This window comes from Triticum aestivum, chromosome 5A, assembly GCF_018294505.1.
Source record: "Triticum aestivum cultivar Chinese Spring chromosome 5A, IWGSC CS RefSeq v2.1, whole genome shotgun sequence".
NCBI lineage: Eukaryota > Viridiplantae > Streptophyta > Magnoliopsida > Poales > Poaceae > Triticum > Triticum aestivum.
Window position 1 is genome coordinate 60305874 of NC_057806.1, and position 144179 is coordinate 60450052.

A 144179-nucleotide genomic window follows, 5' to 3' on the forward strand; every position below is an offset into this window, starting at 1 on the left:
TATTCATGCCATGATTAGATTACATGATCAAGATTATGCTAGGTAGCATTCCACGTCAAAAATTATCTTGCTTATCATTTACCTACTTGACAACGAGCAGGAATTAAGCTTGGGGATGTTGATACGTCTCCGTCGTATCTATAATTTTTTATTGTTCCATGCCAATGTTCTACAACTTTCATATACTTTTGGCAACTTTTTATACTATTTTTGGGACTAACATATTGATCCAGTGCCCAGTGCCAGTTCTTGTTTTTTGCATGTTTTTTGTTTCGCAATAAATCCATATCAAACGGAGTCCAAACGGGATAAAACTGACGGGGATATTTTTTGGAATATATGTGATTTTTGGGAAGAAAAATCAACGCGAGACGATGCCCGAGGGGGCCACGAGGCAGGGGTCGCACCCCAGGGGGGGAGGCGCGCCCTGGGCCCTCGTGGCCACCCCGTAAGGCGGTTGATGCCCTTCTTTCGCCGCAAGAAAACTAATATCTGGATAGAGATCGTGTTAAAATTTCAGCCCAATCGGAGTTACGGGTCTCCGGGAATATAAGAAACGGTGAAAGGGCAAAATCTGAGAACACAGAAACAGAGAGAGACAGAGAGACAGATCCAATCTCGGAGGGGCTCTCGCCCCTCCCACACCATGGAGGCCAAGGACCAGAGGGGAAACCCTTCTCCCATCTACGGAGGAGGTCAAGGAAGAAGAATACGAAGGGCCCCCCTCTCCCCTTCTCTTCTGGTCACGCCGGAACACTGCCGTGGCCATCATCGTCACCGCAATCTTCACCAACAACTTCACCGCCATCATCACCAACTCTTCCCCCTTCTATGCAGCGGTGTAACCTCTCTCTTACCCGCTGTAATATCTACTTAAAAATGGTGCTCAACGCTATATATTATTTCCCAATGATGTATGGGTATTCGATGATGTTTGAGTAGATCCGTTTTGTCCTATGGGCTATTTGATGATCAAGATTGGTTTGAGTTGCATGTTTTATTATTTGTGCTGTCCTATGGTGCTCTCCATGTCATGCAAGCGTATGGGATCCCCGATGTAGGGTGTTGCAATACGTTCATGATTCGCTTATAGTGGGTTGCGTAAGTGACTGGAACACAAACCTGAGTAAGGGGGTTGTTGCGTATGGGATAAAGAGGACTCGATGCTTTAATGCTATGGTTGGGTTTTACCTTAATGATCTTTAGTAGTTGCAGATGCTTGCTAGAGTTCCAATTATAAGTTCATATGATCCAAGTAGAGAAATTATGTTAGCTTATGCCTCTCCCTCATATAAAATTGCAATAATGATTACCATTCTAGTTATCGATTGCCTAGGGACAAATAACTTTCTCGTAACAACAAGCTCTCCACTAAACTTAACTTAGTTGTGTATTTATCTAAACAGCCCCTAGCTTTTTATTTACCTGCTCTTTATTATCTTGCAAACCTATCCAAAAACACCTACAAAATACTTCTAGTTTCATACTTGTTCTAGGTAAAGCGAACGTCAAGCGTGCGTAGAGTTGTATCGGTGGTCGATAGAACTTGAGGGAATATTTCTTCTACCTTTAGCTCCTCGTTGGGTTTGACACTCTTACTTATCGAAAACTATTGCGATCCCCTATACTTGTGGGTTATCACTCGCCCACCCGCGCCATCTTCCTTGGTAGCTCGCGCGTACCATATCCCCCCGCTCAGTGCTCGGCCACACACGCCATCTTCTTCGCTCGCCCGCTTGAATCCACTTCCCCGCTGGCTCGCAGGCACCGAAAACCCCACTCACTCAGCGCCCTAAAAAAACCTATGGCAGAACCCACTAACACACAGAGCCACGATCGGAATTCCCTCCCTGATGTTCTGTTGGAGCAGATCTGTAATTGTATGGACTTGCTTAGAATCGTCCGTCTGGCCGCATGCTCGGTGTCTTTATACCGTCTACTCGTCTGCAACCGGCCGGCTCTTTTCAAGACACCCTGCTTGCTGATGCCCAATCCTCGCAGGTGGCCCAGACACCGACTTGACGATCCTACGGAGGTTGTCGTGGTGCCCCTCGACATGCTACCACTATCCGTCCACCTATCCTTCATGCGCTGCCACTACTAGGCGGGCATGAAGGCCAACTGGATCGTCCTCATCCACCAATACGGTAGTCCATGGCGTCTCGTGGATATCTACACCCAGCGAGAGATCACCCTTCCATCGTTGGATACCGCCACCATCGAGTCTCACGGCGCCAGACACTCCTGCCTACTACGCACGAGATGCATCGAGCTTTTGGCTCGACCTCTGTTTGATGAAGGTTGTAATCTATGAAGTGCCCACACCATCACAAGACTGCATGGATTACATGCTCATTGCCGTGTTCAACATGGGATTAGTCTATCTGGAATCCGGTCGCCATATGGTTATGGCTCAGCGTCGATCCTCTTCACCCAACATTTCTGTCTGATGCTATAGTGCATGATGGCATCGTTTATGCGGTCGACGCACCGATTGGCCACCTATAGTGGTGGAATCTATCATCGTGTAATTGTTCTATCTCATCTCATCTTTACCTTAAGAATACGACTGCCTGTTCATTGCTACAAATTTAGAATATATAGTATGTCTATAACCACATCATTTCTATATGTTCCTCTCATTTCCTAGATTTTTATGACCACACATGTTATTGTTAGAGTTCATATGAGAACAATTGGCATCTAATGATTGTTAGAATAGATATTATGAGTACAACCTCATGATTGCTATATGTTACTATCATTTCCAAGATTTTTATAACAACGCATGTTATTGCTTAGAGTTGATATGATAACTGTAGTAAGTGCTATGGTAGAATATGAGTAGGCCCTATCATATATGTTTTCCTCTCATTGTTACATGATGTTTGAACCATGATATATTGCTAGAATATGAAAGACATTGGCAGATGTTGAAGATGTTGTGCAGAAGCCATATATATGCCAGTTTATTCTAATAATATTAGCAGAATAACTATTCTGATAACACTTCTGCACTGCACGCTCAATGCAAGTGCACGTCATTGTTTGAACCAAGTGTGCTACCGTACTCACGCGAGTGACCTTCCTGTCGGAAAAAACTGCACGAAGTGTTTATTGGTACTGTTTTCGCTCTAGTTTTTAACCGTTTGTCGGAACGACGCGTGTAATATACCATTCCAAAGCTATGGATTAGGCGCAACTTCTCCATGTTGAACACTTTTCGAGATTCCTCACGGTTTAAGAGCAGTTTTGAAAATGGTGCAGCCCTCAACGAGTGACAGCAAGCGTTTTTTCACGTTTTTTCTAAACCGCTCGTCGAAATGAAGTAAATGATACACTGTTGGATATATATCGTTGAGGCGCATCTTTTTTATATCTAATTTATTCTCTAATTCGTTATGGTTTAAGAGCAGTTTCAAATTTACTAAATCGCGGAATTCAGTTTTCCAATTTTTTTTCAAATTTTCGGTACTGTTTTCGCTTCAGTTTTTTAACCGTTTGTTGAAACGAGGCGTGTAATATACCGTTGAAAAGCTATGGACAAGGCGCAACTTTCATATGTTGAAATGTTTTTGAGATTCCTTATGGTTTTAAGTTAATTTTGAAAATCATGCGGCGGACAATGAGTGGCAGCGGCCGTCTTTCGCGAAATTTTTACAAACCGCTGGTCGGAATGATCCAAACGATTCGCCGTTGGAAAGATATTGATGAGGCACAACTTTTTCATGTAGAACACTCTCTCCAATTCTTTATGGTTTAAGAGGAATTTCAAATTTATTGAAATACGGACACTCTGTTTTTCGCGACACCCAAATCGACATGGGCACTTCATCCGACTGAAAACCACACTGCATCAGACGAAAAACCGCACTGCATCAGACGGGTAAGGGAACTGCATGATTTCTTTTATTCAAATGTAATTTTTTTCAAGGACGTGAAAGGAGAGTGCACTTCACATCGGTTGTAAATGAACCACAACACTATCTAGAAGTGAACCACATTACTTTTTTCCGCTTCCGCAACAAAATTTTTGCACTTACGGGATGAACAACATCATATGGCCGACCGCACTATTTCAGAATGAAAACCGCACTGCATCAGACGGGCAAGCGAGCTGCATAATTTCTTTTGTCGGATGTAAATTTTCTCATACGAGTTTTTGTTGTCTTTTTTTTTTACTTTTTTTATGAACAAGAGTGGAACGCAGAGACTAGGGCAAGTGAGCCTCGACATATATCAAAGTGAACCGCATTACCAACTTGTTGTTTTGCTATTTTTTTGCATTTTCATGTTTGGGGCAAGTGAACAACATCACTCTCAAAAACGGACCACATCCTGGGACCAAACGCACTCCAAAATGAACCACAAACATTTTTTTTCTTTTTAATTTTAGAAATTCTTCCGCACTTCGAGGACGAGGCGAGTGGACCGCTAGGACAAGGCGAGTGAACCACATTATTTTTTGGTTTTTTTATCCACCATCGTGCATACCCTGAAATTTTAACATTTGGAGTGAGCTGCAACGAACTGCATTGCGCCATAGGCAAGTAAAACCAAAGTGAGATGCTAGGGGAAACCAAAGTGAGCTGCAAACCAAAGTTCTCTGCCACTGTGTGCACCCTGAAACCAAAGTTCTTTTTTCCCGAGCAGCAAAGGAGAACCCTGGAGTGAACCACCAAGTTTGTTATCGAATAGTAGTTTTGAAAACTTACCAAACACAGCCCTATAAATTTACATAAAACCCACTCAAAACAAAATGAAAATAAATCAAAGCCGTATGTCCTGGTCCTGTTGCGTTGACCCTGCCAGCACCAAACGAACTACGAGCCTGACGATGGTGAGCTGCACACCCGCGATACAGAACCGCTTGCCAATGAACTGAACCAACATCACGTCGTGAGCCGCATGTACAAGACACCCTGACCAGCATGCACAAACCAGCCGAACCTCATCTTCGATCAAGCCAACTGCACCGAAGCACCTATCAGCAAGAAAGGGAAAATACCAACCCGCAATGGGGCATAGCCGAACCGCACGACTACAACATCCAGAGGCAGAAACACCACCTCGACTCCCCTACTGCTCCCATTGTAGTTCACACCATCGTACTTCTCTATCCTGACAAGTGAACAGCAAGAAAGAGGTGGCTAAAGAAGTGAATCGCGCATCTACAACAAATAAATTACAGAAATTTTCAAAAAGTACTGTACAACCTGCTCTGGCGTACTGCACGGTTGGGCTCGTCCCACATGTGACCATCGACGGCCGTCAGATGTAGCCTGCGCCTGCAATTTTTTTGTCGCCCACCCGTTGACGGTGGAGAGCCAAAGAGAGGCCAGGCAGGCGAACGGCAACGCAGTGGCTGTTGACCCAGGATGCGCTGTAGTGGCCAGGAATGGAAGGGAGGAGGTGGAGGAACGGGGAGGAGAGGGAAGAGTCGGGACGGAGAGGACGCCCCCGGGACGGTGACGTGCATATCTGACGCCAGGCAGCTACGGGAGGACGGCGAGGGGCCGTGGCCTTGGAGGCCGGCCGTCGCTGGTCGTGGAGGCCGGCGTAACGGGGCAAGGTCATGGTCGCGGCCGGGGTGGGGCGGTGTTGTGGGGCAGGGCTGGGGCCGCCGAGGCCGGCCGTCACGTGGCGGGGGCCGTGGCCATGGCCGGAGTTGGCGAGGTCACGGGGCGGGGCTGTGGGAAGCCGGACGAGAAGGTGATCAGGGGTCCCCGCGGCCTAGATCCAGTGCCGGCTCGTCCTAGGAGGTGGCCGGGGGAGGGGGCTCGTCGGCGAAGGAAGAAAGGTCGCGGGTGGGGCATGGGCGGAGGAGATAGGCGCCGGTTGGTGGTGGGGAAGGGAGGAGGTGGTGTGGTGGTGGAGGAAGGGAAGTTGGTTGGTGCGGTGGTGTGTGGGTGGGGGTGGAGACGAGGAGATCTGGGAGGAGTGGGGTGGCTGGGGGTTGACCTACTTTTTTTATTTCGCGTCGGTCGTGGATTAGGGTATTAGCAGAATAAGGCTACGTGTTAGCAGAATAAGGTCTTAAGGGTGTTATTAGAATAGACCCATCCTATATATATATATATATATATATGTATATATATATCAATTAGGCTTCAAGTGTGTACTTGTTTGTGAAAGGGTTGTCCAATGGGAATTATATTTTGTATTACTCATGTAGCCTACAAAGTCTACCGCACAGCCTTGTAACTTCTTACCCCATTGCTAAATTTGTACTAGTCCTCTATACCGTATATTGCGCTACTCGTACTACTACCTCCCTCCTGGTTTACTAGTCCCCTTCGTAATTTGTGTCAAATTTTGACCATAAATTTCACTAACTAAATGTTAATGCATGTCACAAAAAATTATATCGTTTTATTCGTATTTGAACATAGTTTCCAATGGAATAATTTTCGGTGACATGCATTGACATTTTGTTAGTTAAACCTATGGTTAAAATGTGACACTAAATATGACTAGTAAGTAGTATAGTAGCAGTACTAGTATACGAGGGTCAAATTATTCATCATGTCCACACATTGAATTCACGTGACAATACGCTGCACGTGAGGTGACACAAGAATCCCAATGGCGTCTTTGGGTATTGTGGACTTCAGATTTGGAGTACCACTTATCTGTCAAAATCTTTCATCATTCACTTAAAACAGTCGATTGATCATACATTGAGTACCATATAACTGGAACTAACTGATGCAAGTCCAAGAAGGATTGGTCGGTGCTGCTGGCTGGCGTCAAGTTCGATCTCTCATCGATTCGTTCATACCAACCATCGACAGCGAGCACGGCATATGCTACACCCATCCTGAGAAACTTCCAGGTAAGACATCGATCGGCCGTCTACTTGCACAGACACATTCCTTTGTTTATAGCTCTATTTTTCTTTTTAGACGTAGACCTAGTGAAGCAATTACAATTTGATAGTTAATAAAAAGTGAAACAAGTGACTGCAACATGCCAAAGATGTTATGAAAATGTCAACCACGTACACTAAAACCTGTATTCGACAATACTGCAGGTATCACACTGAGTGGCCTAAGCAAGCATTTATTCCAGCGCAATTACAGGGCGTTCAAAAGGGGCACGTGGACGTGTCGCAACATACAGTCGAAGTGCGGCATGCACGCGATGTGGCACAAGACTGACAATACCTTGTCGGTGGTGGCCAACGGCCGGCAGACGGGCAGCAAAAAGGGTCTGCTGTTGCACACCAACAAGAACTTCGATCAGCAATGGACCAACTGGGTGATGCACCAGTACCACCTCCGGGACATGGAGCTAGTCCTCTGCAATATTTTCTACTAGACGAACACTAGGGCCAGGAGTAAAAAGATTATAAGTTAGTTTGGTATTGGTACTTGTACTACCTTGTCCGCAAGTTGGTATTGTTGTTAACGATCTTTCGGTGTGAACTTGGCATTTGCTTCCAACCATCATGCTGAGGGTCGACGTGGATATAAAGTTGAATCATTTGTTTCGAAACGAATTTTCAGGCACCTGATTTTTATTTGATGGGTAGCATAACCACATGTCGTTCGTATTCCCAGTTAATTTTTCGAAAAAAGTGCATGCATATTATCATGATGAAAAAACAATATACCTGCTGCATCCCAGTTATCAGTCTGTACTTGCAGAATTGTCTCGTTTGTTGAGCAGGTATATTGTTTTTCCAGGTCGAGCAAGTTTCAACTGGGATGTAGACTGCCCAGGCTTGGTTTTGTTTTTAACAGGCCCAACCCATAACGACAACGGGGCACAAATATCCAGCAGGTATCTACTAGCATCTGGCCGGCCAGCGTTAGTTATATTTTGTCTTACAACATCCGCAGGCAGTTTTTTTACTAAATCAAACACACAGCCCAGTTCTATTTTCCTCTTGAAACGCCATGTCCTACATCCGTTTTCAAATATCTACCTATAGTTTTACTAGTTCATATACACATATCATTATATTGAAAATACATAAAGTTCCCTTTTCATATTTACATCCTTATTTTTGTTGTTATTTTCCCTCCCAGCGCTGATTTCTTTACCACTGGTTTTCCCTTAAACCAACTCAATTGTCCCATGTCTTATTTGCTTACAAAAACAAAACGATTTTTTGGCAAATCAATAAGTTCTTAAAAAATGTTTATCATTTCGGGATTACAACAGTTCGGACTCAATCGAAATATACAAAATAAGGTTGAACTTTTTGACCATGGTCCTGGGCAGAAAATGGGTTGTAATAAATTACTTAAGAATTAGCAAATGGGCTGCAAAATTATATTTTTTTAGCAAATGCGCTCTATGTTGTCTGCCACAGAATTGGAGGCTGACTTTTGGGCCTACTAAGTTCATGCGTACACAAGGTTTCTCAAAAAATGAAACTTAGTCAACAATCGACTCTACCTTCGTTAGACCGTTAGATGTCAATCTAACGGCAATCATGCTTCTTCAGTCTCTAATCTTCCTGCTCCAGCTGCCCAAACCAATGCTGGCGGAACTGCCTGCTCCCACCTCCCGTGGTCGGTTGTGCTGCCAGGCAGGCCTCACGGTGCCACCATACTCGCATCCCTGGCCTATCTATCCCTCTACTCACGCATGCTTCCTGTTATTTTCCAGTGACGGCAGCCGAACCAGTCAACCCTCGTACTCCCCACCGCGTGGGCAACCACTGTCGTGTATTCCCCAGCTGCGTGTCGTTCCCTTCGTAGGCCTCGCCGTCGTCCACCACACTGGTGCTCTCGGCGCGGCATGGTCAACATGGCCAATGAACGACATCCATCGGAAGTGGGCTGTACGTGGAGAGACTGACAGCTGGGTCCACGACCGCACACAAGGAAATGCCTCCTTATTACGCGCAAAATAATGATTCCTCCACCTGACATCTGGGACCCACCGGAAGGGCCTCTGTATTTTGAGAAAAAAATGTTCCCCCCATAGACAGCTCGGACCCACCAGCTATATCTTCACACGCAAGGAAGTGCCTCCTTATTACGCACAAAAAATGAAGACCCCCTGCGTGGGAGGCTGACTTGTGGGCCTACTAAGTTGATGGGGATGGAGGGCTTTGTCAACTTAGTCAATATGAACGATTCTAGCTCGAGTGACCGTATGATGTCCATCCAACGGCCGTAGTGCTTCTTCAACCTCTGGTCTTCTTGCTCCAGCCGCCCAAACCAGCGCCGGTCATGTCGTGTCCTCCTGCCTCCTATGGCCGGCTGTGATGCCATGGAGGCCTCATCGCCCCCTACTACTCCCACCGCTGGCCAGGCCATCTGCCTCTACTCACCCACACCCCCTATTATTCTGCAGCGACAGCAGCCTAACACCATAGTCGAACCAGTGAACCCTCGTACTCCTCTCCGTGTGGGCTTTCACTGCCGCGTCTTCCCCGGCTCCGTGTCGTCCCCTTCCTAGGCCTCGCCGTCGTCCACCGCTTTGGTGCTCTCGGTGCGGCATGGTCAACGTGGTCAAGGAACAACTTCCATCGGAAGATTACTGTACGTGGAGAGGCTGACAGCTGGGTCCACGGCCGCAGGAAGGAAGTACCTCCTTATTACGCGCAAAATAATTGTTCCTCCACCTAATAGCAGGGACCCACCGGACGGGCCACTGTATTTCACGAAAAAACGTTTCCCCTGACTACTGGGGCCCACCAACTATATCTTCGCACGCAAGGAAGTGCCTGACAGTCGGGACCCACCTCGTCGAACGTACGTAGCTTTGTCATTCTGGTTACGAACGTGTACGTACATACTAGTCGATGTAGAGGCACACACGTGTTGTAGTAGAGGCGCGCACGTAGCATGTACACGTACGTACATCGGCTACGGTGCAAGAAAGAAAATACGGCTACGTACGTACATACGGGCGGGGTCTCGAACGCCTACTCGTGCAAACGTACGGCTAGGGCTCGTGTACATGGCTAGGTCGGAACGGAGAAACTATGTCGTCGTCGTGTTCATGGGGAGCCAACCGCTGCTGGGTCAGAACAGAATGTGTCGTCATGTTCATCGGGAGCCAACCGGCTTGGACAGAACAACGGATGGAAACGAGGCATGTCGTACCGTAGAACGGAGGAAACAGCCTTGTGTTTGACCGACCATAGTGGAAACGGGGTCCTGTTAATCGGGAGGGGTCTGGCGTACCGCAAAACAGAGGAAACGGACCTCCTACGGTCGAAACAGGGTCTTGTTGAACGGGAGGGGTGTGGCGTACCGCAAAACGGAGGAAACGGACTTGTGTTGGAGAGCTACGGTCGATACGGGGGTCCTGTTCATTGGGAGGGGTGTGGTGTACCGCAAAACGGGAATCCACGGGATACTGTTCATCTCCACCGTCAACTGCCTCCACGGGCTACTGTTCATCCACCGTCGACCTCCTCCAGCCTCCACCTATGACTGTTCACCCACGGGCTCCTGTTCATCCAGCCTCCACCGCGCGCTCCTCCACCGGCTACTGTTGAACCAGCCCTCTCCACGGGGGTCCTCTTCAACCACCCCTACACGGGCTACGGCTCATCTAGCCCTCCACCGACTACTGTTCAACCAGTCCTCCACCGGCTACTGTTCAACCAGCCCTCCACGGGGTCCTGTTCATCCACCGGCTCGATCGATCAGAGTACTGTTCATCCAGCGGCAACGACCTCTACTACCACCAGGTCTTGTTCATCCAACCCCCCATCAGGAACTGTTCATCCAAACCCCCTCAACAACGCTCACTATTCATCCAGGGAAGGAGGCAGCAGTGTTCGGTCGGCTTCAGTTAGCAGCAGTACCGAAGGAATCACTAGGCTTCAGTTAACAGCAAGGAATCGATCGATCGCTCGGGTTCAGTGTAACGCGTAGCCTATAGTGCAATCGCTCGGGTTTAGTTAGAGCCCAATGCCTCGCTCGGGTTTAGTTAGAGTGCAACGCCTTGCACACATGCACGTAAGTACGAGAGAAACGCGCATCGCTCGGCCCCCGACCACCCACCGTAACCAGGAACTCCCGATATTTTCCTCGCACTCGCTTCTACCATGGTTTTTTTATCATGGACGGCCCAAAGAATGTCATGCAACTGCGTCTCTGGCCCACCCAAGACGAAAAGCCCGTTTTCTGTCATGATTTTTTGTCATAGAAGTAGGACCCCACAACATCTATGATGATACCGGGTTTTGTCACAATTATCGTCATAGAAGTGTCATAAGTGTGACAGAAAAAAAATTCGTTCGGCCAAAAATGTCATGGATGTGTCTTTTTTTGTAGTGCTAGGGACAAATAACTTTCTTGTGAAAAAAAGATCTCTACTCAAACTAACTTGGTTGTGTCTTTATCTAAACAGACCCTAGCTTTTATTTGCATGCTCTTTATTATCTTGCAAACCTTTCCTATCACACCTACAAAGTACTTCTAGTTTCATACTTGTTCTAGGTAAAGCGAACGTCAAGTGTGCGTAGAGTTGTATCGGTGGTCGATAGAACCTGAGGGAATATTTGTTCTACCTTTAGCTCCTCGTTCGGTTCGACACTCTTATTTATCAAGAAAGGCTAGAACTAATCCCCTATACTTGTGGGTTATCAAGACCTTTTTCTAGCGCCGTTGCCGAGGAGCAATAGCGTGGGGTGAATATTCTCGTGTGTGCTTGTTTGATTTATCACTAAGTAGTTTTTATTTTTTGTTCTAAGTTGTTTTCTATCTTTAGTTATGGGTAGGAAACGCAAAATACCAAAAAAATAGTTGTACTTGCTAAACCAATGGTTGAAGAACCACCCAAAATATATCATACTACTGAAGTTTTCTACTTGGATCATTTTCGACCCATTTGTGCTCGAGCTGAAAACCCAACTAGCTTAGTTGAGGGAAAAACATTAAATGAGCATGCTTATTTCGTGTGATGCCGTTTATCTCAAAAAGGGAAACTTTTATGGCATCATATTCATAGTTTGTATTGCTGCGAAATACATGATTTTACTTGTTGTTCTGAGGACCCTAGGAAACACCTTCGCTTCCAATGTGAGTTTAAGGCTAATGGCATCTTATATTCTTATAACAAGGGTGTTTATAGTTACTTTGATATTGAACAAATTGAAGAATTTGTTGCATTTAAGGGTGCTTACAAAATTGCTTCTTTGATTGAAAAGTATGATGCTACTCTTTACAAATCTCAAAATTTTGCCATACTTAAATATTGCTATGAAAACTATGCTTCTAATGCTTATGTTAAGCCATATATTTAGGACTCCTCCACTGTCCAAGAAGAGACCAATATTTTTCAGGAAACTATGGAAGAAGAAATTGCTCAAACTGTGAGCTCATTAGATGAAAAAGATGACGAGAAGAGCGAAGAACAAAAGGAGGAAGAGCAGAATAGCTACCCGTGCCCACCTTCTAATGAGAGTAACTCTTTAGCTCGTACATTGTTTAATTTCCCTTCGTTCTTACGGAAGGATGATTGCTATGATAATTGCTATGATCCCTTTGATTCATTTGAAATATCCCTTTTTGATGAAATTGATGCTTGCTATGTTTGTGGCCATGATGCCAATATGAGTTATGCTTATGGAGATGAACTTGCTATAGTTCCTTATGTTAAGAATGAAATTGTTGCTATTGCACCTACGCATGATAGTCCTATTATCTTTTTGAATTCTCCCAACTACACTATATCGGCGAAGTTTGCTCATATTAAGGATTATATTGATGGGTAGCATTCTACTATTGCACATGATCATTTTGATAAATATAATATGCATGTGCTTTCTGATCCTACTTGCAATTATTATGAGAGAGGAACTACATATCCGCCTCTCTATGTTTCCAATACGACAAAATTGCAAGAAACTGTTTATACTATGCATTGGCCTTTACTTTGTGTGCTCGAATCATTCTTTTATGACATGCTGATGCATAGGAGGAGAGTTGAACTTCATCATTACATGATATATGTTACTTTGTGCTCACTACTAAATTACAAATCATTGTTAATTAAAATTGGCTTTGATATACCTTGGGATCCAGGTGGATCCATTACTTGAGCACTATATGCCTAGCTTAATGACTTTAAATAAAGCGCTGCCAAGGAGACAACCCGGAAGTTTTAGAGAGTCATTTATTTCTGTTAAGTGATTTTAAATAGTTTAAAATAAAAAAAATAAAGAGGGGAACCTAAAAGTTTTTCAAAAAGAAAGGTGAAAGTGAGAAAGACACGCATTGTTAAAATGGGAGTTTGCCTTGAACTTTGTTCATGCCCATGGAAACTTTGTGAACCTTGATTACAGAAACTTTTCAACAAAAATATTCATCCCCTTGTATAAATCCATTGTATTATAAAAATAATGTGCCAACATTTGCCTTTAGGATGATTAGATTGCTTGTTTGTCATGTGCGGTGCAAAAACAGAAACTTTGGCTATAGTGCATGATTTTACATTTTTTAATGGAAACTCAAACGCTTCTGAAATTTCTTGCACAGTACTACTATACAAATTGTTTATTTTGTCCTAATTTTACAGAATTTTTGGAGTTACAGAAGTTTGATAGACTTTCAGATTGCTACAGACTGTCCTGTTTTTGACAGATTCTGTTTTTGATGCATTGTTTTGCTCGTTTTGATGAAACTATCGATTGCATCGGTGGTATAAGCCATGGAAAAGTTAGAATACAGAAGCTATAATGCAAAAATAAAATATGAATGAGTTTGCAACAGTACTTAAAGTGGTGATTTGTTTTATTATACTAACGGATCTCACGAGGGTTTTGTTAAGTTTTGTGTGATTGAAGTTTTCAAGTTTTGGGTGAGATCACAATGGATGAAGGAATAAGTAGTGGGAAGAGCCTAAGCTTGGGGATGCCCAAGGCACCCCAAGGTAATATTCTAGGACTCCCAAGCAACTAAGCTTGGGGATACCCCGGAAGGCATCCCCTCTTTCTTCTAGCGATCATTAGTAATTTTACTTGGAGCAATATTTTTATTCGTCACATGATATGTGTAAATCTTGGAGCGTCGTGTGATTTTTATTTTTCTTTTAATAAATGCACCATGCTGGTATGATATAGTCCTTGGTTGACTTATATAATGCTCTTTGCACTTCACTTATATCTTTTGAGTATGGCTTTACAGAATGCTTCATATGCTTCACTTTTATCATTTGAAGTTTGGATTGTCTGTTTCCCTACACATAGAAAACCGCCATTTGTAGAATGATCTTTTGCATCACTTATATTTGTTAGAGCAAGGTCATATCTTTTGTAAAAAGAATTAAACTCTCTTGCTTCACTTATATCTATTTAGAGAGTCGACAGGAATTTGTCATTCACATGGTTAATCATAAAATCCTACAAAAACTTGTAAGATCACTGAATATGATATGTTTGGTTCCTTGCAATAGTTTTGCGATATAAAGATGTTGATGTTAGAGTCATGCTAGTGGGTAATTGTGGATTGTAGAAATACTTCTCTTGAAGTTTGTGATTCCCGTAGCACACACGCATGGTTAGCCGTTATGTGATGAAGTCGGAGCAAGATTTATTTATTTACTGTCTTCCTTATGAGTGGCGGTCGGGGACGAGCGATGGTCTTTTCCTACCAATCTACCCCCCAAGGAGCATGCACGTAGTACTTTGTTTCTATGACTAATTGATACATCTCCAATGTATCTATAATTTTTTATTGTTCCATGTTGTTATATTATCAATCTTGGATGTTTTATAATCATTTTATAGTCATTTTATATCATTTTTTGGTACTAACCTATTGGCATAGTGCCAAGTGCCAGCTGTTGTTTTCTGTATGCTTTTTTACATAGTAGGAAATCAATTCCAAACGGAGTCCAAACGCAGCGAAACTTTTTGGAAATTTTTTTGTACCAGAAGACATTTAGTGGGCCGAAGAAGCACCTGGGGGCTTCTCCGAGGGGAGCACAACCCACCAGGGCACGCGTGGAGGCCCAGGCGCCCCCTGGAGGGTTGCGCCCTCCTCGGGTGCCCCCCCGACCGCCTCTTTACTATATAAATACCCCAATTTTCCAGAAACCCTAGGGGAGTTGACGAAAATCAATTCTAGCCATCGTAGAGTCCACAACCACCAGATCCAATCTAGACACCATTGATACGTCTCCGTTGTATCTATAATATTTGATTGTTTCATGCCAATATTATACCAGTTTCACAAACTTTTGGCAACTATTTATATGATTTATTGGACTAACCAATTGATCCAGTGCCTAGTGCCAGTTCCTATTTTCTGCATGTTTTTGGTATCACAGAGTATCCATATCAAACGAATTCCAAATTCAATAATATTTCACAAAGAATTATTTTGGGGTATATGTGATTTTTGGGAGTTGGAATCACCGCAAACGAAGGCCCACACAACCTACAAGACACTAGGGCGCGCCAGAGGCCCCTGGCGCGTGGTGGTGGGTTGTGCCCTCCTCGAATGTCGGTTGGAGATCTACTTTGGGCGCAAGGAAGCTTATATCCGGGAAAAAAATGTGTTAAAATCTCAGTGTGATCGGAGTTACGGATCTCCGGAATATAAGAAACGGTTTTCGGTAGATCTGACAACGCAAAACAAAAGAGAACAGAGAAGGAGATCCAATACCAGAGGGGCTCCTGCCCCTTCGACGCCATAGGAGACCATGGACTAGAGGGGGAATTCTCCTCCCCATCTAGGGTGGAGGCCAAGGAGGAATAAGAAGTAGGGGGGTTCTCTCCCCCTCGCTTCTGGTGGCGCCGGAGTGCCACTAGGGGCAATGATCGGGACGGCGATCTACAACAACAATCTTGCTACCTTCAACACCAACTCTCTCCCCCTCTATGTAGCAGTGTAACACCTCTTCCCCCGCTGTAATATCTACTTAAACATGGTGCTCAACTCCATATATTATTTCCCAATGATCTATGGTTATCCTATGATGTTTGAGTAGATCCGTTTTGTCATGTGGGTTAATCGTGATCTTGGTTGGTATGATTGCATATTTTACTTATGGTGCTGTCCTATGGTGCCATCCATTCTTGCACAAACGTGAGGGGCCTCCCTGTAGGGTGTTGCAATATGTTCATGGTTCGCTTATGGTGGGTTGCAAGAGTGACAGAAACTTAAACCCGAGTACTGGGGTATGACGTATGGGAGTAAAGAGGACTTGATACTTAATGCTATAGTTGGGTTTCACGACCATAATGATCTTTAGTAGTTGCGGATTCTTGCTAGAGTTCCAATCATATGTGCATATGATCCAAGTAGAGAAAGTATGTTAGCCCATGCCTCTCCCTCATATAAAATTGCAAGAATGATTACCGGTACTTGTTATCGATTACCTAGGGACAAATAACTTTCTAGTTGACAAAAGCTCTCTACTAAAACTAACTTAGTCGTGTCTTTATATAAAAAGCCCCTAGATTTTATTTACGTGCTCTTTATTATATTGCAAACCTATCCTATCACACCTACAAAGTACTTCTAGTTTCATACTTGTTCTAGGTAAAGCGAACGTCAAGCGTGCGTAGAGTTGTATCGGTGGTCGATAGAACTTGAGGGAATATTTGTTCTACCTTTAGCTCCTCATTGGGTTCGACACTCTTATTTATGGAAAAAGGCTACAAACGATCCCTTATACTTGTTGGTTATGGAGACCTTTTTCTGGCACCGTTGCTGGGGAGCAATAGCGTGGGGTGAATATTCTCGTCTGTGCTTGTTTGCTTTATCACTAAGTTATTTTTATTTCCTGTTCTAAGTTGTTCTCTATCTTTAGTTATGGATATGGAACACGAAACACCAAAAAATAGAGGTACATGCTACTCATGGAGATAGGGAACCTCCTAAAACCCTCGATGCTCGTTATGTAAAAGATATTATGCACTACTTTGATAATCCTAAGAAAACACCTATCAACTATATAATGGGAGTAACATTGGATCAACGTGAATACTTTAGGGATTATCGCCTGACTCATAAAGGGAAATTGTTATGGGATCAAATTCATATACTGCATTGGTATGCTTGGAATTTATGCGAGAGATATGATTATACTTGTTGCTCTAGGATGAACGCTCCACATCTTCCCTTTTCATGTGAATTTAATGATAATGAAACCTTAGCTTCTTATGCTAGAGGTATATATGGTGATTATGATGTGGAACGAATAGAAGACTTAGTTGCTTTTAAGGGTGCTTATGAAATTGAATCTTTGTTTGAAAAATATGAAGCTTTTGATGATGATGTTTATAGACCTAAAAATTTTGCCATCCTTAAATATTGCTATGATAATTATAAATTTAATTTCGATATTGATGAATTTATTGAGAAAGTCTTCGTTGTCCAAGAAGAGACTAATATTTTGCAGGAGTCTATGGAAGAAAGGAATTGATGAAACTGTGAGCTCATTGGATGAAAAAGATGATGAGGAGAGCGAAGAACAAAAGGAGGAACATCGGATTAGATAATCGTGCCCACCTTCTAATGAGAGTAATATAACCCTCCAACTCATACATTATTTAATTTCCCTTCATTCTTACCGAAGGATGAATGCTATGATCCCATTGATTGTTTTCAAATGTCCCTTTTTGATGAAATTGATGCTTGTTATGCTTGTGGCCAAGATGCCAATATGAATTATTCTTATGGATATGAACTTGCTATAGTTCTTTATGTTAAGAATGAAATTGTTTCTATTACACCAACACATGATAGTCCTATTATCTTTTTGAATTCTCCAAACTACACTATATCAGAGAAGTTTGCTCTTATTAAGGATTATGTTGAGGGGTTGCATTTTGCTACTACACATGATGATTTTGATGAATATAATATGCATGTGCTTGCTGCTCCTTCTTTCAATTATTATGAAAGAGGAACCACATCTCCACCTCTCTATGTTTCCAACACAAAAAAATTGCAAGAAACTAGTTATACTATGTATTGGCCTTTACTTGATGTGCATGAATTGTTCTTGTATGACATGCCGATGCATAGGAAGAGAGTTAGACTTTGTAATTTCTTGATATATGTTGCTTTCTGCTCACTACTAAATGCTAAATCATTGTTGATTCAAATTGGCTTTGATATACCTTGGGATCCGGGTGGATCCATTACTTGAGCACTTTATGCCTAGCATAATGGCTTTAAAGAAAGCGCTGCCAGGGAGACAACCCGGAAGTTTTAGGGAGTCATTTATTTCCGTTGAGTTCTTTTATAAAGTTTTTAAAAAATATAGAGGGGAACCCAAAACTTCACAAAAAGAAAAGTGAAAGTGAGATAGACGAGCACCGTGGAAGCGGGAGCTAGCCTTGAACTTTCTTCATGCCCATGGAAACTTTGTGAGTCTTGAATTACATAAGCTTTGCAACAAAAATAATTATCCCCTTGTACGATTCCATTGTATTGTAAAATTAATGTGCCAAGGTTTGCCTTTAGGATGTTTAGATTGCTTGTTGGTTTGTGCGGTGCAAAACAGAAACTTTGGCTGCAGTGCGCGATTTTACATTCTTTACTGGAACATCAAATGGTCCGGAAACATTTTTCACTGTATTTCAATATTTTTTTTTACTTTTCCTAATTATTTCAGAATTTTTGGAGTATCAGAGGTATGGTGAATATTCAGATTACTACAGACTATCATGTTTAAGACAGATTCTGTTTTTGATGCATTGTTTACTTGTTTTGATGAAACTATCAATTTCTATCAGTGGATTAAGCCATGGAAAAGTTATATTACAGTAGATAAAATTCAAAAATAAAATATGAATTGGTTTGCAACAGTACTTAGAGTAGTGATTTGCTTTATTATACTAATGGATCTTACCGAACTTTCTGTTGAGTTTTGTGTGGATGAAGTGATCAAAGATCAAGGAGGTCTCGATATGAGGAGAAGGAGGAGAGGAAAGAGATCAAGCTTGGGGATTCCCAAGGCACCCCAAGTAAATATTCAAGGATAATCAAGCGTCTAAGCTTGGGGATGCCCCGGAAGGCATCCCATCTTTCTTCAACAAGTATCGGTATGTTTTCGTCTTCGTTTCGTTCATGTGATTTGTGTGAATCTTGGAGCGTCTTTTGTGTTTACTTTTCATTTTTCTCTTGTGCACCATGCTGGTATGAGATAATCCATGGTTGATTTGTAGAATTCTCATTGTACTTCACTTATATCTTTTGAGTATGGCTTTATAGAATGCTTCACGTGCTTCACTTATATCGAAGTTTGGATTGCCTGTTTCTCTTCACATAGAAAACCGTTGTTTGAAGAATGCTATTTGCTTCACTTATATTTGTTAGAGAATGAAATTTTGTAGAAAGAATTAAACTCTCATGCTTCACTTATATCTATTTAGAGAGTCAACGGTAATTGGTCAATTGCATGGTTAGTCGTAAAATCCTACATAAAACTTGTGGATCACTGAATATGATATGTTTCATTCCTTGCAATAGTTTTGAGATATAGAGATGGAATATGTGGGAGGTACTAGTAAATGGTTGTGTTTCGGAAGAATATTGGTGTTATGGTTTGTGATTCCCGAAGCATGCATGTATAGTCTCTTGTTATGCTATGATGTTGGAGCATGATTTATGATTGATTGTCTTCCTTATGAGTGGCGGTCGGGGACGAGTGATGGTCTTTTTGTACCAATCTATCCCCCTAGGGGCATGCGTAGTAGTACTTTGCTTCGAGGGCTAATAAACTTTTGCAAAAAAGTATATGAGTTCTTTATGACTAATGTGAGTCCATGGATTATACGCACTCTTACCTTTCCACAATTTGCTAGCCTCTACGGTACCGTGCATTGCCCTTTCTCACCTCGAGAGTTGGTGCAAACTTCACAGGTGCATCCAAACCCCGTGATATGATACGCTCTATCACACATAAGCCTTATTATATCTTCCTCAAAACAGCCACCATACCTACCTATTATGGCTTTTCCATGGCCATTCCCAGATATATATTGCCATGCAACTTCCACCGCTTCTATTTGATGACTTGAGCATTCATTGTCATATTGCTTTGCATGATCATATAGCTGACATAGTAGTTGTGGCTCAGCCACCGCTCATCATTTTCCATATATGTTACGCTAATCATTGCACATCCTGGTACATTGCCCAAGGCACTCATATAGAGTCATATTTTGTCATAGGTATCGAGTTGTAATTTTTATTTCTTTTGAGTTATAAGTAAATAGAAGTGTGATGATCATCATTGTTCATTTTTAGAGCAGTGCCCCAGTGAGGAAAGAATGATGGAGACTAGGATTCCCCCACAAGTCGGGATGAGACTCCGGACAATGAGAGAAAAAAAGAAAAAAGAAATAAACAAATAGAGAAGGGGCATTGTTAGTATCCTTTACCACACTTGTGCTTCAAAGTAGCACCATGCTTTTCATATGGAGAGTCTCCTATGTTGTCACTTTCATATAGTAGTGGGAATTTTTCATTTTAGGATTAGATGCACACCCACTTAGTTTTCATTTGGAGCTTTCATACACTTATAGCTCTTAGTGCATTCGTTGCATGGCAATCCCTACTCCTCACGTTGATATCGATTGATGGGCATCTCCATAGCCCGTTGGTTAGCCGCATCGATGTGAGACTTTATACTTTTTGTCTTCTTTATATTTACCCCTATCATCATACTCTATTCCACCCATAGTGCTATATCCATGGCTTGCGCTCATGTATTGCGTGAGGGTTGAAAAGGTTTAAGCGTGTTAAAAAGTATGGACCAATTGCTCGGCTTGTCATCGGGGTTGTGCATGATAAATACTTTGTGTTAAGAAGACATAACATGACAAAACTGTATGATTTTGTAGGGATAACTTTCTTTAGCGTTGATATTTTGAAAGACATGATTGTTTGTTGGGATGCCTGAGTATTGATGTCTTTATGTCAAATTATAGACTATTGCTTTGAATCACTTATGCCTCAATATTCATGCTATGATTACATATATGATCAAGTTTATGTTAGGTAGCATTCCACATCAAAAATTATCTTCTTTATCATTTACCTGCTCGAGGACGAGCAGGAATTAAGCTTGGGGATGCTGATACGTCTCCGTCGTATCTATTATTTTTGATTGTTTCATGCCAATATTATACCACTTTCACATACTTTTGGCAACTTTTTATATGATTTATTGGACTAACCTATTGATCCACTGTCGAGTGCCAGTTCCTATTTTTTGCATGTTTTTTGTATCGCAGAGTATCCATATCAAACGAAGTACAAATGCAATAAAATTTCATGGAGAATTATTTTGGAATATATGTGATTTTTGGGAGTTGGAATCACCGCAAACGGACGCCCACACAGCCCAGAAGACACCAGGGCACGCCAGAGGCCCCTGGCGAGCGGTGGTGGATTGTGCCCTCCTCGAATGTCGGTTGGAGCTCTACTTTGGGCGCAAGGAATCTTATATCCGGAAAAAAATCATGTAAATATCTCAGCGCAATCGGAGTTATGGATCTCCTGAAATATAAGAAATGTTTTTCGGTCAGATTTGACAACGCGAAACAGAACAGAACAAAGAGGGAGATCCACCCTCGGAGGGGCTCCCGCCCCTCCGACGCCATAGGATACCATGGACCAGAGGGGTAATTCTCCTCCACATCTAGGGGTAGGCCAAGGATGAAGAAGAAGTAGGGGGCTCTCTCCGCCTCGCTTCCGGTGGCGCCAGAGTGCCACCGGGGGCAATGATCGGGACGGCGATCTACATCAACAATCTTGCTACCGACAACACCAACTCTCTCCCCCTCGATGCAGTGGTGTAACACCTCTTCCCGCCGTTGTAATCTCTACTTAAACATGGTGCTCAACTCCATATATTATTTCCCAATGATCTATGGTTATCCTATGATGTTTGAGTAGATCCATTTTGTCCTGTGGGTTAATCGTGATCTTGGTTGGTATGATTGAATATTTTATTTATGGTGCTGTCCTACGGTGCCCTCCATTCCCGCTCAAACGTGAGGGGGCCTCGCTGTAGGGTGTTGCAATATGTTCATGGGTCGCTTATGGTGGGTTGCGAGAGTGACAAAAACTTAAACCCGAGTAATTGGGGTATGACGTATGGGAGTAAAGAGGACTTGATACTTAATGTTATGGTTGGGTTTCACGACCTTAATGATCTTTAGTAGTTGCGGATGCTTTCTAGAGTTCCAATCATAAGTGCATATGATCCAAGTAGAGAAAGTATGTTAGCTCATGCCTCTCCCTCATATAAAATTGCAAGAGTGATTATCGATACTTGTTATCGATTGCCTAGGGACAAATAACTTTCTTGTTGACAAAAGCACTCTACTAAAACTAACTTAGTCGTGTCTTTATCTAAACAGCCCCTAGATTTTACTTATGTGCTCTTGATTATCTTGCAAACCTATCCTATCACACCTACAAAGTACTTCTAGTTTCATACTTGTTCTAGGTAAAGCGAACGTCAAGCGTGCGTAGAGTTGTATCAGTGGTCGATAAAACTTGAGGGAATATTTGTACTACCTTTAGATCCTCATTGGGTTCAACACTCTTATTTATCTAAAAAGGCTACAAACGATCCCCTATACTTGTGGGTTATCAACCATCATAAAGGGGTTCACCACTTCCATTGGTGCCTCTCCAATGATGCGTGAGTAGTTCTTTGTAGACCTACGGGTCCGTAGTTAGTAGCTAGATGGCTTCCTCTCTCTCGTTTGATTGTTCATACAATGGTCCCTTGGAGATCCATATGGTGTAACTCTTTTGGCGGTGTGTTTCTTGGGATCGGATGAACTTTGAGATTATGATCAGATCTATCTTTTTATCCATGAAAGTTATTTGAGTTTGTTTGATCTCTCATATGCATGATTGCTTATAGCCTCGTATTTCTTCTCCGATATTTGGGTTTTGTTTGGCCAACTCAATGTATTTATCCTGCAATGGGAAGAGGTGCTTTGTAGTGGGTTCGATCTTACGGTGCTTGATCCCAGTGATAGAAGGGGAACCGACATGTATGTATCGTTGCTACTAAGGATAAAACGATGGGGTCTATTTCTACATAAATAGATCTTGTCTACATCGTGTCATCGTTCTTATTGCATTACTCCATTTCTCCATGAACTTAATACACTAGATGCATGTTGGATAGCGGTCGATGTGTTTCAAACTAGCACCATGTTCTTAATAGAGAGAGTCTCCTATGTTGTCACTTTCATATACTAGTGGGAATGTTTCATTATAGAACTTGGCTGGTATATCCCGATGATGGGCTTCCTCAAATGCCCGAGGTCTTCATGAGCAAGCAAGTTGGATGCACGCCCACTTAGTTTTTAGTTTGAGCTTTCATACACTTATAGCTCTAGTGCATCCGTTTCATGGCAATCCCTACTCACTTGCATCGATAACGATTGATGGGCATCTCCATAGCCCATTAATTTTCCTAGTTGATGTGAGACTTTCTCCCTTTTGTCGTCTCCACACAACCTCCACCATCATATTCTATTCCACTTATAGTGCTACATTCATGGCTCACGCTCATGTATTGCGTGAAAGTTGAAAAGGCTCGAGAACATTAAAAGTACGAAACAATTGCTTGGCTTGTCATTGGGTTGTGTATGATGAAATGATTTGTGTGATGAAGATGGAGCATAGCCAGACTATATGATTTTGTAGGGATAACTTTCTTTGGCAATGTTATTTTGAGCAAGGCATGATTGCTTTATTAGTATGCTTGGAGTATTATTGTGTTAATGTCAAATGATAGACTATTGCTTTGAATCACTCGTGTCTTAATATTCATGCCATGATTAGATTATGTGATCAAGATTATGCTAGGTAGCATTCCACATCAAAAATTATCTTCTTTGTCATTTACCTACTCGAGGTCGAGCAGGAATTAAGCTTGGGGATGCTGATACATCTCTGTTGTATCTATAATTTTTGATTGTTTCATGCCAATATTCTACAACCTTCATATACTTTTGGCAACTTTTTATACTGTTTTTTGGGACTAACATATTGATCCAGTGCCTAGTGCCAGTTCCTGTTTGTTGCATTTTTTGTTTCTTAGAAAATCCATATCAAACGGAGTCCAAACGGGATAAAAACTTACGAAGATTTTTTTGGAATATATGTGATTTTTGGGAAAAAGAATCAACTGGAGACGATGCCCGAGGGCCCACAAGGACGGAGGGCGCGCCCCTGGTCCTTGTGGTCACCCCGTAAGGCGGTTGGTGCCCTTCTTCTGGCGCAAGAAAGATGATATCCGGATAAAAATCATGTTAAAATTTCAGCCCAATCGGAGTTACGGATCTCCGGAAATTTAAGAAATGGTGAAAGGTCAGAATCTGGGAGCATAGAAATAGAAGGAAACAGAGAGAGAGAGAGAGAGAGAGAGAGAGAGAGAGAGAGAGATAGAGAGAAAGATCCAATCTCGGAGGGGCTCCTGCCCCTCCGCCGCCATGGAAGCCAAGACCAGAGGGGAAACCCTTCTTCCATCTAAGGGGAAGGTCAAGGAAGAAGAAGAAGAAGGGGGGCTCTCTCCTCTCTCTCCCGGGGGCGGCGGAACACCGTCGGGGCCATCATTCTGACCGCAATCTACACCAACAACTTCGCCGCCGTCATCACCAACTATCTCCCCCTCTATGCAGCGGTGTTACACCTCTTCTCCCCGCTGTAATTTCTACTTAAACATAGTGCTCAACGCTATATATTATTTCCCAATGATGTATGGCTATCCTATGATGTTTGAGTATATTTGTTTTGTCCTATGGGTTAATTGATCATCGTGATTGGTTCGAGTTGTATGTTTTATTATTAGTGGTGTCCTATGGTGCTCTCCATTTTACGCAAGCGTGAGGGATCCCTGTTGTAGGGTTTGCAATATGTTCATGGTTTGCTTATTATCTGTGTTGCATGAGTGATAGAAACACAAACATGGATAAGTGGGTTATGGCATATGGGAATTGTCGGGGATATACCCCGCGGTATGACCCGGCTGTGCTTGACGTTTTCATTGGTAACCCGCCGGAGTGGCGACTCACGAACCTGGCGACTCACGTATGGCCCTAACGGCGGGTCAGATAGAAGACTAGGCCCAAGGCCCTGAAGGTCGGCTCACGTTTATGATGGGCCGGTTTAAGAGGAAAGGCATAAGGAATATTCTCCTACAGAGGAAGCAAGACTAGGACTCCACTTGTAATAGGTTAATCCTAATCCTACTAGGACTAGTCATGTAACCCGCCCCTTCAACATATATAAGGAGGGGCAGGGCTCCCCAAAGGGGGACAAGCAACAGAAAACAATATCTAGGGCTAGACACAAAGGGGGAGCCGGCTTATGCGGCAACTCTCTCATGAGCATAATGAGATCTAGCCACAAACAGCATGTAGGGCCATTACCGGATGATGTTTCCCGGGGCCTGAAGCTATCTAACTCCTTGTCTTGTATTGTGTTTCTCGATTCCGCTCAACCCCTCTCAAGATACTATAAAGATGCGTTGGCCTCACGACTAAGTCCTTTCATTAGGACATCTGCCGTGACAATTCTACGACAGTTGGTGCCCACCGTGGGGCTCGCGCACGGTGATGATGATTTTTTGGAGGGATATCTTCTAGGGATCGAGAAGCCCGCGATTGAACAGTTGAAGAAGACTTGGTTCGGAAGGATCTGCATCGGTTTTTGAGTTCATCCATTCAGATTTACGATCTGGGAGATTTAAGAAAATTCTATTGAGATCGTGGTTGCGCTCTGTCCACTGTTGTCGTGTAAGTTGATTCAATTATTCCCGGGTCGCCGAGACCAACAAGAATTATGCCAAGCCGCCGTACACCGGTCATGTCATCATGTACCAAGCATCGGCATGAGTTACACAAAAGGAAGTCCCGAGGCGGATCTGAAGAGAAAATCTGATAAAAAGGAAAGAGAGAAGAAGAAAACACTCCATGACCTGGAAGCGAGTTTGGACAGGAACTCGGTTTCGAGCTGCAATCACCAATCTCCGACCCGGCAATCGGTTTCGAGCCGCCGCCATCTAGCTGTCTGCCTTGCGTGCGAGCCACGCTGTGGTGTGGTGGTTAGCGCCTGTGAGCCGCCTGTAACGCCTCCACCACCACAAGCTGCCGGCCGCCTTGTTCCTCATCTTCCACAGAGTTATAGCGGTTTCGGGCCCAGCCTCGTTTGTTATAAGCCAGTGGGTACCTCTGCCGTCGCCTTGGCCCTCAGCTTCTGCCCCAACTCACCGTAGCCTCGAGCCACCGTCCTCAAGTTGCCGTTCTCGCAGAGCTGCTACGAGTCGTTGTGCCGGCTCATCTCCGCCATCTCGGGATCGCCTCGCCGGCTTCGTCCATAAACCATCTCCACTCGCCAGCTTTGTCGCTGCCTGAGCTACCCGTGCCTCTGCGTGGGCCATTTCCGCATGTTTCGCCAGAAGTCGCCGTCTGCTATGGCCTGCCTCCAGGTCTCCATCACCATGATGCAGGTGTGCGGGCTGAGTATGCTTATTGCCGCCATGCATACAAGGTTATTCTATATGTGTGCGAGCCGGCTGGCTGCTGCTTAGTGTTGTTCCTCCGGCCTTTTGCCTTAAGCTGCAGCGTCAAGTTGCCTCCGTCGTCGCCGTGTTGAGCTGTCGACCGTTGTACCCGGCAAGCCACCTAGGTCTTGTTTCCTCTCGCCGAGCGGCCCTGCCTTCAAATCTCCTCCGATGCTGCCGCGTTGAGGTGCCGGCCGCCGAGCCGCTCCGGACGAGCCGCCTCCGCTGTCCGTCTCCAACCCGCCGGCCGCTGTTGAGTCATCGCGGTTGCGACCTCACCTAGATGCCTCCTGCTCTGACTCGCTTTTACTTTGCTTTGCCCCTGCGCAAAGTTGCCAATCTCTACTGCTGCCCTCTCCGCGTACAGGCTGGCAACCGGTGTCACCGCATTCGTCGCCTGTATGCCCACGCAGCCACGTCCCTGTTTGCTAGCTAGCGCTAGTTGTGTTTGCGAGTATATGGTACAAGCGGAGCAGAGTGAAGGGAGCAGCACATGTGCCTTCAATTTTTCTGATGCTAGTGCTAGTTGTGTTTTCATGTTTTTAGCTAGTGCTAGTTATGAAGCATGCATACGGCCAACCTCGATCTCATATGAACCACTCAAGGGCTATCAATGCAATTACCTACTGCTGCAACACACGAGGAGCAGAGAAACAAAAACACGTGGACAAGGTTATGTGCTCGTCAATCTGAGGCCGCTATGTACGAGACGTCAAAAGTACTATTTCACACTGGATGGGTTGCAACATTACCAAGGTGATCTGTGGACGGTCCGTCTATCATCCAGATGAATCGGGTGATGTCCATCTAAGCTTATTTTAATAGCGCATATTGTTTTTTGTCAAAAAACAATCACTTTGGTCCGCAATATATTTTATGCATGACAATGATTTATTATAAAAATGGTGCCATGCTATGCTTATGGAGTGTGTGTTAGCATCATCATGCATGGTGCCCGCACCCGCTTATTGTTGAATGGGTGTGCGCAAGCCGCCGCCCGTGCAGCTTGCTCTACATCAACTCGCTGGGACCACGTCTGCAATTGCTTTGCCCGTCTGTGCTGGCTTACAACGCCGCGTCCGGCTCATCTGTCTGCTCTTGCGGCCGACTCGGCCGTGATTGATTTCAGCTTCACCGGGTGATCATCAACTCTGCAGTGAATAATTACTGAGCTGACGAGTCAGGTGAAATTCATCCAGCATATCTTTAAATTATATATTGCTTTCTTTAAAAGAGCAATTACTCCGGTTTGCAAGTTGTCCCATGTAGGATTCAAACCGGTCTATATCACGGTTAATTGTGAAGAATCTCAAGCCAACTCCTCGAGTCGCCTTAAGACTCGGGGGCTACAATGGCATGACTCGGAAAAATTGGCCAGTATCAATAATCCAGACTCCGGGTCATTGGAGGGAAAAAATAACCCGGCCCCGGAGACTACTGCTATATTGATAAGAATTTACAGGCCATTAGAAAATTTTCGGTTCAAAATGAAGAATGCCGGTTTAAAATCTGGCTCAAGGTAAACCTATCTCCCACAAAGCTTTGAAGCTCTCAATATCTGGTTTGAAATTCCGGTTTAAAAAGAATTCATCTCTCGCAAGTTCGAGTTTTCAGAAAAAATTACAGGGACCAAAGAGAGTTTGTTACACAACACAATTCAAACATAGGCACCCGGAGAGCACATCTCAGAAATATATCACTTGGGGGCTTCTGGCTTATTAAGCTAAGCTATGAGTACCCTTTGATCCGTCTCATAGCCACATTTACAGGTCATTTGGGGGCTTCCTGTTCAAACATAGGTCGTATTCGAACCAAAGAGAACATAGCTGTCGGTACCCTCTTGACTGGCACACTGCCAAACTCATTAGGGGGCTTCTTGATCGTATTCGAATCATAGATTAACCCCTTTTGGGTCCGACTTGGATCGTATTCGAATCAGGGTCGTTAAAAACTGCTCAAGGTCATTTGGGGGCTTCCCGTTCAAACATAGGTCGTATTCGAACCAAAGAGAACATAGCTGTCGGTACCCTCTTGATCGGCGCAACGCCAAAGCCACTGGGGGCTACATGATCGTATTCGAATCTTAGCTTAACCCCTTTGGAATTGTTTACTGATCGTATTCGAATCAGAAACCTCGATTTTTATTTGGTTTAAGTTTTTGCAAACAATCTTTGGTTTTGTCTTGAGACATTTTTGCTCATATCTGAAGTATATGTGTGTGGTTTCTACTAACCTGCCTCGACTTTTGACAATAAGCCGCCATATATGACAATCATAAACATTTGGAATTTTTGGTTTCTAAAGATTGGGTTATCACCCTTACTGCATAGGTATCCTAAACCGGCAGTACGATTCAATATCACAGGAACCGGTTTTCCAAACCAGATTATATTATTCAAATCTTTAATAGCCAACATGGCTGGATTTTTTATGGTTATCAATAACCAATATTATGATTGAGGTTTTCAAAGTCGCTTCAGCGCAATGAATATTATTTTATCAATGGATATAATTTATTCTACAATGGAAGGAATAGTCCCGAGTCGCTGCAGGCTTACGACCCGACACTTGGGGGCTACATTATTCAAATTGAGATTACATCAAAATATGCAAGTCACATGTCACTGCCAGCATGCACCATGGCACTTGGGTGCTAATGCAAAGTCATTTTTACTGGCCTTATTGAAGACCCGACTCATCACATTATAATGAGCCGGCCCTTGGGGGCTACCAATTTCCCCTGTCAAAATTCAAGGTGCACAAGCCTCAGTCCATTATATTGAAAGATCCACTACTCAGTTGGTAGAGTACAAAGCTCTTAACCTTGTGGATGTGGGTTCAAGCCCCATGGTGAAGATTACATCATATGATGTTATTATCAATGAAGAATATACAAAGTCCCAGCTCAGTAATATCTTACTGGGTCGGCCCTTGGGGGCTACACGTTGTTGTTCAAGTTTACATGGTTATATCTACAAAGTCCCTGCTCATTATTGCATAATGACTCGGCCCTTGGGGGCTACACTGGTTGAAGTTCTCATGAGCATAAGGCAATTACAAGTCCCAGGTTACTGCAAGCATGACAACCCGGCACTTGGGGGCTACATATGGGAAATATTCAGATTATGACTAATGATTGAGATGAACAAACCGGGTTTCTTCAAGGCTGCAACAATTATATTGGAGGAAGTCTTAAGATATCACTATGTTCTCCTCTTAAGACTTGGGGGCTACAAGTATTATGCATATAAAGGAGGAACGTCTTCAAATTATCAGTTTTGAGCAAATCAGGAAGATCAATTACATGACCCGGTGTCAACAACAATTATGACCCGACATCGTCTATTTTATAACCCGGCAATTTTGGTAATTATAAACCAACAAGTTTTACATCTTCAAGCCGGCTGAAAGTCAGATGAGTATTTCAAGACCAATATTTTTTAAGCTAGCGCTTTGGAAGCCGTTTCAAGTGGATTATTTCTTACAATATTTTTTCTAAAAGAGACCAATGTCAACAAATTGGCTCTGAAGCTGGCCTATTGACCCGAATTTCTCAAAAGAAGTATGTGGATTTTTTGCATTGGCAAGGTTTGGACATATCTGTTAAAAGAGATTTGCTATAAGATCTTGAGTATGCATCCAGGAGGAAATGACAAGGACTTAAAGATGATCAGGTGCCGGTTTAGGAAAATATTTAACCCGGAGCACAACCTATCAAGTTTGTTCTTGTGTTTATTTTATAGGATCAGTTTAACATGGATAAATCCAAATTAAACTAAGGACTAATGTCAGGGATATACCCTGCGGTGTGACCCGGCCGGAAGTATGACCCGGCCGGGCTTGGCATTGTCATTGGTAACCCACCAGAGTGGCGACTCACGGATGGCCCTAACGGCGGGTCAGATAGAAGACTAGGCCCAAGGCCCAGAAGGCCGGCTCACGTTTATGATGGGCCGGTTTAAGAGGAAAGGCATAAGGAATATTCTCCTACAGAGGAAGCAAGACTAGGACTCCACTTGTAATAGGTTAATCCTAATCCTACTAGGACTTGTCATGTAACCCGCCCCTTCAACATATATAAGGAGGGGCAGGGCTCCCCAAAGGGGGACAAGCAACAGGAAACAATATCTAGGGCTAGACACAAAGGGGGAGCCGACTTATGTGGTGACTCTCTCATGAGCATAATGAGATCTAGCCACAAACAACATGTAGGGCCATTACCGGATGATGTTTCCCGGGACCCGAAGCTGTCTAACTCCTTGTCTTGTATTGTGTTTCTCGATTCCTCTAAACCCCTCTCAATCTACTACAAAGATGTGTTGGCCTCACGACTAAGTCCTTTCGCTAGGACATCTGTCGTGACAATTCTACGACAGGAATAAAGAGGACTTGATACTTTAATGTTATGGTTGGGTTTTACCTTAATGATTTTAGTAGTTGCAGATGCTTGCTAGAGTTCCAATCATAAGTGCATATGATCCAAGGACATAAAGTATGTTAGCTTATGCCTCTCCCTCGATAAAATTGCAATAATGAATACCGGTCTAGTTATCGATTGCCTAGGGACAAATAACTTTCTTGTGACAAAAAGCTCTCTACTCAAACTAACTTAGTTGTGTATTTATCTAAACAGCCCCTAGCTTTTATTTACATGCTCCTTATTATCTTGCAAACCTTTCCTATCACAGTACCTACAAAGTACTTCTATTTTCATACTTGTTCTAGGTAAAGCGGACATCAAGTGTGCGTAGACTTGTATCAATGGTCGATAGAACTTGAGGGAATATTTGTTCTACCTTTAGCTCCTCGTTGGGTTCGACACTCTTACTTATCAAGAAAGGCTACAACTGTTCCCCTATACTTGTGGGTTATCAATTGTCGTCATGGTGGTTCCTCTGACGGCACTCCGACGCCACCGGAAGAGAGGGGGGGAGATCCCCCTCCTTCTTATTGCTTACTTGACATTCCCACTAGATGGGCGGAAGGTTTCCCATCTGGTCCTTGGCCGCTATGCCTCCAAGAGGGCAGGAGCCCCTCCGAGATTGGATCTCTCCCTCTGTTTCACAATCATGTTTTCTGGCCCTTCAACGTTTCATATATTTCAGAAGATCCGTAACCCCGATTGGGCTGAAATTTTAATGCAATTTTTATCCGGATATTAGCTTTCTTGCAGCCGAAGGCCACCTCCAACTGACTTACGAGGTAGCCACAAGCCTTCCCGGTGTGCCCTACCTTGTGACTCCCTTGGGAATCGTCTCTCATTGATTCTTTTCCAAAAAATCACACATATTCCAAAAAAATCTCCATAAAAATCTATCGTTTCTGGACTATGTTTGATATGGTTTTTTTGTTGGGGAACATAGCATGCAATTTCAAAAAAATTCCTACAATCATGCAAGATCTATCTAGGAGATGCATAGCAACGAGACGGGGAGAGTGTGTCCACGTACCCTCGTAGACCGAAAGTGGAAGCGTTATGTTGACGCGGTTGATGTAGTCAACCGTCTTCGCGATCCAACCGATCCAAGTACCGAACGTACGACACCTCCGTGTTCAGCACACGTTCAGCATGATGACGTCCCTCGAGCTCTTGATCCAGTAGAGGGTCGAGGGAGAGTTCCGTCAGCACGATGGCATGGCGATGTGTTGGTGATGTGATCCGTGCAGGGCTTCGCCTAAGCACTACGACAATATGACCAAGGTGGTAAACTGTGGAGGGGGGCACTGCACACAGATAAGAGAAATCTTGGTGTGCATTCGGGGTGACCCCCACCCCCGTATATAAAGGGGGGAGGATGAGGTGGCCGGCCCAAGGGTGGCGCGCCAAGGGGGGGAGTCCTACTTGGACTCCTAGTCCATGTAGGATTCGGCCCCCCCTCCTTCCAATCAACGAAAAGGGGAAAGGGGAAAGGAGGGAGAGGGAGAAGGAAAGGGGGGGCGCACCCCCACCCCTAGTCCAATTCGATTTGGGCTTGGGAGGAGCCACCTCCTGTGGCAGCCTCCCTCTCTCCAATATGGCCCAATAGGCCCATTGACTTTCCCAGAGGGTTCCGGAAGCCTCCCGGTACTCCGAAAAATCCCTGAACCTTATTAGAATCATTCCGGTGTCCGTATATAACCTTCCAATATATCAATGTTTACCTCTCGACCATTTCGAGGCTCCTCGTCATGTCCGTGATCTCATCCGGGACTCCGAACAAACTTTGGTCACCAAAACACATAACCCATAATACAAATCATCATTGAACATTAATCGTGCGGACCCTACGGGTTCGAGAACTATGTAGACATGACCGAGACACATCTCCGGTCAATAACCAATAGAGGAACTTGGATGCTCATATTGGCTCCTACATATTCTACGAAGATCTTTTTCGGTCAAACAGCATAACAACATACATCATTCCCTTTGTCATCGGTATGTTACTTGCCCAAGATTTGATCGTCGGTATCATCATACCTAGTTCAATCTCGTTGCCGACAAGTCTCTTTACTCGTTCCGTAATGCATCATCCCACAACCAACACATTAGGCACATTGCTTGCAAGGCTTATAGTGATGTGCATTACCGAGAGGGCCCAGAGATACCTCTCCGATACATGGAGTGACAAATCCCAATCTCGATCTATGCCAACTCAACAAACACCTTCGGAGACACTTGTAGAGCATCTTTATAATCACCCAGCTACGTTGTGACATTTGATAGCACACAAAGTGTTCCTCCGGTATTCGGGAGTTGCATAATCTCATAGTCTGAGGAATATGTATATGTCATGATGAAAGCAATAGCAATAAAACTAAATGATCATAATGCTAAGCTAACGGATGGGTCTTGTCCATCACATCATTCTCTAATGATGTGATCCAGTTCATCAAATGACAACACATGTCTATGGTCAGGAAACTTAACCATCTTTGATTAATGAGCTAGTCTAGTAGAGGCATGTGACGCCCCGAGACCGATGTGCCAGGTGTCCTCCAGTTTAAACTGTTGTGGCCTTGTCATTTGCTTGCGTGTTGCATCTTGCCATGTCATCATTCGCATTGCATCTGCATGTTTTCAAATCTTGCATCCGTCCAGATCTTCCGGTTCTCTCCGTTGTCCGTTCTGAGCCCAGACACACTTGCACGCGCCCGCGGCATGTCCGTAATAGTATTTTATAAGTGGCCAGAAAATGTTCTCTGAATGGGATGAAAATTGGCTTGTGGTCTTATTATAGTGTAGATAGACCGCCTGTCAAGTTTCATCGCATTCAGAGTTCGTTTGACGCCCCAACGATTAACTATAGCGATAATATAGTCGGTCTAACGTCAGACGTTTTCGGTCTCCGAAAACTGTTGCCGGGCTTTCCCTCTCTTTCCTCTCTAGTTCGTCTACACAGCCCACCTAGGCCCAGCCTACTCCTCTTCGTGTCTGGAGCCGTCCGATCGTGATCCGAGGGTCCAAAAATGGATGAAAACCCCTAACCCTAGACCCCTGCCTATTTAAGAAGCCCCCCTTGCCATTTTCGGGTGCCCCTAGCCTTCCCCTACCCTCAGCCGCCACATCCCCCTCGAAAACCGCACCACCAGCCAAATCCATCCACCTCCTCCTCGTTTTCCGGCGCTGTCCACCTCCACCTCGCCACTTGACAGCGTCCCATTGGCTGCGCCGCCACCCCGCACCGCCCATGGCCAATCGAGAGAGGCCACGTCGCATCTCCAGCGCCCCACTTCGCCTCGGCCCTCAGGGCCCATCTGAAGCCCGCTCGGGCCCGGAACCGCGCGCCGCCCGCAGTGCAGGAGCGCTCGCGCCACACCTCCAGTCTTCCGCGTGGGAACCCCTAGCTTCGTCGCCCGTGACCTGCCGTGTCCACCCCGTCGCTCGCCGGAGACCAGGCTCGTCGGAGGCCGCGACCACCTCTCCGTCCAGCAGGTTAACCACGTCGGGCCTCTCCTCGTCCTACCCCATTTCCCCTGATCCTCTCTAATCGCCGTGCCGCGCCAGCTGCAGGATGCCGCTGCCCTGGTCAACTACCACCAGAGCTACACTTCATCGCCGCCATTGGCCGGATCCGGCTCGGAAACAAGCGGCTCCATCCATCCTCGTCGATCCCTGGCTTTCTCTGTTCGCCTACGCCGCTTCCTCCCCGTGGACCACCGCCGGCATCCCTGCCATGACCTCTCTCCAGCAGCACCTCGAACCGTTAACCGCAAGCGCCCGCCTCTAGCACCATCATGGGCCGTGACCCACCCGAGGTCCAACACTCCAGTTCGGCCCAGCATTGACTCAGCTCGCGCCGCACCAGGCCGAGCCGCTTCCCTGCCGGCCTCGCAAGCCCATGGTGAGCCTCACCGCTGCGCCCCCTCCCACTGTTGGGCCAGACAGATCCGGCCCTTTTAGTATTTTGTTTCCTTGGGACGAATTTCCTATTTATCCCGGAGTTTGCAGATTTACAGAAAACCCCTTGCACAACATGCATATAATAACTCACAATTCGTGCATCGGATTAAAATGTTTTATATATGAAACTTGCTTAGAATTTTGTGTAGATTAATAATTTGCCACTTTCATCTATGTTTGAAATGCTTAAAATGATGTTTGGTTAAAGTTACTCCTATGCCATGTTAAAATGCTTTAATTCATAACTAAATAACTGTAACTCCGAATTTAATAAACTTTATATGTAAATGGGGTGAAAAAATGCCTAGTTTAACATGGTGGATTTACTTTGCATGTTTAACAACTCTAAAATATTTTTAGGGTAGAACAGTACCAAATCTATAATATGCTCATGAGGATTTTTCCGGACTTGTTGTTTTGTTGTTCCGGCCTCATTTAAACTTGCCTAGATAGATAGTTTCATGATTCACCTATTGCCATGCTAACAACATTGAATATTGTTGGGTACATAAACGAGATCGAACTAAATAACTTGAATGTGGTGTTTCATCAATATGCAACGGAGTTGCATATTGGGCTCCATTTAACTTATAGTTTTGTTTGTTGCACTTTGCAATGCCATGCCTCATTACACTGGACATGCATCATACTTGATTGTGCATCATGCCATGTTATGTGATGGTTGTTTACTATGTTGTTTGCTTCTTTCCGGTGTTGCTTCTTCGGGTTAGTTCCGATAACGTCGAGTTGTGAGGATTCGTTCGACTACGTCCATTTGTATTCTTCATGGACTCGTTCTTCTTCCTTGCGGGATCTTAGGCAAGATGACCATACCCTCGAAATCACTTCTATCTTTGATTGCTAGTTGCTTGCTCTTTTGCTATGCCTATGCTGCGATGCCTACCACTTGCTTATCATGCCTCCCATATTGTTAAGCCAAGCCTCTAACCCACCTTGTCCTAGCAAATCGTTGTTTGGCTATGTTACCGCTTTGCTCAGCCCCTCTTATAGCGTTGTTAGTTGCAGGTGAAGATTGGAGTTTATTCCATGTTGGAACATGGATATTTTGTTGGGATATCACAATATCTCTTATTTAATTAATGCATATATATACTTGGTAAAGGGTGGAAGGCTCGGCCTTATGCCTGGTGTTTTGTTCCACTCTTGCCGCCCTAGTTTCCGTCATATCGGTGTTATGTTCCCAGATTTTGCGTTCCTTACACGGTTGGGTTATAATGGGAACCCCTTGACAATTCGCCTTGAATAAAACTCCTCCAGCAATGCCCAACATTGGTTTTACCATTTGCCACCTAGCCTTTTCTTTCCCTTGGGTCAGCCGGCTCGGTCATCTTTATATTAAGCCCCCCCCCCCCGGGCCAGTGCTTCTCTAAGTGTTGGTCCGAAACGGGCAGCCTGTGGGGCCACCTCGGGGAAACTCGAGGGCTGGTTTTACTCGTAGCTTGACCTATCTGAGTGTGCCCTGAGAACGAGATATGTGCAGCTCCTATCGGGATTTATCAGCACATTCGGGCGGCATTTCTGGACTTGTTTTACCATTGTCGAGGATGTCTTGTAACCGGGATGCCAAGTCTGATCGGATTGTCTTGTGAGAAGGAATATCCTTCGTTGACCGTGAGAGCTTGTGATGGGCTAAGTTGGGACACCCCTGCAGGGTTTGAACTTTCGAAAGCCGTGCCCGCGGTTATGGGAAGATGGGAATTTGTTAATGTCCGGTTGTAGAAACTTTGGAGTTGATCTTAAATTAAAATGCATCAACCGCGTGTGTTACCGTGATGGTCTCTTCTCGGCGGAGTCCGGGAAGTGAACACGGTGTTGGAGTTATGCTTTACGTAGGTTGTTCTAGGATCACTTCTTGATCATAGTTTCTCGACCGTGCTTTTGCCTTCTCTTCTCGCTCTCATTTGCGTATGTTAGCCACAAATATGCTAGTCGCTTGCTTCAGCTCCACCTCATACCTTTTACCCCACCTATAAGCTTAAATAGTCTTGATCGTGAGGGTGTGAGATTGCTGAGTCCCCGTGGCTCACAGATACTTCCAAAACCAGTTTGCAGGTGCCGATGATACCTTGCAGCTGACATAACCAAGCTCAAGGAGGAGCTCGAAGAAGATCTTGTCCTTTATGTTGTTCCATTTCCAATTGATCAGTAGTGGAGCCCAGTTGGGATGATCGGGGATCTGTGTAGCATTTGGGGTAGTCTTCTTTTATTTTGGGTTCCGTAGTCGGACCTTGTGTGTGTCTGGATGATGTAATGTTATATTCATGTATTGTGTGAAGTGGCGATTGTAAGCCAACTATGTATCTCTTTCCCTTATGTATTACATGGGTTGTGTGAAGATTACCTCACTTGCGACATTGCTTTCAATGCGGTTATGCCTCTAAGTCGTGCTCCGACACATGGGAGATATAGCCGCATCGAGGGCATTACAAGTTGGTAATCAGAGCCTTCCCCGACTTAGGAGCCCCCTGCTTGATCGAATCACTGGCGTTGTTGAGTCTAGAAAAATGTTTTGAGTCATTTAGGAATTATATATCGGAGAGTTAGGAATTCTTTTTACTCCTGAGTCCCTTCGTTGCTCTGGTGAGGCATCCTGACGTAGAGTTTTGACTCTTCTCTTCTCAAATTTCACTAAAAAAATTTAGGATCACACGGGTATCTTGGAATCGTTCCGATCGATTTGTGACGAGAACATTGTTCTTGGTGCCTCCTATCATTTAGGGGTTGTGGCAGTGTCCCGGGGAGTTGAGCTCCGAGGTGTTGTCGTCACAATTTGATCGTTGCAATTCTGGAATACCTGAGTTTCGCCGACATCGAAAATCTCTTTTATGCACTTGTTGGTGAGATAACCTCGACACCACCCAGTACTGGGGCGGGAGTTCGGGAGTATTGCCATAACTCGTATAACAAATGCTTTTCAAAGGTTGAGGTAAACGATTTCCGAAGGTTTCTTGGTTATGTGTTAAAGGATGGATACAACTGGATGTAGGATTTGTTAGTTTTGGGTGAGATATTATGCTTCCCCTATATCCCCAACACCTAATTGCATAACCGAGAGAATTTCAGGAGTTTATAAGTGGGAATTCAAGTAGCTCTTAGGATATCTTTTCGACAGACGTATGATATGAAATTGGGGTTCGACATCTAGTGGTCCGCCTATCCACGGTTGGTTTTACAGTGGTCTCGTTGTGTCTTAAAGAGTCCTTGGCTATGCCGACTCGGGGACGCTTCATATGTCATGTGCACTGCCTTGTACATGATGGTGTTGTACGATCGAGCCCATGTAGGCCCCACCACAAAAACTTCGGACGAAATCTCTATCATATGTTTGTTCAGGCTTATTCTGCAAGCCAATCCTTTGTTTTGTTTTTGAGCTATGGTATTCGAGTTGCTTCGAAGTCAAATGTTGATTCCATACCTTTCCTAAGCGGTGTTCTCATATTTCTATGTGAATACTAATCCTTCATGATAATCGAGATTGTCATGTCAATCCTTTTCAACCGGCGTGTCTCTCTTCAAGTGGATCCGTTCATTTTCAACATCCGCAAGATCCAATCCCAGTTTTCTCAACGATGTTCGTTTCATCCATCCCAAGTTATCTTTGTTGTCCCACCCCCAACCCTTGTTTTCCTCAAGGACTCAGATGTCTTAATCGAGTATCCATCTTATGGATGTGAAGACTTTTCATTCTTGTCTTTCAATGTTCTTACCCAGTGGTTCTCATGAAGATGTTCTACTAGTTCATCATTCTTTGTTCTCATTTTCTTCTCCGGTGGATTCAAGTCAAGCTTTGTTGATCATATCCTTTCCTCGTTTCAATGCCTTCTCATGCCGGTGCACCTCTTAATCATCCATTTCTCGCTATTCAATTGTTCCGGAGTGCTGGAGATATCTCAAGAGATTTGTGTCTCCTTTATCAATCCGTCCAAGATATCTCGAGGTTGTTATCTCAATCAAGCCGTTTAATTCAACCGGTGCTATCTCCTTTTCAAGTAATTTTTCTACGGTGTTTTCTTTTGAGTGGGCCCTAACCCACAGGTCTTTCCCAGGATCTTACCTGACTCTTCTTATTTTCCCAGAGCTATCCTCAAATTTCTTTTCGAAGTTTGACGTAAGAATGAATTATTATGAGTCATATGTATTTCTCAAAGATCTGTCAAATTCTTTTAACCGTTGGTTCAACCTTTCTATTCGTCATCCCGGAGTACCTCTACAATTATTGGTGGTGTTTCTCGTCGTCATTCTCGGATTTTGAAGACCGAAGAAGAGTTTTACCTCCATATCTTATCCGTTCTCTCAGAAATTCGTGATTCTAGTTCGAGCCCATCCTCTCATAATTGTTTTGATTGTCAAAATTCTTTTCATCCTATCCAGAGCAATTCAAGAGTCTTCTCAGTTTGATTATCCGGAGCCCATAATTTTAGGTTTATTCATTCTCAGCTTTCAGCTCTCCTTCTCTAAATCTTACTAGTGCATCATCCAAGTATTCTCTTCCCAGATCGGGATCTCTTTGTTTCACTTGTATCTAAACTCTCTCAAGCATCATCGTTCATTTGCACATTCTTACCCGGTGATTCATCCTTTTTACTTCGTTCAATTTCAATTCTTACGGTGGTTCGTTCAAGATCTCTCTTCCTTGTTTATCATATCAACTCATTCGTTGTTTCAATCCTACCGGTGTTTCGTTCAAGACCTTATCAAGTTATCGATATCTCTCTTAATCCTTTCCACGAGAATAAGTAGTGTGCCAAATCCATTATTTGTCATCAATTAAATTGGTGAAGGATACGCATAATGTAATTCTTATTCTTGTTTCATCGAGTAAATTCAATTCCTTATTCCGGAGGCTCATCAAGTTCTCGGTTTTCAATTGTGTCATCTTTTCTTTCCTGGAGTTTCAAGCTCTCGCAATGACTTCACCACAAAGATCCATCTAAATCATTACAAGGCTTCACCTTGTGTTTTCAACTTATATTTCTTTTTATCATCATTTTGTTCCCAGAGTTCTTCATGGAGGCTACATGGTGTTTCGTCAAGGATGCTTTTCATTCTCCAATTGTTCTTCAAGTTTTCTCCCGAAGCGATGATCCGCCAAGCTGTAATTCAAGTATTCTTCATCTTGCATTTCGAAGTGCAATTCGTTATATCTCATCTGTTGAGGTGGTGTTATGTCATTGATGATAATTTCCCTTCGTGTTTCTTGATTCACAAGTTTTTCAAGAGTGACATATCTAAATCCATCTTTTTCTCTTCGCTCAAGACATCTTTTCAACCAATCAATCTCTTCATTGGAGTTATATTGGGTTATATTTCACCTAAAGCTTTCCCTAAGGATTGTTGATATTTATGGTGTTTATAAATGACCCAAGTTCTTCATTTATCCTACCGGTGATAACTTTCTCGTCTCCTTGTTCATATCAATCCAATTCTTCTTTCCGTGAGTGGCAGGTTGTCACCTCATAATTTGAGATGTATTCCATAAGACCATATCAAGATTGTTCTTTTCGTTGTTGGTTTTCCCACAACTCCGTTCTAGCATTTGTTGTAAGCGTTCTCTCTCAAGATCATGTTTCCCTTCGTTCATTCCATTCCATTCTTACTTTTGTTCCGGAGGCATTGTGATGTTGCTCTCTTCAACCCATCTGCTTGTTTTGTCAGGATCATGTTCTTTTCGTGCTTATCCATTTAACCGGAGTGTCATGCCCTCTTTTCAAGTTCTTCCCATTCTATCAAGTTTTACCTCCATTCTCAACCAGAGTGCTGTCTGAAATCGTTCTTACCCTTTGTGCCATTCTTTCAATAGTTCCGGAGGTAATGTGTTGTTGATTTCATCAAGTATCTTCTCATCTTATCAAGTTCTTATTCTATTCCTTTTCTTTTTAGTCAGAGTGCTGTCCAAATATTATCATCCTTAATCCTTCTCTGTCTTGTTTTAACCGGAGTTGTTTCAATATATATCTTGCCCTTCAACCTCAAGGTTTTTTCGCAATGTTCTTTGTTCCTCTTTTCTAACGGAGTGTTTTCGACTTTGTTCACCTTCGTTGTCCTCCTTATCGAATTTGCTCAACCTCGCAAGGTTCTTTGGTTTCACTCATTTGTCAAAGAAACAACTTAGTTTTACCTCTTCTCTTTCTATTCCGTTTTCTCTCCGGTGCCATTCTAGATCTCGGGACGAGATCCTCTCGTAGTGGTGGAGTGTTGTGACGCCCCGAGACCGATATGTCAGGTGTCCTCCAGTTATTCGCTGTTGTGGCCTTGTCATTTTCTTGCGTGTTGCATCTTGCCATGTCATCATCCGCATTGCATCTGCATGTTTTCAAAACTTGCATCCGTTCGGATCTTCTGGTTCTCTCCGTTGTCCGTTCTGAGCCCAGACACACTTGCACGCGCCCGCTGCATGTCCGTAATAGTATTTTATAATTGGCCGGAAAATGTTCTCGGAATGGGATGAAAGTTGGCGTGTGGTCTTATTATAGTGTAGATAGACCGCCTGTCAAGTTTCATCACATTCGGAGTTCGTTTGACGCCCCAACAATTAACTATAGCGATAATATAGTCGGTCTAACGTCAGACGTTTTCGGTCTCCGAAAACTGTTGCCGGGCTTTCCCTCTCTTTCCTCTCTAGTCCGTCTACACAGCCCACCTAGGCCCATCCTACTCCTCTTCGTGTCTGGAGCCGTCCGATTCTGATCTGAGGGGCCGAAAGCGGTTGAAAATCCCTAACCCTAGACCCCTGCCTATTTAAGAAGCCCCCCTTGCCATTTTCGGGTGCCCCTAGCCTTCCCCTACCCTCAGCCGCCGCATCCCCCTCGAAAACCGCACCACCAGCCAAATCCATCCACCTCCTCCTCGTTTTCTTGCGCCCTCCACCTCCACCTCGCCACTTGGCAGTGTCCCATTGGCTGCGCCGCCACCCCGCACCGCCCGTGGCCAATCGAGCGAGGCCACGTCGCCTCTCCAGCGCCCCACTTCGCCCCGGCCCTCAGGGCCCATCTGAAGCCCGCCTGGGCCCAGAACCGTGCCGCCGCCCGCAGTGCAGGAGCGCTCGCCCCACACCTCCAGTCTTCCGCGTGGGAACCCCTAGCTTCGTCGCCCGCGACCTGCCGTGTCCACCCCGTCGCTCGCCAGAGACCAGGCTCGTCGGAGGCCGCGACCACCTCTCCGTCCAGCAGGTTAACCACGTCGGGCCTCTCCTCGTCCTACCCCGTTTCCCCTGATCCTCTATGATCGTCGTGTCGCGCCAGCTGCAGGACGCCGCTGCCCTGGTCAACTACCGCCGGAGCTACACTCCGTCGCCGCCTTTGGCCGGATCCAGCCTGGAAACAAGCGGCTCCATCCATCCCCGTCGATCCCTGGCTTTCTCTATTCACCTACGCCGCTTCCTCACCGTGGACCGCCGCCGGCGTCCCTGCCATGACCTCTCTCCAGCGGCACCTCGAACCATTGACCGCGAGCGCCCGCCTCCAGCGCCATCGTGGGCCGTGACCCACCCGAGGTCCAACACTCCAGTTCGGCCCAGCGTTGACTCAGCCCGCGCCGCACCAGGCCGAGCCGCTTCCCTGCCGGCCTCGCAGGCCCATGGTGAGCCTCACTCCTGTGCCCCCTCCCATTGTTGGGCTAGACAGATCCGGCCCTTCTAGTATTTTGTTTCCCCGGGACGAATTTCCTATTTATCCAGGAGTTTGTAGATTTACAGAAAACCCCTTGCACAACATGCATATAATAACTCACAATTCGTGCATCGGATTAAAATGTTTTATATATGAAACTTGCTTAGAGTTTTGTGTAGATTAATAATTTTCCACTTTCATCTATGTTTGAAATGCTTAAAATGATGTTTGGTTAAATTTACTCCTATGCCATGTTAAAATGCTTTAATTCATAACTAAATAACTGTAACTCCGAATTTAATAAACTTTATATGTAAATGGGGTGGAAAAATGCCTAGTTTAACATGGTGGCCTTAATTTGCATGTTTAACAACTCTAAAATATTGTTTACGGCAGAACAGTACCAAATCTATAATATGCTCATGAGGATTTTTCCGGACTTGTTGTTTTGTTGTTCCGGCCTCATTTAAACTTGCCTAGATAGATAGTTTCATGATTCACCTATTGCCATGCTAACAACATTGAATATTGTTGGGTACATAAACGAGATCGAACTAAATAACTTGAATGTGGTGTTTCATCAATATGCAACGGAGTTGCATATTGGGCTCCATTTAACTTGTAGTTTTGTTTGTTGCACTTTGCCATGCCATGCCTCATTACACCGGACATGCATCATACTTGATTGTGCATCATGCCATGTTATGTGATGGTTGTTTGCTATGTTGTTTGCTTCTTTCTGGTGTTGCTTCTTTGGGTTAGTTCCGATAACATCGAGTTGTGAGGATTCGTTCGACTATGTCCATTTGTCTTCTTCATGGACTCATTCTTCTTCCTTGCGGGATCTCAGGCAAGATGACCATACCCTTGAAATCACTTCTATCTTTGATTGCTAGTTGCTTGCTCTTTTGCTATGCCTATGCTGCGATGCCTACCACTTGCTTATCATGCCTCCCATATTGTTAAGCCAAGCCTCTAACCCACCTTGTCCTAGCAAACCGTTGTTTGGCTATGTTACCGCTTTGCTCAGCCCCTCTTATAGCGTTGTTAGTCGCAGGTGAAGATTGGAGTTTGTTCCATGTTGGAACATGGATATTTTGTTGGGATATCACAATATCTCTTATTTAATTAATGCATCTATATACTTGGTAAAGGGTGGAAAGCTCGGCCTTATGCCTGGTGTTTTGTTCCACTCTTGCCACCCTAGTTTCCGTCATATCGGTGTTATGTTCCCAGATTTTGCGTTCCTTACACGGTTGGGTTATGATGGGAACCCCTTGACAGTTCGCCTTGAATAAAACTCCTCCAGCAAGGCCCAACATTGGTTTTACCATTTGCCACCTAGCCTTTTCTTTCCCTTGGGTCGGCCGGCTCAAGGGTCATCTTTATTTTAACCACCCCCCTGGGGACAGTGCTTCTCTAAGTGTTGGTCCGAAACGGGCAGCCCGCGGGGCCACCTCGGGGAAACTCGAGGGCTGGTTTTACTCGTAGCATGACCTATCTGAGTGTGCCCTGAGAACAAGATATGTGCAGCTCCTATCGGGATTTGTCAGCACATTCGGGCGGCGTTGCTGGACTTGTTTTACCATTGTCGAGGATGTCTTGTAACCGGGATGCCGAGTCTGATCGGATTGTCTTGGGAGAAGGAATATCCTTCATTGACAGTGAGAGCTTGTGATGGGCTAAGTTGGGACACCCCTGCAGGGTTTGAACTTTCGAAAGCCGTGCCCGCGGTTATGGGCAAATGGGAATTTGTTAACGTCCGGTTGTAGAAAACCTGCATTTGATCTTAAATTAAAATGCATCAACCGCGTGTGTTACCGTGATGGTCTCTTCTCGGCGGAGTCCGGGAAGTGAACACGATGTTGGAGTTATGCTTGACGTAGGTTTCTCGACCGTGCTTTTGCCTTCTCTTCTCGCTCTCATTTGCGTATGTTAGCCACCAAATATGCTAGTCGCTTGCTGCAGCTCCACCTCATACCTTTTACCCCACCTATAAGCTTAAATAGTCTTGATCGCGAGGGTGTGAGATTGATGAGTCCCCGTGGCTCACAGATACTTCCAAAACCAGTTTGCAGGTGCCGATGATACCGTGTAGATGACGTAACCAAGCTCAAGGAGGAGCTCGAAGAAGATCTTGTCCTTTATGTTGTTCCGTTCCAATTGATCAGTAGTGGAGCCTAGTTGGGACGATCGGGGATCTGTGTAGCATTTGGGGTAGTCTTCTTTTATTTTGGGTTCCGTAGTCGGACCTTGTGTGTGTCTGGATGATGTAATGTTATATTCATGTATTGTGTGAAGTGGCGATTGTAAGCCAACTATGTATCTCTTTCCCTTATGTATTACATGGGTTGTGTGAAGATTACCTCACTTGCGACATTGCTTTCAATGCGGTTATGCCTCTAAGTCGTTCTTCGACACGTGGGAGATATAGCCGCATCGAGGGCGTTACAAGTTGGTAATCAGAGCCTTCCCCGACTTAGGAGCCCCCTTCTTGATCGAATCACTGGCGTTGTTGAGTCTAGAAAAATGTTTTGAGTCATTTAGGAATTATATATCGGAGAGTTAGGAATTCTTTTTACCCCTCAGTCCCTTCGTCGCTCTGGTGAGGCCTCCTGACATAGAGTTTTGACTCTTCTCTTCTCAAATTTCACTAAAAAAAATTAGGATCACGCGGGTATCTTGGAATCGTTCCGATCGATTTTTGACGAGAACATTGTTCTTGGTGCCTCCTGTCATTTAGAGGTTGTGGCAGTGTCCCGGGGAGTTGAGCTCTGAGGTGTTGTCGTCACAATTTTATCGTTGCAATTCTGGAATACCTGAGTTTCACCGACATCGAAAATCTCTTTTATGCAGTTGTTGGTGAGATAACCTTGACGCCACCCAGTACTGGGGCGGGAGTTCGGGAGTATTGCCATAACTCGTAGAACGGATGGTTTTCGAAGGTTGAGGTAAACGATTTCCGAAGGTTTCTTGGTTATGTGTTGAAGGATGGATACAGCTGGATGTAGGATTTGTTAGTTTTGGGTGAGATATTATGCTTCCCCTGTATCCCCAACAGCTGATTGCATAACCGAGAGAATTTCGGGAGTTTATAAGTGGGAATTCAAGTAGCTCTTAGGATATCTTTTCGACATTTGTATGATATGAAATTGGGGTTCGACGTCTAGTGGTCCGCCTATCCACGGTTGCTTTTACAGTGGTCTTGTTGTGTCTTAAAGAGTCCTTGGCTATGCCGACTCGGGGACGCTTCGTATGTCATGTGCACTGCCTTGTACATGATGGTGTTGTACGATCGAGCCCGTGTAGGCCCCACCACAAAAACTTCGGAAGAAATCTCTATCATATGTTTGTTCAGGCTTATTCTGCAAGCCAATCCTTTGTTTTGTTTTTGAGCTATGGTATTCGAGTTGCTTCGAAGTCAAATGTTGATTCCATACCTTTCCTAAGCGGTGTTCTCATATTTCTATGTGAATACTAATCCTTCATGATAATCGAGATTGTCATGTCAATCCTTTTCAACCGGCGTGTCTCTCTTCAAGTGGATCCGTTCATTTTCAACATCCGCAAGATCCAATCCCAGTTTTCTCAACGATGTTCGTTTCATCCATCCCAAGTTGTCTTTGTTGTCCCACCCCCAACCCTTGTTTTCCTCAAGGACTCAGATGTCTTAATCGAGTATCCATCTTATGGATGTGAAGACTTTTCATTCTTGTCTTTCAATGTTCTTACCCGGTGGTTCTCATGAAGATGTTCTACTAGTTCATCATTCTTTGTTCTCATTTTCTTCTCCGGTGGATTCAAGTCAAGCTTTGTTGATCATATCCTTTCCTCGTTTCAATGCCTTCTCATGCCGGTGCACCTCTTAATCATCCATTTCTCGCTATTCAATTGTTCCAGAGTGCTGGAGATATCTCAAAAGATTTGTGTCTCCTTTATCAATCCGTCCAAGATATCTCGAGGTTGTTATCTCAATCAAGCCGTTTAATTCAACCGGTGCTATCTCCTTTTCAAGTAATTGTTCTACGGTGTTTTCTTTTGAGTGGGCCCTAACCCACAGGTCTTTCCTAGGATCTTACCTGACTCTTCTTATTTTCCCAGAGCTATCCTCAAATTTCTTTTCGAAGTTTGACGTAAGAATGAATTATTATGAGTCATATGTATTTCTCAAAGATCTGTCAAATTCTTTTAACCGTTGGTTCAATCTTTCTATTCGTCATCCCGGAGTACCTCTACAATTATTGGTGGTGTTTCTCGTTGTCATTCTCGGATTTTGAAGACCGAAGAAGAGTTTTACCTCCATATCTTATCCGTTCTCTCAGAAATTCATGATTCTAGTTCGAGCCCATCCTCTCATAATTGTTTTGATTGTCAAAATTCTTTTCATCCTATCCAGAGCAATTCAAGAGTCTTCTCAGTTTGATTATCCGGAGCCCATAATTTCAGGTTTATTCATTCTCAGCTTTTAGCTCTCCTTCTCTAAATCTTACTAGTGCATCATCCAAGTATTCTCTTCCCAGATCGGGATCTCTTTGTTTCACTTGTATCTAAACTCTCTCAAGCATCATCGTTCATTTGCACATTCTTACCCGGTGATTCATCCTTTTTACTTCATTCATTTTCAATTCTTACGGTGGTTCGTTCAAGATCTCTCTTCCTTGTTTATCATATCAACTCATTCGTTGTTTCAATCCTACCGGTGTTTCGTTCAAGACCTTATCAAGTTATCGATATCTCTCTTAATCCTTTCCACGAGAATAAGTAGTGTGCCAAATCCATTATTTGTCATCAATTAAATTGGTGAAGGATACGCATAATGTAATTCTTATTCTTGTTTCATCGAGTAAATTCAATTCCTTATTCCGGAGGCTCATCAAGTTCTCAGTTTTCAATTGTGTCATCTTTTCTTTCCTGGAGTTTCAAGCTCTCGCAATGACTTCACCACAAAGATCCATCTAAATCATTACAAGGCTTCACCTTGTGTTTTCAACTTATATTTCTTTTTATCATCATTTTGTTCCCGGAGTTCTTCATGGAGGCTACATGGTGTTTCGTCAAGGATGCTTTTCATTCTCCAATTGTTCTTCAAGTTTTCTCCCGAAGTGATGATCCGCCAAGCTATAATTTAAGTATTCTTCATCTTGCATTTCGAAGTGCAATTCGTTATATCTCATCTATTGAGGTGGTGTTATGTCATTGATGATAATTTCCCTTCGTGTTTCTTGATTCACAAGTTTTTCAAGAGTGACATATCTAAATCCATCTTTTTCTCTTCGCTCAAGACATCTTTTCAACCAATCAATCTCTTCATTGGAGTTATATTGGGTTATATTTCACCTAAAGCTTTCCCTAAGGATTGTTGATATTTATGGTGTTTATAAATGACCCAAGTTCTTCATTTATCCTCCCGGTGATAACTTTCTCGTCTCCTTGTTCATATCAATCCAATTCTTCTTTCCGTGAGTGGCAGGTTGTCACCTCATAATTTCAGATGTATTCCATAAGACCATATCAAGATTGTTCTTTTCGTTGTTGGTTTTCCCACAACTCCGTTCTAGCATTTGTTGTAAGCGTTCTCTCTCAAGATCGTGTTTCCCTTCGTTCCATTCCATTCCATTCTCTCTCAAGACCCCTGCCTATTTAAGAAGCCCCCCTTGCCATGTTAAAATGCTTTAATTCATAACTAAATAACCGTAACTCCGAATTTAATAAACTTTATATGTAAATGGGGTGGAAAAATGCCTAGTTTAACATAGTGGCTTTACTTTGCATGTTTAACAACTCTAAAATATTGTTTAGGGCAGAACAGTACCAAATCTATAATATGCTCATGAGGATTTTTCCGGACTTGTTGTTTTGTTGTTCCGACCTCATTTAAACTTGCCTAGATAGATAGTTTCATGATTCACCTATTGCCATGCTAACAACATTGAATATTGTTGGGTACATAAACGAGATCGAACTAAATAACTTGAATGTGGTGTTTCATCAATATGCAACGGAGTTGCATATTGGGCTCCATTTAACTTGTAGTTTTGTTTGTTGCACTTTGCCATGCCATGCCTCATTACACCGGACATGCATCATACTTGATTGTGCATCATGCCATGTTATGTGATGGTTGTTTACTATGTTGTTTGCTTCTTTCTGGTGTTGCTTCTTCGGGTTAGTTCCGATAACGTCGAGTTGTGAGGATTCGTTCGACTATGTCCATTTGTCTTCTTCATGGACTCGTTCTTCTTCCTTGCGGGATCTCAGGCAAGATGACCATACCCTTGAAATCACTTCTATCTTTGATTGCTAGTTGCTTGCCCTTTTGCTTTGCCTATGCTGCGATGCCTACCACTTGCTTATCATGCCTCCAATATTGTTAAGCCAAGCCTCTAACCCACCTTGTCCCAGCAAACCGTTGTTTGTCTATGTTACCGCTTTGCTCAGCCCCTCTTATAGCGTTGTTAGTTGCAGGTGAATATTGGAGTTTGTTCCATGTTGGAACATGGATATTTTGTTGGGATATCACAATATCTCTTATTTAATTAATGCATCTATATACTTGGTAAAGGGTGGAAAGCTCGGCCTTATGCCTGGTGTTTTGTTCCACTCTTGCCGCCCTAGTTTCCGTCATATCAGTGTTATGTTCCCAGATTTTGCGTTCCTTACACGGTTGGGTTATAATGGGAACCATTGACAATTCGCCTTGAATAAAACTCCTCCAGCAAGGCCCAACATTGGTTTTACCATTTGCCACCTAGCCTTTTCTTTCCCTTGGGTCGGCCGGCTCAAGGGTCATCTTTATTTTAAACCCCCCTGGGGCCAGTGCTTCTCTAAGTGTTGGTCCGAAACGGGCAGCCTGCAGGGCCACCTCGGGGAAACTCGAGGGCTGGTTTTACTCCTAGCTTGACCTATCTGAGTGTGCCCTGAGAACGAGATATGTGCAGCTCCTATCGGGATTTTCGGCACATTCGGGCGGTGTTGCTGGACTTGTTTTACCATTGTCAAGGATGTCTTGTAACCGGGATGCCGAGTCTGATCGGATTGTCTTGGGAGAAGGAATATCCTTCGTTGACCGTGAGAGCTTGTGATGGGCTAAGTTGGGACACCCCTGCAGGGTTTGAACTTTCAAAAGCCATGCCCGCGGTTATGGGCAGATGGGAATTTGTTAATGTACAGCTGTAGAAAGCCTGAAGTTGATCTTAAATTAAAATGCATCAACCGCGTGTGTTACCGTGATGGTCTCTTCTCGGCGGAGTCCGGGAAGTGAACACGGTGTTGGAGTTATGCTTGACGTAGGTTATTCTAGGATCACTTCTTGATCATAGTTTCTCGACCGTGCTTTTGCCTTCTCTTCTCGCTCTCATTTGCGTATGTTAGCCACCAAATATGCTAGTCGCTTGCTGCAGCTCCACCTCATACCTTTTACCCCACCTATAAGCTTAAATAGTCTTGATCGCGAGGGTGTGAGATTGTTGAGTCCCCGTGGCTCATAGATACTTCCAAAACTAGTTTGCAGGTGCCGATGATACCGTGTAGATGATGTAACCAAGCTCAAGGAGGAGCTCGAAGAAGATCTTGTACTTTATGTTGTTCCGTTTCCAGTTGATTAGTAGTGGATCCCAGTTGGGACGATCGGGGATCTGTGTAGCATTTGGGGTAGACTTCTTTTATTTTGGGTTCCGTAGTCGGACCTTGTGTGTGTCTGGATGATGTAATGTTATATTCATGTATTGTGTGAAGTGGCGATTGTAAGCCAACTATGTATCTCTTTCCCTTATGTATTACATGGGTTGTGTGAAGATTACCTCACTTGCGACATTGCTTTCAATGCGGTTATGCCTCTAAGTCGTGCTTCAGCACGTGGGAGATATAGCCGCATCGAGGGCGTTACAAGGCATACTAGGGACACTTTGTTTGTCAATGTATTCACACATGTACTATCTTTCCGGTTAATACAATTCTAGCATGAATAATAAACATTTATCATGATATAAGGAAATATAAATAACAACTTTATTATTGCCTCTAGGGCATATTTCCTTTAGTCTCCCACTTGCACTAGAGTTAATAATCTAGTTCACATCGTCATGTGATTTAACACCAATAGTTCACATCGACATGTGACCAACACCCAAAGGGTTTATTGGAGTCAATAATCTAGTTCACATCACCATGTGATTAACACCCAAAGAGTACTAAGGTGTGATCATGTTTTGCTTGTGAGGGAAGCTTAGTCAAAAGGTCTGCCACATTCAGATCTTATGTATTTTGCAAATTTTTATGTCTACAATGCTCTGCATTGGGCTACTCTAGCTAATTTCTCCCACTTTCAATATGTATCCAGATTGAGATTCTGAGTCATCTGGATTAGTGTTAAAGCTTTCATCAACGTAACTCTTTTACGACAAACTCTTTATCAACTCCATAACCGAGAAACATTTCCTTAGTCCTCTTAGGTAACTAAGGATAATTTTGACCACTGTCAAGTGATCCACTCCCGGATCACTATTCTGCCCTCTTGCCAAACTCATGGTGAGGTACACAATAGGTCTGGTACACGACATAGCATACTTTATAGAACCTATGACTGAGGCATAGGGAATGACTTTCATTCTCTTTCTATTTTCTGCCATGGTCGGGTTTTCAGTCTTACTCAATTTCACACCTTACAATACCGGCAAGAACACCTTCTTTGACTGATCCAATTTGAACACTTTCAAAATCTTGTCAAGGCATGTACTCATTGAAAATCTTATCAAGCGTATTGATCTATCTCTATAGATCTTGATGCCCAATATATAAGTAGCTTCACCGAGGTCTTTCATTGAAGATTTATTATTCAAGTATCCTTTTGTGCTATCCAGAAATTCTATATCATTTCCGATCAACAATATGTCATCCACATATATACTATCAGAAATGCTACAGAGCTCCCACTCACTCTCTTGTAAATGCAGGCTTCACCAAAAGTTTGCATAGAACCATATGCTTTGATCACTTAATCAAAGCGTATATTCCAACTCTGATATGCTTTCACCAGTCCATAGATGGATCGCTGGAGCTTGTACACTTTTTTAGCACCTTTAGGACCGACAAAAAACTTCTCGTTGCATCATATACAACTCTACTTTTAAGAAATCCATTAAGGAATGCAGTTTTTGACATCCATTTGCCATATTTCATAAAATGCGGCAATTGCTAACATGATTCGGACAGACTTAAGCATCGCTACAAGTGAGAAAATCTCATCGTAGTCAACACCTTGAACTTGTCAAAAACTTTTTGCGACAAGTCGAGCTTTGTAGATAGTAACACTACCATCACTGTTCGTCTTCCTCTTGAAGATCCATTTATTCTGAATGGCTTGTCAATCATTGGGAAAGTCCACTGCTACCTCTTGAGCTTGCATTGGATTTCCCCGAAGAGGAAAGGATGATGCAGCAGAGTAGCATAAGTATTTCCCTCAGTTTTTGAGAACCAAGGTATCAATCCAGTAGGAGGCCACACTCAAGTCCCTTGTACCTGCACAAAACGATAGCTACTCGCAATCAACGGGATTAGGGGTTGTCAATCCCTTCACGATCACTTACAAGAGTGAGATCTGATAGATATAATATATTTGGTATAGAGATGCAAAGTAAAAGGCAAAGTAAAAAAGCAAAGCAAGATTAAAGTGATGGAGATTGATATGATGAGAATAGACCCGGGGGCCATAGGTTTCACTAGTGGCTTCTCACAAGAGCATAAGTATTCTACGATGGGTGAACACATTACTGTTGAGCAATTGACAGAATTGAGCATAGTTATGAGAATATCTAGGCATGATCATGTATATCGGCATCACGTCCGTGACAAGTAGACCGAAACGATTCTGCATCTACTACTATTACTCCACTCATCGACCGCTATCCAGCATGCATCTAGAGTATTAATTTAAAAACAGAGTAACGCTTTAAGCAAGATGACATGATGTAGAGAGATAAATTCATGCAATATGAAATAAACCCCATCTTGTTATCCTCGATGGCAACGATGCAATACGTGCCTTGCTGCCCCTTCTGTCACTGGGAAAGGACACCGCAAGATTGAACCCAAAGCTAAGCACTTCTCTCATGGCAAGAAAAACCAATCTAGTAGGCCAAACCAAACTGATAATTCGAAGAGACTTGCAAAGATAACCAATCATACATAAAAGAATTCGGAGAAGATTCAAATATTATTCATAGATAGACTTGATCATAAACCCACAATTAATCGGTCTCAACAAACACACCGCAAAAAGGAAGAAAATTACATCGAATAGATCTCCACAAGAGAGGGGGAGAACTTTGTATTGAGATCCAAAAAGAGAGAAGAAGCCATCTAGCTACTAACTATGGACCCGAAGGTCTCAGGTAAACTACTCACACTTCATCGGAGGGGCTATGATGATGTAGAAGCCCTTCGTGATGATGGCCCTCTCCGGCGGAGCTCCGGAACAGGCCCCAAGATGGGATCTCATGGATACAGAAAGTTGCGGCGGTGGAATTAGGTTTTTGGCTCCGTCTCTGTTTGTTTGGGGGTACGTAGGTATATATAGGAGGAAGAAGTACGTCGGTGGAGCTCCGAGGGGCCCACGAGGCAGGGGGCGCGCCCCCCACCCTCGTGACCGCCTCTCTGATGCCTTGGCGTAGGGTCCAAGTCTCCTGGATCATGTTCGCTGACAAAATCACGTTCCCGAAGGTTTCATTCCGGTTGGACTCCGTTTGATATTCCGTTTCTTCGAAACACTGAAATAGGCAAAAAAACAGCAATTCTGGGCTGGGCCTCCTGTTAATAGGTTAGTCCCAAAAGAAATATAAAAGTGGAAAATAAAGCCCAATATAGTCCAAAACAGTAGATAATATAGCATGGAGCAATCAAATATTATAGATACGTTGGAGACGTATCATCCACCAAAGTCCATACTTTGGTCTCATACATGGATCCTATCTCAGATTTCATTTCCTCAAGCCATTTTGCGGAATCTGGGTTCATCATCGCGCCCTCATAGTTCGTAGGTTCATCATAGTCTAGTAACATGACGTCCATAATAGGATTACCGTAACACTCTGGTGCAGAATGTACTCTGGTTGGCCTACGAGGTTCGGTAGTAACTTGATCTGAAGTTTCATGATCATTATCATTAGCTTCCTCTCTAGTTGGTGTAGGCATCACGGGAACGACTTTTTGTGATGAGCTACTTTCCAATTCGAGAGAAGGTACAATTACCTCATCAAGTTCTACTTTCCTCCCACTCATTTCTTTCGAGAGAAACTCCTTCTCTAGAAAGGATCCATTCTCAGAAACGAAGATCTTGCCTTCAAATCTGTGATAGAAGGAATAACCGACAGTTTCTTTTGGGTATCCTATGAAGACACACTTCTCCAATTTGTGTTCGAGCTTATCAGGCTGAAACTTTTTCACATAAGCATCGCAACCCCAAACTTTAAGGAACGACAGCTTTGGTTTCTTGCCAAACCATATTTCATACGATGTCATCTCAACGGATTTATTTGGTGCCCTATTAAACATGAATGCAGCTATCTCTAATGCATAACCCCAAAACGATAGTGGTAAATCGGTTAGAGACAACATTGATCACACCATATCTAATAAAGTACGGTTACGACTTTCGGACACACCATTACGCTGTGGTGTTCCAGGTGGCGTGAGTTACGAAACTATTCCACATTGTTTCAAATGAAGACCATACTCGTAACTCAAATATTCGCCTCCATGATCAGATCTTAGAAACTTTATTTTTCTTGTTACGATGATTTTCCACTTCACTCTGAAATTCATTGAACTTTTCAAATGTTTCAGACCTATGTTTCATTAAGTAGATATACCCATATCTGCTCAAATCATCTGTGAAGGTCAGAAAATAACGACACCCGCCGCAAGCCTCAACACTCATCGGACCGCATACATCAATATGTATTATTTCCTATAAGTCAGTGGCTCGCTCCATTGTTCCGAAGAACGGAGTTTTAGTCATCTTGCACATGAAGCATGGTTTGCAAGTATCAAGTGATTCCAAAAGCACATTTGCATGGATTTTCTTCATGCGCTTTACACCAATATGACCTAAACCGCAGTGCCACAAGTATGTTGCACTATCATTATCAACTTTGTATCTTTTGGCATCAATATTATGAATACTATATAATACTCCGCGTGTTGCTGCGGCATTCATAGTGCAAGCAATTTGGATTCAATATAATAAATACAAATTCAAATATAATATCAATAATAGATGTACATTTATATATACATTAGCTAGTCATATAAGTTCACAATTATTAGAAGAAAATGGTATAGAGGTAGAAATGTTTGTATTCAATAATAAAAAAACTTGATAAACACTTGGTTATGTTTTGTTTAATATGGAGACTACATATGGAAATTTAATCCATGTGTCAAATGCCTTTGGACGATTATCTGAGCATAAGAAAAAAGAGAAATACATGATGGAATATATCTAGCAATCAAGTGCGTTCCCTCTGCATACTTCGTTGAAATGCTATAGTATCTAACATTAACAAACAACCATGTGCAAGAAAATAGCCAACTCGAGTCTAAATTAAGTCTAGAGGAACAAAAATAGCCATTAAGTCTAAATGGGATCTGCAAGAATTTTACGAATTGCATGTGTTGACCCAATCTAGTTAGGATTCAGAATGGCAGGTGCATGTGCTAACTCATCAAATTAAAGTTCAGATTATCTTTAGGTGGGGGATCTGATATCTAGACTAACCTGATATATGAGAGGGTTCCAAATTCATCCCATCTAGCTTCATGCTCTTTGCGCTAACAACAGGCTATGAGGTTGGATGACCTACCAGCATGTTTACTTTCATATGGTGGAACTTGCAAATAAAAAATTAAACTCGTTGGAGATAGATGTCATAGGGAAGCTGGAGAAGACGAAAGGGATGGCTCACCGATGGCTCTTGAGATTAATATCGGAGCATATGCGAGGCGCCAAGGCCACCCAGCAACAGTGGGCAAAAGGAACATGGAGTACCTCTGCTGATTAATAATGAGACCAGCTCGCCTCCTTTAGTTGCAGTTGCCTACAAAATACAAAAAGTCAGAAGGAAGACCACCGTTCCTTTTGTTATCGTACTCTGAAGTTTGCCGTCTTCACGTACCCCTTGCCAATCGACAGAAAAGAGTGCCCTACATGGCCTCCCTCCCCGGCCAGCTGCAGGAACTATGCATGCAAAAAAGGCTACCATTGCTGCAGTAATCAGCTACGATGGCACACCATTGAATGCTCACCGGAGGAGATGGATGCAGCATTCCTCCAAACGTCGGTGTCAACAGATGCCCCGGGGTGGATGGATGCAACACTACTCCAAACCAATCCAAACGTCGCTTTCAACAGAGGCCTTGCTGGTCCTTCCCAGGAAAGCCAGGCCCAGACTACAATCTCCCAAGCGACCGGTCCGGTTCCGGTGGAACCAACGTCACAAGCATCACCGGGGCCATCTTGGGTGGATCAGAGACAAAGATGGAGGGGACGATCAGGAACCGTGGCCGCCGGCTCGACATGCAGGGCATCACACCAGCAATGCATACGTAACCCAATATAGAGTACCAAAGAGCCGCGAAGGCCAGCTGGACCGGCGGTCGTGGCGGAGAAGATGGACACCCATCCACCGCCGCGCGAGGCCCTGCTGTAGAGGGGGAAAATATTGGTGTTTGATGGAGTGAGGGGTCGTTGTTTAATGAGCCCGTGATTCGCAGATGGAAATGGGTGAAGTTGAACGGAGCGTCGTGCATTTGCTTCGTACCAGATGAGTCTTGGCACATACTACCTTTTTTTAGTAAACCTGGCACGTAGAACCTGTGTTGGACTCAACTATGAGGTGCAGTTGCAATATGCACGCGCGATGGAAGAGAGTGGAATGGCAGCGGTCCTCGTGGTGTGTTCTTTTTTTAGGGGTACACTGGTAATGGAAGAATGACTTGGCATCATGCATGTCAAGAATTATACTCATGTCAATGTTGACATGGCATGAAGTTGATGTGGATAGTGTGCATGTTGAGAGAATTGATATTAGTGGGGAGCAACTTCTTAAGAATGTTAGATGTGTATCACTACTATCGAGATTCAATAAACCATCTATATTGGGTGTATGACCATAGAAGGTTTTATTCATGTAAACAGAACAACTCTTACTTAAATGAATAACCGTATTGCAATCAAACATGATCCAATCAAATTCATGCTCAACGCAAACACCAAGTAACATTTAGGTTCAACACTAATCCTAAAGGTAGAGGGAGTATGCGATGGTGTTCTTATCAACCTTGGAATCTCTTCCAACACGCATTGTCACTTCGCCCTCAACTAGTCTCTGTTCATTTTGTAATTCCTGTTTTGAGTTACTAATCTTAGCAACTGAACCGGTATCAAATACCTAGGGGTTACAATGAACACTAGTAAAGTACACATCAATAATCTGTATATGAAATATACCATTGTTCACTTTTCCATCCTTCTTATCTGCCAAATGTTTCGGCTAGTTCCGCTTCCATTGACCATTTCCTTTGCAGTAGAAGCACTCAGTTTTAGGCTTAGGTCTAGACTTGGGCTTCTTCCCGGGAGCAGCAACTTGCTTGCTATTCTTCTTGAAGTTCCCCTTCTTCCCTTTGCCCTTTTTCTTGAAACTAGTGGTCTTGTTAACCATCAACACTTGATGTTCTTTCTTTATTTCTACCTCCGCAGCCTTTAGCATTGCGAAGAGCTCGGGAATTGTGTTATTCATCCCTTGCATATTATAGTTCATCATGAAGTTCTAGTAACTTGGTGATAGTGACTAGAGAACTTTATCAATCACTATCTTATCTGGAAGATTAACTCCCACTTGATTCAAGCAATTGTAGTACCCACACAATCTGAGCACAGCTCACTGGTTGAGTTATTCTCCTCCATCTTGTAGGCAAAGTACTGTCAGAGGTCTCATACCTCTCGACACGGGCATGAGTCTGAAATACTAATTTCAACTCTTGGAACATCTCATATCCTCCATGGCATTCAAAACATTTTTGAAGTACCAGTTTTAAGCTGTAAAGCATGATGCCCTAATCTATCAAGTAGTCATCATATGAAGCTTGCCAAATGTTCATAACGTCTGCATCCGCTCCTGCAATAGGTCTGTCACCTAGCGGTGCATCAAGGACATAATTCTTCTATGCAGCAATGAGGGTAATCCTCAGATCATGGACCCATTCCGCATCATTGCTACTATCATCTTTCAACTTAGTTTTCTCTAGGAACATATCAAAAATTGAACAGGGGAGCTATACGTGAGCTATTGATCTACAACATAGATATGCAAATACTATTAGGACTAAGTTCATGATAAATTTAAGTTCAATTAATCATATTACTTAAGAACTCCCACTTAGATAGACATCCCTCTAGTCATCTAAATGATCACGTGATCCATATCAACTAAACGATGTCCGATCATCACGTGAGATGGAGTAGTTTTCAATGGTGAACATCTCTATGTTGATCATATCTATAATATAATTCATGTTCGACCTTTTGGTCTCAGTGTTCCGAGGCCATATCTGCATATGCTAGGCTCGTCAAGTTTAACCCGACTATTCTGCATGTGCAAAACTATCTTGCACCCGTTGTACATGAACGTAGAGCTTATCACACCCGATCATCACGTGGTGTCTCGGCACAACGAGCTGTCGCAATGGTGCATACTTAGGGAGAACATGTGTACCTTGAAATTTAGTGAGGGGTCATCTTATAATGCTACCGCCGTACTAAGCAAAATAAGATGCATAAATGATAAACATCACATGCAATCAAAACATGTGACATGATATGGCCATCATCATCTTGTGCCTTTGATCTCCATCTCCAAAGCACCGTCATGATCTCCATTGTCACCGGCTTGACACCTTGATCTCCATCGTAGCATCGTTGTCGTCTTGCCAACTATTGCTTCTACTACTATCGCTGCCGCTTAGTGATAAAGTAAAGCAATTACATGACGATTGCATTTCATACAATAAAGCGACAACCATAAGGCTCCTGCCAATTGCCAATAACTTTTACAAAACATGATCATCTCATACAACAATTTATATCTCATCACGTCTTGACCATATCACATCACAACATGCCCTGCAAAAACATGTTAGACATCCTCTACTTTGTTGTTGCAAGTTTTACGTGGCTGCTACGGGCTTCTAGCAAGAACCATTTTTAGCTACGCATCAAAACCACAATGATTTTTCGTCAAGTGTGATGTTTTAACCTTCAACAAGAACCGGCCGTAGTCAAACTCGATTCAACTAAAGTTGGAGAAACATACACCGGCTAGCCACCTGTGTGTGAAGCACGTCGGTAGAACCAGTCTCATAAACGCAGTCATGTAATGTCGGTCCGGGCCACTTCATCCAACAATACCGCTGAATCAAATTAAGACGTTGGTGGTAAGCAGTATGACTATTATCGCCCACAACTCTTTCTGTTCTACTCGTGCATATCATCTACGCATAGACCTGGCTCAGATGCCACTGTTGGGGAACGTAGCATGCAATTTCAAAAAAATTCCTACGATCACGCAAGATCTATCTAGGAGATGCATAGCAACGAGACAGGGAGAGTGTCTCCACGTACCCTCGTAGACCGAAAGCGGAGGCATTATGTTAACGCGGTTGATGTAGTCGAACATCTTCGCTATCCAACCGATCCAAGTACCAAACGTACGGCACCTCCATGTTCAGCACACATTTAGCACGATGACGTCCCTCGAGCTCTTGATCCAGTAGAGGGTCGAGCGAGAGTTCCGTCAGCATGATGGCATGGTGACGGTGTTGGTGATGTGATCCGCTCAGGGCTTCTCCTAAGCACTACGACAATATGACCGAGGTGGTAAACTATGGAGGGGGGCACCGCACACGGATAAGAGAAATCTTGGTGTGCATTCGGGGTGACCCCCACCCCCGTATATAAAGGGGAAGGATGAGGTGGCCGGCCCAAGGGTGGCACGCCAAGGGGGAGAGTCCTACTTGGACTCCTAGTCCAAGTAGGATTCGGCCCCCCTCCTTCCAATCAACGGAAAGGGGAAAGGGGAAAGGAGGGAGAAGGAGAAGGAAGGGGGGGGCGCACCCCCACCCCTAGTCCAATTCGGTTTGGGTTGGGGGGGAGCCACCTCCTATGGCAGCCTCCCTCTCTCCACTATGGCCTAATAGGCCCATTGACTTTCCCAGAGGGTTCCGGTAGCCTCCCGGTACTCCAGAAAATCCCCGAACCTTATCGGAACCATTCCGGTGTCCGTATATAACCTTCCAATATATCAATCTATACCTCTCGACCATTTCGAGACTCCTCGTCATGTCCGTGGTCTCACTCGGGACTCCGAACAAACTTCGGTCACCAAAACACATAACTCATAATACAAATTGCCATTGAATGTTAAGCGTGCGGACCCTATGGGTTCGAGAACTATGTACACATGACCGATACACATCTCCGGTCAATAACCAATAGCGGAACCTGGATGCTCACACTGGCTCCTACATATTCTATGAAGATCTTTATCGGTCAAACCACATAACAACATACATCATTCCCTTTGCATCGGTATGTTACTTGCCCGAGATTCGATTGTCGGTATCATCATACCTAGTTCAATCTCATGACCAGCAAGTCTCTTTACTCGTTCCGTAATGCATCATCCGACAACAAACTCGTTAGTCACATTGCTTGCAAGGCTTATAGTGATGTGCATTACCGAGAGGGCCCAGAGATACCTCTCCGATACACTGAGTGACAAATCCTAATCTCGATCTATGCCAACTCAACAAACACCTACGGAGACACCTGTAGAGCATCTTTATAATCACCCAGTTATGTTGTAACATTTGATAGCACACAAAGTGTTCCTCCGGTATTCGGGAGTTGCATAATCTCATAGTCAGAGTAATATGTATAAGTCATGAAGAAGGCAATAGTAATAAAACTAAACGATCATAATGCTAAGCTAATGGATGGGTCTTGTCCATCACATCATTCTCTAATGATGTGATCCCGTTCATCAAATGACAGTACATGTCTATAGTCAGGAAACTTAACCATCTTTGATTAACGAGCTAGTCTAGTAGAGGCATACTAGGGACACTATGTTTGTCTATGTATTCACACATGTACTAAGTTTCTGGTTAATACAATTCTATCATGAATACTAAACGTTTATCATGATATAAGGAAATATAAATAACAACTTTATTATTGCCTCTAGCGCATATTTCCTTCATTTTTTTGCGAAACAAAAAACATACAATAGAGAGGAACTAGAACTAGGCACCTGATCAATATGTTAGTCCAAAAAATCATATAAATTTTTGCCAAAAGTATGTGAAAGTTGTAAAATAATGGCATGAAGCAATCAAACATTATAGATACCACTACAAAAAATGACACATCCGTGACATTTTGGGCTGAACGGAAAAAAATTCTGTCATACTTATGACACTTCTATGACGATAATTGTGACAAAACCCGGTATCATCATAGATGTGGTGGGCTCCTACTTCTATGACAAAACATCATGACAGAAAATGGGCTTTTCATCCTGGGCGGGCCGGAGACACAGCTGCATGACATTCTTTGGGCCATCCATGATGGAAAAAACCGTGGTAGAAGCGAGGGCGAGGAAAATATCGGGGTGTTCCCGGTTACGGTGGGTGGTCGGGGCCAAGCGATGCACGGAGGTTTGCGCGTTTCTCTCGTACACGCACGCACGTGGGTGTGAGGCGTTGGGCTCTAACTGAACCCGAGCGATTGCACTGCAGGATACGCGTTACTGAACCCGAGCGATCGATCGATGGCTGTTAACTGAACCTGATCGAGCGATTCCTTCGCTACTGCTACTAACTGAAGCTGATCGATGCTGCCTCTAGATAAACAGTGAGCATTGCTGGGGTGTTTGGATGAACAATCTCGGTGGGGGTGGATGAATAGGACCCCGTGGTGTTGCCTCTGGATGAACAGGACCCCGATCGATCGAGCCGGTTGGGGCTAGGTCAACAGGACCCCGTGGAGGGCTGGATAACCAGTAGACGGTGGAGGGCTAGATGAAAAGTAGCCCGTGGAGGGGTGGTTGAACAGGAGCCCGTGGAGAGGGATGGTTGAACAGTAGCCGGTGGTGTAGCGTGCGGTGGAGGCTGGATGAACAGGAGCCCATGGATGAACAGTCACAGGTGGAGGCTGGAGGAGGTCGACAGTGGATGAACAGTAGCCCGTGGAGGCTGGAGGGGGTCGACGGTGAAGATGAACAGTATCTCGTGGAGTCCCGTTTTGCGGTATGCCACACCCCTCCCGATGAATAGGACCCCCGTTTTGACCGTAGCGCTCCAACACAAGTCTGTTTCCTCTGTTTTGCGGTACGCCACACCACTCCTGATCACCAGGACCCTGTTTCGACTGTAGGAGGTTTGTTTCCTCCGTTTTGCGGTACGCCAGGCCCCTCCCGATGAACAGGATCCCGTTTTGAACGTGGCCGATCGTACACAAGGTTGTTTCCTCCGTTCTGCGGTACGCTAGGCCTCGTTTCCATCGCCTGTTCCATCCAAGCTGGTTGGCTCCCACGCGTTCCGTTGCCTCCCGATGAACACGACGCATTCCGTTGCCTCCCCATGAACACGATGACGACGCTGTTTTTTTTGCGGGCGACGACGACGCTGTTTCTCCGTTCCGACCCAGCCATGTACACGAACCCTGATCATACGTATGCGCGAGTAGGCGTTCGAGACCCCGCCTGTATGTACGTACGTGGCCGTATTTTCTTTCTTGCACAGTGGCCGATGTACATACGTCTACATGCTACGTGCGCGTGTCTACTACGACACGTGCGCGCCTCTACATCGACCAGTATGTATGTACACATTCACGACCAGAATGACAATGCTACGTACGCTTCGACCAGGTGGGTCCGACTGTCAGGCACTTCCTTGCAAGCGAAGATGTAGCTGGTGGGTCCCAGCAGTCAGGGGGAAGAATCGTTTTTTTACCCGGACGCACTTCCTTTCATGCGAAGATGTAGCTGGCAGGTCCCAGCAGTCGGGGGGAAACGGTTTTTTTCATGAAATACGGTTGCCCGTCCGGTGGTTCCCAGCTATCAGGTGGAGGAATCATTATTTTCCGCATAATAAGGAGGCACTTCCTTGCTGCGGCCGTGGACTCAGCTGTCAGCCTCTCCACGCATAGTCCACGTCCGATGGAAGTCGTTCCCTGACCATGTTGACCACACCGCGCCAAGAGCACCAGGGCGGTGGACGATGGCGAGGCCTAGGAAGGGGACGACACGGAGCCGGGGAAGATGCGGCAGTGGATGCCCATGCATAGAGGAGTATGAGGGTTCACTGGTTCGCTGCGGTGTGAGGCTGCCGTCGCCGCAGAATAACAAGGGGTGTGGGTGAGTAGAGGGATGGCCTGGCCAGCGGTGGTAGTAGTAGGGGGCGGTGAGGCCTCCGTGGCATCACAGCCGGCCACGGGAGGCAGGAGCACGCGGCACTACCGGCGCTGCTTTGGGCGGCTGAAGCAAAAAGACCAGAGGTTGAAGAAGCACTACGACCGTTGGATGGACGTCGTATGGTCACTGCAGCTAGAATCGTTTATATTGACTAAGTTGACAAAGCCCCTGGTACGTGTCAACTTAGTAGGCCCATAGGTCAGCCTCCGAAACGATGCGCCCTAGATGTCAGGGGGAGGAATCATTTTTTGGGCGGCTGAAGCAACAATACCCGAGATAGAATAAGAAGCATGACATCCGTTGGATGGACATCCAACGGCCACAGCTGCCAGAACTGTGTGTTGTTGACAAAGCCTTGCATACGCGTCAACTTAGTTTTTTTAGGGGACGTGTCAACTTAGAAGGCCCACAAGTGTGTGGCAGAGAACATATAGCCCATTTGCGATTTGTAAGAATGTACAACCCATTTTTTAATTCTAATGGAATGTACTACAACCCATTTACAGTTTGTTAAAAGTAGAACCCATTTTCTAGCTAGGACAACGATTAATAATTTCAACCATTCCTCAAAAAAAAGATTAATAATTTCAACCAATCGCTCAAAACAGAATTCAAAAAAAATTCCCACATTTATATGGGATCCGAAATATTTTTTATCCGAAATTTCTAGTCAGATTAAATATAATTTCAAAATAAAGTTGTATTATGTTAAAACCCAACGAAATATTGCGTGCGCAACAAGTAATGAAATTAAAATTTTCAAATTCCAAAAATAATATATTTTTTAAACTAATTACGCGTTTGGTGCATTTTTGATAGTTACTGGCCAGTTATTATAATTGCATCCCATTTATTATTTCTTACAGTCCATTTTCTTGTTAATCCTAATGCATACCTCCGAGGAAAGTTTGCAGCCCAGCGGGGCGGAGAATAACAAGTTGACCCGGATATTGTGTACAACTGTCGGCCCAGTTGCATTGCTGATGTTGAAAAAAAAGGCATGTGTAGTATAGTACAACCTAACATGGCTACGCAGCCCACATTCAGCGACATTGGAAAGGCACAAACAAGGCTTCTGTACAAATTTTTGAAGTCATTGAACTTAATTAATAACTTAAGAAAAAAGTTAGATTACAGTGGGACCTAATTAAAAGCTGTCAGGAGCAAAGAAATAATTCAATGGGTCCCACTTGTGCGTGTGTGTGTGTGAGAGAGAGAGACCATCGTTCGATGCTCGTAAATACATCTTTCAGCCATATGCATTGCTGATGCTCAGTAAAAACTTATATAGTTGACACAATCATATAGAACATCATAGCACTCTCAACTTGCATACAAAAATTTCAAGCAGGCGGCACAATCAGGATGGAAGCAGTGGATCGCTACGGGTAGGGCTATGTTGAAACCAAGGAACTCATACATAATGGTTCATCAACTTTATCAATGACGGGGAAATATCTTGAATGTTGTGCAAAGAAAACAGACAGACAACACAATAAGTTCTGCTAGCACATTATGTTGACGTACAGTCCTTTCTAAAAAAAGTTCAGGTACAAAATTAGAACAGGTCACAATCAAATGTACTGGCACATCAGTGCTTCACATCCATAGCTCGGATTTAACTAGTATCTGACAAGATTCAGTTGTTACCTCAAATTAGAGCACATCCAGGCAGCCAGCCCTGCCTCTTCTCCCAAAGAAGCAGTGGCCTCCGCCGCGCGATGGAGTAGGCCTTGTGCCATCCATCGTTCCGAGCAACACGGGGAAAGTCTGACATTTGACTCCTATAATGGACATCATCGACGGACCCTGGCACCAGCGGTGGCGGCAGGACTTTGATTGATGGATTGACCACTTCTTCGACATGCACGGACACTCGATATAGGTACATCCCTAACGTGGTCCGCGGAGGCCTTGGTGGCGACGAATAGTACAACCCCAGTCTGTGGCGGCCTTTGGTATGGTGGACGGCTTCTTCATCCATGCCATAACCGTCAGAGCCCAGCTATCTGGAGGAACAAACATACTTACGAACTCACCTCCAAGGTCGTTGATAAGCTCATTCATGGACTCGTTGTTCCAAGCACGTCGAGGCATGCCGTGGAAGGTAAGCTTTGTTAAAAACTCAAGCTCAGAGGGCACCGAGCCCCATCCTGGGTGACACTAATCAAAGCTCACCAGCGCGCCATCACAGAACAAACGCAGGGCAGATTCGAACACACGACTGCAGTCGAAAGTTGTCCGGAACCTGACAAAGAAATCATCCGGTGGCAGACAGAATTCGATGAGCAAGTCACTTATTTGGATGTCGTGCGCAATGCCAAGAGCTTTGACAAGGTCGTCCAGCGAGAAGGGAGGCCGTTCGCCTAACCATCAGCACTTTGCCGGCAAACTGGTCGTCAAGCGCCACCATGCCACTGTTGAGCAACAGCACGCAACGACCGAAGGCAGGACGGATCTCAGGATCTCTGGCTCGGAGATCCGTGTTGATCGGCGACATGATAGTGCGCTTGAGTACAGGGAGTATAGGAGGGGATTTGGGGGAACTGGAGTAGGAATCGAGATTCCAGAGGTCACGTCGGGTCGGGAGATTGGGGATGAAAAGGTAGCATGAATTTCGAACACGCACCAATATGCTCTCGGCGCGCAAGCGCACGAAAACACCGATGGCGCCCACATGTCGGCCTAAGAGTCCTTATTCTTTCTTTTTTGGAGAGCCCGGCCTTTTTTAGGATCTTTTGAGAGCCCGGGCTGAGAGTCATAATTCACCTGTTTGGCATTGCGTTACTACTCGGCCCATATTCAACGACACTTCACTGGCCCAAACAAGTGTACATCATCGAAAAGACACTAAGCTCAAATTATATAACTTGAAAAAGGAGATACACTCTGAACACTGGAGAATGGTGATGCCCTCATTTATCCCACCAGCAGTTCGAGACAATAAACAGCTCGAAACAACGATATATAAAACATTCAAACACTGACAAGTGACTACTACTGACATAAAAAGCAAGACATGATAGTTCATAAGAAGTCTTGCTACACCACCAAAATGCACCCATCTGCAGCGCTCGGACTCCTCGTGATCCAGACGAGAATGACATTCTAAACAGAGGCAACTATTACATAGTAAGAGTGACATAGACGAGGATGACCAAATGACAAGGAATACGCATAACAAAAGAAAGAACCACCCATCCAGAACAAGCAGCAAAGACAACAAAGTCATTCGAAGAGATGATCCAACACCGTCATAATTTGCAGCCCCGCTTCAGCGACCAATGATCCGGAGACACCAGTACTCCACCCTTTCGATGCAATAGCCCAATTACCTATCAACCTGAAAGCTTGAACCACATCACTGCCTGTCGTAATTGAGACATCCAAGGATCAAAGTTAATCTGGATGCCTTTGTCATTCTCACCTTCTTTTGGCTGCATGCTGTATCGTTGACAATCAGGGGAGTTTGCTCCCGAACTCCTAGGGCTCGCTGTGTAGACACAGTTTTCCATAGCAAACAGAGCCTCTCTGCCATCAAGGTTCGTTCCAACGGTGATCTCCTGGTTAATCGAATAATTGAGTCTGAGAAATAGAGAGTGTGAACCAAGGCTGTTTACCCACCTCCAACTGAAAAATCCCAAAGGCCCTAACAAGCTGGTATCCTGCTCATAGACGTAACAACCACTGTCCGGATACTCACGTATTTCATAGTGCTTGTATATAGTGGGGTTTTTGCAATATAACTTTTCCGGCTCATGTCTCCGAATGATCATCAGCATTTTGTCGTCGTCTGATCGAGCGAGGAACCAGTTGTGCTTCCCTGTTTTTGGCAAAGGTGGTGTGATTGCAAAGGGCAGTAACTGTAGGGACACTACATCATATCAAAAAGGACATGCATTGTTAATGTAAGATTAGCATTGTTCAGAGTATGAGTAGGATAATGCAAGAAACATCATTGATATGTCCCTGTTGGAACTGGGAGGAAAATACAGGGAAATGTATACTGGGTTCGAAAATATAGAAGTGCCATGCATGGTTATACTCATGTTATCTCGCAATCGATTCTTCACAGGAAACTACCATGTCATGCATGTTATGTAATCATGTTCTGTCCTGACAAACAAATTCTTCAAGGTAACTAACAGACCATGCATTGTTATATACTCGTGTTCTGTGGGCCAAAATTTTGTGAGGATATTATTCTGGCCATTGATTGCTGAAGGGCGAATATAGGTATGTACACATGGTAAGCATTACAGGATTTCACTACTTCCAAATATAGAGTTCTCCATATGCACACTTACTTGCCTAATGTATGCTAATGTGTTGTACAGTGGCGGTGACAGACTGCATAGTGCATAGGGTGAGGCTGACTTTGGTAACCCGAACACACCGCCTGGACTAGTGTCAGGTGCAGGGTGTTGTCACTTCACTGTGAGGATCGGATGAATAGTATTTTGACCATCAAGTGTACCACAGTTGTACTACTACTAGTAGTAGTAGGAACATGAGTACTCCAGTACTGTATAGCGGAAATAGGTCTCCCGTGCTAGCATGCTTGTTCACTTCATCCTCCAGGTATCATCCATATTGCGAGCAGAACCAAATTCTCGTGCATGTGGAAGCGCGAAGATGGGCCTTTTCTTTTTTGATGAGGATAACCGTGTATTCCTTAACCAGAGAATGTTGTGTCTCCCATGCACGCGCCAATATCCATCTGAACCAGCTACGACACATTTTTTATCTGTTTGCATAGGTCCCACCTATCAGGAAGGATGGGCACGTACACGAACAGGTACGACTCCTCAGTCTACCCGTATAGCCTTTTCGTTTAGTATACCTAGCTCTGTTGGAAAAGGCAGTGCCTAGGAGGCGCTTAGGCACGCCTAGGCGCTAGGCAATGGCCCAATGCCTTGCCTAGGGCATAAGCAGAAGTCTAGGCAGAGAAAGTAAGAAATTGTCTACCCAACCGAGAAATCATGCCATATTGCACTGATATGCCAAAAGGGCCATATTCCAATGGTAGTAGCTGATCGTTAACGTACTTATATGCCTTAAATTAATAGAATACACATATAATAACCACATATACACCCTAATAGTAAAAATTATATAATCGCCTAGGCTACGCCTAGGGCGTTTAAGCACCGCCTGGGCACTAGGCGAAGGACAACTGCCTCGCTTATGCCTACCGCTTTTTCCAACCTTGCTACCTAGCCATCTAATCAACTGTCTGCATACCACTTCTCCCATTTACTTCTCCATTGGGAACCGATTTTCCTCGGCTTCTTCACCTCCCCTTCATCATCATTTGCATCCAAACCCCACTGCGTTCACATTGTTTTAACCTCTTTAAATAATCATCTACTACTTCAGTTAGACTAGTCATCTAATCCAAATTCTTCAAACCATAGCCCTTTGTTCCAGCGGTTCCAAATGGTGAAAGAGATCAAGATGCAGGTTTTTAACATCCAACATGTCCTCATGGAAGGCTCGTTGAGCATAGTTGCCACCATCACCGTCCACCCAAGGGTTGTTCGGAAGTGGATCAACAATGTATCCAACTCCCTTGAAAAGGTAGAGACGGTCATCGGTCTCGACGCAGAGTACACGGAGCATGCAACTGGGAAGATCCAACGCGCCGCCGTCCTTCAGTTGTGCCTCGAAGATGATGTTTTGGTGTACCACATCATACACGCGTCCTCCATACCAGGTGAGCTTCACGATATCTTGTCTCGGGAGGACATATACTTCTGTGGGGCAGCCATCAAAGGGGACAAACAGAAGTTGGAGCCGTACAACCTTGATTTGAAAAGCATCCCTGACCTACAAACCAGAATCAAAAGCCATGTAGAAGATTGTGATAAACAGACACCATCCCTATTCGACGTAGCAAATTTTGTGCTCGGTACAAATCTTCAGAAGGGTGACGAGATGGTGGCATTGAGGTCGTTTGGATGGGAGAATTATCCCATGATGTACGAGCAGATAAAATATGCTGCCCTCGATGTCGTGTGAGTTTTGAGATAGCTGTAAGGTCCAAAGAGCTTGTTGTGAAGTTGTCTCCCACGGAAAATGAGAAGAAGAAGAAGAAGAAGAAGAAGAAGAAGAAGAAGAAGAAAATGCTGCACCAGCAGCAGGGCATTATGGATGGATGAACTATTTCCTCTCTTGTACAAACAAATTATTCCCTCTCGGTGTATATTCATATAGATGGACCATTTCGATGGTGTGCATGTCTTTGGAACAAGTATTAGCATGGGTCCGCTTGACTATAAGGAACTATTTATCCGCCTAGCTTTCTCTACTACTCCTTCCAATGATTGGTATGCAATGCATGTGTCCATAGACATGACAGCTTGTCCATGGAAGTTCAACTACGGCGACCATCACGTTTCATCCACTGCCACTCATGATTCCCATAACACCGCTCCAACCCACGGCACCACGTCCCCCGACGTGCGCCTCACCCCTCTCGGCCGCACCGCCCCTCTGCCTTTGTGTGCATGACATGTGGTCCACCTTAAATGCGGCGAGCATCAAGTTTCTACCACAGCCACACGCGATTCCCATGATGTGCATGAACCCATGACACCACACGTCCCCGACCCATGGCTCACCCCTCTCGGCCCCACTGCCCATCTGCCTTCGGGAGCATTACATGTGGACCAGCCACCTATCGGGTCCACATGTTATTGACTCAAAGGCAGGTGTAGTAAGGCGATGAAGCTCAGTCCCGAGGGCCCTGAAGGGAAATGTAACTCCTACGCCAGGACGGTGCTACCGCTGCATGAACTCGTGCCAAACTCGAGATTTATTTCTTTACTATACATGCACGCAACGATTTAATGCACACTGTAATCTCAACATGTGATGGGGAGCTCTAAATTTGAATTTGAAACTTATAAAACAAAAAGATTCAAAACAAATAAATTGGGAGAGAGGGAGTATATTGTAGGATGTGTCCCATATGAAACAAGTCCCCTAGTTTGTCACCACGAAGATGCGGTTAGAAAGGAGCACAGTGTCTTTGTACTTGTACGGAAACAAATCGGCCGCAGACAGCATGGTCCACCTTTGATCGCCATGTGCCAGGTTCGTGCTATCTTATTCAATATCACCGTTGTTCCATCGTACCAATTCATGCAGTGGCCCATTGCATGGCTGATCCCAATGTTGGACAAAGGTTCTACGGGAACGGTGTCACCATTGTAAATGTTGTGCAAATTGATGTTGGTACCCTCCCGTAGATATGCAAGCCAATCTCCACTCGCACCGAGCCTAACCTGTGAAACAGTGGGCAGGGGGAGAATTAGGAAATGAACATGGAAATAGTCTTTAGAATGCATTTACTACGTGATCAAACTCATCTTACCTGCTCATCAGAGGAAATCCGAGTGCCCCTCAACGTAGGCATCTCAAGGGGCGTCAACTTGCAACTACGGCCACGCCACGCTGGAGAGACCCCCAAGGAAACATCCTCGTGCATTCCACGGAACATCAAAATGCATTTGTATGCGTAGTTTATCTTGTGAGAGAAAAGGATGAACAAGGGAAGGCCTCTAGAGATAGAGGTAGACACTACTACTACCAATGTGCTGGCCTGTGCGTTGCAATGGATCCAAAGTAGTAGAATAATACTTGTTCACGTGCTTGAAATATAAACACTCTAGTTTTGATATACATGTGTCAGCAGACATGACAGCTTGTCCATGGAAGTTGAACCACGGCGACCATCACGTTTCTTGTTTCTACCACTGCCACACCCACACGTGATTGCCACGACGCCGCTCCAACCCTACCTGTAAGCACGACGTCCCCCATCATGTACATGGATCCTCTGATGTGGCTATCACTGCCTTAACCTGCCTTTCCTTCGCTGACAGGTGGGACCCACACTTGGGGGTCCTACATGTCAGTGAAAGAATGGTAGGATTGTTCACGTTAGGGGATCCTCATCACCCCGACGTGCACCTCATCCCTCTCGGCCCCACCGCTCCTCTGCCTTTGTGTGCATGACATGCGGGCCAGCTGAACTGCGGCGACCATCAACTTTCTACCACAGCCACACCCGATTGGACGCAGTTTGCCTGCTCCACTGCTGTGCTCCGATCCGTACGCCCGCACCATCGAATTTTCATCCAGCGACTGTGACACATTTCATCCCGGGCATCAATCCTTAGCTGGAGTACTTCTGTACTACAGGTAGTACCCGCCGGTGTGGCCATCTACACCTCATAACGCCCCGACGCCCAGCTGTGGCACCCTCGCCACGGCCACACCACCACCGGCCGGTTCATCTCAAATGAGTGAGTCGCGAACCACATCGCCACCATGAGAGTGACATGTGGGCCAGCGCATTTAAGGTCCGCATGTCATTGGCTCATAGGCCAGGCACTAAGCCACTGAAGTTCGGTCCCTGGGCCCCGAGAGGGAAATGTAACTCCTGCGGCAGGCCTTGTGGTGCTCCCGCAGTACGAGCTCGTGCCAAACCCGGAATTTGTTTATTACTACTACTCCCAACTACTAGTAAGGTACACATGCATTGCACGCATGAGATTCTAGTGGTTTGTGCATTATGCTTCTACATGTGGAGTCTTCTAGATTCTACATGTGGCAAAATCTGGTGGAATGTAGATGATATCCAACGGCCAGTAGTGCTCGGATTTTCCATCTTTGTACCGTCGGATTGGCTTCATCCAACGACCAACTTTCAAAGTTATTCACACACTATATAGGGGTATAGATGTTTGGTTTGCAGCCTAAGGTTGCCACGCCTAAGCTTAGGCGTGCCAAAAGTGTGTTTGGTTGCGTCCTCGTCTCGGCATAGTGGTTCCCTCTTCATGCATGCTCAACTCAACACCCTTCTTCATGTATGCTCTCTTCATGCATGCTTCTAATGTATTTGTGCTAAGCTAGTGTGGACTCATGCACCCTCCATACACTACCAAACACCCAAAAGTGGGTCGAGAAGGGAACTCTCAGGATCATGCACCCTTCATACACCCTACCAAACACACCAGGCATGTGTTTGGTTCATTGCTACACTTGTGGCTTGCCACACTTCTCTAGCTACATGGTTCATTTTTCATAGACTCAACTTCTTGCCAAATCTTGCCACACTTGTGGTGGCCATTTTATTAGCCACATTTTTTGTGGTAGACACACTTTGCCTAACATTAGTTGTGGCAAAGTTAGTCATGAATGAAGTTCAACCATGGAGTCTTCTAGATTCTACATGTGGCAGAATCTGGTGGAATGTAGATGATATCCAACGGCCAGTAGTGCTTGGATTTGCCATCTTTGTACCGTCGGATTGGCTTCATCCAACGACCAACTTTCAAAGTTATTCACACACTATATAGGGGGTATAGATATAGATGTGCCAGCCCGTTGCAATGGATCCAATGTATATCTATCTAGTGGAGTGCACTCTAAACACATTATCTATTTATTTTTCTCTAACCTTTCGTAGCCATGCAACCAAGCCACATAAGCTTCATGGGCGCCCCCCACATCATATTATTCATACTACGTTGACTGAAAAAAGATAAATCACCCAAAACAAGATCTTCCCATTTTTTGTTCCTACGATGTTGTGATGTGCACGTACCTATTAGTTGTATAGTGGTAGTACTAGTTGTATAGTACAAACTTGGTACTAGTAGGAGTAGAGTAGTACGGAATGCTCCTACTCTATTAACAAGCCCCATCTAACACCAAATTTCTTGGCTTCCATGCTACAGCTCGATCTTCCCCACGTTTTTGTTTTCCAACCCGGTGGCGGGCGGGGTGCGGTTTGCCAATAGTCGGTTTGCTCAACGGAGGTACCACATGAAAGTGAAAATGCTAGGCAACACGCCCTCCCTAAGCTATGTGTCGTGCCGGACGGGCCGTGGAGTACTCCTGATTCCCGGACGTGTGGGGGGAGTGCGACGCGAACGCGGCAGGCCTTTTCCTTTTACTAGCAATGTGCCCCTGCGTTGCGACGGATCCAAAGTAGTAGAATAGTAGTACTTGTTCACAAACTTGAAAGAAATCACTCTTGTTTTGATATACTCCTAATATATTACTCCCTCCATTCCTAAATATTTGTCGTTTTAGATATTTCAAATGTACAATCACATATGGATTATATAGACATATTTTGAAGTGTAGATTCACACATTTTGCTCCGTATGTAGTCACTTATTGAAATCTCTAGAAAGACAAATATTTAGGAAAGGGGGGAGTAATTTTCACTCAAAATATATTTCTCATGCTGTTTTGATGAGGTGAAGGAGGGATGTGGTTGCTTTCAAGATAATAAGGGGTTTTCTGCAAATTCGAGCAGAGAAGTGGGCTATTGTTGCAAAAATGCCACAACTTACCTCACAGCCGTTAGATGCAGATCTAATGGTCAGAAACGATGGATGGCAGACACACCACCATCACCAACTGAGTCTTTCCACCATCACCAACTGAGTCTTTTATAGGAGTAGGAGTAGTGAAACTTGTATAAAGTGTAACATTTTGGTTCTGCTCCTTGGCACAATCGATAGATAGAAATAGCAATTGGAAACGCTAGGGCGGGGTTATTTCCGCCAGATAAGCAGGGTACGTAGTAGCTAGGTTGGCGCATCATCAGTTTGGTCACACGTGGTCCGACATGTTCTAGTGTTTCTAGCAAGATGCCCGCGTGTTGCACGAAGTTGATGGAAAAGGTAAGCACAACTTATAAATTTACAGATGGAGTACTAGTTACAGTGATGCATATAATTAAGCAAAGGGATGGCACATGTCGGTATTACCTGGAACGACAATGCAACAGCACAATAAGAATTAAGGCCATGATGATGATGCGATCGCGGTGGTGGTTACAAAAGGCAAGAAGAAAGATGCATCCATCAATGTACGACCTCCTCCTCCTTAACTTAGTGCGTCGGGCCACCGACCGACGGCAAAGGAGCGGCAGCTTTTGTGGCGAGGTCGAGGTGCTTCTCAGCAAAGGCATCCCAGGCTTCTAGCCGGTTGAGGAAGGCCAACGTTGTAGCATCCTCACTGGCCTTGTAGATACCTATGTACACGATTTGCTCGTACACGTGGATGTGTTGGTTAACAAATTCTTGCAGGGCGAGGCGCCTCGCGGCGAGCGCGACCTCCAGGTGGATGTTCTTCGTGGCATCGGCGGGCAGTCATAGAGCCACCAGTTCTTGAAAGAGGTTCCGTCCATGGAGGCCGATTAGGGTGGTAGGCAATGTGGAGCCCGGGCGCGCGGGCTGGAGGAGTACGGCGATGTCGTCCACGAGCTTCTTGAGGACGGTGAACTTGTTGGTGGTGGCAACGATCATCTGGTCCAACTGAGAGTCGTAATTGGCGTCGACGGCGGCCATCCACTAGCCGGTCTCCAACACCGTCTGGAGACGATCCTCAGCGACATATCGCAGGTCGACGTCGTGGACCATCTGGCACAGCCGCTGGCCGCTCGCGCGCATTGCCGCCATGGGTCTGTAGTGAGCTCTTTTGTGCTTAGTGTAGGTGCTTAGGAAAATGCTTAGGTGTGTACGATGTGGTAGATGCATTGGAATGGAGGGGCGCCTTTATATGAGGGCAAACTGCGTTGCATTCACATCGTGCAGCCTCTTTTCCCGGTCCTCCTCCCATTACTTCCCTCGTGCATTAATTGAAGGAGGATGCATTGGCCGTTCAACATTTTGGGAACCGCTACTCCCTCCCTCGTCTGCATTAAAGCCGTATCGGGAACTGCGCCGCCTGCTATCAAATCGAATAGTACTGCGCCACCCGCTGCATGCCCGGCTGAACACGCCTCCTCACCTCCATTAAACCCGCATGCAAACCGAGAAACCTACTCCGGCCACATGTCCATTCATGAGCGGGCCAGAATTAAATGCAACACCGGCCGAGCTCCTCCCGTCCGGCCTCAGTTTAAACGAGGCCAGACACCGGCCAAGCTCCTACCGTTCGCCCTCTATTTACACGAGGCCAGACAGACAGCAGGCAAGAATCGCACCCCTTCGCCGCTCCCCCATCTCCTCCTTCACCATTTTCTCCACTCTTCCGATGGCTTCCGAGGAGCTATTCTCCGGCATATTACCCGGCTGGGTGGCCCGCCGAGCCCTCCGGATACGGGCGAGGCCGCTCGGTGGTTCACCAACCTTGCTTGGCCCGACGGAGCCAGTTGTTGCCCCAAGCAAGCGCGTGGTTCAGCAACTCACCGCAACAGTTCAGCTCGATGAGGAGTGGTGAGTTGCTCCACACTGGCATGATAGCAAGCACACCGGTACGGGTGTCGTCGCTGTCACGTCGTACCGCGCCACCAGTGTCTGTGGGCGCGCCTCCCGTGCCTGCGGCAGCGCCATGCAGGCAGAGACAGAATCCAGGTGCGTGGAGAGCGACAAGTCGGTGGCTACCTTCCCCGTGTCTCCCATGAAGGCCACCGCCGAGGCGATGACTGCGCATTCAGGTGGTTTCTTTGCTGCTTCATCTCTTCCGAGGACCTTCGTCGACCCCGCAAGTGTCTACCGGACATGAGGAAGACAAAGGGATCCGCGGGCGGCCATTTATATTATGTACTCCCTCTCCAGCTGGCGGGAAATATTTGTTCTAAGAATGGATAAATTGTATGTATCTATAACTAAAATAAGTCCAGATACATCCATTTCTAGGACAAGAGAGCCGGATTGGCACCGCTTAGTTCATGTAAATGTAATGAAATCCATCATGTTTATATGAAGATCTAGCTTTTTATACAAAATCCTTCATGCTTATATGAAATCAGTCCGTGTTTGCACGAATTTCATCTGGTTGGTTAGAGTTGTGAAAATGTATGCCGCTGGCGTTTGATGTCGTCCTCCGCGGAAGGAAGCGGGAGGAAATTTGTCGACTGCCGTTGGAGATGCTCTTATGCTGGAAACAATAGAGTGACATCCAATCCATTTGAGTTAATTGAGTGTATGATTGTCCCTCTATAAAAAGTTAACTGCATGTACAATGTACACGTGACTTGCAGGGTGGCTACAACTTCGTACAAAAAGTTAAAAAGAAACAAGTCTATCTGTAATCTTGTATTCTAAGTACTCTATGGGTTCCACTGTCAGTACAGTAGCGAAAGAAGTATATATTAAATAAGTAATATATAATATAAAAATCTAAAGTTAAAGACAGAATTCGAACTCATGTCATCGCATTGCGACCATCCGGCGCTAACCAGTCCAACCCATTTTTGTTGCAGACCATGCTGGAGATATATCTCCATGTCTACTCTTATACTCCACCCGTTCCTAAATACTCCCCCCGTTCCCAAATATAAGACCTTTTAGGGATTCCACTATAGACTATATACGGAGCAAAATGAGTGAATCTACACTCTAAAGTATGTCTATATACATTTGTATGTAGTTTATAGTAGAATCTCTAAAAGGTCTTATATTTAGGAATGGAGGGAGTATTTGTCTTTTTCAGATTTCAAATGGACTACCACATACGGATGTGTATGTAGATATATTTTAGACTATAGATTCACTCATTTTGCTCCATATGTAGTCACTTGTTGAAATCTCTAAAAACACAAATATTTAGGAACGGAGGGAGTAGAAAACAGAGTTGGTGATGATGGTGTGTGTGCCATCCTGCAATATAGGCCATCGGATTTATATCTAACGGATAGGAAGGAAACTATGGCAATTTTGCAAAAATATACCCACACCCCTCTCCACGTTCGCAAATACGGACTTCCCTCGTTCATCCTTTTTCTCTCACAAGATAAACTACTCATACAAATGCATCTCAATGTTCCGTGCAACGCACGGGCATCTAGCTAGTTTCTTTTAAAATAGTTTCTGTGATAATTGGGTTGAAGTGATATATTTTATGTCTGCCCCGAATGATTTTAGATTCACTAGTAGTAACAAAGAAATGGTTGCCTTGTTAATTAACAGAAAACAGGGTGAAAACTATCACATGAGGCCGGTAAAAACGAGGCACACTGGGTTCAGCGTCATCGTCACTACAGCTATGCACGCGCGAGAAGTCTACATATCGAGGGGGCTACTGAGCGAGGCACAGATACACAATGTTCGAGAGAGAAACCAATTGACAGATTACAATCAGATCGAGTTGTCACCCTTCTGTTGTGATTGTTGGGGTGGGGGGAGGGAGAGAAAGACGTATCGAGAGTGTGCGTGGTAGGCACAGAGGCACAACTAGCGAGTGTGTGTGTGTGTTTGAAAGAGGAGTAGATAGATTACTATCAAGATCGAGGTGCCACCCTACTCCTTCAGTGTCGGGTAGTGTGTGTGTGTGTGTGTGTGTTTGAGAGAGAAGCCAGACGATAGATTAGTATCAAGATCGAGGTGTCATCCTACTCCTTCGGTGTTGGGAGGTGTGTGTGTGTGGTTGTGTGGTTGTGGGTGTGGGTGTCGGGGGGCAGTGACACTTACATATCTCTACTCTTATAAAAACAAAGTTGGTGATGATGGTGTCCCTGCCATCCTGCAATATAGGCCATCCGATTTATATCTAACGGATAGGAAGGAAATTGTGGCAATTTTGCAAAAAGATACCCACACCCCTCTCCGCATTTGCAAATAAGGCATTCCCTCATTCACCCTTTTCTCCCACAAGATAAACTACTCATACAAATTCATCTTGATGTTCCATGCAACGCATGGGCATCTTGCTAGTAGGGAGAAGGAGTTTGTGTGACACATATCTAGCTATATTAAGGGATAGGTAGATAGCATTTGTGCGAGGCATACTTAAAGCATCACGAAGATAAACAAAATGGTGTGCATGCAACTGCAAGTGCGCGCGCGCGCGCGCGCGCGCGTGTGTGTGTGTGTGTGTGTGTGTGTGCGCGCGTGTGTGTGAGAGATAGAGAGAGCGAAATCTCAAAACAAAAGGTGCTCTGCTAGAATCCCATTGTATGTATTCATATGGTTCCGGAACTCGAGTTAAGCTTAGGCATATGTGAAGTAAATATGCCCTAGAGGCAATAATAAAGTTGTTATTTATATTTACTTATATCATGATAAATATTTATTATTCATGCTAGAATTGTATTAACCGGAAACTTAGTAAATGTGTGAATACATAGACAAACAGAGTGTCACTAGTTTGCCTCTACTTGACTAGCTCGTTGAATCAAAGATGGTTAAGTTTCCTAGCCATAGACATGAGTTGTCATTTGATTAATGGGATCACGTTATTAGAGAATGATGTGATTGACTTGACCCATTCCATTAGCTTAGCACGATGATCGTTTAGTTTGTTGCTACTGCTTTCTTCATGACTTATACATGTTCCTCTGACTATGAGATTATGCAACTCCTGAATACCGGATGAACACTTTGTGTGCTACCAAATGTCACAACATAACTGGGTGATTATAAAGGTGCTCTATAGGTGTCTACGATGATACTTGCTGAGTTGGCATAGATCAAGATTAGGATTTGTCACTCTGATTGTCAGAGAGGTATCTCTGGGCCCTCTCGGTAATGCACGTCACTATACCTTGCAAGCAATGCAACTAATCAGCTAGTTATGGGATGATGCATTACTGAACGAGTAAAGATACTGGCCAGTAACAAGATTGAGTTAGGTATTGAGATACCGATGATCGAATCTCGGGCAAGTAACATACCGATGACAAAGGGAACAACGTACATTGTTATGCGGTTTGACCGATAAAGATCTTCGTAGAATATGTAGGAACCAATATGAGCATCTAGGTTCCGCTATTAGTTATTGACTGGAGACGTGTCTCGGTCATGTCTACATAGTTCTCGAACCCGTAGGGTCCGCACGCTTAAAGTTCAGTGATGATCAATATTATGAGTTTATGTGTTTTGATGTACCGAAGGTAGTTCGGAGTCCCGGATGACATCGGGGACATGACGAGGAGTCTCGAAATGGTCGAGACGTAAAGATCGATATATTGGACGACTATATTCGTACATCGGAAAGGTTCCAAATGATTCGGGTATTTTTCGGAGTACCCGGGAGTTACGGGAATACGGGGAAGAAGTATTGGGCCTCATGGGCCAAGTGGTGGAAGACAGGAGGCAGGGCGCCCCCCCTAGCCCAAACCGAATTGGACTAGGGGGCCGGTCCACCATTCCTCCTTTCCTCCCTCTCCTTCCTTCTCCCCTTCCCCCTTCCTTTCCTCCTCCTAGTAGGAGTAGGAAAGGGGAGTCCTACTCCTACTAGGAGGAGGACTCCTCCTGGCATGCCCTAGGAGGGCCAGCCGGACACCCCCTTGCTCCTTTATATACGGGGGCAGGGGGCACCCTAGAACACACAAGTTGATCATTGATCTCTCCCAGCCATGTGCGGTGCCCCCCACCCTCCACCATAATCCACCTCGATCATACTATAGTGGTGCTTAGGCGAAGCCCTGCAACGGTAGCTTCATAAACATCGTCACCATGCCATCATGCTGACGAAACTCACTCTCGAGCTCTACTGGATCGTGAGTTCCCAGGACGTCACCGAGCTAAACGTGTGCTGAACGCGAAGGTGCCATACGTTCGGTACTGATGATCGGTCGATGGTGAAGACGTATGACTACATCAACCGTGTTGTCATAATGCTTCCGCTTAACATTCTACGAGGGTACATGAACGACACTCTCCCCTCTCGTTGCTATGCATCACCATGATCTTGCGTGTGCGTAGAATTTTTTTTGAAATTACTACATTCCCCAACAGTGGTATCAAAGCCAGGTTTATGCGTAGATGTTATATGCACAAGTAGAACACAAAGGAGTTGTGGGCGTGGGTATATACATATTGCTTGCCTTCACTAGTTGATTCTTGATTCAGCGGCATTGTTGGATGAAGCGGCCCAGACCGACATTACACGTACGCTTACGCGAGACTGGTTATACCGACGTGCTTCGCACACAGGTGGCTAGTGGGTGTCTGTTTCTCCAGCTTTAGTTGAATTGGACTCAATGAACAGGTCGTTGTGGTTTTTGATGCGTAGGTAAGAATGGTTCTTGCTCAGCCCGTAGCAGCCACGTAAAACTTGCAACAACAAAGTAGAGGACGTCTAACTTGTTTTTGCAGGGCATGTTTTGATGTGATATGGTCAAGACGTGATGAGATATAAATTGTTGTATGACATGATCATGTTTTGTTATAGTTATCGGCAACTGCCAGAAGCCTTATGGTTGTCTCTTTATTGCATAAGATGCAAGTGCCATATAATTACTTTACTTTATCGCTATACGATAGCAATAGTTGCAAGAGCAATAGTTGGCGAGACGACCATGTGACGACACATTGATAGAGATCAAGATGATGGAGATCATGGAGTCATGCCGGTGACGATAGAGGTCATGACGGTACTTTGGAGATGGAGATCAAAGGCACAAGATGATCATGGCCATATCATGTCACACATTTTGATTGCATGTGATGTTTATCCTTTATGCATCTTATTCTACTTTGTTTGACGGTAGCATTATAAGATGATCTCTCACTAAATTTCAAGGTAAAAGTGTTCTCCTTGAGAATGCACCATTGCCAAAGTTCGTCGTGCCGAGACACCACATGATTATCGGGTGTGATAAGCTCAACGTTCATCTACAACGGGTGTACGACAGTTTTACACACGCAGAATACTCGGGTTAAACTTGACGAGCCTAGCATATGCAGATATGGCCTCAGAACACTGGAGACGAAAGGTCGAGCGTGAATCATATAGTAGATATGATCAACAGAGTGATGTTCACCATTGAAAACTACTCCATCTCACGTGATGATCGGACATGGTTTAGTTGATTTGGATCATGTGATCATTTAGATGACTAGAGGGATGTCTATCTAAGTGGGAATTCTTAAGTAATATGATTAATTGAACTTTAAATTTATCATGAACTTAGTCCTGATAGTATTCGCATATCTATGTTGTAGATCAATAGCTCGCACATAGCTTCCCTGTTTTATTTATAATATGTTCCTAGAGAAAACTATATTGAAAGATGATAGTAGCAATGATGTGGATTGGATCTGTGATCTGAGGATTATCCTCGTTGCTACATAGAAGAATTATGTCCTTGATGCACCGCTAGGTGATGGACCTATTGCAGGAGCAGATGCAGATGTTATGAACGTTTGGCAAAGCTCAGTATGATGACTACTTGATAGTTTAGTGCACCATGCTTTATGGCTTAGAACCGGGACTTCAAAAACATTTTGAATGCCGCAGAACATATAAGATGTTCTAAGAGTTGAAATTGGTATTTCATACGCATGCATGTTGATGTCTACTACACAACCTTCTTCTTGTAGACGTTGTTGGGCCTCCAAGTGCAGAGGTTTGTAGGACAGTAGAAAATTTCCCTCAAGTGGATGACCTAAGGTTTATCAATCCGTAGGAGGCGTAGGATGAAGATGGTCTCTCTCAAGCAACCCTGCAACCAAATAACAAAGAGTCTCTTGTGTCCCCAACACACCCAATACAATGGTAAATTGTATAGGTGCACTAGTTCGGCGAAGAGATGGTGATACAAGTGGTATATGGATGGTAGATAAAGGTATTTGTAATCTGAAGTAATAAAAACATCAAGGTAACTAATGATAAAAGTGAGCGTAAACGGTATTGCAATGATAGGAAATAAGGCCTAGGGTTCATACTTTCACTAGTGCAAGTCCTCTCAACAATAATATCATAATTGGATCACATAACTATCCGTCAACATGCAACAAAGAGTCACTCCAAAGTCACTAATAGCGGAGGACGAACGAAGAGATTATGGTAGGGTACGAAACCACCTCAAAGTTATTCTTTCCAATCAATCCGTTGGGCTATTCCTATAGGTGTCACAAACAGCCCTAGAGTTCGTACTAGAATAACACCTTAAGACACAAATCAATCAAAACCCTAATGTCGCCTAGATACTCCAATGTCACCTCAAGTATCCGTGGGTATGATTATACGATATGCATCACACAATCTCAGATTCATCTATTCAACCAACACAAAGGACCTCAAAGAGTGTCCCAAAGTTTCTACCGGAGAATCACGATGAAAACGTGTGCCAACCCCTATGCATAGGTTCACGGGCAGGACCCGCAAGTTGATCACCAAAACATACATCAAGTGAATCACGTGGCATCCCATTGTCAACACAGATACGCACGGCAAGACATACATCAAGTGTTCTCAAATATTTAAAGACTCAATCCGATAAGATAACTTCAAAGGGGAAACTCAATCCATTACAAGAGAGAAGAGGGGGAGGAGAAACATAAGATCCAACTATAATAGCAAAGCTCACGATACATCAAGATCGTGCCAAATCAAGAACACGAGAGAGACAGAGAGATCAAACACATAGCTACTGGTACATACCCTCAGCCCCGAGGGAGAACTACTCCCTCCTCGTCATGGAGAGCACCGGGATGATGAAGATGGCCACCGGAGAAGGATTCCCCCACCAGCAGGGTGCCGGAACGGGTCTAGATTGGTTTTCGGTGGCTACGGAGGCTTCTGGCGGAGGAACTCACGATCTAATCTCGGTTCTGGAAGTTTTAGGTTACATAGGTATATATGGGTGCAGGAGGTACGTCGGTGGACCGAAGGGGGGGCCACGAGGCAGGGGCGCGCCCCAGAGGGGTGGGCGCGCCCCCTACCCTCATGAGCTCCTCCTTCATCTTCTGACGTAGGGTCCAAGTCTATCTGGTAGGTTTCCTTCCAAAAATAACTTCTCCAGTTGATTTCGTTCCGTTTCGACTCCGTTTGATATTCCTTTTCTTCGAAACACTGAAATAAGCAAAAAAAACAGCAAATCTGGGTTGGGCCTCCGGTTAATAGGTTAGTCCCGAAAGTAATATAAAAGTGGATAATAAAGCCCAATATTGCCCAAAATAGTAGATAATATAGCATGGAGCAATCAAAAATTATAGATACGTTGGAGACGTATCACCTGTGTCGAGAGGTATGAGACCTCTGACAAGCACTTTCCTACAAGATGGAGGAGAATAGTTCAGCTAGTGAGCATGTGCTCAGAATGTTTGAGTACTACAATCACTTGAATCAAGTGGGAGTTAATCTTCCAGATAAGATAGTGATAGATAGAGTTCTCTAGTCACTATCACCAAGTTACTAGAACTTCGTGATGAAATATAATATGCAAGGGATAACGGAAACGATTCCCAAGCTCTTCGTGATGCGGAAATCGACGAAGGTAGAAATCAAGAAAAGCATCAAGTGTTGATGGTTGACAAGACCACTAGTTTCAAGAAAAGGGCAAAGGGAAGAAGGGAACTTCAAGAAGAACGGCAAGCAAGTTGCTGCTCAAGTGAAGAAGCCCAAGTCTAGACCTAAGCCCGGCAAACGCAAGAAGGGGAAATTACTATGTTCCCCACCAATATGTGTGAGAGACATTATTATACTTTGAGACATTAGTGGCTGTGGGTGGGCGGAATTAAAGGGGTGGGCGTGTTCGACAGAGAGAGTGTGTGTGTTTCTGTGTGAGAGACTTGTAGGACGGGGTAGAAAGATGAATTCTAACCTTGACGGAGGGAGAGAAATACACGAAGTGTGCGTGTGTGATTCCGATGCCCACATGGAAATGAGATATGTATGTGTCTGAGAGAGATTGCACAATTCATTCACGTATCACTATCTAGTGATCGTGGACGTGCATCGCTTGAACATAAATCAATATCTACTTCGTATCGTGGCCAAAGGTACAATATCAATTCAATGCTATAAAGATTGGACCATTGTTACTCTTGCATTCAAAATCATTAGTCTTGGATGATTTAAGGTTCTATTATGAAGTACTATATGTAATATTCATATATGAATTCAACGGGTACGCAATTTATGAAATGGAGGCTATGTAATCATATGAGGTAACACTTTTAAGTAGTGGACTACAATATCCATTTCTTTTTGTGCGCCTCTACACTAACACGTCAATGCATTATGTTTAAAGTAAATAACCAATTGCACTAAATTATCTATTTACACGAGAAATACATAGGCTAAGTGTTTGATCCCTTTTTTGTGAATGCGCCACTACACCCATACGATTGGCCGCACCCGTGTGAACATCCATGTTATCGGCGTATCATCCCGAGTTATTATTTTTTTCTGGGGTGGACTTCACACCAATTATTAACTGCTGACGTGTGCCCCATGTACACATTATCGCATGACCTTCCCGCTAGCACGGTCCAAAATTAGTTGAAACTGGATACGAACGATCCCGCGGGCGGCAAAATCTCCCGCCTCCTTCTAAAATTTCCGCCGCCTTCGTCTTTAGCATGCGAAATTCCCCTTTTGTCCTTGGTGCACGGAGACCAACAGTTACAATACCGCCCTCATCTACCTAATAGGTCCGGGCTCCTTTGGTAACTTCCGGTTCCCCCCACTACATGGCACCCCCATTTTCTCTCCCCCTCCCGCAAAAATGACTAACTCCACAACACCAGAGCATCTTACATTACGTCGTCCGTACTTCATCGGCCTTTCTCCCCTCACCTCTCGAAACCCTAGACTGCTCATCAACCGGCGTACTAGAGCCCATTCACTGCCAGCGGCGTCCACCTCGCCGGATCTGCTTCTGTAGCCGCATATACCCCTCCCACCTCCCCTAGAAACAAGTAGACTGCTCATCCACGACTGTATCACAGCCCATTCAGTGTCGGCCTTGTCCACGGCACGGGATCTGCTTCGCCGGTACTCTCGTCAACCGCAGCGCATCTGCGGCGGCTCATTCCTACTCCCCATCGAAGACGCTTCGTCCACACCCCCCCCCCACGGAGCTTCCCCACCGACGCCCCCGTCGACGGCCTCTGATCCTCTTCGCAGACACCTTCCTCAACCCTACCGGAGCCGCTTCGCCGACACCATCGTCAACCCCACCGGAGTAGCTTTGCCTATACCATTCTAAACCCTACTGGGCTGCTTTGTCAACTCACAAGTCCACGGCCTCAGATCCGCTTCCTCGCACCCTCATCTAACCTACCATAGCAGCTTCTGACACCCCGTCCACGGCTGCAGATCCGCATCATCGACACCATCCTTAACCCAACCATCGGAGCAGCTTCACCTACGCCCTCGTCCACGGCCACAGATCTGCTTCGCCCACACCATAGTCCACCCTACCGGAGCCGCTCCACAAACACCCTATCGACGGTTCTAGATCTCCTTACCGGACCCCGACACCTAGCACAGCGTCATCACCCTTGACGTTTCTAACCTGATTCCCACCGTCTGTCAAGATGCCAAGCACCCGCCACGGCCTAGGTACTTGTCACCTTTAAACCCGTCCAGCATCACCTGCCCGGTGTACTTCAAATATACTAACAGGTCGTTGTTACCTATTATTTAGCTGGCAAAAACTACAAGGACAATGTTTCTTCTGGATCTAATAGCTTGGCCAACCATGATCCTAGACTGAGGCATTTCTATGATCTTGAAAGTCTCTCTCTCTCTCTTGTATTGTTCTGTGCCTGCCAGCGTGCTTTGCTAGGATTTTCGACCAGTAATCCCTTTGTGCACACAATGATTTCTACTACTGGCTTCTAATTTAGATATGTAGATGTCATACATGATACTACCTCGTACCTCCGTTCCTAAATATAAGTCTTTCTAGAGATTCCACTATAGGCTACATACGGAGCAAAATGAGTGAATCTACACTCGAAAATGCATCTATATACATCTGTATGTGGTCCATACAGGAATCTCTACAAAGACATATATTTAGGAACAGAGGTAGTACATTACACAAAATCGTAGGTGGCATGTAGGGATTCCAGTGCACTACATTAGGCTCCCTTAGAGTGCCTGCTAGTCCAGCACACGGAGTCATGACTAGTTTATGCTACGCACACAATTATTAATTGGTGGTTTAAATATGCGCAAGGGATATGCAATGTATTATCATGTAGAGATGACTGAAATTAGCCGTGTCAACTTGCAGATAGGGTTACACAATGAGAAAGTACAAGATGTATGTGGCAATTTCATGAAACATTGCAAAAAAAGGAGAGGCAGCGGTGAGCCTATACAGTGTGCTATGGTATGTCACTCCTCCATTGCAATCATCGTGACATGTTATTTGTATGTCAGTTCTATTGGCCAAGTTTCTTAGGGACAGTTATTACGAGTTATCCTAAGAAAATAAGCACCTGTGAATATAAGCTCCATGTAATAAGCCAACCGGTTCTTTTTATTGCGTTTTCAGCTTATCTTTGGTATGATCAGTGAAAAGTCTAGATTGCATTATATTTTTTTCATTTTGCTGCCCATATGAAAATTAATTTGACTTGCAAACATCACAAATTGAACCCAGTGCAGTAATTAATATGATAGGAAAACAGACCATCACTATTTGCTCAAAATGCAAATACAAAGATACCATCTACTTGGCACAATCTACTTTGGTTAATGTTTTCCATAGAGATCTCATTACCTAATTTAAACGAAGAATGCATGATCCACATTTAAATGAAGAGGAATTATTTAATGAAATTCAATGGTCCAAGTGGCTGGTTATTATCATATAGCAGCACCACCTGAAACCATCATATAGCAGCAGCAGCTCATAGCAACTCATCGTACAGCAGCAGCAGTGTGCAATTCATCATATACCAGCAGTAGCTCATAGCAATTCATCATATAGCAGCAGCAAGAGCAGCTCATAGCAATTCATCATATAGCAAGAGTAGGAGCAGCTCATAGCAATTCATCATATAGTAGCAGCATGAGCAACTCATAACAATTCATCATATAGCATCAGCAGGAGCAGCTCATAGCAATTCATCATACAGCAGCAGCAGCAGCAGGAGCAGCTTATAGCAACTCATCATATAGCAGCAACAGCTCATAGCAATTCATCATATAGCAGCAGCAGTAGCTCATAGCAATTCATCATATAGCAGCAGCAGCTCATAGCAATTCATCATATAGCAGCAGCAGGAGCAGCTCATAGCAATGCATCATATAGCAGTAGCAGAAGCAGCTCATAGCAATTCATCGTATAGTGGATCAGAATGAAAACTTGGCAAAAACACAGAGGAGATCCTCACCTTGTTGGATGAGCTCATCCTTCAGCAGCACCTCAAGGACACGGCCTAGGAGGTGGGGAGGGGGAATAAGGTGCCTTCTGCCGCAGTGTGGCATCAGCCGTAGTTGTGCAGCGCCTGCCGGAGTAGCGCGTTGGACAAACCACAGTGGAGCAGCTGCTGGAGACCATGAGAATGAGGGGCGTGATGACCCACAAGTATAGGGGGTCTATCGTAGTCCTTTCGATAAGTAAGAGTGTCGAACCCAACGAGGAGCAGAAGGAAATGATAAGCGGTTTCCAGCAAGGTATTCTCTGCAAGTATTGAAATAAGTGGTAACAGATAGTTTTGTGATAGGATAATTTGTAACGAGCAACAAGAAACAAAAGTAATTAAAGTGCAGCAAGGTGGCCCAATCCTTTTTACAGCAAAGGACAAGCCTGGAAAAACTCTTATATAGGGAAAAGCGCTCCCGAGGACAAATGGGAATATCGTCAAGCTAGTTTTCATCACGTTCATATGATTCGCGTTTGGTACTTTGATAATTTGGTATGTGGGTGGACCGGTGCTTGGGTGCTGCCCTTACTTGGACAAGCATCCCACTTATGATTAACCTCTATTGCAAGCATCTGCAACTACAACAAAAGTATTAAGGTAAACCTAACCATAGCATGAAAATATGGATCCAAATCAGCCCCTTACGAAGCAACACATAAACTAGGGTTTAAGCTTCTGTCACTCTAGCAACCCATCATCTACTTATTACTTCCCAATGCCTTCCTCTAGGCCCAAATAATGGTGAAGTGTCATGTAGTCGACGTTCACATAACACCACTAGAGGAGAGACAACATACATCTTATCAAAATATCGAACGAATACCAAATTCACATGACTACTAATAGCAAGACTTCTCCCATGTCCTCAGGAACAAACGTAACTACTCACAAAGCATAAACATGTTCATAATCATAGGGGTATTAATATGCATATAGGATCTGAACATATGATCTTCCACCAAATAAAGCAACTAGCATCAACTACAAGGAGTAATTAACACTACTAGCAACCTACTAGTACCAATCCCGGACTTGGAGACAAGAATTGGATACAAGAGATGAACTAGGGTTTTGAGAGGAGATGGTGCTGATGAAGATGTTGATGGAGATTGCCCTCTCCCGATGAGAGGAGCGTTGATGATGACGATGGTGATGATTTCCCCCTCCCGGAGGGAAGTTTCCCCGGCAGAACAGCTATGCCGGAGCCCTAGATTGGATCCGCCAAGGTTCCGCCTCGTGGCGGCAGAGTTTCGTCCGAGAAGATGGCTTATGATTTTTTTCCATCGAAAGACTTCATATAGCAGAAGATGGCCATCGGAGGGCCACCAGGGGTCCCACGAGGTAGGGGCGCGCCCAAGGGGGTAGGGCGCGCCCCCACCCTCATGGGCAAGGTGTGGCCCCCCTGGTGAACTTCTTCCGCTGAGTATTTTTTATATATTCTGAAAACGTCTTCCGTGAAGTTTCAGGACTTTTGGAGTTGTGAAGAATAGGTCTCTAATATTTGCTCCTTTTCTAGCCCAGGATCCCAGCTGCCGGCATTCTCCCTCTTTATGTAAACCTTATAAAATAAGAGAGAATAGGCATAAGTATTGTGACATAATGTGTAATAACAGCCCATAATGCAATAAATATTGATATAAAAGCATGACGCAAAATGGACGTATCAACTCCCCCAAGCTTAGACCTGTCTTGTCCTCAAGCGAAAGCCGAAATCGAGAAATATGTCCACATGTTTAGAGATAGAGGTGTCGATAAAAATAAAATAAGGACATGAGGGCATCATGATCATTCTTAGAACAACAACTTATATAATTTTTGTCATATGATCTCTTATGCTAGAGTAATAATTCAATCACAATTTCAAATATGAATCGTAAACTTCATTGAAAACTAACAAACTATAATCTCAGTCATTGGAGCAATTGCAATTTATCATAATATAAGAAAGAGTCAATATATAAGAGCTTTTCAGCAAGTCCACATACTCAACTATCATATAGTCTTTCACAATTGCTGACACTCACGCAATACTTATGGGTATGGAGTTTTAATCGGACACAGAGAAAGATAGGGGCTTATGGTTTTGCCTCCCAACGTTTTACCTCAAGGGTAATGTCAACAATAATAGTTCATGAAAACTCACATCCAATTAGCCATATATACCAGGATCTTTCCAACATACTGTGCTTGCCAAAGGATAAAGTGTAAAAAGGAAGGGTGAAGATCACCATGACTCTTATGCAAGGTAGGAGATAAAAGTAAAATATAGGCCCTTCGCAGAGGGAAGCATAGGTTGTCATGCGCTTTTATAGTTGGATGCACAAAATCTTAATGCGAAAGAACGTCACTTTATATTGCCACTTGTGATATGGACCTTTATTATGCAGTCTGTCGCTTCTATTTCTTCCATATCACACGACCGTATAAAGCTTATTTTCTCCCACACTAATAAGTCATACATATTTAGAGAGCAATTTTTATTGCATGCACCGATGACAACTTACTTGTTGGATCTTACTCAATCCATAGGTATGTATGGTGGACTCTCATGGCAAAACTGGTTTAAGGGTATTTGGAAGCCCAAGTAGTATCTCCACTTTGTAAGATGAATTTGGCTAGCATGAGGGAGGAAGGCAAGCTCAACATGTTGGGGGATCCAAGACAATATAATTTGTCTCATATTTAAGAAAACATAACCCATTACGTTGTCTTCCTTGTCCAACGTCAACTCTTTAGCATGTCATATTTTAATGAGTGCTCACAATCATAAAAGATGTCCAAGATAGTATATTTATATGTGAAGACCTCTCTTTCTTTATTACTTCCTATTAATTGCAACGATGACCAAAACTTTGTTTGTCAACTCTCAACAACTTTTATTTATCATACTTTTTCTATGTGAGCTCATTACTCTCCATAGGATCCATATGATCTCTTTATTTCCTTTTTTATTTATTTCTCTTTTCTTTTATTCACTTAGGATCATGGCAAAATAATCATGCCCTTGTCTCAACACTAATCTTTAGTATATATAGCTCATGGACTCAATTACATAGAAGGATCATAAAGCAAAACTCACAGCTAGATCATGCTAAGAACTTTTATTCTACTAGATCAAAATATTATCAAAAGGATCGAACTAAGAAAAACGGTAAAGATAAGAGTGATGGTGATACGATACCGGGGCACTCCCCCAAGCTTGGCAGTTGCCAATGGGAGTGCCCATACCCATGTGATTATGTCTCTCTTTTCGGGGATGGTGATGTGATGTTCTTGGCGATGATGCCCCTCAAGATACGATTCTCCTCCTCGAGCTTGTTGACTTGCTGCTTGAGGTCCATTATTTCCTTTCGGAGTTTTCCTGTAACAGCCAAAGCTCCCTGCACCCAAGGGTGCTGCATAGCTGCGGGAGAACCAGTGACACTCTTTTTCATATTCTCATAAGAAAGGAATCTAACATTGGAAGGGATAACCGAGTTTGGAATAGCCGAGCTCTACAGTTCTCCCATTGTGAATCCAGCTTGGAGGCGGGAAGTGACTTCTTGATCCTCTTCCATGGCATCTATCCTCTTCAAATCAGCCTCCATCTCTTCCTCCATTGCTGGCCCGAAGAGGTCAACATGGTTGTTTGTCATTGATCTCGGTGCCGGATGAGACACCCGGCTCTCCCCGACTGACTCTTGCGAAGACATCCTGCTCTAATCTACAGCAGCAACAACTCGAAACACAAGCAGAGGATAATTGCGTGATACGGGAGTCAAAACCCCCGGGAGATTATATAATGAATTTTTACCGACCAAAATACGTACCGTATAAGAAAACGGAGTCCGAAAAGCGCGCGAGGTGCCCACGAGGTAGGGGGCACACCCTCCACCCTCGTGGAGCCCTCCTGTCCTTCCCGAAGTGCTTCTTATTTTTCTATTTTTCTAAATATTCCAAAACAGAGAAATATTGCCTTAAAAACTGTTTTGGAGTCGGTTTACTTACCGTACCACATACCTATTCCTTTTCGGAGTCTAAAACGTACGGAAAGTGTCCATTATGTATTCCTCCGGGGTTACGGTTTCAATAACATTGGTTTCAACATTTATGGGATTACCTGAGATATAATGTTTGATTCTTTGACCGTTCACCACCTTCGGATTTTTGCCTTCGAAGTTGTTGATTTTTTATGGCACCGGAACGATAGACCTCCTCGATAACGTAAGGACCTTCCCATTTAGAGAGGAGTTTTCCTGCAAAAAATCTTAAACGAGAGTTGTATAGCAATACATAATCACCTACATTAAACTCACGCTTTTGTATCCTTTTATCATGCCATCTTTTAACTTTTTCTTTAAACAACTTGGCATTTTCATACGCTTGGGTTCTCCATTCATCAAGTGAGCTAATATCAAATAACCTCTTCTCACCGGCAAGTTTAAAATCATAATTGAGCTCTTTTATAGCCCAATATGCCTTGTGTTCTAATTCGAGGGGTAAGTGACATGCTTTTCCATAAACCATTTTATATGGAGACATACCCATAGGATTTTTATATGCAGTTCTATAGGCCCATAATGCATCTTCAAGTTTTTTGGACCAATTCTTTCTATATCTATTAAAAGTCTTTTGCAAAATTAATTTGAGCTCTCTATTACTCAATTCTACTTGACCACTAGACCGAGGGTGATAAGGGGATGCAATTCTATGATTAACATCATACTTAGCAAGCATTTTATGAAAAGCACCATGAATAAAATGTGAACCACCATCAGTCATTAAATATCTAGGGACTCCAAATCTTGGAAAAATAACTTCTTTAAGCATTTTAATAGAAGTGTTATGATCAGCACTACTAGTTGGAATAGCTTCTACCAACTTAGTAACGTAATCAACAGCAACTAAAATATGTGTATATTCATTAGAGGAAGTGAGGGACTCCTAGATTAGGGGGTGTTCGGGTAGCCGGACTATACCTTCAGTCGGACTCCTGGACTATGAAGATACAAGATTGAAGACTTCGTCCCCTGTCCGGATGGGACTTTCCTTGGCGTGGAAGGCAAGCTTGGCGATGCGGATATTCAAGATCTCCTACCATTGTAACCGACTCTGTGTAACCCTAACCCTATCCGGTGTCTATATAAACCGGAGGGTTGTAGTCCGTAGGCAATTGACTCCATACACAACAATCATACCATAGGCTAGCTTCTAGGGTTTAGCCTCCTTGATCTCGCGGTAGATCTACTCTTGTACTACCCATATCATCAATATTAATCAAGCAGGAGTAGGGTATTACCTCCATCGAGAGGGCCCGAACCTGGGTAAAACAAAGTGTCCCCTGTCTCCTGTTACCATCCGGCCTAGATGCACAGTTCGGGACCCCCTACCCGAGATCCACCGGTTTTGACACCGACATTGGTGCTTTCATTGAGAGTTCCTCTGTGCCGTCACAATCAGGAAGGATGCCTCTTCCTGTCTTTAAAGACGGTGCCGTTGCTAAGGGAGCCTTGGTTGTTAGCCAGACCCTCCGGCTAGGTGGTTTCCTCATGACCACCTGTTTGGCTGTTGCACCAACGGTGACCTCTCGGGTCATCAAAAGCAACCTACACGTCAGCTCGGAGCTCGTCGAGCAGCTAGATCCAATGGAGCTCTCTTCCGTAAACGAGCTCTTGGATCGCATCGCCGCCCTGGGGGTCGCTACGGATTACGACCAGGTTGGGCTTAAACCCGATCTAAGAGAAATTAAATCTCCCCAAGTCACCCACCATGTTGCCATGGTAGAGGCGCGGTACGGTGACCCTTCATCTATTTTAAGGACTAGCTACGTCCAAATTCCCGACTGCTCCAAGCCGGATACCCGCGGAGGGGAGGATATAACTCAAGACCTGAGCTTAGGATCAGACAACGGGCTAGATTCATTGGACAACATCCAAGAATCCGAACTTCAGAGTTCGGAAACTCTTCGGTCTCCGAATCTTGGATTGGGTGAGATTTCAGATTCAACGACACCCGCCCACCCGAACATAAGCGATCTCTCCCAAATCAGGCAGAGGCCCGAGGAAACAGTACATCATTACTGGGACAGATTCCTCCTGGTTATGAACAGGATAAAGGATTGCCGTGAGGAAGACGCAATCTCAATTTTCTGCAGTAATTGCACGGACGAGGGAATCCTTAACGCCATAAGTCGTCGTGATATTACACGCTTCTCTGACTTGGCGTCCATAGTACAAAAATATTGTGCGATGGAAAGCGCCTGGAAAACCGAAATAAAATTTTGGGATAATCCGGCCTTGAATAGTAATCCCGTCCGAACTAAGAGGGTGCATCATCATAGGACACCCGGGATAAACACCAAAAAGCCAAAACCCTCTACAGGGCATGGAACCATATTGGAAAGGTGGCTTGATGGACCCTGTAGAATTCACAGTACAGAGGACGCCACACCAACTCACAGCCTCAGAGCATGTTGGATACTCCGGCAGGTGGCCAAAATCGGCGAGGACCTCTTAATCCTGGAGGCCGCAGAAAGCCAGCCCGAGGACACCAGTACCGTTCTCACAGTCTTCGAGACTTTCGCGTCAAACAATGTGCGAAAAAGAACACTCCGCAGCCCTGCCGAAGTCTATCAAGTTGCAACAATAAATCCATGGAGCGACACTGCTATTACCTTCAACGCAAGTGATGAACCTAAATTCCGAACAGCCCGAGCACCAGCCACATTGGTCCTCAGTCCCATAGTGGACGGATTTTGCCTCACCAAGGTGCTCATGGATGGAGGCAGCGGACTGAACCTCATTTATGAGGAAACCCTTCAAAAAATGGAAATAGACTGGAGCCGCGTCAAGCGAAGCAGCACAACCTTTAGAGGAATAATCCCCAGTCGGGAAGCGCGCTGCACAGGAAAAATCACACTCGATGTGGTGTTTGGCACGCCGGATAATTACAGGTCCAAAGAAGTCACGTTTCAAGTGGCCCCGTTTAAGAGCGGACATCATGCTTTACTGGGACAGGAAGCATTCACAATCTTCCAAGCAATACCCCATTACGGGTACATGAAGCTTAAGATGCCCGGGCCGAACGGAATTATCACTCTAGCTAGTGATCCGGATGTTGCACTCCGCGCCGAAAACAAGACGGCCGCATTGGCCCTTGAGGCACTATCCGAAGCCCTAGCGGCCGAGGAACTGACTGTGCTGCGCTCCACGGTTAACAGGGATGATGTGATACTCGATAAGAGATCCAAATCCACATCCTTCAAGCCAGCTGACGAAATAGTCAAATTACAGGTCCATCCAACGGACCCCAATAAAACAGCTTCCATCGGGGCACGACTGAGCCCTGATGTAGACGCCGCACTGCGAGAGTTCCTACGAGAGAACTGGGACATTTTCGCCTGGCACCCTTCAGACATGCCAGGGATCCCACGCAAGCTGGCTGAACACAGCTTAAATATCCTAAAAGGATTCAAACCTGTCAAACAAGCCCTTCGGCGTTTTTCTGAACCAAAGAGACAGGCTATGGGAGAGGAGCTAGCCAAGCTATTGGAGGCCGGATTCATTAGAGACATAAAACATCCGGACTGGCTAGCAAACTTGGTGATGGTACCAAAGAAGGACAAATCCTGGCGCATGTGTGTCGATTTTAAAGACCTTAACAAGGCTTGCCCAAAGGATCCCTTCCCCCTCCCCCGTATCAATCAAATTATCGAGGCCACCGCAAGACACGACTCGTTGTGTTTCCTCGACGCATACTCCGGTTACCATCAAATTAAGATGGCAGAATCAGACCAAGCTGCAACAGCATTCATCACACCATACGGCCCATTCTGCTTCAACACAATGCCCTTCGGGCTGAAAAACGCCGGCGCAACATATCAGTGCATGATCCAGACATGTCTAGCAAATCAGATCGGCAAAACAGTGGAGGCGCATGTGGATGATGTGGTCGTCAAATCAAGACATGTCGAATCGCTAATAGACGACTTGAGGCTTACTTTCGATAACCTCCAAAAATACGATATCAAGCTCAACCCGGAAAAATGTGTCTTTGGCGTTCCAGCCGGAAAGCTCTTGGGCTTCATTGTATCCGGTAGAGGAATTGAAGCTAATCCAGCCAAGATCCGAGCTTTGTCACAATTGGATATCCCAAAGGACCTCAAACAAATACAAAAATTAACTGGATGCATGGCGGCTTTAAGCCGCTTCATCTCCCGCTTGGGAGAAAAGGCACTACCCCTCTATCGCCTCCTTCGGCGCACCGAACACTTCGAGTGGACGGGGGCCGCCACGGCCGGACTTGATGAAATAAAAGCCATATTGGCAACAAACCCAGTCCTGGCCGCGCCGAACACTGGCGAACCAATGTTATTGTACATTGCAGCAACACATCAAGTTGTCAGCGCAGTGCTCGTTGTCGAGCGGTAAACGGACGGACACAAATTCCCCCTTCAAAGGCCGGTCTACTATGTATCCACTGTCCTCACTCCATGCAAATCACGGTACCCGCATTATCAAAAGATTGCATACGCGGTATTCATGGCATCCTGGAAGCTACGACACTACTTTCAAGAGTGTTCCATAACAGTAGCCTCGGAAGTACCACTCAACGATATTATCAACAACCGCGACGCAACGGGCCGGATTGCAAAATGGGCCATCGAGCTTCTCCCGTTTGATATAACCTATAAGCCACGGCGAGCTATTAAATCGCAAGTTTTGGCCGACTTCGTTGCAGAATGGACGGAGGCCGAGCTCCCTAAAGAGTACGACACATATTCAAACTGGATTATGCATTTCGACGGCTCCAAAATGTTGGCCGGACTGGGGGCTGGCGTCGTCCTGACGTCCCCCACAGGAGACACAGTCCAATATGTGCTCCAGATCATGTACATGGATTCCAAAAATGCAGCCGAATATGAGGCCCTCCTACATGGTCTCCGGATAGCAGTATCCATGGGTATCCAGCGCCTAGAGGTACGCGGGGATTCAAACCTCGCGATATCCCAAATAAATGGAGACTCTGATGCCAAGGACCCAAAAATGGCAGCTTACCGCAACGCCGTCCTAAAAATGTTAGCTCGGTTCGAAGGGCTGGAGTTTCACCATATAGCCCGAGAAAACAATCAAGCAGCGGACGTCCTGGCACGCATCGGAGCAAAACGCGATGCAGTCCCCCCCAACATCTTTTTGGAAACATTGTTCAAGCCATCCGTAACATGGGAGGGGGAACCCGTAAATAACAGCCCGGACCCAGCCGCACCACTCGACGCCGAACAATCTGACACAATTGCAGGCTCTGCCAATGAAATTACACCTTCAGCCCACGTAATAATGGCGGTCATCGCCCCGTGGACAGAACCATTCCTAGCCTACCTTACTAGGCAGGAACTCCCGGAGGACCAAAACGAGGCCCATTGCATAGTGCGGCGATCTAAAGCCTATAGAGTCCATGAGGGAGAGCTTTACAAGAAAAGCACTACCGGAGTCCTTCAAAGGTGCATCTCCGAAGAGGAAGGGCGGAACCTTCTGGCTGAAATTCATGCCGGACTCGGTGGTCACCACGCCGCTGCTCGGTCCCTTGTTAGCAAGGCTTTCCGTACAAGCTTTTATTGGCCGACGGCCCGGGCAGACGCTCAGGACTTAGTCCAACAATGCGCTGGTTGCCAACTTTTTGCCAACCAAAGCCATATGCCACCCACCACACTCCAAACTATACCCATCACCTGGCCTTTTGCAGTCTGGGGGCTTGACATGGTTGGACACCTTAAAGGTGGGAGCGATAGGAAAAAATACTTACTGGTCATGGTGGACAAATCCACCAAATGGATAGAAGCCAAGCCTGTTAAAACGGCCGAATCCGGACCTGTGATAAACTTCATATCCAGGGTGGTACACCGCTATGGCGTCCCCCGCAGCATCATAACCGATAATGGTACAAACTTTACCGCTGACGAGGTAAAACTCTGCTGCAAAAACATGGGCATCAAGCTCGATTACGCTTCCGTCTATCACCCACAAACCAACGGCCAGGTCGAACATGCAAATGGTCTTATAATGAGCGGCATTAAACCCAGACTGGTGCGGTCCCTCAAGGAATCTAACACGCACTGGGTAGAGGAGCTCGACTCCGTGCTATGGGGGCTGCGGACCACGCCAAATCGCACCACCGGATACACACCATTTTTTATGGTGTACGGCGCAGAGGCAGTTCTGCCCTGCGACATAATTCATGACTCACCTAGAGTGCACATGTACGAAGAAAGAGAAGCCGAGCTCGATCGGCAGGACAACTTGGATGCCCTGGAGGAAGAGCGCGACGTGGCAAAAGCCCATTTCGCATTTTATCAACAGCAGGCCCGAAAATATCAAAGCAGAGAAGTACGGGCCAAAAATTACAATGTTGGCGAACTAGTTCTACGCCTGCCGGATAAGAAAAAGGACAAACTCAAGCCCAAGTGGGAAGGTCCATTCATAATCGACCAAGTCCTGACTGGCGGGGCGTACTGCCTGCGAGATGCGTCGGATAACCGACTCGAGCCGAACCCGTGGAACGCCACCCGTCTCCGAAGATTCTATGCCTAGCGCCGGACTCTGTGTTCGTCTCCTTCCTCTGTCCATTTTTTTGCATTTTTCTATCTTACATTTCTCTCCTTCCCCTCTTTTCTTTTATAGCCCTTAAAGACTTATCTAGTGACGCGCCACTCGCGCTCATTAAACCTGGGGGCTTCTTTAACAAAAGCTTATTTATATGGGCTTCACGCCCAACACATGCGTCAAACTTCTGCATGTACCTTTTTCTTCACCATTATATGCATCGATATGACTTAAGTTCTGGCCAAGCTGGGTTGCCTGGCTCCTGTGCTTACCCCTACGTTCCCGATTGTTCGGCTAGGTGGTAAAGGGAGCACCTCTGTGATTGTTACTGCCGGGTCAGCCGGATGTGTACCTCAGACTGGGTGAAGCCGAAAGCTAGCGTTCTTAAGGGAATATTCGGTCGGTGAGATAAAAGATGATCTTTTTTATATGCGCCCCCAAATGCTTTTTTCTATGTCTTTTTATGCAGTCCAGACATGCACTTTAGGGCATGCCTCCCAGCGAAAGGAACCCCTAATGGAACTATTATTCTCTCTGGAAGATGTTTCTTACTAACCATGTAATATAACATAACTAGTTGGGCACTTGTCTGATAAAGCACTAATGACCCCTACGCCTGGTCTCCACGCATACCACGGTTCTTATATAACTGCTATGGTATTCGGACACACTCCGGACCATCAGGTCCCGAGGTCGAAGCGAAAAGGTCGGCAACGACAAATGATCTACAATCCGGCTAGAAGGCATTACCCATGTCAATTCAAAATTACATAGTCATCCTGATTGATTGTATTCCTCTTCTATACCATCTAACAGGCTTTCTAATTTACAGTCCTGCTGGGAATACTTCACGGCCAACTCTACTTGGCCGTATACTAAGCTCACAGGGATCTCCTTCCCGTCAGGCCCCACTGGTCCGACCTCGGCCATGTGGTTTGGGTCAGACTTCGTAAAACGGGTCTTCACCATGGCCCAGGCTTCCCTAGCGCCTTGTCGGCAGGTCGATATCTTCCACAACCGGAAGCGCCGCCGAGCTCCCTTCAGCTTCTCCGCAAGCTCTCCAAGGCCCTCGGGCATGGAGTGGGCTGGCCATAAGGCTTGGGCAACACCTCGCATCGCCTGCCGAATTCGCTCGTGCAGTTGCATGAGTTCGGGAAGAAGGTCACCCGTAGAACCGGGCATCTCCTCTGCAGGACGACCTGTGAGCATACCTACAAACATTACTCTGTTAGTCTACTTCTTCGCCGAACTCTTTTTTCAAAGTTCGTTCAAGCACTTACTAAAAATGCCGCGTTGAAGCCGTTGATTCTCCTTCGTGGAGTCCGACAGCTGGCCACGAACATCTTTAAGTTCGACGTATAGCTTGGTGTTGGCATCCTGAAGATCATTCTTCTCTCGCCTCACCCTTGTCAACATACTCTCACCGGCCTTTAGCTGGCGTAAGAGTTGTTGTTTGTCCGGATCGAGTCGGGCGCCATCTGCAATATGATTTGTCAGATTTACACCCATACCGCACAATACTAATCTTTCGAAGTGTATCTTACCTGAGGGGGTCTCTTTGGACTCCCCTGCTGCGGCTAGTGCGGCCTCTAGTTGGGCCCTGCACTTTTCCAGCTCCTGGGACAGTACAATATTCTTCTCTGTAAGAACCTGCATATTAAAAGATCCTTAAATCAGTTGCTCTAATTGTTTCAAGTCTCGGGGGCTATTGGTATATATATATTTGACCAAAATTTTCTTACCCGTATGTCTTTTACATACTGCTCCGTGGCTCTGGCTAAACCATTTTGAGCGGCACGGAGGTACGCATCTCCCGAATTAAAGGCATCTAAAGCCTCTTGGGAGAAACAAGCGTCGCGTAGAACTGTCCGGCGACGCCTGTGGTTCATGGCACTCTCCACTTCAGAATTTGTGGCAGACAGCCTGTCCTCATCCTCTGTCGGAGGAGCGTCCGGTATGCGCCTTGTGCTCGCCTCCGCTTCCTGGCCAGCCGTTGGAGCCTGGCTGGTGGAGGCGCGATTGGCAACCTCTCCGGATATCACGAACGTTAATATGCCCTGACAGAATAACACCAGGGAAACAGAGGGTGCGCTATACCTTTGCGCCGGCATCTCAGTCCGGACTTCATTCCTTTTTGCCCCATGGGGCCCTGCGGCCCCTCGTTGGCTGGCCGCCGCAGGTTCGGCCACCTGCCTTGGAAAACTCCCCAGCAAAACACGGTTGTCGTCAGAAACACCGGAATACGCGAGAGTGCAATCTCTCTCGAGGGAATGAGACTCCGGCTTCTGTCACCTGGGAGGCTGGGATTAACCCTGGGTAATCAGCCGTGATGGCTACCAAGGTATTGTCCTTGCTTAGCTGATGGAACACCCCGTCGATAAGCTCCACCGATATGTCTGGATCCTCTTCGGAGTTCGGATCGAGGGACCGTTCTGGGTCCTCGGGCTGTGGAGGGCGGCTGTTTATATCCTCTACCTCCTGTCGCAGTTCCTGCACTGAAGTCGTTAGACTACATATCTAACCGTGGGTGTATAGAACAAACAGGAAAGCGCAATTATTCACTTACCCAACTTGGAGGATCGTACATAGTAAATCCGGCCTGCGGATTGACGCGGAGGAATTCCTCCTTTTCTCCCTTATACAAAGAGGATAAGATCTATACTAAGGCGGCGGCTGAGTCCGGCCCCTTACGACCGTAACGTGTGGCGTCATCCTCCCCGTTGAAATCCCACATGGGGTGGCCTCTATATTGAAGCGGCTGCACCCCCCGCATAATGCATGCGGCCATGACTCCAATCATGGTTAGTCCGGAATGAGCCAACAGTCTTATCCGACCCATCAGGTAAAGGAAGTCTCTGTCACTTTCTCTCTGAGAGCTCCGCGGACGCCAGCTCAAGCGTTTCTTCAATGGAGCACTGTTGAACTCAGGGAGACCGACCCGGATAGGGTCCGGTAGCGGGACGTCATCTATGTAAAACCATTCTGAAGGCCAGTCCTCGGACGCCTTCTTTGGGGTTCCGGATAGGTATCCGGTCCCGGCGATGCGCCATACTTCGGCTCCGCCCACTTGATATATAGACCCCTTTTCAGAATGGGGCACCAGGCAAAATAACCTCTTCCAGAGTGCGAAATGAGCCTCCACGCCTAAAAATAGCTCGCAAAAGGCGACGAAACCTGCGATGTGCAATACGGAGGCGGGCATGAGATGGTGCAGCTGGAGGCCGTAGAACTCCAGAAGCCCGCGGAGAAACGGGTGAATTGGAAATCCCAGACCCCTTATTAGATAGGGGACGAGGCAGACCCGCTCTCCTTTAGAAGGATTGGGGGTGCTCTCCGCTTGTTTTCCGCCATTATAGGTGGCGAGACCGGCTCGGACCGGGACCATGTATGCCTGAGGGAGGAATCCCTTGGCCTGAAGTGACGCTAACTTGCTATGCGGGATGGTGCAACTCTCCCAGTCCCCGGGTTTGGGACCAGAGGGGCGAGGGGAGGAGCTGTGACGGCTGGTCATGTTGGAATAGACCTTTGCTGGAAGCGCTCTGATGATAACTCGCGGAGAGGAGAAGATGTGGTTTGGACCTAAATCCCCATCCCGTTAAATAGGCGGCTCGTTTATACGACTAGCAATGTGGATGTAAAAATGCCCTGGCTTTTCGCATTTGTTTGAACACGTGGAAGACGGCCATTATTGGGCATCGAAGCCGAGGAGGACTACATTACAGAAATCAGACATTATTCCTACAGGTACGCAAGATTTGGAGAAGAACCCGCCTTGCAATGCCAAACAAATCTGCGCGCCGGACTCATCGTCATTGAAGCCTGGTTTGGGGCCTACTGAGGGAGTCCTGGATTAGGGGGTGTTCGGGTAGCCGGACTATACCTTCAGCCGGACTCCTGGACTATGAAGATACAAGATTGAAGACTTCGTCCCGTGTCCGGATGGGACTTTCCTTGGCGTGGAAGGCAAGCTTGGCGATGCGGATATTCAAGATCTCCTACCATTGCAACCGACTCTGTGTAACCCTAACCCTATCCGGTGTCTATATAAACCGGAGGGTTGTAGTCCGTAGGCAATTGACTCCATACACAACAATCATGCCATAGGCTAGCTTCTAGGGTTTAGCCTCCTTGATCTCGCGGTAGATCTACTCTTGTACTACCCATATCATCAATATTAATCAAGCAGGAGTAGGGTATTACCTCCATCGAGAGGGCCCGAACCTGGGTAAAACAAAGTGTCCCCTGTCTCCTATTACCATCCGGCCTAGACGCACAGTTCGGGACCCCCTACCCGAGATCCGCCGGTTTTGACACCGACAGGAAGGAAAAGGCCCCATATAGTCAAATCCCCAAACATCAAATGGTTCAATAACGAGTGAATAGTTCATAGGAATTTCTTGACGTCTACTAATATTACCAATTCTTTGACATTCATCACAAGATAAGACAAACTTGCGGGCATCCTTGAAGAGAGTAGGCCAATAAAAACCAGATTGTAATACATTATGTGCAGTCCTATCTCCAGTATGGTGTCCTCCATAAGCTTCAGAGTGACACTTGCATAGGATCTGTTCATGTTCATGCTCAGGTACACAACATCTAATAACACCATCTACTCCTTCTTTATAAAGATGTGGGTCATCCCAAAAGTAATGCCTCAAATCATAGAAGAACTTTTTCTTTTGCTGGTATGCGAAACTAGGTGGTATAAATTTAGCAACAATGTAATTAGCATAATCAGCATACCGTGGAGCAGTATGAGAAGCATTTATGACATTTAATTGCTCATCAGGAAAGCTATCATCAATAGGTAGTGGGTCATCAAGCACATTTTCTAACCTAGACAAGTTGTCCGCAACGGGGTTCTCAGCTCCCTTTCTATCAACAATATGTAAGTAAAATTCTTGTAGCAAGAGAACCCATCTAATAAGTCTAGGTTTAGCATCTTTCTTTTCCATAAGATATTTAATAGCAGCATGATCAGTGTGAATAGTTACTTTAGAATCAACAATATAAGGTCTAAACTTATCACAAGCAAATACAACTGCTAAGAATTCTTTTTCAGTAGTAGCATAATTTCTTTGAGCATTGTCTAGAGTTTTACTAGCATATTGAATAACGTTTAATTTCTTATCAACTCTTTGCCCTAGAACAGCACCTACAGCATAATCACTAGCATCACACATAATTTCGAAGGGTAAATTCCAATCAGGTGGCTGAACAATAGGTGCAGAGATCAATGCTTTCTTAAGTATTTCAAATGCTTCTACACAATCATCATCAAAGACAAATGGTATATCTTTTTGTAATAAATTAGTCAGAGGCCGAGAAATTTTGGAGAAGTCCTTAATGAACCTCCTATAAAAACCGGCATGACCAAGGAAACTTCTTATACCTTTGATGTCCTTGGGACATGGCATCTTTTCTATAGCATTAACCTTGGCTTTATCAACTTCAATACCTCTTTCAGAAACTTTATGCCCCAAGACAATACCTTCATTAACCATAAAGTGGCACTTTTCCCAACTCAAGACAAGATTAGTTTATTGACATCTCTGCAAAACTCGATCAAGGTTGCTTAAGCAATCACCAAAAGAAGATCCATAGACGGAGAGATCATCCATGAAAACCTCACAAATCTTTTCACAGAAGTCAGAGAATATATCCATCATGCATCTTTGAAAGGTAGCAGGTGCATTACATAAACCAAAATGCATACGTCTATAAGCAAAAGTACCAAAAGGGCAAGTAAAATTAGTCTTTGATTGATCCTTGGCTAATACGGGTATTTGAGAGAAACAAGAATAACCATCTAGAAAGCAAAAATGAGTATGTTTGGATAATCTTTCTAGCATTTGATCGATAAAAGGTAAGGGGTAATGATCCTTTTTAGTGGCCTTATTTAATTTGCGGAAATCAATTACCATCCTATAACCTGTAATAATTCTTTGAGGAGTCAATTCATCTTTATCATTAGGAACGACAGTAATACCTCCCTTCTTAGGGACACAATGGACAGGACTTACCCATGGACTATCAGCAACGGGATAGATTATACCTGCCTCAAGGAGCTTTAGTATTTCCTTTCTTACCACTTCTTTCATTTTAGGATTCAGCCGTCGTTGATGATCACAAACTGGTTTAGCATCTTCTTCCAAATTTATTTTATGTTGGCATAGACTGGGACTAATGCCCTTAAGATCACCAAGAGTATACCCAATAGCAGCACGGTGCTTCTTCAGAGTTTTCAATAGTCTCTCCTCCTCATGCTCTGAAAGGTTAGCACTAATAATAACATGATATATCTTCCTCTCATCAAGATAAGCTTATTTAAGAGTATCAGGCAATGGTTTAAGCTCAAACACGGGATCACCCTTGGGTGGAGGAGGATCCCCTAGGATTTCAACAGGAAAATTATGTTTCAGAATAGGTTCCTGTTTAAAGAATACTTCATCTATTTCCCTTCTTTCATTCATAAACATATCATTTTCATGGTCTAGCTAATATTGTTCTAAAGGATCACTACGAGGTACGGCAATAGAAGCAAGACCAATAATTTCATCCTTACTAGGCAATTCTTCTTCATGGTGTTGTCTACTAAATTTAGAGAAATTAAATTCATGAGTCATATCATCTAAACCGATAGTAACAACATCCCTTTTAGAATCTATGGTAGCATTAACAGTGTTTAAGAAGGGTCTACCAAATATAATGGGACAAAAGCTATCTTGTGGGGAACCAAGAACAAGAAAATCAGCAGGATATTTAGTTTTCCCACACAAGACTTCAACATCTCTAACAATTCCCATTGGTGAAATAGTATCTCTATTGGCAAGTTTAATTGTGACATCAATATCTTCTAACTCAACTGGTGCAATATCATGCATAATTTCTCTATATAGGCTAATAGGTATTGCACTAGCACTGGCACACATATCACATAAACCATGATAACAATGATCTCCTATTTTAACAGAAATAACAGGCATGCCTACCACAGGTCTAGGTTTATCTTTAGCACAAGGTTTAGCAATTCTAGCAGTTTCATCATAGAAATAAATAACATGCCCATCAATATTATCAGACGAGAGATCTTTAACAATAGCAATATCAGGTTCAACTTTAATTTTCTTGGAAGGTGTATAAATTTTAATATTGCTTTTACGAACCACAGTTAAAGCTTTAGCATGATCCTTTATCCTAACAAGAAAGGGTGGTTTCTCAACATAAGAAGTAGGAACAATTGGATCATTATAAGTGATAATATTTTCTTCAACTTTAATAGGTGCACCTACTTTTACTTCTATGGGAGGATGATATTTAAACCACTTCTCCTTGGGGAGATCAACATAAGTAGCAAAAGATACACAGAAAGAAGCTACTATCTCAGAGTCAAGTCCATATTTAGTGCTAAATTTACGGAGAACATCGGTATCCATAAAAGATTTAACACAATCAAACTTAGGTGTCATACCTGACTTCTTCCCTTCGTCGAGGTCCCAATCTTCAGAGTTGCGTTTAATTCTTCCCAATAAATCCCATTCGAATTCAATAGTCTTCATCATAAAAGAGCCAGCACAAGAAGTATCAAGCATGGTGCAATTGCTATCAGAAAGCTGAGCATAAAAATTTTGAATAATCATTTCTCTTGAGAGCTCATGATTGGGGCATGAATATGACATTGATTTAATCATCCCCCAAGCGTGAGCGATGCTTTCTCCTTCGCGAGGCCAAAAATTATATATATAATTGCGATCATAATGAACAAGATGCATAGGATAAAACTTCTGATGAAATTCCAATTTCAATCGTTTGTAGTTCCATGACCCCATATCATCACATAGCCTATACCATGTCGATGCATCTCCCTTGAAATATAAAGGGAAGACCTTCTTCTTAACAACATCTTCGGGTACACCTGCAAGCTTAAATAATCCACAAACTTCATCCACATAAATTAGATGCTCATCAAGATGCTTTGTTCCATCTCCTACAAAAGGATTAGCTAGCAGTTTTTCTATCATACCCGAAGGAATTTCAAAGCAAACATTTTCATTTTCATTTTCAGTAGGTCGAGGAGAAACTCTTTGCTCTACTGGTCGGGGTGAAGATACCCCAAACAAGCCCCTCAGAGAATTACTTTCCATAGTAACAAGTGACGGTAAATTTCATCACACTATATAAATTTTTCCTTCCCAAATTCCACCTACCAAAGGCGCTTCACTCCACGGCAACGGCGCCACAAAAGAGTCTTGATGACCCACAAGTATAGGGGATCTATCGTAGTCCTTTTGATAAGTAAGAGTGTCGAACCCAACGAGGAGCAGAAGGAAATGATAAGCGGTTTCCAGCAAGGTATTCTTTGCAAGTACTGAAATAAGTGGTAACAGGTAGTTTTGTGATAGGGTAAGTTGTAACGAGCAACAATTAACAAAAGTAAATAAAGTGCAGCAAGGTGGCCCAATCCTTTTTATAGCAAAGGACAAGCCTGGACAAACTCTTATATAGAGAAAAGCGCTCCCGAGGACACATGGGAATATCGTCAAGCTAGTTTTCATCATGTTCATATGATTCGCGTTCGCTACTTTGATAATTTGGTATGTGGGTGGACCGGTGCTTGGGTGCTGCCCTTACTTCGACAAGCATCCCACTTATGATTAACCTCTATTGCAAGCATCCGCAACTACAACAAAAGTATTAAGGTAAACCTAACCATAGCATGAAACATATGGATCCAAATCAGCCCCTGACGAAGCAACGCATAAACTAGGGTTTAAGCTTCTGTCACTCTAGCAACTGATCATCTACTTATTACTTCCCAATGCCTTCCTCTAGTCCCAAATAATGGTGAGGTGTCATGTAGTCGACGTTCACATAACACCACTAGAGGAGAGACAACATACATCTCATCAAAATATCAAACGAATACCAAATTCACATGACTACTAATAGCAAGACTTCTCCCATGTCCTCAGGAACAAACGTAACTAATCACAAAGCATAAACATGTCCATAATCAGAGGGGTATTAATATGCATATAGGATCTGAACATATGATCTTCCACCAAATAAACCAACTAGCATCAACTACAAGGAGTAATTAACACTACTAGCAACCTACTAGTACCAATCCCGGACTTGGAGACAAGAATTGGATACAAGAGATGAACTAGGGTTTTGAGAGGAGATGGTGCTGATGAAGATGTTGATGGAGATTTGCCACTCCCGATGAGAGGAGCCTTGGTGATGACGATGGCGATGATTTCCCCCTCCCGGAGGGAAGTTTCCCCAGCAAAACAGCTCTGTCGGAGCCCTAGATTGGATTCGCCAAGGTTCCGCCTCGTGGCGGCGGAGTTTCGTCTGAGAAGATGGCTTATGATTTTTTTCCATCGAAATACTTCATATAGCAGAAGATGGCTACCGGAGGGCCACTAGGGGGCCCACGAGGTAGGGGGCGTGCCCAGGGGGGTAGGGCACGCCCCCCACCCTCGTGGGCAGGGTGTGGCCCCCCTGGTGAACTTCTTCCGCTGAGTTTTTTAATATATTCTTAAAACATCTTCCGTGAAGTTTCAGGACTTTTGGAGCTGTGCAGAATAGGTCTCTAATATTTGCTCCTTTTCCAGCCCAGAATCCTAGATGTCGGCATTCTCCCTCTTTATGTAAATCTTATAAAATAAGATAGAATAGGCATAAGTATTGTGACATAATGTGTAATAACTGCCCATAATGCAATAAATATCGATATAAAAACATGATGCAAAATGGACGTATCAGGGCGACGCCAGAGGGAGGAGCGGCCAGGGAGATTTGCCCCTACCCGCCGGCCATGTAGCCTAGCTAGACAGAGCATCGTCGAGGACCAGGCAAGATGGGACTGGTGGCGACGGCTCGCTAGAGGAACGCTAGTTTTGCAGGCAGGGGATCGAGGTAGAGGGAAAGGGGAGAGGAGATGCGAGAAGACAGGGCAATGAACGCTTGCGTGTTTGTTTTTACTTGAGTGTGAGGTGTGACGCGAGCGTTAGCAGTTGCATTTTGAGTGTAATATAGGCAGACAACAGAGTCATTTGACTATTCCCCTTCCCTTCAATTTTTAGTGAGGTTCTACCCGAAACACCCCCCCTCCAAAGAGAAATTAGTTAAGCCCAAGCCCATAACTCAAAAATGACTTCTGTACATCTTTTATGGCTTATTTTGACATTAAGCCCTGAAAAGGCAGAATAGAGCTGGCCCTTAACCTGCAATTCAATTGTGCGTGCAATGATGAATCACTCATGCCTGCTATAGTGTACATTTAGGCATCATCATACGTGGCATAACATAATACATGTGCATTCCATTGTAGAATCTGGAATATGCAATATTTATGTTAGTTCATATGTTGCACATGATGTTTAAATGCCCCTTAAATCTAGTCAGTCAAGTGATGGTCTTTAAACCTCCTTCTTTGCTTCTTTTCTTGATATGTAACATTTGCTCACACATCTGTTTAATTGCTTGTTTGCATCACCCAGCCATACTAGGACTGTTTGCTTTGATTACTTGTTGTTCTTGACCTAACACTCTAACAGAGCTTGCCAATGATTTAAACACTAAGGGCTGCTGTAGTGGGGCCTTTCTAACTCATAGGTGACATAAAGGTTTGGTTGTACACTAAAGTAGGCTCTCCAAGAGTGCCTGGAGATCCAGTTCGAAGGTATGCCTAGTTTTTACATAGTGCAGACATAGTAAATACTCATTCATTGTGTGCAAGTGCAAGAGATGCGGCATGTTTCATTATATGGTGTTGTTTTGTTATAATCTCATCCTTTTGTGTTCACAGACCGGAAAGTATGCATATTTATCTTCCAAGGAGACGAGTAACAAGTTTGTGTCACCTTGCAGAGGGGGTGCGATGAAGATAAGATTGAGGATTTCCAAGTACAAGATGTTAGGAAGGAGCCTTGCAAGAGAAGTAGGAGTTGCGCCTGAGCCTCTTCAACCTGTTAAGGTAAGTCACTGTATCCAACTCAACAGTTCAATTCCTTGTTTGTTTCAGGCGTAGTTAATTTGCTCTTTTCAATTGCTTTATTTGTTCTCAGTCAATGAGATGCCCAAAGAATGATGCCTCATGTTGGGTACTTGTATAACTATTAGTTGACATAATTAAAGGCCTTACCATTTAATTACTCTGCCGAAGTGTGCCTGAAGCTTTGAAGTCTATTAACCAACTATTATTGCATGAGGCTCACAATCTAGTTTATACTAGGCTAATGATTGCATAGTTTTGGTTGTTGTAGTATGTTTGTATGAAACCCTCTGCTGTTCATTATGCTTCCTAAGACTTTAATTGAGCTACATAATGGCCAACTACTTGCTTACTTCTATGCAATATGTTGTCTAAATTTGTAACCTGTCTGTGTTTTGGATTGGACCCAACATCATGCTCCTCTGGTGAGCTAAGAGAGATTTCTGTATGCAGGTTGCACAGACTAACTTTTTATATTTTTAAAATATCATCTACTTATGCTTCATGATGTGTAACATTATTGTTAGTCTTGTTTTGCCATGTACAAAATAGTCTGTCTTGCTCTCTTCACTATTGTAACTATATTTTTTCCCTAGTCATGTCTACTTACAAAAACATTTCAGGATGAAGTGACATCAACACAAAGATCTGCGAGCAGTGCAGCATGGCTGTTACCGAATGGTTATGGATTGGAATTGGAATGTGCTGATGTTCTCGAGCATCAACTAGAGGTGGCAAGACAACGTGTACATGATTCTCAACGTACAATCAACAAGTTGAGACTGGACATGCAGGTATTAGATGCAGGAGTCAAAAAAATGAAACAAGACACTGAGGTAACAACGAAGGAATTGAAGATTTTGCAGACTGAAATTTGTGCTATCTAAATCCGGTCAATCCTATTTTCTGAAGAGATTATAGTTCAAATAGTAAGTTATGTTGATGCGCGTCCATGATGTAGGAGCTGTATTTACCCAATGTATGTAATTTGCTATTTGTGTATGCTTTATTATCACTGGTGCCGAACCATAATACCCAGTGGGTATAATCGGCTGTAATTTCTTTATTGTATAGTGTAGGATTATTCTATGTTTCTATGCCTTAGTCTCTTTATTGTATAGTGTATGTTTTTTAGATGTGATAGTATAGAGTAGGATAATTCTTTGAATATGCTATATCGTTCAAACGGGGGCCAACTCGCCCAAACATTGTAGTGACCATAGCCCTCCACAGGTCGTACGATTCATGGGCCATCTACGGGGCGGACGATCCATGGCCTTCTATGGCCTTCGGATCCAGGGGCCTTCTACGGGCCGTCAGATCAATGGGCCTTCTATGGGCCGTCGGATCAATGGGCCTTCTACGGGTCGTCTCATCTATGGGCCTTGTACGGGCCGTATAAGGGGCCGTAAACGGGCTAGAGTGGAAATCGTACATTTGATGGGCTGATCATAACGGGCCGTTAATAGGCCGTATTTGATGATGCTATGAAAATGGCCCAACAGATTAACGGACCACAAATGAGCCGACTGTATCCACGGGCTGAATTTGGCCCACAAGCAAAAAAGGCCAGTAACAAGCCGTAAGTAACCGAATACTGGAAATGAGCCCAAGAATAAATGGGCCTTGACAAGGCCGAAAGGCAACATCGGCGGGAAACGACCCAATGGAATAATGGGCCGCTAATGGGTATAAAGCGATACACTGTTCATTACGGGCCGGTTTCACCACGGGCCGTTAATGGGCCAAGAGTTACAAAGGGACTCATATGGGCCGAAATACGTCATGGGCCATACATGGGCCGGAAGTTACAATGGGTTAGAATCATATTGGACGGCCCAGATGACGCTACTAGGCCTAATTCCGGTAGGCCGTAACGGGCCGTGAGTTAGCGGGCTGTAAATGGGCTATATGTGAACATGCCGTTAACAGGCTTTCCGTGGGCCGGCCCGCCACCTTTTGACCAAGTCAAACAGGCCAGCCTTTTCACAGGAATGGGTCTCTGTTGGGCCGTGCCACGTGTCGACATATCATAGGCGCCTTGGGTCCAATGAGTGGATGACATCTGTCCCAACGGTGAGCGGACACGTGTTTCCTCCAGCCATTGATGATTTACACGTGGAAAATCCCCATTGGTCGGGGCTGTTAACGGGTTATCGGAACCAAAATCGGACCCGGTAGCTTAACAACGTTCCGTTATGGTGGATGCCATGTGTCGGTCACCCTTGACGAAAGCACTTCTACGACGCGTGATTTATCGTCATGGAAATGGACACTTCAGTGATGATAATTTTGGTAATGTCATGGAACACTTTTACGACAGCACAGGTATGACTATCTTAATTCTTTCATAAAATCGTCATGGATGTACATTCATGACAAAAAACGCGACCTACTGTGACAAACATGTATCATCACGGAAGTGTACTTTTTTGTAGTGTACGACGGAGACGTATCAATCATCACCAAATTGTCATCAATGAAATAAGCCAGAACACCATAGGCCATCATGCACAAAGCGACAATAACCTTTTGCTCGGTGCTATGTCCAAATAAACCAGCATAATTCCTTCTCTACTCAAAGGATCGATCATGCTGCTTCACGGAATTGCAAATCTGGATGAACAAATATTTGGACATTTTGAGGCGGCGACGAAAGTACCTCTTTGAAAAAACGGACGATGTGTACTAAAATAGTTGTGGATAAACCTCTCATGCACCTTAACCCGTTCTCTCCGGATGAACTCACGGCCAAACACGGAACTACCGTGCTTCGGCTTCTTCCACTTGTGCAATGCCACTAACATAGCAATGTTCTCTTCTTCGATCGGGTCAAATTCCTCATCCGACGAGGAATCATCCATGAAAGAGAAATCGCATGAGCTCATATACAATATAGAAATCACCGTCAAACTACATCTTCATGCCCGATAAAAAAACTTCCTACTTTGCATGTTTTTTTACCTTGAGGAATTTGCTCGAACATGTTGCGAGTGAGGTGGAAGCAATCGGCCGACGGCGGGTCGGGGCGTGGGCAGGGCTACAGACTGCAGATGGCGGGCGGGTGGCGGCTGCAGATGGCCTCTGGACGGCCGCCTAGCTGCTAGAGGACCTGCTCGCAGCGATGCATCGGCGGGGGCAATAAACGAGAAACCGTTGGCTCGGGCGGTTGCGGTGGTCGCGCGACAGTCCCTTTTTAGCCCCTGCGGCTGGTAACTGCTACAAGAAGGTGGCCGATAGGTTCTACAGCCATTACGGCCGACGAAGCTCCGGCGAATTTCCAAATCGGTCGTGCGGTCATCGGCGGGGAGGAATTAGATCGGCATCGGCTACATTGGTGCAGCCGGCGTGGGGATAGGTGGCGGGGTCGGGGATGGGCCGACAGGTGGCGGCGGTGCGTTTTCGGGCGTAAATCGCCGACGGGCGGGCGGACGAAAGTGAAATGAAGGGCCGTTGGGCGGTTGATGTGCCACTGCAGTTTGACATCACCTGGAGGTGGAGATGCATCTCCAAGTGTTATATTTTACAGCACTTGGAAGAGGTGATGTATTTTATTTTATTTTTGGGAAACGTTTCCACCCGGTGCGCTGGCCGAAACGTTGGTTCGGATGCACGCAGACGTTAGACATGGTGGGGCCAGGCGGTGCTTTTTCTTCTCCCGATCCCCTTGTCTCTTCCAGCTTTCATGCCGAGCACACAGAGTGTTCGCTCTCCTCCACTCATTCCCCTTCCTTCCTCCATCTTCTTTTTCCCTTCCACCTTTCCATGCCGGAGCACAAGTCAAGGACATTGCCTCTTTTTTCACTGCTGGCCAAGACCGTCCTGAGTTGCCACCGGTAAAATAGAGGAGTGGCGGTGCTGCAGATTTGGAGCAGAAAGAGCGGTGTTGTGGAGACAACTCTGTGATGCGGGGCGGGGAGAAGAGTTGCAAGTTTCTGCAACATGTGGAGCTGGAAGCTCAACTGGCAGGCGCGCGACCACGCCGGTGACTCCTCGATGTTGTAACTGGCGGTGTTGAAAGCTTCTACCAGCGTGCAAAAGAGCTACAACCGGCAACGACGAAAGCTGCAATCGGGCGGCCATGCCGACCACGCCGGTGACCACCGATGTTGCAACTGGAGGAGCTAAAAGCTTCTACCGGGGAGCTAAAAAGCTACGACCGGCAACAACAAAAGTTGCATCACCAAAAGCTGCAACCGGCAGTGCACCATGGCCGGGGACGGCGTCCACAGGATGCTACGCGCAGCGACGCGTGGACGCTGCAACGACCAGAATAAGATGCTGGAACCGTCTATTCAAAAAGCTTTCACCGACAAAAAGGAAAGCTACTACCGAGGCAGCTGCTACAACCCGGCGACAACTGAGTGTTGCCGAGGAAGCTTCAACCGGCGTCACAAAAAGCATCAACCACGACGACATATGCCGGGGCTGGCTACTGCCAATACCAAAAAAGCTACAACCGACGTCCCAAAAAGCTCCAACCACGACAATGGATGCTAGCCCTGGCCACTGCCACATGAAAAAGCTGCAAGGGACGAGAAAAAAAACTACAATCCGCGTCGCAAAAAGCTACAACCAACGACGGCGGAAAGCTATGGCTAGGCGTTGACAAAAGCTGCAAGCGTCCATGAGAAAGCTTCAACCGGCGAACGAGGGAGCTACATCCACACCCTGGAGATGCTGGAACCGGTCTTCAGGGATGCTACTACGGAATATGCTGGAGCCGGTATGCTACAACCGTGACTTGAAGAAGCTGGAACCGGCTTGTGTGGATGCTACAACCATGGTTGGATGAGCGGACCAGCGAGCTGATGTGTGGATGTGGCGACGAGCGCACCGGCGAGCTACTGCCATCACTAGTCGCATGGGTGGAACCGGCGGCGAGGACGCCCGGTGAGGGTGGCGACCAGCGCCAAGGACGGCCGGCGAGGGTGGCGGCCGGCAACGAGGACGGGCCTGCGAGGGCGACGTCCACAGAAGGTGTGACCTGGCGAGATGAGGGGACCGACGAGATGTGGGGGACCATTCGTACGAACTCATGAAGAAGACGCAGTGGACGGTTACGATCCACGAAATCGGACGGCTGCGGGCCGACTGGCCCAAATTTGGGCCGGTGCGTCGGCGTCTATCACTGGCCTTTATTTTTTACATCTACATCATCTGTTGGAGGTGTTTTTTTGCCTAGGAGATGTATAAGTTTTTTTTTTTGAAACAAGATAGAAGATGTATAAGTTAGTTATTTATAAAATACATCTACATGGTGTATTGGAGATGTTCTTAACAGCCGCATGCAGCTAATTAACCAAACATGCATGCATGCTGACTGCTCATCGGTGCACCCGCTCCATCTCTAAACAGCTTGCCAAATCACTCTAACACGAATCGTAATGACTTGATGCAAACACTGATGCAAACTAGCTAACACACTCATAGAGCACGCGCATGTGTGTAGAACCAATATCAAGATTAGTGCACTATAGACAAGTTCGAAACAAGGGTCTCAACTCCATTCCAGAAAAGAAAAACAAGGGTCTCAACTCCGTTCCAGAAAAGAACACAACAAAATTTGCTAAACTCATTCGCGAGGTTGCTGGTCTTGCCCGACGCACTGCTTTGTTCATCGTGACAACACGGACCCAAGCGAATCATCTAACCATGCATAAACCTAGGAATAGTTTGGACACAAACCACAATTTCAAATCGGTTTTCCTATTGGTCTCTTTTGGTTTCGATTAAATGGGCTGAGCTCCTAATGTAAGCTGGTTTGGTTTGGGCTTTTCCTATTATCGGTTCAGTCTGGTTCGGTCTGGTCACAGAACAAACAGTCCCAAACCATTCTAACCCATGGACGGAGAACTAAATCAGGGACCAGGTTAGGGTCCCGATCCAAGCAATCACCCTTGTTTTTGCCGGGAAAAGCAATACCCATTGGCAACGTCTTCCTTGTCGTCTCCACTACTGGTGCCGATGATGATGCTCCTGCTCGCCATGTCACGTCCATGCTCTAGTAGAGACACAAACCAGCATCGACCAGGTTCTGGCGGCCTCGTCCCGCACGCCTCCGCCTGCTACGCCATGGCCACCGCCGGCTGCTCCTCCTTGGCGACATGGAGCCTTGCGCAGTGCCGCGGCGACGTCCCGCGGTAGGACTGCATGCTCTGGTTGGCCGTGGCGGTGCGGACACGGGCTACATGCTCAGCCTTCTCAACACCCAGAACGCCACCGGCATGGGCTGATGTATCTGGTGGCGTTCAACCAAGCGCAATGAAGCTCATGTCCAACGACTCCGGCGACGGTGCGAACAAGGGGCTGGCGATGGGCATGGCGCAGCTCGGTGGCGGCGGAGGCGGTGGCGAACTGCAGGCTGTGTGTGGCGCAGGCCGTGGCCGAACTGCTCAACTACTGCCAGACAGTGTGATATACAACAGTCACATGGCGCCCTACGAGGTGCCCCTTCTTCCCGCTCGACGGCGCCGGCGAGTTGGCCGACGAGGTCGGACAGTGCGAACAAGATCGTCTTATACCGCGATGGACGGAGTTCAGGCTGGACGCAGCGAGCGGGCTTTTCAGCCCGCTCGTGGCCCGTTCGGTCTTGGCCCGCTCGGTCCAGGCCCGCTCAATATAATGGACGGTCCGGTCTGTAAATATGGGCCCGTTTCACATTCGGTCCGGTCCTGGTTTTGACCGAGCCGGCTCGGCGGACCGTGAATTCCAGCCCAGCCCAACACATCAGTCTACTCTAGCTAGGGCACAGCCGCAAAGGAAAGGACAAAGCAGGGCGTCATCCATTCCCCGTCTCCCCTATCCCGCCGCCGCAGCTGATTGCGTAGTCTGGAGGAGGGAGCGCGGCCTCCGTCAACCTCCTCCTTGTGCTCGCCATCGACGCGGGGAGCTTCCATCTCGTCGCCAACACGCCGTCGACACGGGGAAGGAAGAGCCATGGAGGGAGCTCCGCATCCCATGAGACCACGAGGCTTCAAGAGCGCCTCCTCCACACCGGCCGCCATTGGCAACTTCTTGACTTAGTCAACCACCTCCTTGCCGCCTACGAGCGTCGTCCGACCACCACAAGCATGAGGCGCATCTCCTCCGCAGCGTCGCCCGTCGACCGCAAGCATCAGGTGCATCTTCTTCGGCCCCGGCCACCATGCTACTTCTCCCACCACCTTTCCGACGTGCTGACCCCACATGGCAGTGACTGGCCAACGCAGGGACCGCCGAGCCCGTCGGTCCGCACCGAGCTTTGCACCCGCCGGTCCGGTCCCTGAAAAGAGGACCGCGGCACTGCTCGGTCCGGTCCGGTCCGGACCGCCGCCGGCCGGTCCAAACAGCAGCTCGGTCAAGGACCGGACCGGCCCGGACCGTGTCCACCCTGAGACGGAGTGCAGCTAGTCATATATAGTATCTAGCATTATAGCTTGTTCTATGTACGTACGTTGTGGTGGTGAGTAACATGCAGCAGCAGCTAATCACCCTTCCAACGCCTCTCTTCCCGTAGTAATTGGACACGCCCTTGGTTTGAAACTTCAGATTGAAATTGTATGTGGGGACTGGGTTGGATGGGTTTGGCTTGAAAATACGTACAGTTTGGATTGGTTTGGATTATAGCATTTGCAGTTTGGTCTGGTCTGGTCTGATTGTTGGACTTATACTTGTATGGATTGGGCTGGGTTTAATCTGGATTACAAACTATTCCCAGGTTTAACCATGCATAACAGGCCATGACAAGAAAATCTTTTTGTTTACTAAGACACAGCACAGCCCACTCCTACTACTCCACGCCAACCAGATCATTGTTGTTGGGGTTGATCAAATTGCACCATGACCCCGGAACCAGGCGTTCCAAATGCCTGTGACCCAGGCTTGCAGTTCACCAGCCGGCATGTAGAAATGGTACAGGCAGCGCTGGAAGACCTGGCACAGAGAAAGGAAAACACCTGTGGCGCTGGGGAACTGCAATGGAATGCAAATGAGGTATGTCACCACATAGTAGTCGTATCGTTCGATAATGTATCTTCGCAGCTAGAGCTGGTGCAATATAATTACGGAAGAACGGAAGTAAGGCAGAAACAGAAGCTAGATTGCCATACCAGGGGCAGATAGGTGATTTTTTTTGCGAGGATGGAAGAGACAGGTGCTTACGACGCGTTTGGTTCACGATATTCTCACTGTCTTCCGAATACACCGTCTCACGATTACGTTACCAGCGTTTGTTTCGGCCACTTCGGTTTCAGCTCCCGTGTAATCGGAAAACATCTTTCACAAAACCGAAAACACCCGATACAGCCTGGTATCCAATACCGCGCATCCTGATCGTTTTCTTTCTGATCGTTTTCTTCACCATGAGGACGAAGGAGCAGCGACGATGATCTCCCTCGCCATGAGCAGTACCATCGCCGTCCCTCTGTTTGCCTTCGCCGCCGAGCGCCGCCGATCTCCATTTTTCTCCGCCACTCGAGTTTCGCTGATATCCATTCGCCTCCGCCGCTGAGCGCCGCTGATATCCATTCGCCTCCGCCGCCGAGCGCGGCCGATCTCCATCGCCTCCGCCATCGTGGACGGCGCCGCCGATCTCTCTTCGCCGCAGCCGTGGGCAGCGCCGCCGTGAGAAGTAGCAATTGTTGTGAATGGCCAGTGATCTCATTTACTGTCACGAGCCATCGGAGCAGTCGTTCGTCCTCCAATCGTCCGGCATCGGTCAACAAGGCTGATGATGGTATTCCACGGCTTTCTACTCCCTTGCGTGAACCAAACACATCTCGTATTCAACTACCTCTAATCTAATACTGTGTATTCTCATTACAATAGTGAATACGATTACCTGAGTTCCAACCAAACGCGTCGTTAGTTGCTTACCAGCATAAGATTGTCTTTGATGATTCTTGCGTATGTTAAGTCAGGAAGCGTTCCTCCTCCTTGATGAGGAGCCGCGTTTGGTTTATATTGATGTGTGGCAAATAGCCATGCCTTGGCGTACAAGACGAGAGACCCATCGTATGAGATCAGGTCGGTACAGAGGATAACTACGAGAGAGAGAAAGAGAGGATATGTTGGTTGAGATTACAAAGTGGAGATAAGGAAAACTTAAACATAACTTTCTAACACCCACGCCAAATCGCACCACCGGATACACACCATTTTTTATGGTGTATGGCGCAGAGGCAGTTCTGCCCTGCGACATAATTCATGACTCACCTAGAGTGCGCATGTACGAAGAAAGAGAAGCCGAGCTTGATCGGCAGGACAACTTGGACGCCCTGGAGGAAGAGCGCGACGTGGCAAAAGCCCATTTCGCATTTTATCAACAGCAGGCCCGAAGATATCAAAGCAGAGAAGTACAGGCCAAAAATTACAATGTTGGCGAACTAGTTCTACGCCTGCCGGATAAGAAAAAGGACAAACTCAAGACCAAGTGGGAAGGTCCATTCATAATCGACCAAGTCCTGACTGGCGGGGCGTACTGCCTGCGAGATGCGTCGGATAACCGACTCGAGCCGAACCCGTGGAACGCCACCCGTCTCCGAAGATTCTATGCCTAGCGCCGGACTCTGTGTTCGTCTCCTTCCTCTGTCCATTTTTTTTGCATTTTTCTGTCTTACATTTCTCTCCTTCCCCTCTTTTCTTTTATAGCCCTTAAAGGCTTATCTAGTGACGCGCCACTCGCGCTCATTAAACCTGGGGGCTTCTTTAACAGAAGCTTATTTATATGGGCTTCACGCCCAACACATGCGTCAAACTTCCGCATGTACCTTTTTCTTCACCATTATATGCATCGATATGACTTAAGTTTTGGCCAAGCTGGGTTGCCTGGCTCCTGTGCTTACCCCTACGTTCCCGATTGTTCGGCTAGGTGGTAAAGGGAGCACCTCTGCGATTGTTACTGCCGGGTCAGCCGGATGTGTACCTCAGACTGGGTGAAGCCGAAAGCTAGCGTTCTTAAGGGAATGTTCGGTCGGTGAGATATAAGATGATCTTTTTTATATGCGCCCCTAGATGCTTTTTTCTGCGTCTTTTTATGCAGTCCGGACATGCACTTTAGGGCATGCCTCCCAGCGAAAGAAACCCCTAACGGAACTATTCTCTCTGGAAGATGTTTCTTACTAACCATGTAATATAACATAACTAGTTGGGCACTTGTCTGATAAAGCACTAATGACCCCTACGCCTGGTCTCCACGCATACCACGGTTCTTATATAACCGCTATGGTATTCGGACACACTCCGGACCGTCAAGTCCCGAGGTCGAAGCGAAAAGGTCGGCAACGACAAACGATCTACAATCCGGCTAGAAGGCATTACACATGTCAATTCAAAATTACATAGTCATCCTGACTGATTGTATTCCTCTTCTATACCATCTAACAGGCTGTCTAATTTACAGTCCTGCTGGGAATACTTCGCGGCCAACTCTACTTGGCCGTATACTAAGCTCACAGGGATCTCCTTCCCGTCAGGCCCCACTGGTCCGACCTCGGCCATTGGTTTGGGTCAGACTTCGTAAAACGGGTCTTCACCATGGCCCAGGCTTCCCTAGCTCCTTGTCGGCAGGTCGATATCTTCCACAAACGGAAGCGCCGCCGAGCTCCCTTCAGCTTCTCCGCAAGCTCTCCAAGTCCCTCGGGCATGGAGTGGGCAGGCCATAAGGCTTGGGCAACACCTCGCATCGCCTGCCGAATTCGCTCGTGCAGTTGCATGAGTTCGGGAAAAAGGTCACCCATAGAACCGGGCATCTCCTCTGCAGGACGACCTGTGAGCATACCTACAGACATTACTCTGTTAGTCTACTTCTTCGCCGAACTCTTTTTTCAAAGTTCGTTCAAGCACTTACGAAAAATGCCGCGTCGAAGCCGCTGATTCTCCTTCGTGGAGTCCGACAGCTGGCCACGAACATCTTTAAGTTCGACGTCCAGCTTGGTGTTGGCATCCTGAAGATCATTCTTCTCTCGCCTCACCCTTGTCAACATACTCTCACCGGCCTTTAGCTTGCGTAAGAGTTGTTGTTTCTCCGGATCGAGTCCGGCGCCATCTGCAATATGATTTGTCAGATATACACCCATACCGCACAATACTAATCTTTCGAAGTGTATCTTACCTGAGGGGGTCTCTTTGGACTCCCCTGCTGCGGCTAGTGCGGCCTCTAGTTGGGCCCTGCACTTTTCCAGCTCCTGGGACAGTACAGTATTCTTCTCTGTAAGAACCTGCATATTAAAAGATCCTTAAATCAGTTGCTCTAATTGTTTCAAGTCTCGGGGGCTACTAGTATATATATATTTGACCAAAATTTTCTTACCCGTATGTCTTTTACATACTGCTCCGTGGCTCTGGCTAAACCATTTTGAGCGGCACGGAGGTACGCATCTCCCGAATTAAAGGCATCTAAAGCCTCTTGGGAGAAACAAGCGTCGCGTAGAACTGTCCGGCGACGCCTGTGGTTCATGGCACTCTCCACTTCAGAATTTGTGGCAGACAGCTTGTCCTCATCCTCTGTCGGAGGAGCGTCCGGTACGTGCCTTGTGCTCGCCTCCGCTTCCTGGCCAGCCGTTGGAGCCTGGCTGGTGGAGGCGCGATTGGCAACCTCTTCGGATGTAGTCCGGCGAGGTCTCTTCGTTCTGAAGATAGCACGAACGTTAATATGCCCTGACAGAATAACACCAGGGAAACAGAGGGTGCGCTATACCTTTGCGCCGGCATCTCAGTCCGGACTTCATTCCTTTTTGCCCCACGGGGCCCTGCGGCCCCTCGTTGGCTGGCCGCCGCAGGTTCGGCCTACTGCCTTGGAAAACTCCCCAGCAAAACACGGTTGTCGTCAGAAACACCGGAATATGCGAGAGTGCAATCTCTCACGAGGGAATGAGACTCCGGCTTCTGTCACCTCGGAGGCCGGGATTAACCCTGGGTAATCAGCCGTGATGGCTACCAAGGTATTGTCCTTGCTTAGCTGATGGAACACCCCGTCGATAAGCTCCACCGATATGTCCGGATCCTCTTCGGAGTTCGGATCGAGGGACCGTTCTGGGTCCTCGGGTTGTGGAGGGCGGCTGTTTATATCCTTTACCTCCTGTCGCAGTTCCTGCACTGAGGTCGTTAGACTACATATCTAACCGTGGGAGTATAGAACAAACAGGCAAGCGCAATTATTCACTTACCCAACTTGGAGGATCGTACATAGTAAATCCGGCCTGCAGATTGACGCGGAGGAATTCCTCCTTTTCTCCCTTATACAAAGAGGATAAGATCTTTACTAAGGCGACGGCTGAGTCCGGCCCCTTACGACCGTAACGTGTGGCGTCATCCTCCCCGTTGAAATCCCACATGGGGTGGACTCTATATTGAAGCGGCTGCACCCCCCGCATAATGCATGCGACCATGACTCCAATCATGGTTTGTCCGGAATGAGCCAACAGTCTTATCCGGCCCATCAGGTAAAGGACGTCTCTGTCACTTTCTCTTTGAGAGCTCCGCGGACGCCGGCTCAAGCGTTTCTTCAATGGAGCACTGTTGAACTCAGGGAGACCGACCCGGATAGGGTCCGGTAGCGGGACGTCATCTATGTAAAACCATTCTGAAGGCCAGTCCTCGGACGCCTTCTTTGGGGTTCGGGATATGTATCCGGTCCTGGCGATGCGCCATACTTCGGCTCCGTCCACTTGATATATAGACCCCTTTTCAGAACGGAGCACCAGGCAGAATAACCTCTTCCACAACGCGAAATGAGCCTCCACGCCTAAAAATAGCTCGCAAAGGGTGACGACACCTGCGATGTGCAATAAGGAGGCGGGCATGAGATGGTGCAGCTGGAGGCCGTAGAACTCCAGAAGCCCGCGGAGAAACGGGTGAATTGGAAATCCCAGTCCCCTTATTAGATAGGGGACGAGGCACACCCGCTCTCCTTTAGAAGGATTGGGGGTGCTCTCTGCTTGTTTTCCGCCATTATAGGTGGCGAGACCGGCTCGGACCGGGACCATGTATGCCTGAGGGAGGAATCCCTTGGCCTGAAGTGACGCTAACTTGCTATGCGGGATGGTGCAACTCTCCCAGTCCCCGGGTTTGGGACCAGAGGGGCGAGGGGAGGAGCTGTGACGGCTGGTCATGTTGGAATAGACCTTTGCTGGAAGCGCTCTGATGATAACTCGCGGAGAGGAGAAGATGTGGTTTGGACCTAAATCCCCATCCCGTTAAATAGGCGGCTCGTTTATACGGCTAGCAATGTGGATGTAAAAACGCCCCCGCTTTTCGCATTTGTTTGAACACGTGGAAGACGGCCATTATTGGGCATGGAAGCCGAGGAGGACTACATTACAGAAATCGGACATTATTCCTACAGGTACGCAAGATTTGGAGAAGAACCCGCCTTGCAATGCCGAACAAATCTGTGCGCCGGACTCATCGTCATTGAAGCCTGGTTCGGGGGCTACTGAGGGAGTCCTGGATTAGGGGGTGTTCGGGTAGCCGGACTATACCTTCAGCCGGACTCCTGGACTATGAAGATACAAGATTGAAGACTTCGTCCCGTGTCCGGATGGGACTTTCCTTGGCGTGGAAGGAAAGCTTGGCGATGCGGATATTCAAGATCTCCTACCATTGCAACCGACTCTGTGTAACCCTAACCCTATCCGGTGTCTATATAAACGGGAGGGTTGTAGTCCGTAGGCAATTGACTCCATACACAACAATCATGCCATAGGCTAGCTTCTAGTGTTTAGCCTCCTTGATCTCACGGTAGATCTACTCTTGTACTACCCATATCATCAATATTAATCAAGCAGGAGTAGGGTATTACCTCCATCGAGAGGGCCCGAACCTGGGTAAAACAAAGTGTCCCCTGTCTCCTGTTACCATCCGGCCTAGACGCACAGTTCGGGACCCCCTACCCGAGATCCGCCGGTTTTGACACCGACAGGAAGGAAAAGGCCCCATATAGTCAAATCCCCAAACATCAAATGGTTCAATAACGAGTGAATAGTTCATAGGAATTTCTTGACGTCTACTAATATTACCAATTCTTTGACATTCATCACAAGATAAGACAAACTTGCAGGCATCCTTGAAGAGAGTAGGCCAATAAAAACCAGATTGTAATACATTATGTGCAGTCCTATCTCCAGCATGGTGTCCTCCATAAGCTTCAGAGTGACACTTGCGTAGGATCTATTCATGTTCATGCTCAGGTACACAACATCTAATAACACCATCTACTCCTTCTTTATAAAGATGTGGGTCATCCCAAAAGTAATGCCTCAAATCATAGAAGAACTTTTTCTTTTGCTGGTATGTGAATCTAGGTGGTATAAATTTAGCAACAATGTAATTAGCATAATCAGCATAACGTGGAGCAGTATGAGAAGCATTTATGACATTTAATTGCTCATCAGGAAAGATATCATCAATAGGTAGTGGGTCATCAAGCACATTTTCTAACCTAGACAAGTTGTCCGCAACGGGGTTCTCAGCTCCCTTTCTATCAACAGTATGTAAGTAAAATTCTTGTAGCAAGAGAACCCATCTAATAAGTCTAGGTTTAGCATCTTTCTTTTTCATAAGATATTTAATAGCAGCATGATCAGTGTGAATAGTTACTTTAGAGTCAACAATATAAGGTCTGAACTTATCACAAGCAAATACAACTGCTAAGAATTCTTTTTCAGTAGTAGCATAATTTCTTTGAGCATTGTCTAGGGTTTTACTAGCATATTGAATAACGTTTAATTTCTTATCAACTCTTTGCCCTAGAACAGCACCTACAGCATAATCACTAGCATCACACATAATTTCGAAGGGTAAATTCCAATCAGGTGGCTGAACAATAGGTGCAGAGATCAATGCTTTCTTAAGTATTTCAAATGCTTCTACACAATCATCATCAAAGACAAATGGTATATCTTTTTGTAATAAATTAGTCAGAGGCCGAGAAATTTTGGAGAAGTCCTTAATGAACCTCCTATAAAAACCGGCATGACCAAGGAAACTTCTTATACCTTTGATGTCCTTGGGACATGGCATCTTTTCGATAGCATTAACCTTGGCTTTATCAACTTCAATACCTCTTTCAGAAACTTTATGCCCCAAGACAATACCTTCATTAACCATAAAGTGGCACTTTTCCCAACTCAAGACAATATTAGTTTATTCACATCTCTGCAAAACTCGATCAAGGTTGCTTAAGCAATCACCAAAAGAAGATCCATAGACGGAGAGATCATCCATGAAAACCTCACAAATCTTTTCACAAAAGTCAGAGAATATATCCATCATGCATCTTTGAAAGGTAGCAGGTGCATTACATAAACCAAAAGGCATACGTCTATAAGCAAAAGTACCAAAAGGGCAAGTAAAATTAGTCTTTGATTGATCCTTGGCTGATACGGGTATTTGAGAGAAACCAGAATAACCATCTAGAAAGCAAAAATGAGTATTTTTTTATAATCTTTCTAGCATTTGATCGATAAAAGGTAAGGGGTAATGATCCTTTTTAGTGGCCTTATTTAATTTGTGGAAATCAATTACCATCCTATAACCTGTAATAATTCTTTGAGGAGTCAATTCATCTTTATCATTAGGAACGACAGTAATACCTCCTTTCTTAGGGACACAATGGACAGGACTTACCCACGGACTATCAGCAACAGGATAGATTATACCTGCCTCAAGGAGCTTTAGTATTTCCTTTCTTACCACTTCTTTCATTTTAGGATTCAGCCGTCGTTGATGATCACGAACTGGTTTAGCATCTTCTTCCAAATTTATTTTATGTTGGCATAGACTGGGACTAATGCCCTTAAGATCACCAAGAGTATACCCAATAGCAGCACGGTGCTTCTTCAGAGTTTTCAATAGTCTCTCCTCCTCATGCTCTGAAAGGTTAGCACTAATAATAACATGATATATCTTCCTCTCATTAAGATAAGCATATTTAAGAGTATCAGGCAATGGTTTAAGCTCAAACACGGGATCACCCTTGGGTGGAGGAGGATCCCCTAGGATTTCAACAAGCAAATTATGTTTCAGAATAGGTTCCTGTTTAAAGAATACTTCATCTATTTCCCTTCTTTCATTCATAAACATATCATTTTCATGGTCTAATAAATATTGTTCTAAAGGATCACTACGAGGTACGCCAATAGAAGCAAGACCAATAATTTCATCCTTACTAGGCAATTCTTCTTCACGGTGTTGTCTACTAAATTTAGAGAAATTAAATTCATGAGTCATATCATCTAAACCGATAGTAACAACATCCCTTTTGCAATCTATGGTAGCATTAACAGTGTTCAAGAAGGGTCTACCAAATATAATGGGACAAAAGCTATCTTGTGGGGAACCAAGAACAAGAAAATCAGCAGGATATTTAGTTTTCCCACACAAGACTTCAACATCTCTAACAATTCCCATTGGTGAAATAGTATCTCTATTGGCAAGTTTAATTGTGACATCAATATCTTCTAACTCAACAGGTGCAATATCATGCATAATTTCTTTATATAGGCTAATAGGTATTGCACTAGCACTGGCACACATATCACATAAACCATGATAACAATGATCTCATATTTTAACAGAAATAACAGGCATGCCTACCACAGGTCTAGGTTTATCTTTAGCACAAGGTTTAGCAATTCTAGCAGTTTCATCATAGAAATAAATAACATGCCCATCAATATTATGAGACAAGAGATCTTTAACAATAGCAATATCAGGTTCAACTTTAATTTTCTTGGAAGGTGTATAAATTTTATATTGCTTTTACGAACCACAGTTAAAGCTTTAGCATGATCCTTTATCCTAACAAGAAAGGGTGGTTTCTCAACATAAGAAGTAGGAACAATTGGATCATTATAAGTGATAATATTTTCTTCAACTTTAATAGGTGCACCTACTTTTACTTCTATGGGAGGATGATATTTAAACCACTTCTCCTTGGGGAGATCAACATAAGTAGCAAAAGATACACAGAAAGAAGCTACTATCTCAGAGTCAAGTCCATATTTAGTGCTAAATTTACGGAGAACATCGGTATCCATAAAAGATTTAACACAATCAAACTTAGGTGTCATACCTGACTCCTTCCCTTTGTCGAGGTCCCAATCTTCAGAGTTGCGTTTAATTCTTTCCAATAAATCCCATTTGAATTCAATAGTCTTCATCATAAAAGAGCTAGCACAAGAAGTATCAAGCATGGTGCGATTGCTATCAGAAAGCTGAGCATAAAAATTTTGAATAATCATTTCTCTTGAGAGCTCATGATTGGGGCATGAATATGACATTGATTTAATCCTCCCCCAAGCTTGAGTGATGCTTTCTCCTTCGCGAGGCCAAAAACTATATATATAATTGCGATCACAATGAACAAGATGCATAGGATAAAACTTCTGATGAAATTCCAATTTCAATCGTTTGTAGTTCCATGACCCCATATCATCACATAGCCTATACCATGTCGATGCATCTCCCTTCAAATATAAAGGGAAGACCTTCTTCTTAACAACATCTTCGGGTACACCTGCAAGCTTAAATAATCCACAAACTTCATCCACATAAATTAGATGCTCATCAAGATGCTTTGTTCCATCTCCTACAAAAGGATTAGCTAGCAGTTTTTCTATCATACCCGAAGGAATTTCAAAGCAAACATTTTCATTTTCATTTTCAGTAGGTTGAGGAGAAACTCTTTGCTCTACTGGTCGTGGTGAAGATACCCCAAACAAGCCCCTCAGAGAATTACTTTCCATAGTAACAAGTGACGGTAAATTTCATCACACTATATAAATTTTTCCTTACCAAATTCCACCTACCAAAGGCGCTTCACTCCCTGGCAACGGCACCAGAAAAGAGTCTTGATGACCCACAAGTATAGGGGATCTATCGTAGTCCTTTTGATAAGTAAGAGTGTCGAACCCAACGAGGAGCAGAAGGAAATGATAAGCGGTTTCCAGCAAGGTATTCACTGCAAGTACTGAAATAAGTGGTAACAGGTAGTTTGGTGATAGGATAAGTTGTAACGAGCAACAATTAACAAAAGTAAATGAAGTGCAGCAAGGTGGCCCAGTCCTTTTTATAGCAAAGGACAAGCCTGGACAAACTCTTACATAGAGAAAAGCGCTCCCGAGGACACATGGGAATATCCTCAAGCTAGTTTTCATCACGTTCATATGATTCGCGTTCGCTACTTTGATAATTTGGTATGTGGGTGGACCGGTGCTTGGGTGCTGCCCTTACTTCGACAAGCATCCCACTTATGATTAACCTCTATTGCAAGCATCCGCAACTACAACAAAAGTATTAAGGTAAACCTAACCATAGCATGAAACATATGGATCCAAATCAGCCCCTGACGAAGCAATGCATAAACTAGGGTTTAAGCTTCTGTCACTCTAGCAACCGATCATCTACTTATTACTTCCCAATGCCTTCCTCTAGTCCCAAATAATGGTGAGGTGTCATGTAGTCGACGTTCACATAACACCACTAGAGGAGAGACAACATACATCTCATCAAAATATCAAACGAATACCAAATTCACATGACTACTAATAGCAAGACTTCTCCCATGTCCTCAGGAACAAACGTAACTACTCACAAAGCATAAACATGTTCATAATCAGAGGGGTATTAATATGCATATAGGATCTGAACATATGATCTTCCACCAAATAAACCAACTAGCATAAACTACAAGGAGTAATTAACACTACTAGCAACCTACTAGTACCAATCCCGGACTTGGAGACAAGAATTGGATACAAGAGATGAACTAGGGTTTTGAGAGGAGATGGTGCTGATGAAGATGTTGATGGAGATTTGCCACTCCCGATGAGAGGAGCGTTGGTGATGACGATGGCGATGATTTCCCCCTCCCGGAGGGAAGTTTCCCCGGCAAAACAGCTCTGTCGGAGCACTAGATTGGATTCGCCAAGGTTCCGCCTCGTGGCGGCGGAGTTTCGTCTGAGAAGATGGCTTATGACTTTTTTCCATCGAAATACTTCATATAGCAGAAGATGGCTACCGGAGGGCCACCAGGGGGCCCACGAGGGTGGGGGCGCGCTGGGCGCGCCCCCTACCTCGTGGGCAGGGTGTGGCCCCCCTGGTGAACTTCTTCCGCTGAGTTTTTTTAATATATTCTAAAAACATCTTCCGTGAAGTTTCAGGACTTTTGGAGCTGTGCAGAATAGGTCTCTAATATTTGCTCCTTTTCCAGCCCAGAATCCTAGCTGCCGGCATTCTCCCTCTTTATGTAAATCTTATAAAATAAGATAGAATAGGCATAAGTATTGTGACATAATGTGTAATAACTGCCCATAATGCAATAAATATCGATATAAAAGCATGATGCAAAATGGACGTATCAGGGCGACGCCAGAGGGAGGAGCGGCCAGGGAGATTTTGTTGGGTAACGTAGCAGAAATTCAAAATTTTCCTACGTGTCACCAAGATCTATCTATGGAGAAACCAACAACGAGGGGAAGGAGAGTGCATCTACATACCCTTGTAGATCGCTAAGCGGAAGCGTTCAAGTGAACGGGGTTGATGGAGTCGTACTCGTCGTGATTCAAATCACCGATGATCTAGTGCCGAACGGACAGCACCTCCGCGTTCAACACACGTACAACTTGACGATGTCTCCCACGCCTTGATCCAGAAAGGAGAGAGGGAGAGGTTGAGGAAGACTCCATCCAGCAGCAGCACAACGGCGTGGTGGTGATGGAGGAGCGTGGCAATCCTGCAGGGCTTCGCCAAGCACCTACGGGAGAGGAGGAGGTGTCACGGGAGGGAGGGAGGCGCCAAGGGCTCAGGTATGGATGCCCTCCCTCCCCTCCACTATATATAGGGGCAGGGGAGAGGGGGGAGGCGCAGCCTTGCCCCTTCCTCCAAGGAAGGGGTGCGGCTAAGAGGGGGGGAGGAGTCCATCCTCCCCAAGGCACCTCGGAGGTGCCTTCCCCCTTTAGGACTCTCCCCTTTTTCCTATATCTTGGCGCATGGGCCTCTAGGGGCTGGTGCCCTTGGCCCATGTAGGCCAAGGCGCACCCCCTACAGCCCATGTGGCCCCCCGGGGCAGGTGGCCCCACCCGGTGGGCCCCCGGGACCCTTCCGGTGGTCCCGGTACAATACCGATGACCCCGAAACTTGTCCCGATGGCCGAAACAGGACTTCCTATATATAAATCTTTACCTCCGGACCATTCCGGAACTCCTCGTGACGTCCGGGATCTCATCCGGGACTCCGAACAACATTCGGTAACCACATACAACTTCCTTTATAACCCTAGCGTCATCGAACCTTAAGTGTGTAGACCCTACGGGTTCGGGAGACATGCAGACATGACCGAGATGTTCTCCGGTCAATAACCAACAGCGGGATCTGGATACCCATGTTGGCTCCCACATGTTCCACGATGATCTCATCGGATGAACCACGATGTCAAGGACTCAATCAATCCCGTATACAATTCCCTTTGTCTAGCGGTATGGTACTTGCCCGAGATTCGATCGTCGGTATACCGATACCTTGTTCAATCTCGTTACCGGCAAGTCTCTTTACTCGTTCCGTAACACATCATCCCGTGATCAACCCCTTGGTCACATTGTGCACATTATGATGATGTCCTACCGAGTGGGCCCAGAGATACCTCTCCGTTTACACGGAGTGACAAATCCCAATCTCGATTCGTGCCAACCCAACAGACACTTTCAGAGATACCCGTAGTGTACCTTTATAGCCACCCAGTTACGTTGTGACGTTTGGCACACCCAAAGCACTCCTACGGTATCCGGGAGTTGCACAATCTCATGGTCTAAGGAAATGATACTTGACATTAGAAAAGCTTTAGCATACGAACTACATGATCTTGTGCTAGGCTTAGGATTGGGTCTTGTCCATCACATCATTCTCCTAATGATGTGATCCCGTTATCAACGACATCCAATGTCCATGGTCAGGAAACCGTAACCATCTATTGATTAACGAGCTAGTCAACTAGAGGCTTACTAGGGACATGGTGTTGTCTATGTATCCACACATGTATCTGAGTTTCCTATCAATACAATTCTAGCATGGATAATAAACGATTATCATGAACAAGGAAATATAATAATAATCAATTTATTATTGCCTCTAGGGCATATTTCCAACAGTCTCCCACTTGCACTAGAGTCAATAATCTAGTTCACATCGATATGTGATTAACACTCAAGGTCACATCCCCATGTGACTAACACCCAAAGAGTTTACTAGAGTCAATAATCTAGTTCACATTTACCATGTGATTAACACTCGATGAGTTCTGGGTTTGATCATGTTATGCTTGTGAGAGAGGTTATAGTCAACGGGTCTGAACCTTTCAGATCCGTGTGTGCTTTACAAATCTCTATGTCATCTCCTAGATGCAGCTACCACGTTCTATTTGGAGCTATTCCAAATAACTGTTCTACTTGGAGCTATTCTAAATTGTTGCTCCATTATACGTATCCGGTATCTCTACTCAGAGCTATCCGGATAGGTGTTAAGCTTGCATCGACGTAACCCTTTACGACGAACTCTTTTACCACCTCCATAATTGAGAAAATTCCTTAGTCCACTAGTTACTAAGGATAACTTTGACCGCTGTCCTGTGATCCATTCTTGGATCACTCTTGTACCCCTTGACTGACTCATGGTAAAGCACACTTCAGGTGCGGTACACAGCATAGCATACTGTAGAGCCTATGTCTTAAGCATAGGGGACGACCTTCGTTCCTTTCTCTCTATTCTGCCATGGTCGAGCTTTAAGTCTTAACTTCATACCTTACAACTCAGGCAAGAACTCCTTCTTTGACTGATCCATCTTGAACACCTTCAAGATCATGTCAAGGCATGTGCTCATTTGAAAGTACTATTAAGCGTTTTGATCTATCCTTATAGATCTTGATGCTCAATGTTCAAGTAGCTTAATCCAGGTTTTCCATTGAAAACACTTTCCAAATAACCCTATATGCTTTCCAGAAATTCTACGTCATTTCTGATCATTAATATGTCAACAACATATACTCATCAGAAATTCTATAGTGCTCCCACTCACTTCTTTGGAAATACAAGTTTCTCATAAACTTTGTATACACCCAAAATCTTTGATCATCATCAAAGCATACATTCCAACTCCGAGATGCTCACTCCAGTCCTCAGAAGGATTGCTGGAGCTTTGCATACTTATTAGCATATTTCAGGATAGACAAAACCTTCCGGTTGTATCACATACAACCTTTCCTCAAGAATCGTCGAGGAAACAATGTTTTGACATCCTATCTGCAAGATTTCATAAATAATGCAGTAATTGCTAATATAATTCCAACAGACTCTTAGCATCGCTACGAGTGAGAAAGTCTCATCGTAGTCAACTCCTTGAACTTGTCGAAAAACATCTTAACGACAAGTCGAGCTTTCTCAATGGTGACACTTACCATCATTGTCTGTCTTCCTTTCAAAATCCATATGTACCTAACAGCCTTACGACCATCAAGTAGTTCTTCCAAAGTCTACACTTTGTTTTCATACATGGATCCTCTCTCGGGTTTTATGGCCTTGAGCCATTTATCGGAATCCGGGCCCACCATCGCTTCTCCATAGCTCGTAGGTTCATTGTTGTCTAGCAACATGACTTCCAAGACAGGATTACTGTACCACTCTGAAGTAGTACGTATCCTTGTCACCCTACGAGGTTCGGTAGTGACTTGATCTGAAGTTTCATGATCACTATCATAAGCTTCTACTTCAATTGGTGTAGGTGCCACAGGAACAACTTCATGTGCCCTGCTACACACTGGTTGAAGTGATGGTTCAATAACCTCATCAAGTCTCCACCATCCTCCCACTCAATTCTTTCGAGAGAAACCTTTCCTCGAGAAAGGACCCAATTCTAGAAACAATTCATATTGCTTTCGGATCTGAATTAGGAGGTATACCCAACTGTTTTGGGTGTCCTATGAAGATGTACTTTATCCGCTTTGGGTTCGAGCTTAATCCTGAAACTTTTTCACATAAGCGTCGCAGCCCCAAACCTTTAAGAAACGACAACTTAGGTTTCTCTAAACCATAATTCATACGGTGTCATCTCATCGGAATTACGTGGTGCCCTATTTAAAGTGAATGTGGTTGTCTCTAATGCCTAACCCATAAACTATAGTGGTAACTTCGATAAGAGACATCATGGTATGCATCATATCCAATAGGGTGCAACTATGACGTTTGGACACACCATCACACTATGGTGTTCCAGGCTGTATCAGTTGCGAAACAATTTCCACAATGTCTTAATTCTGTGCCAAACTCGTGATTCAGATATTCATCTCTATGATCATATCATAGATCTTTTATCCTCTTGTCACGACGATCTTTCAACTTCACACTGAAATTACTTGAACCTTTCAATAATTCAGACTCGTGATTCATCAAGTAAATATACTCAACATCTACTCGAATCATCTGTGAAGTAAGAACATAACGATATTCACTGCATGCCTCAGCACTCATTGGACTGCACACATCAAAATGTGTTACTTCCAACAAGTTGCTATCTTGTTCCATCTTACTGAAAACGAGGCTTTTCAGTCATCTTGCCCATGTGGTATGATTTGCATGTCCCAAGTGATTCAAAATCAAGTGAGTCAAAACGGTCCATTTGCATGGAGTTTCTTCATGCATATACACCAATAGACATGGTTCGCATGTCTCAAACTTTTCAAAAACGAGTGAGCCCAAAGATCCATCAATATGGAGCTTCTTCATGCGTTTTATACCGATATGACTTACGTGGCAGTGCCACAAGTAGGTGGTACTATCATTACTATCTTTTGGCATGAACATGTGTATCACTACGATCGAGATTTAATAAACCATTCATTTTAGGTGTAAGACCATTGAAGGTATTATTCAAATAAACAGAGTAACCATTATTCTCCTTAAATGAATAACCGTATTGCGATAGACGTAATCCAATCATGTCTATGCTCAACGCAAACACCAAATAACAATTATTTAGGTTTAACACCAATCTCTTTGGTAGAGGGAGCGTGCGATGCTTGATCATATCAAGCTTGGAAAAACTTCCAACACATATCGTCAGCTCACCTTTAGCTAGTCTCCGTTTATTCCGTAGCCTTTTGTTTCGAGTTACTAACACTTAGCAACCGAACCGGTATCTAATACCCTGGTGCTACTAGGAGTACTAGCAAAGTACACATTAACACAATGTATATCCAATATACTTCTATCGACCTTGCCAGCCTTCTTATCTACCAAGTATCTAGGGTAATTCTGCTCTAGTGGTTGTTCCCCTTATTACAGAAGCACTTAGTCTCGGGTTTGGGTTTTACCTTGGGTTTCTTCACTAGAGCAGCAGCTGATTTGCCGTTTCATGAAGTATCCCTTCTTGCCCTTGCCCTTCTTGAAACTAGTGGTTTCACCAACCATCAACAATTGATGCTCCTTCTTGATTTCTACTTTCGCGGTGTCAAACATCGCGAATACCTCAAGGATCATCATATCTATCCCTGATATGTTATAGTTCATCACGAAGCTCTAACAGCTTGGTGGCAATGACTTTGGAGAACCATCACTGTCTTATCTGGAAGATCAACTCCCACTCGATTCAAATGATTGTTGTACTCAGACAATCTGAGCACAAGCTCAACAATTGAGCTTTTCTCCTTAGTTTGCAGGTTAAGAAAGTCATCGGAGGTCTTATACCTCTTGACATGGGCACGAGCCTGAAATCCCAATTTCAGCCCTCAAAACATCTCATATGTTTCGCGATGTTTCAAAAACGTCTTTGGTGCCTCAACTCTAAACCGTTTAACTGAACTATCACGTAGTTATCAAAACGTGTATGTCAGATGTTCGCAACAACCACAGACAACGTTCGAGGTTCAGCACACTGAGCGGTGCATTAAGGACATAAGCCTTCTATGAAGCAATGAGGACAATCCTCAGTTTACGGACCTAGTCCGCATAATTGCTACTATCAACTTTCAACTAATTTTTCTCTAGGAACATATCTAAACAGTAGAACTATAGCGTGAGCTACGACATAATTTGCAAAAACCTTTTGACTATGTTCAGGATAATTAAGTTCATCTTATGAACTCCCACTCAGATAGACATCCCTCTAGTCATCTAAGTGATTACATGATCCGAGTCAAACTAGGCCGTGTCCGATCATCACGTGAGACGGACTAGTCATCATCGGTGAACATCTTCATGTTGATCGTATCTTCTATACGACTCATGTTCGACCTTTCGGTCTCCGTGTTCCGAGGCCATGTCTGTACATGCTAGGCTCGTCAAGTTAACCCTAAGTGTTTCGCGTGTGTAAATCTGTCTTACACCCGTTGTATGTGAACGTTAGAATCTAACACCCGATCATCACGTGGTGCTTCGAAACACGAACTGTCGCAACGGTGCACAGTTAGGGGAGAACACTTCTTGAAATTGTTGTAAGGGATCATCTTATTTACTACCGTCGTTCTAAGCAAATAAGATGTATAAACATGATAAACATCACATGCAATCAAATAGTGACATGATATGGCCATCATCACTTTGCTCCTTTTGATCTCCATCTTCGGGGCTCCATGATCATCATCGTCACCGGCATGACACCATGATCTCCATCATCATGATCTCCATCATCGTGTCTTCATGAAGTTGCCTCGCCAACTATTACTTCTACTACTATGGCTAACGGTTAGCAATAAAGTAAAGTAATTACATGACGTTTAAGTTGACACGCAGGTCACAAATAAATAAAGACAACTCCTATGGCTCCTGCCGGTTGTCATACTCATCGACATGCAAGTCGTGATTCCTATTACAAGAACATGATCAATCTCATACATCACATATATCATTCATCACATCCTTTTTGGCCATATCACATCACATAGCATACCCTGCAAAAACAAGTTAGACGTCCTCTAATTGTTGTTTGCATGTTTTACGTGGCTGCTATGGGTTTCTAGCAAGAACGTTTCTTACCTACGCATGAACCACAACGTGATATGCCAATTGCTATTTACCCTTCATAAGGACCCTTTTCATCGAATCCGATCCGACTAAAGTGGGAGAGACAGACACCCGCCAGCCACCTTATGCAACTAGTGCATGTTTGTCGGTGGAACCGGTCTCACGTAAGCGTACGTGTAAGGTTGGTCCGGGCCGCTTCATCCCACGATGCCGCCGAATCAAGATAAGACTAGTAACGGCAAGCATATTGAACAATATCGACGCCCACAACTACTTTGTGTTCTACTCGTGCAAAGAATCTACGCAATAGACCTAGCTCATGATGCCACTGTTGGGGAACGTAGCAGAAATTCAAAATTTTCCTACGTGTCACCAAGATCTATCTATGGAGAGACCAGCAACGAGGGGAAGGAGAGTGCATCTACATACCCTTGTAGATCGCTAAGCGGAAGCGTTCAAGTGAACGGGGTTGATGGAGTCGTACTCGTCGTGATTCAGATCACCGATGATCCTAGTGCCGAACGGACGGCACCTCCGCGTTCAACACACGTACAGCTCGACGATGTCTCCCACGCCTTGATCCAGCAAGGAGAGAGGGAGAGGTTGAGGAAGACTCCATCCAGCAGCAGCACAACGGCGTGGTGGTGATGGAGGAGCGTGGCAATCCTGCAGGGCTTCGCCAAGCACCTACGGGAGAGGAGGAGGTGTCACGGGAGGGAGGGAGGCGCCAAGGGCTCAGGTATGGATGCCCTCCCTCCCCTCCACTATATATAGGGGCAGGGGAGAGGGGGGAGGCGCAGCCTTGCCCCTTCCTCCAAGGAAGGGGTGCGGCTAAGAGGGGGGGAGGAGTCCATCCTCCCCAAGGCACCTCGGAGGTGCCTTCCCCCTTTAGGACTCTCCCCTTTTTCCTATATCTTGGCGCATGGGCCTCTAGGGGCTGGTGCCCTTGGCCCATGTAGGCCAAGGCGCACCCCCTACAGCCCATGTGGCCCCCCGGGGCAGGTGGCCCCACCCGGTGGGCCCCCGGGACCCTTCCGGTGGTCCCGGTACAATACCGATGACCCCGAAACTTGTCCCGATGGCCGAAACAGGACTTCCTATATATAAATCTTTACCTCCGGACCATTCCGGAACTCCTCGTGACGTCCGGGATCTCATCCGGGACTCCGAACAACATTCGGTAACCACATACAAACTTCCTTTATAACCCTAGCGTCATCGAACCTTAAGTGTGTAGACCCTACGGGTTCGGGAGACATGTAGTCATGACCGAGATGTTCTCCGGTCAATAACCAACAGCGGGATCTGGATACCCATGTTGGCTCCCACATGTTCCACGATGATCTCATCGGATGAACCACGATGTCAAGGACTCAATCAATCCCGTATACAATTCCCTTTGTCTAGCGGTATGGTACTTGCCCGAGATTCGATCGTCGGTATACCGATACCTTGTTCAATCTCGTTACCGGCAAGTCTCTTTACTCGTTCCGTAACACATCATCCCGTGATCAACCCCTTGGTCACATTGTGCACATTATGATGATGTCCTACCGAGTGGGCCCAGAGATACCTCTCCGTTTACACGGAGTGACAAAATCCCAATCTCGATTCGTGCCAACCCAACAGACACTTTCAGAGATACCCGTAGTGTACCTTTATAGCCACCCAGTTACGTTGTGACGTTTGGCACACCCAAAGCACTCCTACGGTATCCGGGAGTTGCACAATCTCATGGTCTAAGGAAATGATACTTGACATTAGAAAAGCTTTAGCATACGAACTACATGATCTTGTGCTAGGCTTAGGATTGGGTCTTGTCCATCACATCATTCTCCTAATGATGTGATCCCGTTATCAACGACATCCAATGTCCGTGGTCAGGAAACCGTAACCATCTATTGATTAACGAGCTAGTCAACTAGAGGCTTACTAGGGACATGGTGTTGTCTATGTATCCACACATGTATCTGAGTTTCCTATCAATACAATTCTAGCATGGATAATAAACGATTATCATGAACAAGGAAATATAATAATAATCAATTTATTATTGCCTCTAGGGCATATTTCCAACAGATTTGCCCCTACCCACCGGCCATGTAGCCTAGCTAGACAGAGCATCGTCGAGGACCGGGCAAGATGGGACTGGTGGCGACGGCTCGCTGGAGGAACGCTAGTGTTGCAGGCAGGGGATCGAGGTAGAGGGAAAGGGGAGAGGAGATGAGAGCAGGCAGGGCAATGAACGCTTGCGTGTTTGTTTTTACTTGAGTGTGAGGTGTGACGCGGGCGTTAGCAGTTGCATTTTGAGTGTAATATAGGCAGACAACAGAGTCATTTGACTATTCCCCTTCCCTTCAATTTTTAGTGAGGTTCTACCCGAAACACCCCCCTCCAAAGCGAAATTAGTTAAGCCCAAGCCCATAACTCAAAAATGACTTCTTTACATCTTTTGTGGCTTATTTTGACATTAAGCCCTGAAAAGGCAGAATAGAGCTGGCCCTTAACCTGCAATTCAATTGTGCGTGCAATGATGAATCACTCATGCCTGCTATAGTGTACATTTAGGCATCATCATACATGGCATAACATAATACATGTGTATTCCATTGTAGAATCTGGAATATGCAATATTTATGTTAGTTCATATGTTGCACATGATGTTTAAATGCCCCTTAAATCTGGTCAGTCAAGTGATGGTCTTTAAACCTCCTTCTTTGCTTCTTTTCTTGATATGTAACATTTGCTCACACATCTGTTCAATTGCTTGTTTGCATCACCCAGCCATACTAGGACTGTTTGCTTTGATTACTTATTGTTCTTGACCTAACACTCTAACAGAGCTTGCCAATGATTTAAACACTAAGGGCTGTTGTAGTGGGGCCTTTCTAACTCATAGGTGACATAAAGGTTTGGTTGTACACTAAAGTAGGCTCTCCAAGATTGCCTGGAGATCCAGTTCGAAGGTATGCCTAGTTTTTACATAGTGCAGACATAGTAAATACTCATTTCATTGTGTGCAAGTGCAAGAGATGCGGCATGTTTCATTATATGGTGTTGTTTTGTTATAATCTCATCCTTTTGTGTTCACAGACTGGAAAGTATGCATATTTATCTTCCAAGGAGACGAGTAACAAGTTTGTGTCACCTTGCAGAGGGGGTGCGATGAAGATAAGATTGAGGATTTCGAAGTACAAGATGTTAGGAAGGAGTCTTGCAAGAGAAGTAGGAGTTGCGCCTGAGCCTCTTCAACCTGTTAAGGTAAGTCACTGTATCCAACTCAACAGTTCAATTCCTTGTTTGTTTCAGGCATAGTTAATTTGCTCTTTTCAATTGCTTTATTTGTTCTCAGTTAATGAGATGCCCAAATAATGATGCCTCATGTTGGGTACTTGTATAACTATTAGTTGACATAATTAAAGGCCTTACCATTTAATTACTCTGCCAAAGTGTGCCTGAAGCTTTGAAGTCTATTAACCAACTATTATTGCATGAGGCTCACAATCTAGTTTATACTAGGCTAATGATTGCATAGTTTTGCTTGTTGTAGTATGTTTGTATGAAACCCTCTGCTGTTCATTATGCTTCCTAAGACTTTAATTGAGCTACATAATGGCCAACTGCTTGCTTACTTCTACGCAATATGCTGTCTAAATTTGTAACTTGTCTGTGTTTTGGATTGGGCCCAACATCATGCTCCTCTGGTGAGCTAAGAGAGATTTCTGTATGCAGGTTGCACAGACTAACTTTTTATATTTTTAAAATATCATCTACTTATGCTTCATGATGTGTAACATTATTGTTAGTCTTGTTTTGCCATGTACAAAATAGTCTGTCTTGCTCTCTTCACTGTTGTAACTATATTTTTTCCCTAGTCATGTGTACTTACAGAAACATTTCAGGATGAAGTGACATCAACACAAAGATCTGCGAGCAGTGCAGCATGGCTGTTCCCGAATGGTTATGGATTGGAATTGGAATGTGCTGATGTTCTCGAGCATCAACTAGAGGTGGCAAGACAACGTGTACATGATTCTCAACGTACAATCAACAAGTTGAGACTGGACATGCAGGTATTAGATGCAGGAGTCAAAAAAATGAAACAAGACACTGAGGTAACAACGAAGGAATTGAAGATTTTGCAGACTGAAATTTGTGCTATCTAAATCTGGCCAATCCTATTTTCTGAAGAGATTATAGTTCAAATAGTAAGTTATGTTGATGCGCGTCCATGATGTAGGAGTTGTATTTACCCAATGTATGTAATTTGCTATTTGTGTATGCTTTATTATCACTGGTGCCGAACCATAATGCCCAGTGGGTATAATCGGCTGTAATTTCTTTATTGTATAGTGTAGGATTATTCTATGTTTCTATGCCTTAGTCTCTTTATTGTATAGTGTATGTTTTTTAGATGTGATAGTATAGAGTAGGATAATTCTTTGAATATGCTATATCGTTCAAACGGGGGCCAACTCGCCCAAACATTGTAGTGACCATAGCCCTCCACAGGTCGTACGATCCATGGGCCATCTACGGGGCGGACGATCCATGGCCTTCTATGGCCGTCGGATCCAGGGGCCTTCTATGGGCCGTCAGATCAATGAGCCTTCTATGGGCCGTCGGATCAATGGGCCTTCTACGGGCCGTCTCATCTATGGGCCTTGTACGGGCCGTATAAGGGGCCGTAAACGGGCTAGAGTGGAAATCATACATTTTATGGGCTGATCATAACGGGCCGTTAATAGGCCGTATTTGATGATGCTATGAAAATGGCCTAACAGATTAACGGGCCACAAATGAGCCGACTGTATCCACGGGCTGAATTTGGCCCACAAGCAAAAAAGGCCAGTAACAAGCTGTAAGTAACCTAATACTGGAAATGAGCCCAAGAATAAATGGGCCTTGACAAGGCCGAAAGGCAACATGGGCGGGAAATGACCCACTGGAATAATGGGCCGCTAATGGGTATAAAGCGATACACTGTTCATTACGGGCCGGTTTCACCACGGGCCATTAATGGGCCAAGAGTTACAAAGGGACTCATATGGGCCGCAATACGTCATGGGCCATACATGGGCCGGAAGTTACAACGGGTTAGAATCATATTGGACGGCCCAGATGACGCTACTGGGCCTAATTCCGGTAGGCCGTAACGGGTCGTGAGTTAGCGGGCTGTAAATGGGCTATATGTGAACATGACGTTAACAGGCTTTCCGTGGGCCGGCCGCCACCTTTTGACCAAGTCAAACAGGCCGGCCTTTTCACAGGAATGGGTCTCTGTTGGGCCGTGCCACGTGTCGACGTATCATAGGCGCCTTGGGTCCAATGAGTGGATGACATCTGTCCCAACGGTGAGCGGACACGTGTTTCCTCCAGCCATTGATGATTTACACGTGGAAAATCCCCATTGGTCGGGGCTGTTAACGGGTTATCGGATCCAAAATCGGACCCGGTAGCTTAACAACGTTCCGTTATGGTGGATGCCACGTGTCGGTCCCCCTTGAGGAAAGCACTTCTACGACGCGCGATTTATCGTCATGGAAATGGACACTTCAGTGATGATAATTTTGGTAATGTCATGGAACACTTATACGACAGCACAGGTATGACTATCTTAATTCTTTCATAAAATCGTCATGGATGTACATGCATGACAAAAAACGCGACCTACTATGACAAACATGTATCATCACGGAAGTATATTTTTTTGTAGTGTACGACGAAGACGTATCAATCATCACCAAATTGTCATCAATGAAATAAGACAGAACACCATAGGCCATCATGCACAAAGCGACAATAACCTTCTGCTCGGTGCTATGTCCAAATAAACCAGCATAATTCCTTCTCTACTCAAAGGATCGATCATGCTGCTTCACGGAATTGCAAATCTGGATGAACAAATATTTGGACATTTTGAGGCGGCGACGAAAGTACCTCTTTGAAAAAACGGACGATGTGTACTAAAATAGTTGTGGATAAACCTCTCATGCACCTTAACCCATTCTCTCCGGATGAACTCACGGCCAAACACGGAACTACCGTGCTTCGGCTTCTTCCACTTGTGCAATGCCACTAATATAGCAATGTTCTCTTCTTCGATCGGGTCAAATTCCTCATCCGACGAGGAATCATCCATGAAAGAGAAATAGCATGAGCTCATATACAATACAGAAATCACCGTCAAACTACATCTTCATGCCCGATAAAAAAACTTCCTACTTTGCATGTTTTTTTACCTTGAGGAATTTGCTCGAACATGTTCCAAGTGAGGTGGAAGCAATCGGCCGACGGCGGGTCGGGGCGTGGGCGGGGCTACAGACTGCAGATGGCAGGGGGTGGCGGCTGCAGTTGGCCTCTGGACGGCCGCCTAGCTGCTAGAGGACCTGCTCGCAGCGACGCATCGGCGGGGGCAATAAACGAGAAACCGTTGGCTCGGGCGGTTGCGGTGGTCGCGCGACAGTCCCTTTTTAGCCCCGGCGGCTGGTAACTGCTACAAGAAGGTGGCCGATAGGTTCTACAGCCATTACGGCCGACGAAGCTCCGGCGAATTTCCAAATCGGTCGTGCGGTCATCGGCGGGGAGGAATTAGATCGGCATCGGCTACATTGGTGCAGCCGGCGTGGGGATAGGCGGCGGGGTCGGGGATGGGCCGACAGGTGGCGGCGGTGCGTTTTCGGGCGTAAATCGCCAACGGGCGGGCGGACGAAAGTGAAATGAAGGGCCGTTGGGCGGTTGATGTGCCACTGCAGTTTTACATCACCTGGAGGTGGAGATGCATCTCCAAGTGTTATATTTTACAGCACTTGGAGGAGGTGATGTATTTTATTTTATTTTTGGGAAACGTTTCCACCCGGTGCGCTGGCCGAAATGTTGGTTCGGATGCACGCAGACGTTAGACATGGTGGGGCCAGGCGGTGCTTTTTCTTCTCCCGATCCCCTTGTCTCTTCCAGCTTTCATGCCCAGCACACAGAGTGTTCGCTCTCCTCCACTCATTCCCCTTCCTTCCTCCATCTTCTTTTTCCCTTCCACCTTTCCATGCCGGAGCACAAGTCAAGGACATTGCCTCTTTTTTCACTGCTGGCCAAGACCGTCCTGAGTTGCCACCGGCAAAATAGAGGAGTGGCGGTGCTGCAGATTTGGAGCAGAAAGAGCGGTGTTGTGGAGACAACTCTGCGATGCGGGGCGGGGAGAAGAGTTGCAAGTTTCTGCAACATGTGGAGCTGGAAGCTCAACTGGCAGGCGCGCGACCACGCCGGTGACTCCTCGATGTTGTAACTGGCGGTGTTGAAAGCTTCTACCAGCGTGCAAAAGAGCTACAACCGGCAACGACGAAAGCTGCAATCGGGCGGCCATGCCGACCACGTCGGTGACCACCGATGTTGCAACTGGCGGAGCTAAAAGCTTCTACCGACGAGCTAAAAAGCTACGACCGGCAACAACAAAAGCTGCATCACCAAAAGCTGCAACCGGCAGTGAACCATGGCCGGGGACGGCGTCCACAGGATGCTACGTGCAGCGACGCGTGGACGCTGCAACGACCAGAATAAGATGCTGGAACCGTCTATTCAAAAAGCTTCCACCGACAAAAAGGAAAGCTACTACCGAGGCAGCTGCTACAACCCGGCGACAACTGAGTGCTGCCGAGGAAGCTTCAACCGGCGTCACAAAAAGCATCAACCACGACGACATATGCCGGGGCTGGCTACTGCCAATACCAAAAAAGCTACAACCAACGTCCCAAAAAGCTCCAACCACGACCATGGATGCTAGCCCTGGCCACTGCCACATGAAAAAGCTGCAAGGGACGAGAAAGAAAACTACAATCGGCGTCGCAAAAAGCTACAACCAACGACGGCGGAAAGCTATGGCTGGGCGTTGACAAAAGCTGCAAGCGCCCCTGAGAAAACTTCAACCGGCGAACGAGGGAGCTACATCCACACCCTGGAGATGCTGGAACCGGTCTTCAGGGATGCTACTACGGAATATGCTGGAGCCGGTATGCTACAACCGTGACTTGAAGAAGCTGGAACCGGCTTGTGTGGATGCTACAACCATGGTTGGATGAGCGGACCAGCGAGCTGATGTGTGGATGTGGCGACGAGCGCACCGGCGAGCTACTTCCATCACTAGTCGCATGGGTGAAACCGGCGGCGAGGACGGCCGGTGAGGGTGGCGACCAGCGCCAAGGACGGCCGGCGAGGGTGGCGGCCGGCAACGAGGACGGGCCGGCGAGGGCGACGTCCACAGAAGGTGTGACCTGGCGAGATGAGGGGACCGACAAGATGTGGGGGACCATTCGTACGAACTCATGAAGAAGACGCAGTGGACGGTTACGATCCACGAAATCGGACGGCTGCGGGCCGACTGGCCCAAATTTGGACCGGTGCGTCGGCGTCTATCACTGGCCTTTATTTTTTACATCTACATCATCTGTTGGAGGTGTTTTTTTGCCTAGGAGATGTATAAGTTTTTTTTTGAAACAAGATAGAAGATGTATAAGTTAGTTATTTATAAAATACATCTACATGGTGTATTGGAGATGTTCTTAACAGCCGCATGCAGCTAATTAACCAAACATGCATGCATGCTGACTGCTCATCGGTGCACCCGCTCCATCTCTAAACAGCTTGCCAAATCACTCTAACACGAATCGTAATGACTTGATGCAAACACTGATGCAAACTAGCTAACACACTCATAGAGCACGCGCATGTGTGTAGAACCAATATCAAGATTAGTGCACTATAGACAAGTTCGAAACAAGGGTCTCAACTCCATTCCAGAAAAGAAAAACAAGGGTCTCAACTCCGTTCCAGAAAAGAACACAACAAAATTTGCTAAACTCATTCGCGAGGTTGCTGGTCTTGCCCGACGCACTGCTTTGTTCATCGTGACGACACGGACCCAAGCGAATCATCTAACCATGCATAAACCTGGGAACAGTTTGGACACAAACCACAATTTCAAATCGGTTTTCCTATTGGTCTCTTTTGGTTTCGATTAAATGGGCCGAGCTCCTAATGTAAGCTGGTTTGGTTTGGGCTTTTCCTATTATCGGTTCAGTCTGGTTCGGTCTGGTCACAGAACAAACAGTCTCAAACCATTCTAACCCATGGACGGAGAACTAAATCAGGGACCAGGTTAGGGTCCCGATCAAAGCAATCACCCTTGTTTTTGCCGGGAAAAGCAATACCCATTGGCAACGTCTTCCTTGTCGTCTCCACTACTGGTGCCGATGATGATGCTCCTGCTCGCCATGTCACGTCCATGCTCTAGTAGAGACACAAACCAGCATCGACCAGGTTCTGGCGGCCTCGTCCCGCACGCCTCCGCCTGCTACGCCATGGCCACCGCTGGCTGCTCCTCCTTGGCGACATGGAGCCTTGCACAGTGCCGCGGTGACGTCGCGCGGTAGGACTGCATGCTCTGGTTGGCCGTGGCGGTGCGGACACGGGCTACATGCTCAGCCTTCTCAACACCCAGAACGCCACCGGCATGGGCTGATGT

General features: G+C 45.3%; 1 long non-coding RNA gene and 1 pseudogene across 1 annotated transcript; both read left to right on the forward strand.

Annotated features, from left to right (window-relative positions):
* The first annotated feature begins 113451 nt into the window (after nt 1–113451).
* LOC123101220 (uncharacterized) lies at nt 113452–115304 on the forward strand (annotated as a pseudogene).
* Nucleotides 115305–115325: 21 nt separating this feature from the next.
* On the forward strand, nt 115326–116303 carry LOC123106578 (uncharacterized). Its single transcript, XR_006451399.1, has 2 exons — nt 115326–115800; nt 115875–116303. It is a non-coding gene; the product is annotated as an uncharacterized lncRNA (long non-coding RNA).
* The last annotated feature ends 27876 nt before the right edge of the window (nt 116304–144179 follow it).